General features: G+C 44.9%; 3 protein-coding genes across 23 annotated transcripts; all 3 read left to right on the top strand.

The window, feature by feature from the left end:
- The first annotated feature begins 10,359 nt into the window (after nucleotides 1–10,359).
- Nucleotides 10,360–49,418, top strand: ZNF180 (zinc finger protein 180). 9 transcript variants are annotated; one of them, XR_007147241.1, is made up of 6 exons: nucleotides 10,360–10,449; nucleotides 13,373–13,462; nucleotides 20,775–20,849; nucleotides 25,163–25,289; nucleotides 47,829–47,934; nucleotides 49,310–49,418. XR_007147241.1 is itself a non-coding variant. In XM_047834615.1 (5 exons), the coding sequence occupies exons 1-5, from the start codon at nucleotides 10,417–10,419 to the stop codon at nucleotides 47,870–47,872; spliced, it is 369 nt and encodes a 122-aa protein (XP_047690571.1). In that variant the 5' UTR covers nucleotides 10,360–10,416; the 3' UTR covers nucleotides 47,873–48,165. The 9 variants fall into 9 exon arrangements, 7 of the variants coding, with proteins under 7 accessions (XP_047690571.1, XP_047690567.1, XP_047690573.1 ...); XR_007147242.1 differs by lacking the exons at nucleotides 47,829–47,934; nucleotides 49,310–49,418 and adding exons at nucleotides 38,067–38,072; nucleotides 41,873–41,883 and having other exon boundaries at nucleotides 25,163–25,400; XM_047834615.1 differs by lacking the exon at nucleotides 49,310–49,418 and having other exon boundaries at nucleotides 47,829–48,165.
- Nucleotides 49,419–51,067: 1,649 nt separating this feature from the next.
- Nucleotides 51,068–78,714, top strand: ZNF229 (zinc finger protein 229). 13 transcript variants are annotated; one of them, XM_047834603.1, is made up of 8 exons: nucleotides 51,068–51,215; nucleotides 56,235–56,409; nucleotides 59,379–59,643; nucleotides 67,247–67,303; nucleotides 67,998–68,551; nucleotides 68,653–69,037; nucleotides 74,737–74,863; nucleotides 76,313–78,714. In XM_047834603.1, the coding sequence occupies exons 7-8, from the start codon at nucleotides 74,830–74,832 to the stop codon at nucleotides 78,580–78,582; spliced, it is 2,304 nt and encodes a 767-aa protein (XP_047690559.1). In that variant the 5' UTR covers nucleotides 51,068–51,215; nucleotides 56,235–56,409; nucleotides 59,379–59,643; nucleotides 67,247–67,303; nucleotides 67,998–68,551; nucleotides 68,653–69,037; nucleotides 74,737–74,829; the 3' UTR covers nucleotides 78,583–78,714. The 13 variants fall into 13 exon arrangements, with proteins under 13 accessions (XP_047690559.1, XP_047690562.1, XP_047690557.1 ...); XM_047834606.1 differs by lacking the exon at nucleotides 67,998–68,551; XM_047834601.1 differs by having other exon boundaries at nucleotides 68,301–69,037.
- Nucleotides 78,715–82,286: 3,572 nt separating this feature from the next.
- Nucleotides 82,287–106,962, top strand: ZNF285 (zinc finger protein 285). The gene is made up of 4 exons (XM_047834618.1): nucleotides 82,287–83,590; nucleotides 95,098–95,155; nucleotides 102,548–102,674; nucleotides 104,820–106,962. The coding sequence occupies exons 1-4, from the start codon at nucleotides 83,538–83,540 to the stop codon at nucleotides 106,469–106,471; spliced, it is 1,890 nt and encodes a 629-aa protein (XP_047690574.1). The 5' UTR covers nucleotides 82,287–83,537; the 3' UTR covers nucleotides 106,472–106,962.
- The last annotated feature ends 16,789 nt before the right edge of the window (nucleotides 106,963–123,751 follow it).

Genomic DNA, 123,751 nt, shown 5'->3' with positions numbered 1-123,751 from the left:
TGACCAGTGTGAGTTGGCATCTCATTGTGGTTTTGATTTGTATTTTCCTGATGATGAGTGAGGTTGAGCATTGTTTCTCATGTGTCTGTTGGCCATTTGGATGTCTTCTTTGGAAAAATGTCTATTCATGTCTTCTGCCCATTTCTTCACTGGATTATTTGTGTTTCAGGGGTTGAGTCTGGTAAGTTCTTTATAGACTTAAAACTTTTTTTTTAATGTTTTTATTTATTTTTGAGAGAGTGAGAGAGCGCACAAGTCGGGGAGGGGCAGAGAGAGAGGGAGACACAGAATCCGAAGCCGGCTCCAGGCTCCGAGCTGTCAGCACAGAGCCCGATGTGGGGCTCGAACCCATGAACCGTGAGATCATGACCTGAGCCGAAGTTGGACGCTTAACTGACTTGGACACTAACCCTTGCCTGGCTTTCAGTTCATTCCACTGCATCCCCTTTCTTCTTACCCTACAGCACTACTTTCCCACTCACTTCCTTTTCTTTTCACTTATTGCCTTCTTCTCCCTGTACTTCCCTTCCCCCCATGCCTCCCTCTTCCATTAAATCCATGTTGCTGTTTCCAATTTTTTCACTCTGTCCTCTTTTATCCCTTTTCCATTCCTCCACGTTGGATCCCATTCTGTTCTTTTTATTCCCACCCGCTCCTGTCATTCTTTTCCATGGCACTCCCTTCCAGCCACCCGTGTTACTTTCCCAACCATTTAACGTCATGCTTTCAAGTCCTCTCCCAACATTCCTTCCCATTTCCTTACCCTCCACACCATCGTATGAACTCCATTTAACTCCATTTCCTCATTCTAGATTCTGCAGCATTCCAGTTTTGTGCCTGCATTGCCATTCTTGAACTCCCAATTACCCTTGGTCATATTGCTTTTTTGTCACTTGTTCTCCATTCCTTTCCTTTCCTCAAATGCCTTCCCTTCCCACTCTTGTCCATTCCGTTCTAATCCTGCACTCCGTGTCGTCAGTCTCCTTTCCATGCCAGTTTATTTTATTCTCTTCTTTTCCTCTTCATTCCTTTCTATTATGATTTTTCTATTTATTCCATTTCTTCATTTACATTTTTTGGATGCTATGCCATTTATTCCACTCCATTCCCTGATTCCAGTTTCCATCCAACCTCACCCCACCCCACTCCACCCCACCCCACTCCACTCCATTCCATTCACTTTTACTCCACCCCACCCATCCCATCCCATCCAATGCCACCTCACCCCACCACACTCTACTCCAACTCCACCCCACCCCACTCTACTCCACTCCATTCAATTCCACCCCACCCATCCCATCCCATCCCACCCACCCCACCCCACCCCACTCCATTCCATTCCATTCACTTCTACTCTACCCCACCCATCCCACCCCACCCACCCCACCCCACCCCACTCTACTCCACTCCATTCAATTCCACCCCACCCATTCCATTCTGTCCCATCCCATCCCATCCCATCCCATCCCATCCCATCCCTTTCCATTCCATTGCATTTCTCTCCATTCCATTCATTCCTTTCCCATCCCTTTCAGTACAATGATAACCATCTATCTCCTTTAACTTGTTTTCTTTTCTTTCCAATCTTTTCTTTTTGTTCATGATACTCACCTCTCTACATTTCTCCCATGAGAGATTTGAGGCAATTCACAGCAAGCTTATATATCACACCATAAAATGGTGCTAAATTAGAAATAGGAATCACAATTAGGAAAATGCTTCTAAATAAGGCAGGAAATCAAGGTACGGATAAGAAGGTAAATGTGCTGGACCTATGTAGTACCTATTCCTGTATTTATCATTTGTCTTTGAGTTTCCTGGTGGCCAAAAAAAAAAAAAAAAAAAAAAAGTAATACTAATCAGTTTTATCACCCAAAAGGAAGAAAACTATTAGCTCATGCAGGCAGATGGGAAGCAGTCCTTCCCATTGGAAGTTCCGATAACTCAGGTGATTGCTTCCTGGTTCTAAGGACTAGTGAGATTATTTCAGAGGATTCAAGCAATAGCATCCATGTTCAGGGCTAGCCAGATTACTCCATGTCCAGGGATGGATTTTAGACAGTATCCTCTGAAGGAGTCAGTGACCAATCAGATTTCAGGAAGCAAAAGAGGGAGGCCAGAACAGATTTGGAAAAGAGAAACTTTAGGGCCACAGAATTCCAATATTTTAGTGTCCGAAGTGCTGTCTTGCACTAAAGGGACAAATGTATTCCTTGTTACTCTAGAGGGCAGGTCAGTTACTATGGAGGATAGATTGGAGGGCGGCTGGCTTTAGTGTAATTTACAGATGAACTATTCTCAAAGGATGCGAATGTCTTATATATCATAGGGACTTTAAACATTTTTTTTAAAGTAGGCTCCACACCCAATGTGGGGCTTGAACTCACGACCCTGAGATCAAGGGTCACATGCTCTATCAACTAAGCCAGCCAGGTGGCCCCATAGTCAGGGCTTTTAATAAGAAAGACAAACCCCCTGAAAGTAATTGAGAGAACACTGGGGGAATCTCAGATAACCCAATTTCAGAAATTACTGGTGGGCCTATGAGGACTGGAATGTTGTCAGGAAGCTTTTCTCTTATGTGGTTGCTCATATTTGTTGAGCAATGAATCTGTTCCATTGTTCTCAGTCCAGATTGAATTCCTATGCAAGCCTCCCACTCACCACGCCTCTATAACTTCAGATTACATGTAACAACATCCTCTATTACTATTTAAGAGTTTCTAGGTTCAAATTCTACAGAGGAGAATCAGACTGGCTCAGGCCATTGTATGGATTGTATTTAGGTTTGTGAGCTCTCCAGTCAGGTATGAACTGGCACACGTGGACTTTTAGGTCCCCCTCGTCCAGAGAAGGAAAGCCACATTTGCTTCTTTCTATCAGTAGAGCAAAAGCTCTTCCTAGACGTGCCAGCCAGTGAAATTACTCATATCTCCTGGACCAGAATTGTGTCACATGGTATTCCTTGTTGCCAGCAAGGCTGAGAGAATGAGGTGTTATGCTTCCCGGTTCTTGTCAATAGAAGCAGGCAAGGGATGAGATATGAGGAAGAGTGTCAGGTCAGTCAACTCAATGTCTGCTATATTCTGGAGGGATGAGAAGGAGCAATCCATTCAAAGGATCTGGAGTGGAGTGTATTAGTAATCTGTTGCTGCATGACAAATGACAACAAACTTAACAGCATATGCCATTATCGCAAAGTTTGTGTCTAAGCAGTGCTTAGATGGGTCTTCTGCAATGCTGTCATCGAGGTGTTGGCCAAGGCTCAGGTCCCATTTGAGGCTTGACTGGAGCAGGATCCACTTCCAAGCTCAGCCTTTAGTTCCTTGCAGGCTGTCAAACGAGGACCTCAGTTTCTTACTGGCTGTCAGCTGGAGGCTGCCCTAGGTCCTTTGCTATGTGGCCCTCTCCATAGGCAGCTCACAACATTGCATCTTACTTTTTTAAAGCCAAGACAGAAGTCTGATATGACAGAATCTCATACAACAGGTCTTATAAAACAGGAACCACGTACATGCAATCGTGCACATCCTGTCATTTTGCCATATTCTTTTGGTGCAAGTCACAGGTCTTGCCCTCAAAGGAAGGGGGTAACATAAGGGCATGAATGCTCGGACGTGGGGATTATTTTAGAGTCTCTCCTCCAAGGTAGGGAACTATAGGGGCCATTGTAGAAACCCAGAGGTGCTGCTGTGATTGAAGTGCAGTCGGATAGGAGGAAGTTCATTGCAATTTCCCAGGACGGAGAACAATGGCCGAGCATCTGGGCCTTGTACTAAATACAGCAAATAGACCAGGAAGGCCTCCATAGAAAATGGAACTCATCTTTTCTCTTTGTGTAACAGGTGCTTGTGAATCCAGAACGCAACATCTACGGCCAAATCAACCCCTCAGTCTAATGGAGGCAGATTTCCCTTCTCCAGAAATCCTAGAGAAATCACGCTCAATCACATATTAATGAAATTTATTGGGTGCTTGTTTTATTCCAGCCATTGTCTTCGTAGGCCTTGGGACATTTAAAAAAAAATTTTTTTTTGAGACAAAGAGAGACAGAGCATGAGCAGGGGAGGGGCAGAGAGAGAGAGAGAGAGAGAGAGAGAGAGAGAGAGAATCCAAAGCAGGCTCCAGGCTCTGAGCTGTCAGCACAGAGCCAGAAGTGGGGCTCAAACTCACTAACTGTGAGATCATGACCTGAGCCGAAGTCGGACGCTTAACTGACTGACATTCTGTTTTAATGACATTTAGTGACATTCTGTTTTAATGTGTTGTTCAAGCACTGGACCCTAGCTCCCACCAAATCTTGGGCTTTGACTCGTGTTTCTTTACAAGCAATAAAAACAGGGAGGAAGTGACCCAGAATTAGAGGGCCAAGGTTTGAGACTCAGAATCTGGGGCTGCCATAGCTGTATCATGGAGATGGGCAAACACCAGTGATAGACACAGCATCCCCCCCCCCCCCCCCAGGGGCATTCCCCCCCCGGAGGCGGGGTGGACTGTGTCTTTTCAAATCATGGTAGAGGATAAGACACAAGGAGCTATTAAGAGATGATGACAGGAAAAAAAAAAAAAAAGCAGAACGAAGGGAGAGAGCAGGCACGAGATGCTTAGAATCTCAAGAATTTGGGGGGTGAGGGTGGGGAGAATCCGATTTGATGAAGACAGAGTGAGGAGTCAAGGCTGACTCCCGGGTTTCTGGCCGAAGCACCTGGGTCACTGGCAGGCCACTCTCTGAGGCAACAGTGAGGGAGGATACACATTTGGAATACAGAAGGAAAATCAAGAATTTGCTTTAGACGTGTCAGAAATCAACTGGAGAATGAAACAGGCAATTGTTCGTAACGGTCTAGATAAAGCAGGGCTGGAGATACACACGTGGGAGTTGTTAGTGGGGTTTAAAGTTACGGGAATGTAGGTCTTGTGTCGGGGGTCTCCAAGACCGCACTCAGGCTCAACGATTTGCTAGAAGGATTCACGGGACCCAGAAGTTGTTACACTCATGGTTACGGTTTGGTGCAGCAAAAAGATAGAGAATAAAATCAGCAAAGGGAAAAGAAAAGGTTCCGGGAGTGAAGCATGGAAGACACCAGGCACAAGCTTCCACGCGTCCTGTCTCAGTAGAGTCACATGGGAATCTCCCCAGCAATGATGTGTGACGATACTTGTGAAGTGTTGCCAGCCGGGGTGGGGGTGGGGGGGCTTGCCCTGAACCTGAGGGTCCAGGGTTTTTGTAGGGGGTCCATCACACGGGCAGCTCCAGATCCCCAGAAGGAAGGCAGGTGTTCACTACAGATCACGTTGTTTGTGTAAACCATCCGGACAAGCTGGTACAGCGTGGTCCAAGGCCACAAGCCTGCCTGCAAAAACCCTTTCATCAGAACATTGCAAGAGCTCAGTTCCTAGAAGCCACCCGAGACCCAGTCATGGAAATAGGCCTTTCTTGGGTTTCAACACTCCAGGCCTGTTGAGTTAACCCATTCCCCTACAGATTGCAAAGAAAGTGGGTAAAGGCAGAGAAGAGGAGGGGCTGATCATGAAGCTCTGGGTCCCTCCAATGTCTAGAGTTTGAGAAGAGGATTGAGCAAAGGAAAAAGACCGTCTCTTCCCACCCCCTGCTTCCAAGAACCCACCACCCCTACATCCCCCCACCCCCAGGATCCCAGGTATGGGTCATATTCCCCCTCTAGTGACTCAGAGCTTTATCTTCCAGCCTTTTAGAGCAAGTGGACTCATGACCTCCTTGTTCCTCAGTAGATGCTAAGGCCACACCCAGATCCTGGCCGACAGAACCCTCAATATGAAACTTGGGTCGCGGCCAATCCCCAAGTAGTTGATCGAGAAACCTCTGAGTTTGAAGGGCATCTTCCTAGAACGAGTTCCCGTTCCTCGGTAATAGCCATTCTGAAGCCCCCGTAACATTCAGGTTAGGTCATCAGGATTCGGGAGCTCCTGGAGGTAAAACTTGCCGCCTTGTTCATTATGAAAGAAGAAGGAAAAAAAAAAAGACCAAACAAAAAACAAAGTCAGTTTTAAATTACATATCACTAATGCTTTAATGTCTGAATATCTTAAGGTAAAAAAAAAAATACTGAAGAAAATACAGAAAAAAAGGAAGCTAAGCTAAACGTCAAAGCATCCCATTATGATTGTCATATTTGTACTGAATCTGTACATCATCTTTAAAAAAAAATTTTAATGTTTATTTTTGAGAGAGAGCATAAGCAAGGGAAGGGCAGAGGGAGAGGGAGACACAGAATCCGAAGCAGGCTCCAGGCTCTGAGCTGTCGGCACAGAGCCTGACGCGGGGCTCAAACTCAAGAGCCAAGAGATCAATGACCTGAGCTGAAGTCAGAGGCTCAACCGACTGAGCCACCCAGGCGCCCCCCGCAACGTGTGACATCTTTACAACACAGCCAGGAGCATGGCTGTTCTGTGTCTTTCACGTCTGTCATTAGGGTTTTAAAGATTTCTTATGCTTCCTATGTTTCGCTTGGATGATGAATAAATAGAAGCTTTTCTGTCTTGTTTGCAAACTTAGTATTGCTCGTGTAGAGGAAAGATGTTGATATGTAGGTCAAGGGCGATATAACGTAAAAGTTAAGAGCATGAACTCCAGCATTAGACTTCTTGGACCCAATCCCAGCTCTGCCCTTACAACACAATCCAGGGTGAGTTACTTAACATTTCTGGGCCTCAATTTCATCTTCTGTGAAATGGAAATAACAGTCCAACCTGGTAAGAATTGCCATGAGGACTAAGTGAGAAACATTTATAAGGACCTTATGGCAGTGCCTGGCACAGAATGGTGCGTAAATGTTTATTCTTTCATATTTGATGCCTTTCTAGCCTCTGCCTGTGGTTAATTTCTTTTCGTTAATTCTCGTGGGTCTTGTGGTTTGTAATGATACCTGCTAATAATGGTAACTTTGCATTCTCTGTACCCAATGGTTGTGAGCCATTTAGCTAGTCTCTCTACTTTTGTGTCTGAAATGTAGTTAAAGCGGGGCACCTGGGTGGCTCAGTCGGTGAAGCATCCAACTTCGGCTCAGGTCATGATCTCGCAGTTTGTGAGTTCGAGCCCCACATTGGGCTCTGTACTGACAGCTCGGAGCCTGGAGCCTGCTTCAGAGTCTGTGTCTCCCCCGTTCTCTGCCCCTCCCATGCTCATGCTCTTTCTCTGTCTCTCAATAATAAATAAACGCTGAAAAGAATATTTTAAATACTTTTAAGGAAGTAAGGAAGAGATGAACTAATTATCTATAGCTGATTGTCTCACCAGAAAAGCCAAGAGGATCAAATGAAATACTATAAGAATTCCTGACGTTTCAGTGGGCTAACCAGATCCAAAATAAGTATTTATTTTTAATTTTTTTAAAGTTTTTATTTTTATTTTAAATGTTTGAGAGAGAGCGAGCGAGCGAGCACAGGGAGGGGCAGAGAGAATCCCAAGCAGGCTCCACATGAGCTCACATGGGGCTCCATCTCACGAACCATGAAATCAGGACCTGAGTTGAAATCAAGAGTCAGACCCTTAACAGAGCCTCTCAGGCGCCCCCAAAGTTTGTTTATTTAAGTAATATGCTGGTGCCCCCAACATAAGTCTTTAAAAAAATCAACCACAATAACGAATTATAAGGAATTTAAGCGGGGGGCGGGGTAGAGATTACATTTCAAATAGCAATAATTTGTTAAAGGTTAGAAGTTATGTGAAGAAAACTACAGGAGTACTTTGACAACAATACTAATAATTAAAAAAAACATTTTATTTATATTTTTTAAAAATTTTTAAACGTTTATTTATTTTTGAGACAGAGACAGAGCATGAACAGGGGAGGGGCAGAGAGAGAGGGAGACACAGAATCCGAAGCAGGCTCCAGGCTCCGAGCAGTCAGCACAGAGCCCGACGCGGGGCTCGAACTCACATACCGCAAGATCGTGACCTGAGCCGAAGTCGGACGCTTAACCGACTGAGCCACCCAGGCGCCCCTAAAAAAACCATTTTAAATGCCATATTGTCACGCAGCAGGGCTCCAACTATCAGCTTCCTTCCTGGTGGGGTGGGAATAAACATCACTGTTTTCCACAGGCAGTTAATGAGATGTTAAGGCATTTAACAAAGGGCCAGGAGCCTTTATTTATTCAAAATAAATATTTATTGAGCATCTATTATATTGCAGGTACCTTAGGATGCTGGGGCTACAGCACTAATCAAAGTAGATACAAATCCTTTCCCTTATGGAGTCGACAGGCTAGTGGTGAAGCAGATAACCGACCAAATAAATACATACCATATATATATGTGTGTGTGTGTGTGTGTGTATATATAAAAAATATATTCATATATATGAAAAAAATTCATATATATGAAATATATATTCATATATATGAAAAATACATATTCATATACATATATGAAAAATATATATATGTGAAAAAAAAATATATATATATGAAAAATTCTCTTGCTGGAAGCCGAGCTGTCCCAGCCTGAGTGGCAAGGCCTGGGCTGTGGATGGATTGGTGACTGCAAGGTGACCCACTGACAGTGAAACTTCTTGAACTCCCGCTTTTAGGTAATACGGCCTTAAAACTCCCTGGGGTATCATCTGTTGGGGAATTGCCCTCGACAGGCCCCCTGGGAAAAGAGCCATTAGGAAAGAAAATAAGGTTCCGCAAGAAATTGTGCGGCCTTATGTTTAGCCCTTGCCACCCCCTATGGAGACTTCTCTACTTACAGGAAGGATAGCCTCATGCATTTGCCAGCACAGAGGGCCTGTAAAGGAGAGACATACGGATCTGAAAGCCCCACTCCGGTAACTAAGGAGTGTATCTTTGGACTCCGGTCACTCTAACCCCTGGGCCCACCTGGCCCCCAGGAGGCATTCCAGATGATGATTGAACCTAGTCGGTTAAGGGACAGAATGGTTCATTGGTTCCTAGGTGCATTGTCTCTCTGAGAATGTATAAGGCGTGGGTTTCTAAGGCCCTCTTGGCCCCCTCCTGGCACCTCGGACCGAGGCGAACACTTTTGTTCTTCAAAACCACCAATGGTTCAGGGAAACAACCAAGAGGTCATGTCCCTGTAACTGTTCCACTTGAGGTGTTGAGAGGTAAATGACCTTTCATGAAAACAGCAAAGCAACTACTTTATAGATAAGCATAGATACATAATAAAAACAATGAAAGAAATTAATCAATAAGCAAAGGGCAGGAGGGGACGTTATGACAAAACAATCATGGTATTCCTTATTGGGTGATGACACAAAGGAACAGTTTGAGAATTGGGTGATGCCAGAAAACGTAGATGACAAATGCTACAAGGAGATCACTAGCAAATATAATGCCACGTTTGCTACAATCAATCGGCCAGTTCAACACACTGTTGTTGTCTGTGTCCATTTTTATTTTTTTGTTTTTATGTTTTTTATTTTAGTCTTGTTTTATTTTCACTTTTTCGCCGACGCCGTTCATCCTTCGGGAACCCCTGGACCTGCTGGAGCTGGACTCCAGCATTTTCTAGAGAAAAATGATGAGAAGGGAGGCAGGGAGTACGTGGGGGAGTGAAGGGTTTGTAAGGTTACAATGGTTGGTGGGGGGATGCTTCTTGAGGAGGTGACATCTGCCTAAAGACCAGATGGCAAGAATCCAGTGGAATCGGCAAAGGAAGAGCCTGCAGCCAGCATGAACAGCATATGCAAAAGTCCTGGGGTGGGAGCCTGCCAGAGCTGCTGGTGAAGATGGAAAGGCCAGCGTGGCTGGAGCTGAGAGAGAAAAACGGCCAGAAGACAAAGGCCAAAACAGATCAGGAGGGGGAGGGTTCGATCCTTAAAGTCTCACAGGCAGGGAAAGACCTCCATTTAAAAAACAAAAGGACTCTTGCTGTTTTACTAGAATGAACTACAAGAACATATCAACGTATCAGATTCTTGAAGGACCCGCCAGGAGCTCCCTGGACTGTGTAACGAACGGGTTTGTAGCCACCATCTTTGGGCTTGAGGACCAAGAAGAGACGGTGCGCACCAAGCATCTGACTAAGCAGCCGTCCCAGGAGGGGACGTCCCAGGAGGGGTTTCATGGGGATTCCGTTTTCACGGCCGCTCCTGGGCGTCCAGCCGGTCCCAGGCCAGCTTTTCCCAAGTCGGCCACTGCCCACGCATCACAGCCGTGACCTGGCCGTGCGGGTCCCGCTCCCCGTCTCGGCGCCGCGCAGAAACGGGGACACAGACAGTCGCGGCCCCCGGCGGCTACCCCAACCTGACACGGCTCGCGGTAATCCCCACGCTCGCCTCCGGGTGGAGCTGGAGCCCCGCCTAATCGCCGCCCGTGCCGCTGGGGCTTCTGGGAATTGTAGTCCCGGCTCGCCGAGCCCAAACGCACTTCCGGGTTTGGCCAGAAACGCAGCCATTGTCCCGCGCGCGGATGCCTGCTGTCGCCACGCACCTGGGCTCGGAGGTCAGCCGAGTGGCCCTGCGGATGCCGAGTAGGGGAGGGGGCCGAACTAACTGGATCCGAGTCTGTCGTGCTGCAGAATCGGCGCAGGGGGTTGCTTCACCCGACTCCGTCCCGCTGCAGAGCCGTGCCGGGCCCTGAAGCTGGGACAGGCCGGTCCTGGGCCGCGAGCCCGTGGACGCCCAGGTCGGTGAGGGGCGGGGCAGCGCTGGAGGTCCCGTGCGCGCATGCGCAGGGTGTAGGCGGGAAGGTGGGTTTGGGGGTGTGGGTGGGCGACCTAGGACCTGAGCGTGCGGCGCTTCTGCGGGGTCCCGAAGTAGGTAGGGATCCTGGTGCAGCTGCAGATTCGGGAGTGCGCGAGTGCTTGATAGGGTGGTGCTCTTGTCCCAAGGCTGAGAACGCCCAGGTTGGTGAAGACAGGCCATATGCGGGGATGTGGGACGATCCTGAGAACCCCGCTTCCCCTCCTCCAGTGCTAGGCTGGTTTAGTGCAGGATCTGAGGACTGAAGACTGGGTTGAGAGAGTACTCAATTGCAGATTTGCAGGAGAGAGGCTCTGCCCCTATTCCTGTATTTTCAGCGGGCGTTTGAATAGGAAGCAGGACGTGGGAGGTGAGGTTCTGGGCAGTTGGCTTGGGGACCTGGGGCGCCCCCGGTAGTGGAGAGACCAGGTTTGAGTTGCAGATTCTTGCCCCAGAAGAACCAGTGCTACCTGAGCGAACTCTCTGAGAATCCCTGATGGACTACAGATTCCTAGGTTGCAAGAGGAGCCAAGGCCTGGAGGCATTTTCTAGGCAGAGCGCTCCCTGCTCAGGCTGGGCGTGTTGATTGGGAAGCAGGAATTTGGACTGGTGATCCTGGGACCCCCGTAGGGTAGTGCAGGGCCTTAGGACATTCAAGTTGGGTGCAGACTTTGGGTTGGAGGTACAGAAGTGGAGTCCGGGAGGGTCAGAGCTGCACCAGCTGCGGTGAAATTGACAGCTATTTGGGAAGGACCCCGGATGCTGCCGGCACGTTTGGGAAGTAGACAGCCCCAGGGCCTTTGCTTGGGGGCAACTCCACTTGCGGGCACGAGAATGCCCAGATTGGTAGAGGGACAGAGTCTGGGCTGTAGATTTGGACCTGGAAGGGGCTGTACTCTGTGGCATCTAGGGATCCACATTTGGGCTGCAGGAAGCCAAAAGGCTTGCTTCCCATGGGAGCTGCTCTGTCATGAGCTGGAGAACCCTCCAGACTGGTGAGCGCCCAGGTCCCGGGGCGGACTCTGGAATTCTTTGCTCAAGCTACGGTTTGGGTGTTCTGATGTTTTGGTGGCAAGCAGGCCGTGGCGCAGGTGCCCCTAAGATCCTCACAGAGGCTTGTGGGTGCTTGAGGTAGTCCGGGTATTGAGGTGCAGAGTGCGAGGTGCGGCTTCTCCTTTCAGGAGCAGGGATTGCACAAACCCACAGGCTGGGGGAGGGCCCAGGTCCGGGATGTGGATTCCGTGGGTATCCGCGGGGATGCCAGGAGAAGAAGGGAACCTAGGTGCGCGGCCCCGCCCAGTCGCTGCTGGAGCCGCAGCCTCTGGTCTTGGGCAGAACGGGGAGGCATGGGCAGTCCTAGGACCCTGGTGTTTATTGCCTGAGGATGCCCAGGTGGGCGGAGGGAGCAGCTGCAGATTCCGGGCTGCAGAGGATTAGGGCTGCGCCATGGCCCCCTGCGCATACACGTGGGTACTTAGACGGGAAACGGGAGCCTGGAGGTGGGTATTAGAGGGTGCTGGGGTCTTTGTGCAGATGGCGCCCCAGTCACCCGTGGTGGTGCCCAGGTTGGCGGGGGGACAGGATCTCCCTAGGCTGCAGGTGACCGGGAAGATACTCGGACGGGAATCGGGGCAGGTGTGGCTCAAGCAGGGGCCTGTGGATGTTCGTGGAGGAGACGGTGTGTGGGCAAGTTCAGGGTATGGCTGCATGGTGAACCCGCATTACACTGAGTGAGAATCCTGGGGGTCAAGGGTGTGGGTAAGAGGGAGAGATGGGGGGTAGGGTTGGCGAGATGGTGTGTGGGGGTGGGAGTTGCCAGGGGGCTGTTCTAGTCTCACACCCAGAAACAATCGAGTTGGCAGGAAGACAGCTGAAGTCCACATTCTGGGCCTCGGAGGGGTTGGCACGAGCTGGTGTTTGTCAGGAAGCTCCCAGGCCTGGCTCTGTTGCTGATTCAGGCCGAGGGTGCCCACGTTGATGGAGGGACCAAGTCTGAGCTGCCCGTTCGGGGCTCAGGAGGGTTTGGGGCTGGGAATCGGGCAGGCGCTATTCTGGTAGCGGCCAGTGGACCCAGAACGGCGGAGGCACCGAGTCCTAGGTGCAGCCCAGCTCTGCGCCTGTGCTTGGCTATTTGAGCAGAAAGTGGGAGGCAGGGCACGACAGGTTGCTGGAGGGTCAGGCCTAGTTAATGGAAGGGGAGGATTCTGGGAGGGGTGGGACATTTAGTTGGGAGTGTGGTTCCGGGTCATCAATCCCAGAAGCCCTACTCCTTGCTCCAGGAAGAGATGCTGCTGGTTTAGGGCTGCAGATTCACGTCTCGGGGGGAGGGAGTGCTCACTAGCTGGTCCTCGACGTGCTGGGCATCTGTGAGGCTCCCAGAAACCCAGTGGGGCAGGGAGGGACCGATTTGTACTGCAGATGTTGGTGGTGGGCAGGAGGCCGTGTTGGGGCCTGACTTACAGGCAGGAGGTCTGGAGTCCTGTGATAGCGGAGGAATCAGGTTGGAGCTGCAGAGTCTTGGCCTGGGAGAGGCGTGCGCAGCTTTTCAGGCAGAAACCTCTAGAGGCGCGCTTGTCGTGGGGAATGCGTCCTGGCAGCGGAGGCTAATCCTGGGGGGCGGGGCGGGGGGGGAGGGAGGGGACCTACGCAAGGATGCTCTGCTCAGGGCTCTTGCACCATTGCAGCTCAGGCCCTCAGGCCCCTGCCTGTGCCTGAAGGAGAGCATGGAAGAGCGGGATGAGAAGCCCCCCGGGCCCCTGAAGACCGGTGCGCAGGTGAGTGGGACTTCCCCTTCCTCCAGGAGACCCACAGCTTGCTCGCACCCAGGCCCCACAGCCCGACCCTCTAGGCTCCGGAGGCTGTCCTCGTTCCCTTTGCGGTGTCCTGGGAGCTCTTGGTCTCCCCTGACCTTATCCTCTATACGTTCTTGGAGGCTCCCTGCATTTCCTCCCTATTTAAAAAAAAAAAAAAAATTTTTTTTTTTAAATTTTTAATTCATTTTTGAGAGAGAGAGAGAGACGGAGATGGAGCACGAACGAGGGGGAGGAGGGGCAGAGAGAGAGGGGGACCCAGGATCCGAAGCGGGCTCCAGGCTCCGAGCTGCCAGCACAGAGCCCGACGCGGGGCTCGAACCCACCAACCGTGAGATCACAGCCTGAGCTGAAGTCGGACGCTTAACCCACTGAGCCACCCGGGCGCCCCCGCCTCCCCGCTATTTGAACCCAGAGAACTCTTTCTGGGAGGAATTTGGCATCTTGGTATCAAAGGCCTTTGCTTGGGAATGAAAAATTGGGAAGAATGTGTGAGAAGGGGCCATGCGAGGGGAGCATTAAAGTTACGGTAAAGCCGTGAAACGGAATATACTGTGGCCATTGATGGGACGGTACACGCGTCCCAACATACAAAGATATGTGGGATCTGTGTTCAGTAAATGGCATTTAGAAATGATCGTCTTTTTTAAAAAAGATACAGTGCGTATTATAGGAAACGTGTTAGAAGGTTATAAACACGTCAGTTAACAGAGAGTGTCAGTTACACTCCGAGGGACCTTATGTATTATAGGAAACGTGTTAGAAGGTTATAACCACGTCAGTTAACAGAGAGTGTCAGTTACACTCCGAGGGACCTTATTCATTTACTTACCTATATTTTTCTACTTTTGTGCAGCGAATTTTAAAGTTAGGAAATCAACGATCGAAAACATTTAATTTCTTGAAAAGTGTTAGAATTTCGCCTCCCCCTTCCTAAACGGTTCATTCCTGAAGCCATGAGATGGGGCCGAGCTGGGTAGACGGCTGTGGTGGAGGGAGGGAGGGCTCCCTCCTGTGAGGTGTCACAGCCTGACTGGGGTGAGGAGGGTGTCCACGTGTGGGGACATCGTGACCAAACAGGGTGAAAAAGGTGGCACGGAGAATCAGAGCCCAAGTGGGGTGAGGTACGTGTCCATCTGGGGGAGGAAGATATTTGCGGTGACGGGCCCAGGGCAGGTGAGAAGGGCCTCCGTAGAGGGGATGCCTCAGTGTGGACAGCCCGAGTGCAGCGAGGGCGTCCATGCCAAGGGTGGTCCAGCGTGGATGGGGTGTCAGCCAAGGCAGGGTGAGAAGTGCGTCCGTGTTGGGGTTGGGGACACATCCCGGTGTGTCACAGCCTGAGAAGATTGAGGTTCTCTGTGCACGGCGGGGAGGGGGGAGCCCAGGGTGGGGTATCAGAGCGAAGGCAGGAAGTCAAGGGCATCTGCATGGAGTCCAAGTCCAAGTGGGATGAGGCCACCTGCAGAGTCTGAGCCCAAGGAGGGTCGAGAGAGCCCCCGTGTCAGAGTCCAGGAGGGCCAAGGAGCGTCCGTGCGGGAGAAGGAGCGGCTGTGGAAATGGGAGATTAGTCACCCACGGGGGCGCTGATCCGATGAGTAAACCTAATAAGGCTCATGGGAGCCAGTGTTCTCACAATCAGATGTGGTAAGAGAGAGAACACTGGAGTAAACCTTAGTGATCGGTGGGAGTTGTAGGAAGCGACGTGACTCAGGGTTTTCAGTATATGTAGGTGTAGAAGTATGTGGAGATGTATGGATGTCTCAATGGGGTGTGTGTGTGTGTGTGTGTGTGTGTGTGTGTGTGTGTGGAGAGAGACATACACATGTGTTTTCCTAGTTCTGTCCGCTGTGAGGGCCCGGGAGCAGTGACAGTCTGGTACCAGTTTGCACATCTGGTGCCCAGATTTCCACCCCATGCCCCAGAACTTACGGGTTTACTGTTCACAGATATTTAATGTTCCATGTTTTGCTGTTACAAATAGCACTGCTGTAAATGTCTTTGTATCTGGTTCCCTGTACAGTTGACCTCGAACGATGCAGGGTTTAGGGACACCAACCCCCTGCAGAGTGGAGAATCCATAGTTAAGTTTGACTTCCCCAAACTTAGCTGCTGGGGCGCGGGGTTGGGGGTAGGGGGCTCAGTCAGTTAAGCGTCTGACTCTTGATCTTGGCTCAGGTCATGATCTCACAGTTCGAGAGATCGAGCCCCGTGTTGGGTTCCACACTGACAATGCGGAGCCTGCTTGGGGTTCTCTCTCTCTCTCTCTCTCTCTCTCTCTCTCTCTCTCTCTCAAAATAAAGAAATAAAACTTACAAAAAACAAAACAAACATAACTGCTAATAGCCTGCTGTTGATCAGAAGCCTGACAATATCAACAGTCAATGCATATTTTGTATATGTATTTTGTGCACTGTATTCTTTCACAAAAATTTTGTTTTTTACATTTATTTATTTTTGAGAGACAGAGAGAGACAGAGCACAAGTTGGGGAGGGGAAGAGACAGAAAGAGACACAGAATCCGAAGCAGGCTCCAGGCTCTGGGCTGTCAGCACAGAGCCCCACGTGGGGCTCGAACCCACAAGCTGTGAGATCATGACCTAAGCCGAAGTCGGACGCTCAACCAACTGAGCCACCCAGGCGCCCCTGCACTGTATTCTTTTTTTTTTTTTTTTTAATTTTTTTTGACGTTTATTCATTTTTTTTCAATTTTTATTTCATTTATTAATTCCAGTATAGCTAACATAGAGTGTTATATTAGTTTCAGGTGTACAATATAGTGATTCAATAATTTTATACATTACTCAGTGCTCATCTGAATAAATACACTCTTTAATTCCCATCACCTATTTTACCCATCCCCCCACTCACATCCCCTCTGGTAACTGTCTGTTCTCTATAGTTAAGAGTCTGTTTTTTTCTTTCTCTCTTTTTATCTTTGTGCATTTTGTTTCTTTTTTTTTAATTTCATTTTTTATTTTTTTAAATTTACATCCAAGTTAGCATCTAGTGCAACAATGATTTCGGGAGTAGGTTCCTTAGTGCCCCTTCCCCATTTAGCCCATCTCCCCTCCCACACCCCTTCCAGTAACCCTCTGTTCTCTATATTTAAGAGTCTTATGCTTTGTCCCCCTCCCTATTTCAAATTCTTTTTGCTTCCCTTCCCTTATGTTCATCTGTTCTGTCTCTTAAGGTCCTCATATGAGTGAAGTCATGATACTTGTCTTTCTCTGACTGATTTCGCTTAGCACGATACCCTCTAGTTCCATCCACGTAGTTGTAAATGGCAAGATTTCATTCTTTTTGATTGCCGGGTAACACTCCATTGTATATATATACCACATCTTTATCCATTCATCCATCAATGGACATTTGGGCTCTTTCCATACTTTGGCTGTTGTCGATAGTGCTGCTATAAACATGGGGGTGCATGTGTCCCTTCGAAACAGCACACCTGTATCCCGGGGATAAATGCCTAGTCGTGCAATTGCTGGGTCGTAGGGTAGTTCTATTTTTAGTTTTTTGAGGAACCTCCATACTGTTTTCCAGAGTGGCTGCACCAGCTTGCATTCCCAACGTTTATTCATTTTTGAGAGGCAGAGACAGAGCGTAAGCGGGGGAGGGGCGGAGAGAGAATGGGAGACAAAGAATCCAAAGCAGGCTCCAGGCTCTGGGCTGTCAGCACAGAGCCTGACGCGGGGCTCGAACTCATGAATGGCGAGATCATGACATGAGCCAAAGTCAGACGCTCAACCGACTGAGCCACCCAGGCGCCCCTGTGCACTGTATTCTTACAATAAAATAGAATAGATTAAAAAGAAAATGTTATTAAGAAAATCATAAGGAAGAAAAAACGCATTTACGGTACTGTGCCGTATTTATTAAAAAGATCAACATGTTTATGGACCCGTGCAATTCAAACTGGTGTTGCTTAAGGGTCAGGTGTACCCACGGGCAAGAGTTTTAGAGGGAGTTATGCATTTAAATTTATATACATACATTCACACGTTATCAAAACTACAGGTAAAGCGTGCTTTGATGGTGACCACTGGTGTTCTACTCGGAGCCAGCGACTTTGGGTGTTTTTCTGAGAATCTTAATGGCCCTTTCGCTCTTTTCTTCTATAACATACAACGGAAGTAGCAAGCTGCTCATTATAATTTTCACTTTCATCATATATTTATTGATTGCCCAACCAGCGGAAGGCCCCGTGTGAGGTGTTAGGGACAAAGATGACCTAGTTCTCGCAGACGGAAATACGCTTCTTGTATATTCCAAGGCTGCCTAGGAGAAGCAAAACCATCTTCCTTCTCCTGTTAGCCATCTGTGACGTCATACCCCCAAACTTGGCAGCTTAGAACAACACCCAGCGTTTATTACCGCACATGGTCTCTGGGGTCAGGGATCCGGGGGCGGCTGGTCTGGATGTTTCTGGTGCTCAGGGTCTCCGACAGGGTTGCAGTAAATTGAGGGCCCAGGCTGATGTGAAGGCTTGACTGGGTAGGAGGACCCCCTTGCCAGCTCGCTCGCTCCCGTGGCCGTCGACGAGAGGCCTCAGTTCCCCGCTACACAAACCTCTCTCCAGGGCCGCACACAACACAGCAGCGGGGTTCTCGTGGAGCAAGGGGTCTCAGAAAGGGAGGGCAGAGGGAGAGCACTTAATTGCACACAACCAAGGTGGAAGCCACGGCGTGTCTTATGTCATCTCGGAAGGGACACACCGTCACTTCTGTGGCTCCTCGGTCATGCAGACCCACCCTGGTACCGTGTGCAAGGGCTGCACAGGGTGTGAATTCCTGGAGGTCAGGGTCATCGAGGGCCAGGTTGGACGCTGGCTAGCACACTTCTCAACTCGGAACGTCCTTTAGTAAATTAAAAAAAAAAAAGATTTCTTTTTAACGTTGACTTATTTCTGAGAGAGAGACAGACGGAGCGTGAGCAGGGATGGAACAGAGAGAGAGAGGGAGACAGAATCCGAAGCAGGCTCCAGGCTCCGAGCCGTCAGCACAGAGCCCGACGCGGGGCTGGAACTCAGGGACCGTGAGATCATGACCTGAGCCGAGGCCTCCCCCAGGCGCCCATCCTTTAGTACATTTTAATCATGATCAGAAGACGCACAAGAGCTGCTGGGCCTGACGGATGTCCATGAGAGCCTTGGCAGAGAGAGCAGTCAAGGGAGCCCAAGTCTCGGTACGTGAGTCCCGCGGGCCACCCTGTCGGCCATCACCTGGGAGATTTCAACGACTCACACGTTGGAAGCGGCCGGGCCAGGGAAGATCCTGCCTGCCTTCAGCGGCTGCGACCAAAACCCTGCCAAGAGGGTGGCAGAGCCTTACCTCTCCCGTCATCCTCAACATTCAGAGTGGATCTTAAGTGTTATCATCCAAAACAAAACAAAACAAAACAAAACAAAACAAAACAAAAAAAACCCTAAGTGCGAGGCGCTGGATGTGTTAATCAGCTTGATCGTGGTAACTCATTTCACAGCGTACACATCTATTCGAAAACATCACAGGGGCGCCTGGGTGGCTCGGTCGGTTGAGCGTCCGACTGCGGCTCAGGTCATGATCTCGCGGTTCGTGGGTCCGAGCCTCCCCGTGCGTTGCCGCCCATTAGGAAGGCGGTTTCTCTCTGCAGCCACGTTTCCATGCTGCACGAGTCAAAACCTGTGACTCCCGTGGGCCGTCTGTAGTTTTGAAGTTGTCATTTTGGCTTTGTGAGTGTGGCTTGTGTGTTTTTGTTCCCGGGCCCCTGGCGCTCTTCAGTAATGCCCACGCAGCCGTTGTAAGGCAGCCTAACCGTCCTGGTGTTTGTCCTGGGCGCTTGTGCAGGCGACTTAGCAGCCGAGCGTTCTCATGGGGCCTTCTTTACATGGATGTGGCTCCAGCACTTAGAGGAGGGAAGGAGAGAGGGGGAGGAGGGGAGGCAGGGAGAGAGAGCACGGGCATATGGGTGCTCTCTCTCCCTGCAGGAGATGTTCTAGCTGCAGGAATGTTCTAGCAACTTAAACTCCCACTGATGGTATATGACACTCTTGACTAGTGGGCCACGGGGGTGGGAGTCCTTACAATAGGCAGAAGAAATGCTCTGTGTGGTCAGGATTTTGGTTCCATACAGCGGTCTGAGCAAACAAGCAGATATAGAGGGGATAATGGGAGCCAGAGAAGGTACAGAAATGGAAAGCAGGAAGGCTAGAATCACATGTGTTGCTGAATTGTAATGAGGGGCATCAGTGTGAATTTATAGCCTCTAATATATAGAGATAGGTAGTTATAGAAATAGAGACTTGATCTTCTCTGATTTAAAGAGGTGAGCATCTTTTTGTATATTCACTGGCCATTTTATTTCTTCATAGTTGAGTTGCACATGCATTTTCCTTTGTCCCTTGTAGTATTGAAGGTCCCTTTTTCTTACTGATCTAGAATAGGGCTTAATAAAAAAAGTCAAAAACAATGTTTAATGTTTATTTATTTTGGGGGGAGAGAGAGAGAGAGAGAGAGAGAGAGAGAGAGAGAGAACCAGAGCATGAGCAGGGGCGGGGCTGAGAGGGAGGGAGACACAGAATCCGAAGCAGGCTCCAGGCTCTGAGCTGTCAGCACAGAGGCCGATGTGGGGCTTGAACTCACAGACTGTGAGATCATGACCTGAGCCAAAGTCAGATGCTTAACTGACTGAGCCACCCATGTGCCCCCCGCCCCCAAAATACCTTTTTAAAAGTAGGTTTCACGCCCAGCGTAGAGCCCAACTTGGGGCTTGAACTCACAACCCTGAGATCAAGAGTCAGATGCTTAACCGACTGAGCTACCCAGGCACCCCTAGAACAAATCTTAACAGTATAGATTCTTACTGATGGTGCCTTTGTTGGTGGCACTTTTTGCCAGATATTTTCTGAAGTTAATTTTGGAATCTTTATGATTCTTTGGTCGCCCTGTAGTCTGTTTTATTTGCTTACAACTCCGCGATCCAGGAGTTCCAACCACCTGGTTGAACAGTTCTTTTCTCGCACACGGCGCCTGGAATCACTCAGCTCCGTTGCGCTGGTAGCTGGGCTGGCTTGGAAGACCGACAGAGATCTCACGCCCGTGTCTGGTGTCTCATTGCCCCTCCAGCTGTCCCCTGTCTCTCTCTCAAGCTTCCCAACGGGAGGGAGCAGACGTTTTGTAGGTGGGATGTGTGAACACAGGCGGTTTGTCGGATTCTAGCCTCCTCGCTGTGGCGGTTTCGAGCCATGACTTAGTTTCCTGGTTATTTTCCTTTTTCTTGTCTGTTTCCTGCTCAGGACTCTCTCCTTCCTCCAGAGAGTATCGTCAAGGTTGAGAAAGAAGATGCCGGGTCACTGGCCCTTCCATCCCCGGTGAGTTGGCCCTCTTTACCCTGGGAAATGTAGAAATGTGCATGTCTGCTGGGGGGCAGGGGCCAGGCTGAAGTGACCTGGGAGGTGAGCAGAAAGGGAGGAAACAGATATTCAAGTGGGCATCGTTTACAAAAACTTGGTTAGTTACCATGTAAAAGATTGCAGAGAGTGATAGCTACACGTTTGAGGCGGAGGGGCTCTTTTTTTATTATTTTTATTTAGAAAAAAAATTTTAAATGTTTATTTTTGAGAGACAGAGAGAGAGAGCAGGGGAAGGGCAGAGAGAGAGGGAGACACAGAATCCGAAGCAGGTTCCAGGCTCTGAGCTGTCAGCACAGAGCCCGATGCGGGACTCAGACTCACGAACCGCGAGATCGTGACCTGAGCCAAAGTCGGCCGCTTAATCGACTGAGCCCCCCAGGTGCCCCTCTCCCTTCATTTCTGGCTCTACCAGAAACAGTCCAGTTTGATGTCACCTTTTTTTCTTTAAGGGATTAAAAAGATTTGACTCTGTTTATGTGGTTTCAGGGAAGGATTAAGTGGAGAAAAATAAGTTAATCAAGAGAGGGAGGAGATATAAACTAAAAAGCAGAGTCCCTGATTAGCACCAGACAAATTCATTCAGAGCGTGTGTGAACGTGTCGGCTCTACAGAGGAGGAAGGACCCATTCAGGAAGAATGGGGCTGAGGGAATTCTTCGAAGGCTTGGGTTTTTCTCTGTGAGCAATCTGGTGGTTATCGGTGGGGCCTGAGGGTGGCACTTGGAATGGAGAGGTAGGTGCTTGACGTGAGTGGAGAAGGCTGAAAACAGTAGTGTTGTATTATGAGAGACAGGCAGCTCCGGGAGGTATAACAGGGTTGCTGGTCAGTCTGAAAGGATCATTATGAGGTAGAGACCATTAATAGTGTCCCATCCAGCTGCTTTTGTGAGTTCTCGTTCCCAGTGGCATTCCGGAACCTTCTTTCCATTGGTCATACATCGACATTCAGATTCATTCATGCAGCCAGGGTACATTCAGCCAAAGTCCCATAAGGCAAGATACTATTTGAAGGGGGATTTTTGAACATATCCAGTAGAAAGATTAAAAGGAATGCCCCATGGACTCTACACTGAATAATACCATGGAAAAGATAACAGGGGCACCGAATGGAAAGGAAAAGAATATAGACCAGCAGACAGTAATAGGGGATACTCGAATCGAGGAAGGGCCCCAGACTGTCAAAGCACAAGAAGAGAGAGGGAGAGATTATGCGGAGTGTTGTAATCAGAGGTGGGCGGTTCCATGGGTGTGACTTGAGAGGTGGATTCCTGTGTGGGGATCTCAAGGTCTGGGGGTTCATGCGAAGAGGGGGGTGCCGAAGAGCAATTCTCAGGGCCGGGAGTTGGGCCAGCGGGAGGCATCGATGCCTGAGGGCACGTGTTAGGCAGAGTTGAGGCTGCATCCCAGCCACCGACTTCAAGCGTACGTGTTCGTTTCTCTACCCTTCTAGCTCTTCATCTGTAAAACTGGTGCTGCTACTGGTATTTTCTCACGGGGGCCTTGTGAGAATAGTTAGTTCACAGCCTGATGCCGCCCAGGAAGTGCGTCGGTGACGTCACTTAGTTTCATATGATTGTCAGGGACCTCTACAACCGGATGCGAGAGACAGGGCAGGCTGAGACCATACAAGTTCTTGAAGTAGAGGGTAAATCCCAGGTATTGTAAGTCTTCGGTGGGTGGGGCTTGGTGTTCCAGGGGTTGGTAGGACAAAGGTCCAAGAAGTAAGGTAAATGGCGTGAGTTTCAGTGTAGCTGAGAGGACACGCACCCTCCCCCTTTGATGCTGAGCGAACCGGAGCCTGTGAGGTTTGCAGAGGAGGGGTCTTTGCGGGGGACGGGGTAAGTGTAGGTTTCCATTAACACAGGGATGTAGAGGGAATGTTTGGTAACGATGTTGAAGCCGTAGGATTTCGTTATTACAGAAGTAGAGTTCCCAGGGGCACGGTTGAAGGGCTTAGGAAGGAATTTTGAGGAGTGGGAGGTTTGGGGCAGGTGAGAGGAAGGACAGAATAAGTGGGGATAAAGCCGGTATCCACACATCGAAAAGCTTTTCAAATGGGTGTGTGATAAGGGATACCCATTTGACTTAGTTGGTTGAGCGTTTTACTCCGGCTCAGGTCACGATCTCACGGTTCGTGAGTTTGAGCCCCGCATCGGGCTCTGTGCTGACAGCTCAGAGCCTGGGGCCTGCTTCGGATTCTGGGTCTCCCTCACTCTCTGCCCCTGCCCCACTCGTGCTCTGTCTCTCTCTCTCTCTCTCTCTCTCTCTCTCAGAAATAAATAAACGTTAAGAAAAAAAATTCAAATAGGTGTGCAATAGGCCTGATGAGATTCAGGTGTGAGAGAGAACTTAAACCAGAATTTGGCCCCAAAGTCAGATTATTTTGATCGATGATGAAGTCTGTTGAGACTACAGGTTCACTCTTTGAAATCATTTGCCGAGTATGTATTTCTTATCTACGGTACACCAATATGCTGAGCCGCTGGAGTTACAGTTGCAAACTATCAATACCTTGCCCCTGCCCTCACGGATTGCAGCCTAGTGACAAAGATGGCCGTTGCGCAAATGAGCAGACTCAACAGTGTGGGGAGTCTTAGGATAGAAACCCGTGGGACCTTCGGAACATATAGCCGGGGCTGGAGTGGGGGTAGCGGTGCTAATTTAATCCGGCATTATTTATTTGACATGTGAACAAGCTTGATATTAAAGGGACCTACACTGAAGAGTGAAGGGGAGTGTTTATAAAAAGGAAGTGTGGATTGGAGCTTGGAAACCAGTACCTAGAGAGCCACGTTCAACACAGGTGGCAGTGTGCGAATGATATTTCTGAACGCCGTTTTGGGTTAATTATGAACCCCTCTGAGATTTTGGTGAAACTTACAGGTCCTGACTTAGAAAAATGCAGGTGCAGCAGCATTTTGCGTGGAGTTTCACGGGCTTCCGGGGACCGTGTGTCCTATTCACGAACACAGCTTAAGGATACCAGGTCTATCTAGAAAGTCCTTTAGCGGCAAGTGGCGTTCCACTTTCCTGGGTTTTGCTGCCTTTGGCTAAATACAGATCACCCTCAGCACTTTATTGGATCAAAATTCCTGCCCAGTAGGCTTGGAAATGGGTCCTTTCTTGCTTAGAGGAGGCAATCCAAGCCCCCCTCTCCATGACAGTAACGACAGCACGTCTGTCTCTTAAAGGCTCTACGTTGCAGCTCTGAGTGTGGATAAAATAGAACTGTCGTCGGAGGACTGAGAGCTCAGGGTAACAGTCACATTGGCTGTCACTTAATTTTTTTTAGAGTTCTCAAACCTGATGACCTTAATAATTTTCCAGCCGTTTTCTTTTTTGTTCGGTAAACTGTCAGTAGCTTTTCATATATCATCACAGTTAATTTACTGAACAACCCTATGAGTTGGGAATGATTAAGCCTAATAAATAGAAGTGGGATGGGGCACGTGGGTGGGTCAGTCAGTCAAGAGTCCGACTCTTGATTTTGGCTCAGGTCATGATCCCAGGGTCATGGGATCCAGCCCTGCTTCAGGCTCCGTGCTGACAGTGCACAGCTTGAGGTTCTCTCTGTCCTTCTCTCTCTGCCCATCCCCCCCTCTAAATAAATAAATAAACTTAAAAAAAAAATGGGATAAACTCAGCTTAGAAGGCGTTGGTCAGATTAGATATATGTTTTTAAAATGCAGACCTGTGCTCTTAATAGATGAGAAAACCCATTTCTTCCAAATCTGGCCCACCGCCTGCTTTTGTAAGTAAAACTTTATTATAATACAGTCACGCCCATTTGTTTATATATTTTTTGTGCCTGCTTTCTTGCTGGAGGAGGGCTGAGTGGTTGTGATAAAGACTGTATGGCTTACAAAGCCTAAAATGTTTACTCTCTCACCTTTGACAGAAAAAGTATGCTGACTCTGTTTTGTTCCATTTGGGGAATTTGGAGAGAATTCGTTACTGGCAATTCTATATTCACCAGTGCAAAAATCAGAATAAGCATTTTGTTCAAGGTGAACAAGAGAGAAAACAATTTATATCTGTTTTTATCCGTTGTTCCTCTTTGGGGTTGTATCAACAGATCCAGCATCCAAAACCCAAAGGGGTTTCCCTAAAAGGCACCTGTACACCTTGACTAGAATCCTTTGGACACTGACAGTCTCAGGACAATTTCCAGGCCATCAAGTTTTCCTTCTTCCCTTTGTCAATCTTTTCCTCCTTTATGAACATTGGAAGGAAATGATGCCCAGCTGAGCAGGAATGTGTGTCCTGTTTTAGGAAGGAGAGAACTTCAAAATTGTGACTGTGGACTTCACTCAGAAGGAAGAAGGCACTTTGAACCCTGTTCAGAGGACCCTGGACAGAGATGTGGACCTAGAGAACCACAGGGACCTGGTCTCTTGGGGTAAGAATACAGTCCCCTTTAATGAAGTTTGTGTATTGAAATGATTTCCATTGATTCAAAACTATGGAGTTCGGAGGCCAGAATGATTTTGACCACACATAGACTGTATTTGTGCTTTTTATTCCCCAGGGAAGATTCAGTTTTAATGCATAGGGTAGCAAAGGTACAGCTTCTCAGGTTTGAGCTTGTTCAGTCTTCATGGTTCCTAAAGGCCAAAGACTGGGACCAAATTCTGCAGTGATTTTCTTTTGTCCCCAGCCCCAGACACCCCAAATCCTGTTTAGTTCCCCATCCGCTTTTCAAACCAGATGCAGTCTCCTCATGGGAGCCAGGAGATGAATACAAACATTTCCTAACATACATATCCAGGTGAGAAACCGACACTTAGGAGTCAGTACCTATATTGGAGATTTGTTTCAAAAATCCCCATCGGGCATGCCACGTGTCTCCATTTCCCACTCCTATTAGACTGTATACATTGCCACTTTTTCCAGGGGTACTCTCCGTTGCTTGACCTAGTAACCACACAGGCTTCCGCTTCTGGGGTGATCTCCATTCTCTCTCACTTGGAACCCCAGGAATCCATCAGGCCGTAATAATTGCTTCTAAAGCATTTAGGGAACCTGGGATAACAGTGCTCTCACTTCTTTTCCTGATTCACAAAGTAGTTTGCCCATGTCCTACTGACACAGACTATTCTAGCACGTTTCATGCCTCCAGCAGCGTAGATACTATCCTGTACTTCAGTGAGCATGTGTCTAGCACTAAAGAGGGTAGAAAGGACTCTGTTTTTTTGCTAAGGTTTGCACAATTGTTTGTTATTTTGTAGGTTCTATATGGGTGATCTTACTTTGGAATATGGAGATATTTGGCATTTAAAATATTTTTTATTCAGCAACACTGGGATTAAATAGTTTTTTGGGTTTTTTTAATGTTTATTTATGTTTGACACATAGCACAGGCAGAAGAGTGGAGAGAAGAGGCATAGAATCTGAAGCAGGCTCCAGACTCCAAACTGTCTGCACAGAGCCCGATGCAGGGCTCAAACTCATGAACTGTGTGATCATGACCTGAGCCAAAGTCAGACGCTTAACCAACTGGGCCACCCAGGCGCCCCAGTGGTTTTAATGGGCTACTGGTAGTTCTCAATGGGCTGTGGTAGTTCTTTGCTTGCTGCTTCTTCCCACCCTTCTCTTTTCTTAATCCAGGTTATAGGTCCATAGCTGAAAAAAATCCACCTATATTTTGCATACTTTCTTGTCAGCTTTTTCCCAATATTCCAACTCTAACATTTTTTGGCTAGGATGTTTATTTTGCTCTCTTCTAGACTTGGCAACTGCACTTGGAAGAAGAGAATCAATATCAAAGCAGAACATTTTTGATGACGAACCATTCCACGGAGTGAAGTTAGAAAGGTTGACAAGAGATGATCCTTGGTTAGCTTCATGTGAAGAAGTTCGGGATTGTAAGGACCAGTTGGAGAAGCAACAGGAAAAACAAGAGAGACTTTTGAAAGAAATGGCCTTTACTCACAGGAAAGCTATTACTTACGAGAGAGTCTGTAAAAATGATGAACTTGAGGAGAAGAGTGGTCTGAATCCCAGTCTTCTTTCACCCCAGATGATATCCATAAGAAACCATTTTCATAAACATGCCTCACATGTAAAAAAATTGCATTATAATCCTATTGTTAACAGTCATCAGATGATTCATGACAGTGAGAAACTCTGTGACAGTAATGAATGTGGAAACCCCCACCAGAACATTCACCTTATTCAGTTTACAAGAACTCAAACAGAGGCTAAATCCTGTGGATTTAGTGACAGTATTCAATCTTTTAGCAATGATGTACCCTTAAATATACATGAGAAAATACATGCCAGAGGAAGATCCTTTGACTTTGAGGAATGTGGGCAAGTTTTGAACCACAGTATATCCCATAATGAACAACAGAGAATCCCTGTTGAAGAGAGTCAATATAACTGTAGTAAAACCTCCCAGAGTTCATCCATTGCTCAAAACATGAGAAATTCTGAAGAGAAACCCTTTGAATGTAATCAGTGTGGGAAATCCTTCAGCTGGAGCTCTCATCTTGTTGCACATCAGAGAACTCACACAGGGGAGAAACCTTATGAATGTAACGAGTGTGGGAAATCCTTTAGCCGGAGCTCTCACCTTGTTTCTCACCAGAGAACTCATACTGGAGAGAAACCTTACAGATGTAATCAGTGTGGGAAGTCTTTTAGCCAGAGCTATGTTCTTGTTGTGCATCAGAGAACTCATACTGGAGAGAAGCCTTATGAATGCAATCAATGTGGGAAGTCCTTCAGGCAGAGCTACAAACTTATTGCACATCAAAGAACTCACACTGGAGAGAAGCCCTATGAATGCAGTCAGTGTGGGAAGTCGTTCATCCAGAGCTATAAACTTATTGCACATCAAAGAATTCATACTGGCGAGAAACCCTATGAATGCAATCAATGTGGAAAGTCCTTTAGTCAGAGTTACAAACTTGTTGCCCATCAGAGAACTCACACAGGAGAAAAACCCTTTGAATGTAATCAGTGTGGGAAATCCTTCAGCTGGAGCTCTCAGCTTGTTGCACATCAAAGAACTCACACTGGGGAGAAACCCTATGAATGTAATGAGTGTGGAAAATCTTTCAACCGCAGCTCTCACCTTGTCATGCATCAGAGAACTCATACTGGAGAAAAACCCTACGAATGTAATCAGTGTGGGAAGTCTTTTAGTCAGAGTTACGTTCTTGTTGTACATCAGAGAACTCATACTGGAGAAAAGCCCTATGAATGCAGTCAGTGTGGGAAGTCCTTCAGGCAGAGTTCATGCCTTACTCAACATCAAAGAACTCATACTGGGGAGAAACCCTATGAATGTAATCAGTGTGGAAAAACATTCAGCTTGAGTGCTCGACTCATTGTACATCAAAGAACTCATACTGGAGAAAAGCCCTTTACGTGTAATCAGTGTGGGAAAGCTTTCATTAATAGTTCTAAACTTATTAGGCATCAGGCAACTCATACTGAGGAGAAACCCTATGAATGAATGTAACGAGTTTGGAAATCTTTTAGCCAGAGTATATTTCTTTTTCCTTTCCTTTTCCTTTTTCTTGCATTTCTTCCTCCCTCCCTCTTTCTCTTCCTCTCTTTCTCTTTCTTTTCCTCGTTCTCTTCAATTTCTTTTTCTTTCTTTCTTTCTTTCTTTCTTTCTTTCTTTCTTTCTTTCCTTCTTTCCTTCCTTCCTAGCTTGCAGTCAGCCTTCTGTCGTGTATCTGGAAATTCATTCTAGAGAAGAAAGAACAATGAATCATATATTTTACTTAGCAATTCCATATTAAAAATCAAACTTGGCATTTATGACACATTGTCACATAAGTAACAAATATTGGCACTTTTCCTTGCAGAAAACACTCCAACTTGAATCTGAGAAAATTACCACTTGCTATGGAGTGATTGTGAGTGAAGTAGACCTCTTTAACAATAAAGAGTAAATGAGAATGCACACACTGGTGGGCTTGTTGTTGAGTAGATTGGAAAACTGCTATAGTATTAGAAGCTAGGCTGGAAAACGATATTTCAGTATCATTTTATGACACGATTTCCCCGGTAGCTACTTTGTAATCTATTTTATGCAGTGCTTTCTATTATATGTGAAGATTTCTTTAAAAATAGGATATGACTATGATATGAAGTGAAAAAAATGCAGGCCAAGAGAATCAAACATTAATTTCAAACAAAATAACCATTGTGATATGTGTGTGTGGATCAGAATTGAAAGGGATTCTGGGTGTATCTGATTTTTAGGTTTATGCCTAGTTTTCTTCTTTTTTGGAATGTGTGCTATTTTACTATACTAAGTAATACGAGGAGTAAAAATTAAAAACAAAAAGTAAACCAAAGATTTCCATCTTTGACCATTTAGGAAAGACTAGGTGGCTAAATAGAGATCCCACAGGGTTCTGAGATTTCCATTTGGATTAGCTTGAGCAGGTCACTCCTTAGAATTTAGATTCCCAGAGATTTTCCTCATTGAAAATTAAATGTTTCCCTGGCAATGGGATACTGGAAATTTAGGCCAGAAGGGGTTCTGTATGAGGGATGGAGAATACACAGGCTGTGCAAAGGGCATTTTAAAAAATATTTCCAAAGCAGTATAAAGGAGCTCTATTTTAAGGGTCCTACCTCTCCCCTCTCCCCCCGCCATGCAGTCTTGTCTTCTTTCCTCTGGGATGTATTCCCTAATATGAAAATCTTATGAGTGGGAGGGCACTATCAGGCTAAGTGCTCATCACCTAAATTATGTTTGCAAGAGTGATTTTAGGCAAGATTTGTAGCTATTGGTTGGATTGTAAGATGTGGTTCACATGTCTTTCTGGCCTTTGCCACTAAATCTTGAATTCTAATCCTATGGATTATCATGGACCTGACGCCTCTGATCCTAGAGAGTTAATAAAAAGTAAGCAGAGAGGGGCACCTGAGTGCTCAGTTAAGCATCTTTTGACCTTGGCCGGGTCATGATCTCCTATTTGTGAGATCAAGCCCCACTTCAGGCTCTGTGCTGAGCATTGTGCCTGCTTGAGATGCTGTTTCCCTCTCTGCCCTTCCCCTGCTTGTTCTGTCTCTCTCAATAAATAAACACTAAAAAAAAAAAAAAAAAGAAGAAGCTGAGAGTTGAAATGGGAGACCAGAGAATAGATGTGAATTCCCTGGAGGAAAAAAGGAGAAACCATAAGTGACATCTGATAGTGGTTGCCCTTAATAAAATTCTGTCCCCATGCGATGATGCTAAGTGGAGCCATCTCTGTGAAGATTAAGCCAGAGTACAGCACACATAGCAATGACAAGTTCTGGGGAACGGTTGTTTATGGCTAGAAAACTGGCTTCACGCACACCCTGAAAGATCTTCAGTCAATGAATGCACAGAGGAATAGCAGGTGTTTTCCGCCCATTGCCTTTTGGGGACAACATAAAATTGTGAAATACCCTAATTTAGCAACAGGACCTGAATAGGCTTCCTCCCAAATTATAGATGAAACTAATGCCTGTGCTAGGATAATTTTCTTTCTTTTTAAAAAATACACATACATTTATTTTTTTAAATTTTTTTTTAACATTTATTTATTTTTGAGACAGAGAGAGACAGAGCATGAACGGGGGAGGGGCAGAGAGAGAGGGAGACACAGAATCGGAAGCAGGCTCCAGGCTCTGAGCCATCAGCCCAGAGCCTGACGCGGGGCTCGAACTCACGGACCGCGAGATCGTGACCTGAGCCGAAGTCGGACGCTCAACCGACTGAGCCACCCAGGCGCCCCCCCCCCAAAAAAATACACATACATTTAAAGTAATCTTTACACCCAACGTGGGACTCAAACTCATGACCCTGACATCAAGAGTTGTATGCTCTACCGATTGAGCCAGCCAGGCGCCCCAAGGATTGTTTTCACTGGGCATGTTGAATCTTCCTTTGAAGGCAAGAAGCCATGATTGTACAAATGAGTAAAGCCAGTGGGTCTCAGAATGAGGGCTCTGAATATTTCAAGTTTGGAAGGTGATTTACTGGAAAGTAATCTCTTCAGTAAACATTGAAAATATTTCATTGAAAGTGAAATTTTTAAAACTGCAAAAATTTTGGAGAGAGAGAGAGAGAGAGAGAGAGAGAGTGTGTGTGTGTGTGTGTGTGTGTGTTTTGGGCCAGTTTGAATATGTAAGTCGTCTTTGTGCACCAAGTCATAAGGTTATATCAGTTCCTGGGTGGTGATTTACATTTGCCAAGTATACTGAAGTAAGATAGTCAACTAATAAATAAAAATATTAAATTATATAATTTACTCAATAATTTCCTTTGTAGGAAAGGTATTCTTTTAATTTAAAGGTAGTCAACCAAAAATAAGTTAACTGCATGTGACAACAGGCCAAAAATATGTAATTAAACTTCTGAACCTAAAATTTCTGGTTAAAAGGGAATCAGTAGCTTGATTTTAATGGCATATGTGTGGCATTTATATATATAATGATGTGTGTCGTATATATATGCATATGTCACATGTATAATGATGTATGCATAAAGTTTTGCGGAAAATTCACAAAGATGAAGCTGTACTTTGCCGGAGAAGAATTTATAGAGACTTTATACACCAAGTGTCTTTCACCATACTCCAGTAAAATTAGAAATAAATGAAAAGTGACCAAAATGTTTAACTACCTAGATGTTAGGAAATACTCTCCTAGAACCAGTTTTTCACTTTTCCCCAGCGTTATTGAGATATAATTGACATATAGCACTGTGTAGGTTTAAGGGATACAGCATAACTTGATTTCCATATGTTGTGAAATGATTATCACAGGTAACATTCATCATCTCATATAGATACAAAACCGTGTTTTGTTTTGTTCCTGCTGATGAGAACTCTTAAGATTGACTTCTCTAACAACTTTCAAATATACCCTATAGCAGTGTTAACTACAATCATGTGTCCTCCCACACTCCTCCTCCTCTGTATTTACTGCTTTTGCACGTTTCCCATCTTATTTTGTAGTTTGATGTTTCAGCTTACTCCTAGGCTCGAAAAGATAAATGTGTTTTATTGATGGCTTTTTGAGAGATTGCAGCCAGGAGAGGGGAAATCCAGATTTTTAAGTACTGTTTTCAGATATGCTTTTGTATTTTTAAATTCCTTCTGGATTTTGAACTCCATCAATATTGTCTATTCTGTATGTCTTACTTAACCTACTTGACCAGTTAACCTTACCTATGCCTTCAGAGCTTTCTCTTGAAAAATTAGTATTTTTCCAGTTTGTTGATGGGGGTTGCACATGGACTGTTTCACTGTTGGAGACTCAGTGGCTCATGTCAGTAATTAGCGCATTACTCTTTACAAATTATAGCAGCCTGGGTTCTTAGTTGGGAAGCACATGAGCTAACTCTAGCTAATTGATTGAGAAAAGGATATTAGGTGGGTTCAAGAATTGGCAAGAAGCAGTAAGATTGCGTTCAGGGCTTTATACACGGAAATGATTGGCAGAATGATGCTGTAGGGTCTATGAGATTTCCTTGCTGTTCCCGAATTTCCTTAAGATATATTAATTTTTCTTAATATAACTGCATTGATTTGTTCTAATTCCAAATCTGAGGCAAGTGCCTCAGTCTGGTGGATCCCAAGCTGTGCCTGCATCTGAGCTATGTGATAGGTTGAGAGGTCAAGGTCACTAGGTCTCATGTTTCCTGGAAAGTCTGTAATGGTGGGTGGGCTCGACATTCCGTTTATAAGAACTAAGTAGCCAATTTGTCATTCATAGAATTTTATTCATTTGCTAAGCAGCAGCTGGAAAAGTTTCCTGTATAGACCTCTCTTCTACGTAGCCCATAAGGCAACATTTTCTTCACTTTCTGTACTTTGACTTAAATATGTATATACAACCTCTTATGTAACATAATACAACTATCTCTCTTAAAATCAAAAACATGCTCACTCTCTTCCCCATATAGGGATAACCTAGAGCTTCACGTCATTACATCCAATTCCAAGTCTGGGATCTCTGGGTGATGATCATTTTCCAGTGAAAACTTTGTCACATAAAAAAAAGAGGGTTCAGATGCTGGTCATGAAAAAAGGCGAGAGTTTATGAAACCAAGCTAATATTAAGTAACTTTGGTTGCAGCCAGTAGATATTCAAAAGCTCTCTAAAACTCTTTTTGTGAAAGGAGAAACGAGTTGGTGTCATAAGCAGTTTTTCCTATGTAGGATAATTTAATCCTTTGGATTAATTTGAGGTGTAACTAAATCAGTGAATTGTATAGACTTTGCAGTAAATAGTATTGTTACATTTTAAAATATCATTTTGGGCCTTTGCCAAAATGGGTCTTCGTGTTGGAACAGTAAAGTTGGATTTTCTGTCTTTTGGCCAATGTGGTAATTATTTGTGATCTATTGAGGATGGTATTTACATGGAAATAGGTTAGCGATTGATAAACCTTTCCGTACTGATGTCACCTGTCTGGTCTCTTTAACTAACATCTTTTTTATTTTCTACTGAGTGTTCGTTCTGAGATCATGACAGCCTTCACGTTCACTTCCTCTCTTCTTCAGGGAGAATACCTCGAATTTAGATGTTGGGTCGGCTTCTTGAAACTTGGATATTTGCTTGGATGTTGTTCCTTTTTCTTGCTTGGTGTTCTATGAGTGTTTGCTCAGGTCTGGATTGTTGATATCTATGCCTTTGGTTTGCTGCAGATTGGACAAGGTTGGTGAATCTTCTGACCATAAGCTCTTATTCTTGTCTTTCTCCACCATTACTTGCTTTCTGAACAGACAAAGACCACACTATTCCTATGGAACATTTCGTGTCAGGCTGGAACTTTCTATGGGTATAAGTACTTGATTTTTCTGTACTTTTTAAAAACCTTAAGGACATGCCAATAGTGTAAATTGATAATTTTTACAATTGAAGTATAACAATTAACATACAGTGTTACGGTATTTCACGTGTACAGCATACTGATTAGACAATTATATACATCACCCAGTACTCATGATAAGTATAAGCATAGTCGCCACCTGTCACCATACAATGTAAGATAATAATATGTCAATGTGATCATGAGTGGAATATGCTGCAATTTTGGTGATGAGGATTCGGTTAAAAAAGAAACCTATAGAAAAACCAAAGGATATAGTTCTGATGAAATACCAAAGCTGTTTATCTGTACTCTCTGATAGTACTATTCTCTGCTAATTGCATAGGGATTCCACCATCAATACTAGGTGCACACTCTGCTTTTGTATTTATGTTGCACTGCAATAGAAGGAGTTGAAATCTCTTTTCATAATCTGGTGGATAGATGTTAGATGTTGCTGATAGCCTGTATCATCTAGACCTGTGTATAGCACAGCCAATTCTAAGATGTGTTCCCAAGAAATTGGACACCCAGTCACCACAGCTTCCCCATTTGGTGCAGCTTCTACCTGTGTATGAGTGTCCCAGTTATGGCTTCTCTGTCCACATGAGAAGTTGGGAGGACTACTGTTTAGGGGATATTGTTTTCTGTTTTTCCTGGACCGACTCCAGGTGTATTTTTTTAATAAAAGGAAAACTAAAGTTTCTGGCTTTAAATGAAACTAAAAATGTGGACTTGTGTTCATGAGACATTCAAATTAGTCAGAAGACGCTAAATTAAAATAAAAATGTTTAGGTGATGGAGACTAGGTTAAAACGAGTTAAACTGGAATCAGCAGCATTAGTTCTCTTGGGTTGCAGCATTACCCTGGGGAACCATCAGTTATGCAGCACTGATGTAGAACCAGGACTCAGGTGAGTAACTTATCTTGAGGCAGGAAAATAGAAACAAACTTATATTTTGGTTAAAAAAATTTTTTTGGCATATTTAGGTTAAAAAAAACCGTTCAGAGACGCTTTGGTGGTGTTACAGAGCCCATACGGGGCCACGAACCCAAGTGGAATTCCTACCAGCCAGGCAGGAACATCGTGAGCACTAAGAAACCATTAGTTGTGAAGAGCTGGACCAAGATAGATCTATATGGATCCCTGGATCCATTGTGAGATGCAGTATCGAAAGTGCCTAAGAAAGGCACCATCTTTGTATGTTCAGGCTGCTATAACAAAAACACTGCAGACTGGATGGCTTACACAATGAGCAAGAGTAACCTACCAGCAGATTCGGTGTCTGGTGAGGACTCACTTCCTGGTTCATAGGCGGCCATTTTCTTGCTGTGTCCTCACATGGCAGAAGGACAAAAGATGTGTCTCGAGTCTCTTTTATAAGGGCACTAATCCCATTCATGGAGAATTCACCCTCATGAACTCCTAAAACCATCACATTGGAGATTAGGATTTCAACATGAACTTGAGTGGGGGGTGGGCATAAGCATTCAGTCCATGACAGGCTCAAAGTTGACTTATAACAGCCTTCACAAAAGCTGCCTTATGTTGATACAGTCTAAATTGTCTGCAGGCATATGTTGTTCAGCATCAAAATTTTTGGCAAATGACAAAATTGGCTTAATGTAGGTCCATACAGGAAACAGAACCTTCGCTAGACTGATGACCTGGAAACGGTTTCATCTCACACTGAAAGGGGCATCTAAAATTCCAGCTCAGGCCTATCACTGACACTCAGATGTTGGCCTTTTTATAACTTGCCTCTCTGGTGGATAAGCCTAAGGACGGTGTGAGATTATAGAAAGATACCATTAATAAACTGACTCAACCTCAGTGTATTTGGCCTTATCACTGAAGGGACAAGATTTTTTTTACTGCTTATTTATTTTGAAAGTGATAGAGAACGAACGGGGGAGGGGAAGAAAGAGAGGGAGACTGAGAATCCCAAGCAGGCTCCACACTGTCAGTGTGGACCTTGATGTGGGCCTCAAACTCACAAGCTGTGAGATCATGACCTGAGCTGAAATCAAGAGTTGGATGCTCAACCGACTGAGCCACCTAGGCGCCCCAGGACAAGAATTTTTTTATTGTTTATTTATTTTGAGAGAGAGAGAGCACAAGTGGAGAAGGGGCAGAGAGAGAGGGAGACAAAGAATCCAAAGCAGGCTCCACGCTGTAAGCCCAGGGTCTGATGTGGGTCTTGATCTCAATCATGAGATCATGACCTGAGCCAAAATCAAGAGTCAGATGCTTAACCAACTGAGCCACCCAGGCGCCCTGAAGGGAAAAAAAAAATTTTTTTTTTAAGTGATTGGGATTATTGGCAATTCACCTTCAGTGAGAGCCCCTATTTGTTCTTTGTTCAAACTTAGGAAGAAAACAAGAAAAAAGGTTTTTGCTAATATGGCCCATCTCATCACATGGTGATGGGGAGTGGGGAAGACTATGTGTAGATTAATTATCCTGGAGGCAAGCTATAAAGGGGAGAAATACGAATGCCAACTCTAAAGCAACATGAAACATGGACTTAGGAACCAAATATCCAAATAGGATTCCAGTTGATACTTCTTTTTCCAGAATGGTTTCCTTAATCACCCTGCTTCTAACAGTTGGCTGCCATTGTTCATCGTTGGAGGACCTCATATCACCCAGCCAGATGTGCAAGAACCTGACTGAAATATGGGTTTACTTCCTCTTGTGGAAAACAGTTCCCCATGTACCACACAGTTGGAACAAATTAGACTATAATTGGCTTCCTATACCCCATCCTGGGTTGGAGTATATGTGGTTAGCATCCCTTCCCAGTACGGCCAACCGGCCCTCAGTGGATGTAATTTTACTAGCTAAGTTTGCCCCCCCCCCCCCTTGAATCCAGGTCATCACAGCATTCAAAAAGACATTGAATTTACCCTAAAAGATCCCAGTTATCATTGCCAGAGAGGGGGAAAGACTGGGCACTGTTTAAAGAATTGTATGTGTTTAAGTGAATCAATAGTGCTATTTGCAATCTCTCCAACAGCCACTGTAAACCATGACGCTGAATCTCTTACTAATGAAAGCAATTCAATAATGAAGGGACCTTGATGTAGTTAAGTATATTGAATTAAGACTGGGACTTATTCAAGCCACAGATACTTATTTTTAGGCCTACCGGACTGGGGTAAACTAAGATATTTATCAATTATTAGGTTAATTTGTGTTAAACTGGTTGAACCGTATTGTTCTGAACTAAATCAAAGTCTGGAATATGGTGAGAGCTGTGAGAATTGGAAATTAATCAACCAGGAACAAATACATTCCCAAGTTAGTGATGACTTATGAGAGGGGGTCTTCACACGAATGTGATAATAATTACCGGGTCTTACCAATTGATTCTTAAAAGGTTGTCAAAGGAGGTGGGAGACCGTTCTTCCCCTTAATTTAGCTTGAGGAAAGGCCAACTGCGAATACGTTCTCTGCCTCAAAGACTATCCTATTTTGATTTTATGGAAAAATTCAAGGAATGGGTGCTATGGAGGATCCTCAAGGAAAGTCCCATCTGATACTTGTTCACCAAGTGGGACATAATCAGCTACCATTAATAGAGTTTCTCGATTTTATAGGCGTTTTTCTTACAAGTATTGTGAAGGTAGGTGTTTCCAGGATTTTCTTAGGATGACAATGAGCAAATAGATTTACTTTTCTACTGTTCTCCTCACCTGTTCTTCATGGGCACAAAATTGCTGCCTCCGACATCACATCTTCGTACAATGAACATCCTAAGCAGGAAGGAAGGGAGAGGCTTTGTTTTTGTCAGGAAGAGAGATCTTCCCCATGATCACCCCAGAACATTTGACCTAAATAGGTAATGTAGCCACCGCTTGCCACAAAGGGGATGAAGAAAATGAGCACCTGATATTTTCAGCCCTGATTATGGAAGGTAGGTGATTTGAGACAACACAAGATAGAAATACGACTGCTCTAATCACCTTACTTCTCAAAGCAACAGAAGCCACTGATAAGTACAGCCATTGTTCTTAATCAGAATGTACCAGAAAATGGCCCTGTGCCCTCCCCTGCCTGCCTCTTCTATTTGAGTTAACCTATTTGCTTCTTTTTATGTGTGTTTCTTCCTAATCTATTCATGGAGAAATACACCCTATTGTTTCCCAAATAAAAGAAAGTGAAATTGGATTTGTCATGGGAAAAGGCAAAGATTTTCAGGAACTTTCTCCATGAGCTCTGGATCTCTTCTTACTGAAAGAATTCATGAAAAGGAAAGGAGTGGTTAGCGCACTCCTCCATTTACATGGAGTGTATAAAACTCTTCCATTTTCAAACCCACATGCACACCATCACTGAGCAAGCAACACCAATTCCAGAGTTTACAGTGATTGGGATCATTGACAATTTGCCTTCAGTGAGCGCTGGAGTCGGCAGGGCAGGTAATATTCACACATTGGACCTTGTACTTGACAGAGCCGAGGAGAGCAAAGCCCATCAACAGGGCTCTGCCTTAGTAGCCAAACGTTTCCAGTTTGGAGGGTAGTCCTGTCTAGAGAAGTGGTGGCATTGTAATTTGAGCAAATTCTAAAACAGGCTCGGTTGGGGTGGTAAAACACAGGTAGCAATTTTTATTCCCATCTTTTCAGAATCGGCGCCTGATGGAAAAACAGGGCCTAGATTTACCCTTTTAAAAACCATAAAACCAGACCAAAGGGAATAACAATTTTCAGACATTAGATAATAAACGGAGCAGGCCTTTGATCCTTAAGAGGAATGATAAGTGAGGCAAGCCCTGTGAGTTCCCTCGTTGACAGTCTGGAGGCAGTTTCTAGACCACAGAGCAGGCAGTTCATGCCCCAAGAGAGCCCAACAGTCTCTCTCAGTTGCGATAAAAAGTGCAGAGAGACCAAGGAGGCTAGAATTTGTGCCTTCAGAGATATGCAGAAGTGTCTTTTGAGTTTTTGAGAACGGACCCAAATATTTGGGAATCAAATAACACGCCTGCAGATAACCCATGCATCAAAGAAGTCACAAGAAAAAGTAGAAAATGTTTTAGACTGAACAAAACTGAAAATGCAACATACCGATATTTGTGGGATGTAGTTAATGCAGTAATTACAGAAAGGTTTATAGCATTAAATTCTGGCATTAGAAAAGAAGAAAGGTCTTGGGGCATATGGGTAGCTCCGTTGGTTACAACTCAGGTCATGATCTCACGGTTCTTGAGTTCAAGCCCTGCACTGGGCTCTGCACTGACAGTGTGGAGGCTGCTAGGATTCTCTCTCTCCTTCTTGTCTGCCCCTACCTCTCTCTTTCTCTCTCTCAAAATAAATAAATAAACTTAAAAAAATAGGAAAGAAGGTCTCAAATAAAACTTCCCCTGCAAGAAACTAGAAAAATTATGCCCAATAAGCAGAAATCAGTGAAATACAAAAATAACAGAAACAGCCAGTGGAACAAAAAACTCTGTTCTTAAGATCAATAAAATTGATAAGCTTGTAGCCAGAATAAAAAGAGAGAAGATACAAATTCCCAATTTTAGAAATGAAAGAGGATATGTGTCTCTCTAGGAATTTGTCCTTTATATAATTAGTTGGCATACAGTTGTTCATAGCATTCTCTTATATCCCTTTTGTATCAGTAAGATCAGTAGTAATATCCCCTCTTTTCTACTTTAGTATTGAAGTCTTGTCTTTTTTTTTTTTTTTCTTATTTGGTCTAGCTAAAGATTTGTACATTTTGCTCATCTTTGCGAAGAACCTACTTTTGGTTTCATTCATTTTCCTCTGATGTTACTCTAGTCTATAGTTCAGTACTATTTGCTCTAATCTCTTATTTCCTCCTAATTGCTTTAATTTGTTCTTATTTCTGTGCCTTTAAGAAAAAGATTAGGTTATTAATTTGAGATTTTTTTTTTTTTGCTTTAATACAGGCATTGCAACCATAAATTTCCCTATAAGTACGCTTCAGCTGCGCCCTGTAAGTTTGGCATGTTGTGTCTTCATTTTCTTTTCTTTTTTTGTTTCAAGTTTTTATTTAAATTCTAGTTAGTTAACATATAGTGTAATGTTAGTTTCAGAAGTAGAATTTAGCGATTCATCACTTACATGCAACACCCAGTGCTCAACACAACAAGTGCCCTCCTTAATACCCATCACTCATTTAACGCATCCCCCCACCCACCACCCCTCCAGCACCCCTCAGTGTGTTCTCTCTAGTTAAGAGTCTGTTTTCTGGGGCGCCTGGGTGGCGCAGTCGGTTAAGCGTCCGGCTACAGCCAGGTCACGATCTCGCGGTCCGTGAGTTCGAGCCCCGCGTCGGGCTCTGGGCTGATGGCTCAGAGCCTGGAGCCTGTTTCCGATTCTGTGTCTCCCTCTCTCTCTGCCCCTCCCCCGTCCATGCTCTGTCTCTCTCTGTCCCAAAAATAAATAAACGTTGAAAAAAAAAAAAGAAAAAAAAAGAGTCTGTTTTCTGGTTTGCTTCTCTCTTTTCCCCCCCTTGTTCATTTGTTTACTTTCTTAAATTCCACCTATGAGTGAAATCATATGGTATGGTATGTCTTTCTCTGACTGATTTATTTCACTTATTGTAACACACTCTAGCTCCATAAACATCGTTGTAAATGGCAAGATTTCATTCTTTTATATGGCTAAGTAATATTCCGTTATATATATATATATATATATATACACACACACACACACACACACACACACACACACACTACATCTTCTTTATCCATCCATCAATTGATAGACACTTGGGCTGTTTCCATAATTTGGCTATTGTTACTAATGCTGTTATAAATATTGGAGTGCATGTGCCTATTTGAATCAGTTTTTGTATGCTTTGGATAAATACCCAGTAGTATAAGGTAGTTCTATTTTGAACTCTTTGGGGGAACTTACATACTGTTTTCCATAGTGGCTGCACCAGTTTGCATTCCTACCAACTGTGCAAGAATGTTCCCCTTTCTCCACATCCTTGCCAACATCTGTTGTTTCTCACGTTGTTAACTTTAGTCATTCTGACAGGTGTGAGGTGATATCTCATTGTAGTTTTTATTTCTTTTTCCATGATGATGAGTGATGTTGAACATCTTTTCATGTGTCTGTTATCCATCTGGATATTTTCTTTGGAAAAGTGTCCATTCATGGCTTCTGCCCATTTTTTAACTGGATTATTTATTTTTTGGGTATTGAGTTTGATAAGTTCTTTATAAATTTTGGATACTAACCCTTTATCATGTATGTCATTTGCAAATATTTTCTAAAATATAGAAATGGAAGGAAAACTTCCAAAATCATTCTTCGAGGCCAGCATTACCTTGATGCCAAAACCAGACAAAGACCTCACTAAAAAAGAATTACAGCCCAATATCCATGATGAACACGGAGGTAAAAATTCTCAACACAATACTAGCAAATCAAATCAAACAGTGCATTAAACGAATCACTCACCATGCTCAAATGGGATTTATTCCTGGGCTGCAAGAGTGGTTAAGTATTCACAAATCAATCAACATGTTACACCACATTAATAGAAGAGAGGATAAGAGCCATATGATCCTCTCAAAAGATGCAGAAAAACCATTTGACAAAGTATGGCATCCATTCTTATATTATAAAAACCCTCAACGAAGTAGGAATGCAGAGGGCATACTTCAACATCATAAAGGCCATATATGAAAGGCCCACAGCTAACATCATCCTCAATGGGGGAAAACAGAGAGCTTTTCATCTACAATCAGGAATAAGACTCTCACCACTGTTATTTAATATAGTGCTGGAAGTCCGGCCCTCAGTAATCCGACAACAAAAAGCAATAAAAGGCATCTATATCAGCAGGGAAGAAGTCAAACTTTCACTATGATTGGAAGAACAGGTATTGTTACCGTGTCTATACTACCCAAAGCCATCTACACATTTAATGCAATCCCTATCAAAATACCGCCAGCATTTTTCACAGAGCTAGAACAGACAACCCTAACATTTGTATGGAACCACAAAAGACCCCGAACAGTCAAAGTGATCTTCAAGAAGAAAAGCAGAGCTGGAGGCATCAGACTTCCTGACTTCAAGTTCTATTACAAAGCTGTAGTGACCAAACTGGCACAATAACCGACACACAGATCAATGGAGCAGAATCGAAAACCCAGAGAGAGGCCTGGGTGGTTCAGTCAAGCATCTGACTCTTCATTTCTGCTCAGGTCATGATCTCATGTTATGAGATCGAGGCCTGCACTGGGCTCCACATTGGGCGTGGAGCCTGCTTAATCCTATCTCTCCCTCTCCCTCTCCCTCTGCCCCATCCCCCATCTCTCAAAAAAAATTTTTTTTTTTTTTATAAAAAAGAATAGCAAACTCAAATGGACCCAGAACTGCATGGTCAATGAATCTTTGACAAAGCAGGAAAGAATATCCATTGGAAAAAAGACAGTCTCTTCAACAAATGTGTTGGGAAAAACTGGACAGCCACATGCAAAAGCATGAACCTGGACCACTTTCTTACACCGTACACAAAAATAAATTCAAAATGGGTGAGAAACCTAAATGTGAGACAGGAAAACATCAAGATCCTAGAGGAGTACACAGGCAGCAACCTCTTTGACCTCAACTAGAGCAGCTTCTTACTCGACATGTCAAAGATAAAACAAAAGCAAAAATAAACTATTTGGACTTCATCAAGATAAAAAGCTTCTTGGGGCGCCTGGGTGGCGCAGTCGGTTAAGCGTCCGACTTCAGCCAGGTCACGATCTCGCGGTCCGTGAGTTCGAGCCCCGCGTCGGGCTCTGAGCTGATGGCTCAGAGCCTGGAGCCTGTTTCCGATTCTGTGTCTCCCTCTCTCTCTGCCCCTCCCCCGTTCATGCTCTGTCTCTCTCTGTCCCAAAAATAAATAAACGTTGAAAAAAAAATTTAAAAAAAAAAGATAAAAAGCTTCTGCACAGCAAAGGAAACAGTTAAGAAAACTAAAAGGCAGCTAACTGAATGGGAGGAGATATTTGCAAATGATGTATCTGATAAAGGATTAGTATCCAAAATCCATAAAGCACTTATCAAACTTAACACCCAAAAAACAAATAATCCAATGTTGTGCTTTCATTTTCATCATTACCAAAACTTTCTAATTTTCTTTGTGATTTAATCTTGATCCATTGATTATAATCTTTGATCTTTGTTCCTACCGTGTTCTAATATGGTTTTTTTTTTTTTATGTTTACTTATTTTTGAGAGAGAGAGAGACAAAGCGTGAGCAGGGGAGGGGCAGAGAAAGAGGGAGACACAGAATCGGAAGCAGGCTCCAGGCTCTGAGCTGTCAGCACAGAGCCCGAGGCAGGGGCTCTAACTCACAGACTGTGAGATCATGACCTGAGCTGAAGTCTGATGCTTAACCGACTGAGCCACCCAGGTGCTCCTCTAATATGTTTTTAAAACACTATTCCTAACCTATGATTCTAAATTGATTTCCCCACCCAATGACTTGGGACCCTGGTGCGTGCATTAGGTACATCTTTAGGACCTGGATGGCTATGTGGACAAGACACAGTTTTCCTCAATATGGGGAGGTGGGAAACCCACCCCGAGTTGTCTATCTGGGATGGGATGGAGAGTCCAGAATCCATTAAGGACTTCAGACTGAGGTCAGAGAGAAAAACAGCTAGACAGGCCCCCTTTTCCATTCAGAGATGCAGGCAGAGAGGTTTTGTTAGACTCTGTGGGCCAAACCTGGGACATGGGAACAAATGGTGGTGGGTGAGGATGTGAAACTGGGGTTGATGGAAGCCCGAGTTAGAGATGTAAGTTCTTGGCGGGCTGGGGCTGTTTGTGTGCTCAGATGTGAATGCATTTGGGAGGGAATGGCATGGGGGATGGCACCATTCTTGGCAGGGTGGGTCCAGGGGCGGACTGCGGTTGTCCAGGGGAAATGACCTCAGTGCAGATGCACCTTCTGCTGTGGGAGAGCCCACAGGATGTTCAGGTGGGTGGAAGTAAGGGGGTGGGAGGAGTGGTAGTTTGTGGGCACAAAATATGTTCCTGGCAGGCATCTGTGATGTCTTTTTCTAAGTAACTGGCCTACAGACCCAGATTGGTGGAGACCCCAGCTCTTGGGTGTAGGTTTTGTATGTCTGAGATGGAATCCCGTATGTAGGTGGAATCTGGTGGTGAAGAGATGGGGTCGGGGAGGCAGGTAGGACCTATGAGGTGTGGCTCTAGGTTAGAACAAGCTTGAAGATAGAGTCAGAGTGTCCCACTGAGTCTGCCTTAGTATACTTCTGTGTTTATTAGGCATGGTGGTTTGGGCTGCTGGATTCAGGGACCTGTTATGGGTGGAGGGCTGCTCCGTGAGTGTTTAGACCAGGAGTCCCTGAATCCAGTGTGAGGCTGCGTCATGCTTGAGCTGAAGACCCTGGGTTGGTGGAGGTGGCGGTTGGTTGCTGCAGATTTTGGTTTCCGACGGGAGTGTGCTCGGAGTTCAAGCCTGGATGTTTCCGCAGGAGGCGAGCTTAGGGACAGGTGTCCTGAGGCCCAAGGCCGTTTAAGAACCAGCTGAGGCGGCAGATCAGAGCCTGGGAGGCGCAGAGCCTCGGCACCACTCGTTGGGGCGCATGCGCATGCGTTGGGCAGAATCTGGGTGGGAATCTCTAGTAGCACGGCTCTCCCGGAAGCGGAAAGAGGGCGCCATCCGGGTGTGGGGGTGTGGCCTCGACTTGCCATCGCGCATGCGCGGCAATGGATGGGAGGCTCCTGGCCGACCTAGACATACCGGAAGCTGGGCAGGTATACCGGAAGTGGGGCGGGTGTACCGTAGTGGGGCAGGTGAACAGGCATTCCTACCTGGAGCTTCATCACTTGGGACTTCCCCTAATGGCATCCCTGGTCCGATCCTTCAGGGCAGGGGGTTCCCCGCTGTCAGCCCAGGGCGTCTGAGCTGCTGGCCTCGTGACCCCGCGTGACACGTTTCAGGGCCGTCCCCAGTTTCTTTTCCCAGCCCGGGTCCCCCTAGGGGGAAATTCCACCTGCGATGCCCTTCGTGTGTCTGGTCACTGGGATGAAATCAGGAGCGCGGAAAGGTGTTTCCATCGCGGCCTCAAGAACGCGGATAATTGCAAACGTCCCTGGGAGACGCGACTGTAGCAGGAAGGTGCGGGGATGCAGGGAGATGGTGACGCTGGGAGCGCAGGTTTGCTGATGGGCAGGGGTGAGGCTGGCCCGTGTTAGGAGTAAAGCAGATTAAAGGTACCATTTAGTGTATGATCGCACCTTTTCCTTTGAACACATCTATGTGCTGTATACATGGGGAAAAGTTGGGAAGAACACACAATATTTGTGTGTGTGTGTGTGTGTGTGTGTGTGTGTACCCACCAGTAGTCTTTACGTCATGGTATTACAGGGGATTTTATGTTTCCATTTTTAAAACATTGTAGTAAAATATACATAATACAAAATTTACCATCTTAACAATTTCTTTCAAATGTTTATTTTTGCGAGAGACAGCTAGTTGGGGAGGGGCAGAGAGAGAGAGAGAGAGAGAGAGAGTGAGTCAGAATCTGAAGCCAGCTCTGCGTTGAGAGCAGAGAGCTTCATGTGGGGCTCGAACCCATGGGCCCTAAGCCGAAGTTGGATGCTTAACCATCTGAGCCCCCCAGGTGCCCCTTAACATTTTTTTTAAGTGTGCAGGTCCGTGGCATTAAGTACATTCACACTGTTGTGCAACCATCACTGTATTTCAGCTTTTTATATTTCTTATTTTTTATAGTGCATTTCCTAAGGTAAGGACTGAAAAAACTTCGTTTCCTAAATCAATTATGCTTTTTTTAATCCGTCAAATAAAATAGACTATGCTTTTCATAACCGTTTTAGTGAATAATTAGGGTATATCTGCCATGTTATTATTCTTAGTGTATAAAGTTTTTGTCCAACTGATGTTTGGAAAGAGTTGGTTCAAAAGATTTCTTTTTAAGTCTTGGTTGATGTTTTTTTTTTTTTTTAATTTTTTAACGTTTATTTATTTTTGAGAGAGAGAGAGCATGAGTGGGGGAGGGTCAGAGAGAGAAGGAGACACAGAATCTGAAACATGCTCCAGGCTCTGAGCTGTCAGCACAGAGCCTGACACGGGGCTCAAACTCACGGACTGCGAGATCATGACCTGAGCCAAAGTCGGACGCTCAACTGACTGAGCCACCCAGGCACCCCTTGGTTAATGAATTTTTTTTTTTAATTTTTTTTTTAACGTTTTTATTTATTTTTGAGACAGAGAGAGACAGAGCATGAACGGGGGAGGGGCAGAGAGAGAGGGAGACACAGAATCGGAAGCAGGCTCCAGGCTCTGAGCCATCAGCCCAGAGCCCGATGCGGGGCTCGAACTCATGGACTGCGAGATCGTGACCTGAGCTGAAGTCGGACGCTTAACCGACTGAGCCACCCAGGCGCCCCAGTTAATGAATTTTTAAGAAACAAAACAGGGACCCCTGGGTGGCTCAGTCAGTTAAGCATCTGACTTTGGTTCCTGTCATGATCTCATGTTTTGTGGGTTCAAGCCCTGCGTTGGGCTCTGTGCTGACAGCTCAGAGCCTGGAACCTGCTTTGGAGTCTGTGTCTCCCTCTCTCCCTGCCCCTTCCCTGCTCGTACTCTGTCTCTCTCTCTCAAAAATAAATAAACATTAAAAAAAGAAACAAACAAAACTTTATCTTGAGATACTTGGAGATTCGCATGTAGCTGTAAGAAATAATAGAGACATCTCCTGGACCCTTTACCCAGTTTTTCTCACTTTGCATCTTGCAGAACTACAATACAGAATCACAGTCAGTGTCTATAGACATTGATAGAATCCTGTGATCATGTGCAGAATCCCAAATTTCACTTGTAATCATTTGTGCTTGGCTGTGTGTGTTTAGTTCTATGCAATTTTATCACCTTCTAGGCTCATGTGTCCACCATCACCACACTCAAGATACAGAGTAGTTCCATCTCCACCAAAATACCCTTTTACGGCCACACCCTCTCCCCCAGTTAGCACCTTGGCAACCCCTAAACTCTTCTCCACTTCTATAATTTTATCATTTCAAGAATTTTTATAAATGGAATACAAAAGGTATGTAGTCTTTTGGGATTGGCTTCTTTTCTCTCAGAATAATTCTCTGGAGATTCATCCAACTTGTTTCTTGTATCATCATTTATTTTTATTGCTAAGTGGTGTCCTATGATTTGGACATACCACAGTTTGTTTAACTCTTCACCCATTGAAGGACATCTGGGTTATTTTTAGTTTTTAGCTATTAAAAAAAAACGGGGTGCCTGGGTGGCTCAGTCAGTTAAGCGTCTGACTCTTGAGTTCAGCTCAGGTCATGATCTCACAGTTTGTGGGTTCAGACCCCACATTGGGCTCTGTGCTCACAGTGTGGAGCCTGCTTGGGATTCTGTCCCCTCTCTCTTTCCCTTCCCTGCTTGCTCTCTCTCTCTCTCTCAAATAAAAATTAAAAAAAAAAAGCTACTATGAACACTTGTGTACAAGTGTTTGTATGAACAAAAGGTTCCATTGTTTTGGGATAAGTCCCAAGAGTGTAGTTGTGTAAGGTGGTTTCATACTTAGTTTTAGAGTAACTTCCAAACTGTTACAAAGTAGTCATAGCATCATGAGGGATGGGATCCCATTTCTCTCCATCCTTGCCAGCACTTGGTGGAGTCACTATTTTTTACTTTTTTTAGTTTGTTAATTCTGATAGATGCAGAGGGATATCTCATTGTGCTTTTAATTTGCATTCCACTAATGATTAATGAAGTTGAATGTGTTTATATGTGCTTATTTGCCATTGTGTACACTTTGGAGAAATGCCTGTTCATCTCTTGCCCATTTTCTTTTTGAAAAAAAATCTTTGTTTACTTATTTTGAGGGAGGGAGGGGCAGTGAGAGAGGGAAAGAGAATCCCAATCAGGCTCCGTGGTGTCAGCGCAGAGCCCGATGTAGGGCTTGATCCCATGAACCATGAGATCATGACTTGAGCCCAAATCAAGAGTTGGATGCTCAACTGACTGAACCACCCAGGCACCCCTCTTGCCCATTTTTCTAATTACTTATTATATTGTTTAGTTTTATACTATTGAGTTTCTTTACATATTCTGTACACTAATCTTTTATCAGATACGTGGTATTGGGGAACATCATCAAAAAGACGTGATTGCTGATTGACCCGCGACCTGGACACAGACACTTGGAGGCTCCTCACCCCCTCCCCTGTCCTCGGAATGTAGGTTCTGCTTGCCTTTCCTCTTACCAGAGGCTGCTCCAAGGATGTAGTCTTGAAATGGTGATGTGGTGTTTGAAAACACCTGCATGGTATATGTGACTAAGCACAGTTAAGTCCTCTTTATAAACTGAAGATTTGGAGGGTGAGTCTGGGGATCCACTCATCTTTCAGTTGCCCATGACAAGCCTCATTTGTAAGTTCCCTTTGCTTCATAAAATTGCCACCTACTAACCAGGAGTGGCCTATCTTTTTCTTTGGTCTCTCCCTGCCCTCCAAGTACTGTAGATGATTTTAGATCACACCAGGGAAGCTCCCAGGAGGGTTGTGAACCAATTGGCAAGAGAGCCAGAAGACAGAGGAGATGGGCCTTGGAAAAGAAGCTTCCATGGGGGAAATCCAGAGTTGGCCATCGACCTCTTTTTGGGGAGGAGTGGCCTGTATGTTAGATAATTGTGGACCATCCTCTGAGTACAGGGATGCCCTGAAAATGCCGGCTGGTGTGCTTGTTGGAGTAATTGTGCATTGTGCTCTGCAGCAAGGAAGTGAGGCATGTGGTGGCCGCAGTGGGCTGGCCTATACTAATGGGCAGTTCGACTGGCTATCGATGCCCAACTGGAGGCTGAGGCTCATGTCAGGAAGTCAGAAGACAAGCTAAGATTAGAAAAGGACACGAGAATGTCCACTAGGCTGATGGCTCTGGGGCTGGCAGACATGATGGGAGTTGAAAGACAATAAGTTAGAGACCTTCTCATGCCCTTTTGCAAAGCTGGGAGGGTGCAAGGAGCTTCAGACAAAGGCAGTGCTTGTGACTAAGTCCAATTGGCAAGCTAAGACATTCAATCCCTGGGAGAATGATGGGAATGAGGAGGAAGAGATTGTGGTGATTGACAGGGAAGTGGATGGAATGCCCCGTGCCGTTGCACCCCTAACACAACAAAAAACAAAAGCAGAGCAACAACAACCCTAAGCAGTGGGACAGCCCCAGTTCAGGAAACATTGATGATGAGAGAATACACTCCAACTGTGCTTATTGATATATATGCCAGTTTCAGCAAAAGGCCAGGGAAGATATCCTGGCATGGTTAGTGGGGCTATAGGATACCAGGGGTGGTGGTGTTTCTCTGACCCAGCAGGAGGCAGAGAAAACGAGCAACATCACCACACACCTTGCCCTCTGGCAGCACCTGTATGGTGCCCAAGAGATGCAAAGTACTCACTTCCTTATAGATTGGATTATTTTATCTTGTAGGGGAGGCTTGGTCCGATGAGGGGTATCTCCCTGGGCATGTAGGAACCTGGAAATCGATAGAGGAGGTACAGCAAATTTTCAGGAATCTGGGAATGAGACAGGTGATCAATGCTTCTGTCTTTTCAGGCCCTTTTCAGACCACGTTCACTGCATGGACCAAAGCCAAGATTCTCCAGTCTGTCCCCAACACTGATATCCATGCCGAGCCCACGTATGAGATGTTTACCATGTTGGGCAATCCATTGCTCAACTGGAGGAAACCGACAGATCCTGGGAACAGACATGGGCTAGAGATAGAGGGGAGCCAGGAAAGCTAAAAGGCTGTCCCAACCTGCTCTCAAGAATCCAGTCAGAATAACCTGGAAGCAAATATAGTGTGACCTCATTGCTGTGGGGACCCTGCCTAAACAGATAGACTGGGTTGGCCTATGGAAAGCCTTAGAACCTGAGTAACAGTTTAGATCTGTCTCATCCACTCCTGTCATCCCTGATGTACCCCCTGTTCCACCAGAGGCCTCAGGGATACATGCCTGTTTGGGATGGGTGTGTCCCTCACCCTGGGTATAAGATGCAGGCCAAGATCGCCTCCAGGTGAGGGCCACTGGAGTGATCAGAGGCCTTATGTTCATTGGTCTTCCAGAAATCCATAAAAGGTGACAGCGTGGGTGGATACTGAAGCTAAATGTACTCTAATATATGGTAAACCTCAGAGGTTTTCTGCCCCTTTCAGTGCCATCAGTAGTCATGGAGGACAGACAGTTATGGTCAGAAAGGTCCTCTTGGACATCTTCTCTGCCCTCCCTGCGACTATGGGGGTTTTTATCTCTCCAATACCAGAGAACATATTGGGCATCGATATTCATCCTACAAGATCAGACTCTGCAAACCTCTGATACCTCCAGGTTAGAGGAATCAAACCCATGCTGAGGAGAAGCACCAACTGGGAACCAGTAAGCCTGCTGTCCTCACATAGGATGGTAAATGTCAAACAATATAAATTTCCTGGGATTATAGGGAAACCATCTAGAGCTACACTACTGCCCATAGTAGTTTCAACAGCCCTGTATGACCAGTAAAAAAGCCAGATGGCTCATGGCAGATGATGATGGACGACTGGAGACTAAATAAGATAGTGCCCAACATTGCCATCATCTTAAACACCTTAGCCACCGTCCTAGGAAGGTATCGTGCTGTGCTAGACTTAGCAAATACCTTTTTCAGTATACCCCTGGCCACTGAGTCACAAGGTCAATTTACCGTCACATAAGAGGAGCAACAATAGACCTTCGAAGCGCTCCTCCAAGGTTACCTGCATAGCCCCACTGTGTGTCATGGGATGGTAGCCCGAGACCTGTCCCTGTTGTCCTTCCCCACATCAATGAGATGGGCCCATGATATTGATGTTGTAATATTAACATAGAAAGAGCTGCCTCTCCTGCCAGGACATCTTGCAGGCTTTGCTGGAGCATCTGTGAGGGAGAGGATAGGCAACGGACCGACAGAAAATTCAAGGCCCAGACACCGCTGTGAAGTTTCTGGGAGTTGTCTTGTTGGGTAAGACCCATGTTGTCCCTGAAGCTGTGATTGATAAGATAGATGCAAGCTTACCCAACCCCCAAGAATATGAAAGAGGTGCAGGCCTTTTTAAGAATGTTAAGGTCTCCGGAGGACTTTTATTCCCCACATGGCACAGTGCCTCTGTCCCTTATATTACCTGATAATGAAAGGGCAGGTGTGGGACCGGGGATCAGAGCAGCAGGCTGCCTTTGGGAAGGCAAAAATGCTCACAAAGCAGACTAAAGCCCTTGGCATATATCAAGCAGGACTCTCATTTGAGGTAAATGTGTCCATGACTCCAGACGGTGTCGATTGGGCACTGCGACAAAAACAAGAGGAGACAATACCGCCAAGACTTTGGTCTAAATGAAGGAGACAGAAAGCTGATACACCCCCATGGAGCACACAGTACTCTTCCAGGTGGAGCCTCTCACTAAGGAACAACACATTGTCATGAGAACTTCCCAGTCAAGGGGTGAGTTAAATATATGTTCCGTCAACCCACCTTTGCTATGACTCAAACCCACATTTTGACTAAGTGGCAGGTCTGTTTACAGCAGAGGAAGGCCCTATGCACAAGTTCACTGTCTCTAGGGCTGCTAGGCCCCATGGAGTATATATACATCCTCCAGATGCTCCCACCCCTATTCCTATGGTGTCCCTGTAAAGAGGGGGGCAGGGGAGATTCCCGCTGATGCTGCGTATACAGATCGGTCTAGTCTAGGCGAACCCCGCCCACACGGACTGTAGTTGCTATTCAGCCCAACACGGACACCATCTGGATGGAAACAGAAACAAACCTTAGTGGCCAGTGGGCTGAGCTCAGAGTAGTCTGGCTGGTGATGGTCCTGAGTCCTGGCCATTAACCCTCTGCACTAACAACTGGGCTGTTCTGAAGGGATAAACCCTATGGCTCCGACAATGGGAAGCTGAGGGGTGGATGAGTATGAATAAACCCTAGTGGGGTCAAGATACATGGAAAGACATTTGGGTCCATCTACAAGCGCCTAAGGCGGCCCTCACTGTTTTTCACGTCCTGTCTCACAAGGCACTGACATCCCCTTGCAAACAGAAAGCTGATGTCCTAGCTCAGGCACAAGTTTTATTTTTTTAATGTTTATTTTTGAGAGAGAGAGAGAAAGACAGAATGTGAATGGGGGGGGGGGTGGCAGAGAGGGGGAGACACAGAATCCAAAGCAGTCTCCAGGCTCCAAGCTGTCAGCACAGAGCCCGACGCTGGGCTCAAACTGACAAACCACAAGATCGTGACCTGAGCTGAAGTCAGACACTTAACCAACTGAGCCACCCAGGTGCCCCTCAGGTACAAGCTTTAGCTACTGACCCTCCACTAGGTACAGCAGATCTGGTGCATAGAGTGACCATCACAATGCCTGGGTGGGATGGCCTATTGCCAGGGGTGCTGGATTGCCCTTGAAATACAGTGACTTGGTTAATGAAGCAACAACCTGTCCTGTATGTTCTAAACAACACCCAAAGTAACTGCCAAAAGAATCTGGGACCATTCACTGGAGTTCCCAACAGGCGAGGGATTGGCAAATTGCTTATATCCTCCTTGATATGGATACCCTCATTGAATAGATGGTAATTGGGCATCCCATTTCAAAAGTCATGATATCCCAGACTGGGCAAAAAACATGCCACTAAAAAGAAGCTTCATCTCCCTTATAACCCATGAGTAGCAGGGTTAATAGAAAGGAAAAAAATGGAATGTTAAAGCGACAGATTAACTTGTTAATAGGTTAAATCATCTTGGCTGGATGGACCAAAGTATTGTCCCAGGCTTTAATACCTTTGAATGATCAACCAGTAGAACCTATTGCCCCATATGCCAGACTGGGGACCCCTGCCAAGGCACCCAGTACTGTAGGGGTGCGGAAGTGGCAGGAAACAGCCATTGCTTCCATCCTCACAGCAGACCAGCTCCGTGCTTTGCTGCTGAGAACAGCAGTCCCCCTCACATCTGGAAGAGGAATTATTTACCAGAATTTGCAATGGGATGCGCTGTTGGGATGAGTGAGTTACTTTGAACCTTTGGGTGAGGGGGAACTTCTCAGTCCCCACTGGGATCCCATTGTCCTGCTATGAGCTGCTGAGCCTGTGGGGACACATCTACATGGAAGGGAACACGCAGTATTGAAAACAGGAGAAGGTGGGGGTCCTGGTCTGGCATATCCTGCCCCCAGCCCACCTCCTCATGCTGTCTGCCCTGGCCAACATGTTGGGTATGCACAGCAGGTCAAATTCCTAAGTCTGCATGAACATCTAAGGGTTGGGCCACAGATGTAATTCTTGTGAAGGGGGAGACGTCGCCATACAATTTTTCACAAAATATCTGTCTTTTTGGCCTTTAGACATGCTCCTGTGGTGTCTAGTCACAGGAGGGGCACCTGATAAAAATACCTTTCTACTAGGGGCCCACTTGTGTGCCTGACAAATCAATCCAATTATTGAATAGGTGGGTGGTTGCCCTTCTCTAGCTTGTCAGAATTGCCAAAATGCATATCACTCCTTCAGGGATGTGATCAGAAAGCCCTAAAGCAGTAAACAACAACAACAACAATCTAAGGCTAGTATTCTTAGTCCATCTGGTATTACCAATACTAACCCAGAAACATGGTGATGACACACACTATTCATGACCCTGGATGTGGGTATTCTTCTGGAAAGCAAACCGTAAGAGTAGCTCATCAAATTGCTTACCAAAAAGGTCTTGGAAATACCACCATCAGAGCAATGGATGGTCATGCTCACATTTGGGATGGGTTTGTATGTTTCACTCCAGATTATGGGCATTTGAACACCTGGGCACCCCTGCGTTGGGAGCAAAAAAAAAAAATCACTCTAAACAAAGTCAACCCAATCATATTAGATACATTGGATGGATACCAGGAGAGCTGTGTAGTCATTCTGTCATATTAAGGGATAGTGATGGGTTTGGCACTGATTGGTTGCAATGTCCAGTATTTGTTGGGTAGCACCAAATAAAACACAATGGTTATATGACACAGACCTTTGGCCACGGCTTCCACCTGGATGGTTGGGCCATCATGCCCTGGGCTTTCCCTAGGCAAGGGGAAAATCCGCCCTTTGGTAACAATGGCTGCCAATCTCCTTAAGGCCAGGGAGACACCTTGTATTTTGCACTGGTAGGATCATCTGGCTCTTGTCTTTGTTCCTTCCATAGGCCTGGAAGATGTTATAGCACACACAGAAGCCTTTACTAAGTTCACTCAGCAAGCCCTGAATGATAGCCAGTGAAACCTACCATTACTGAACACCGAATGACTCTAATAGAAAAGTTGTCATCCCAGATAGGAGGGCCTTGGACATTAGTTCTGCCTTGCAAAGAGACACCTGTGCCGTTATCCAAACAGAATACATGTGTTCCTATCTGATAAGTCTGCTAATGTATCATCTTTACCAAATGACACAGGGACACAAGTAATCGCCCTGAGTGATACAACCCCCATTCTAGGGGATTTAATAAATCAATGGTTTGGATCCTGGGGCTCTTGATAGAAACGTCACTGATTTTGGATATTATAGTCTTAATCTGTCTCCAATGTGGCCAGATAGCCACCAAAAGAGCCACCTCCACACTAATGAAACCCCTTGTTGACCACTCAGGGCTTATTATGGAAGAGGGGGAAGACGAGATTCTAAGCTGATCACGAGGGTTGAAGTGTTGGGGAACGCAACAGTACATGATTTCCAGTTGACCCATGAGCTGGATAGGGGCACTCGGAAGCTCCTCACCCCTTCCCTGTCCTGCGAATGTGGGTTCTGCTTGCCTTTCCTGCTCCCCCAGGCTGCTCCAAGGACACAGTCCTGAAATAATGATGTGGTGTTGAGAACGGTATACTTGACAGCCCAGTTAGGGCCTCTTTACAATCTTTTAACATTTGGAGAGCAGGTACGGGGATTCATTCACCTTGCTGGTGCCCAAGACACGCCTCATATGTAAGTTTCCTTTGCTTATTGAAACTGCCGCCTGCCAACCTGGAGTGGCCTGCCTCATTCTTCAGTCTCTCCCTGCCCTCTGAGTACTGGGGCTGACTTGAGATTACACCAGGGAGGCTACCAAGAGGGGTGCGAACCAACCTGTGGTTTGCAAATATTTATTCCCAGTCTTTAGCTTGTTTTTTACCCTCTTAGCAGGGTTTTTCTCAGAGCAAAAGATTTGAATTTTGATGAAGTCCAATTTATCAATTTTTCCTCTTTTGTTCCTGTTACTGGTGTCGAGTCTACAAACTCAGCTTTAAAGAATGAAATCTGGCCATTCGCAGCAACGTGGATGGAACTGGGGGGTATTATGCTAAGTGAGATAAGCCAGGCAGAGAAAGACAGATACCATATGTTTTCACTCATATGATCTTGAGAAACATAAGACCATGGGGGAGGGGAAGGGGGGGAAGAGTTACAGAGAGGGAGGGAGGCATACCATAAGAGACTCTTAGGGACTGAGAACAAACTAAGAGTAGATGGGGGGAGTGGGGGAGAGGGAAAGTGGGTGATGGGCAGGGAGGAGGGCACTTGTTGGGATGAACACTGGGTGTTGTATGGAAACCAATTTGACGATAAATTATATTAAAGAAAAAAAAAATAAATAAAAATAATAAAAACTCAGCTTTGCCCTAGATTCTCAAGAGTTTCTTTGCCTTTTCCCTGAAAGTTTTATAGTTCTTTGTTTTGTATTTAATCCAACTGTCCATTTTGAACTCATTTTTTGCATAAGGCTTGTAGTTTATGCCAATGCCCACTTTTTTGTGCCTATGGATTTCCAATGTTACGGTACCATTCGTCAAAAAGGCAATATCTCTATAGAATGTCTTTTGCACCTTCGTCAAAAATTAGTGGAACATATTTGTGTAGGTATATTTCTGGGTTCTTTAACTGTGTTCCATTGACCTGTGTGTCCATCCCTCCACCCATACCACTGTCTTGATTACATAGGTGACTGAAAAATGACTCGTGATATGGTCTGTCTTGGTGAGTGTCCCATGGACATTTGAAACAAATGCGTATTCTCCTGTGGAGCATTCTATAAGCATCGATTAGATTGTCTTCATTGATGGTGTTGTTCACTTAGTTTATATTTTTGCTAATTTTCTGTCTGGTAATTATATCAGCTGCAGGAAGTGGGGTGCTGAAGTCCCCAACTATAACTGCACGTCGATTTCTTCTTTCAGCGCTGTCAGTTTTGGGTTTACATGTTTTGTTTGGTACGCACATATTTACGGTCACTACGTGTTCTGGTAGACTGGCGATTTTTATCATTATTAATACTTTGTTTTATTTATAATTTACTTTATTCATGAATTTTTACATTTACATGAGATATTTTATTTACGATTGTTGTTTTTTTCACAAACATACTAAGTAAGACCGTAGATATAATCTAAATTTTCCACAGAGAGAAATAAAATTAGAAGCAAGATTCATTTCCTCCTTCTTAACCCATGTCCTTCCTTAGGGAAGATCTCCCCACCAAACCATCATCCCCAGTGTCCGTATGACCTTCCCTAAGTTTCTGTGCACTCGTGAGCATGTCTACATATATGTTATGGGAAGCACCACAGTGCAGAGGGAGTAGAGATCCTGCAACCAGGTGCCCATTGGATCTTGACACACAGTACCTGAGACCTTGGGTAAGTGATTATGTCTTCTGTGCCTCAGTTTCCTTATCAAAGGGAAATGATAACAAGAGGGCCATTAACAGTTCCCAGTGAGTTCATTTTTGTAAAACATTTAGAAAACATTCATTTTGTAAAACATTTAGGTAGCTGGAGATTAGTAAGCACTATGCACCTTTTGATAAATAAATACTTTTTTTTTTGCTTTAACATAAACAAATGTTTTTCATCATCTTTCATTTTAACATATAATTAACATATAACTCCTAGAGCCTTGGGAGAGATTCATCTGCCCACATCTAGGAGTTCTTCCTCAGTTCTGCAGGTAAAAACACCCCAATTTATTGATTTCCCAGGGAAAGGAGAATGTTCCAAAAATGAGATCACGTTAACTATATTCACATGGCACTCTCCTGAACCAGAGGCTGCTCTGTTCATTTGTGATAGCACTCATACAGTTTCCATGGAGCGGTCTTCAATTTAAGTCTTAAAAATCGGGTAAGGTTGGGGCACCTGAGTGGCTCAGTTGATGATGAGTCCCGCTCTTGATCTCAGCTGAGTTTTTAGGCTCAGTTGTGAGTTCAAGCCCCACATTGGGCTTGGGCATGGAGCCTACTTTTAAAAAAATTGGGTAATGTTTCAAAAGTGAACAAGGAGATGGGCATTTTAAGAGGGATCAACAGTAGCAGACACAGGGGTAAAAATGGCAGGACTTTGGCTGGGAACTGAAACTGTTTACACTCAAGCAAATGCCAAGAGGCTTGCAGTGCTGTGATTGGGTTATTTTTCTAATCAAAGAAACCCTTGACAGGTCTTGAGAATTTGTCAAAACAATTCAACAGCTCATCTGGAAAAGAGAGTGCTAGAATTTATAGGATGAAATAAAAAAAAAACAAACAGAATAGGGAGGGAGAGAGAAATATATATATTATACAACAGTGATAACTCTAATTGAGATCTTTTAGCACAGAAAAAAACATCTCTGTCATTGGAACAGTTGTATCCCAGAAAATATACAAGTATGTACAATAACCTGGTAAATGAGTAGGATGATATTTTATATCAGTAGATAAACGATGAATCTTTCAGGAGATTTTGTTGCGAATACTCAAGCATTTGGTGAAAAAGAAAAGTAGATCTGTCTTCACACCATATACTAAAATAAATGACACAGAATAAAACAGACCAATAAAACCATGAAAAGTTGAATTGACTATATCTTCTTTTTTTTTTTCCTGTGTTTTATTTTTATTTATTTATTTTTATGATCTGGCATTTGAGGCCTTGATCCCAGAGAGACGCCCCTCCCAAGGCTACCTAAATTCCTAGATAGCAAACTACTTCCCTGTTAGCTGCCTTTGATATACAAATAAACCGATCCAGAGCCCAGACACCCAACCGTGTCCTTTATCGAACTCATACACCAAGGCAATATTCCCCTGCCCTGAATCAACCCAGGACTAGGCACTGGACACCAAGGGACCACCCAGAGCCCACCAAAATATTATCCTAAACTTATTCATCTTATTTACCTTGATTCACTCATCCCTTCCCATCAAAACCCAATAAAGGCTTTGGACCGTGTCCTCTCTACTGCCTCCTGACCAGCCATGGTCCTTCCCTGTGAAACCCTGTGTGGCATGCCACACACTTTGTTTCTAGAAATCTGTGAGTATTAAACTTCTTTCCTCATGACTACCATTTCTGTATTTGTGTGTCTTACCATACCTGATTAAGACAAATCTCAGGCATAATTTTAGAACAGAAGTGAATATAGATGTCCTTATTGGATATCAGAGGAAGTCTTTATAATTGTGTGGAAAAATACAGAATCCAAAATGAAAGGACTGATCAATTTGATCAAATAAAGGTCGGTGGTTTTTAAATACTGCCTTATAAAAGTCCAAACTGGGGGGAAAAATCATCATACAGGACAGCGTCAATACCATTTGTATACAAAGAGAATTTATAAATAAATAAGCAAAAGATAAAAACGGGCAAAGGATATAAACAGGCAATTTACCCACCGCTGACATATCGACATTTATTCCACATCTCCATGAATAAAGAAACGCAGTCAATAAGGAGACAGCATATTTGGGCTATCAAATTGGAAGAAATTAAAGAAAATGATTATTCCTACTCTTGACGCATGAGATTGGAAGTCTAACTTCTTTAGTGGATAAGGTGGTAACGGACCTAAAACGAAAGAATCCTAAACAACCACTTTAAATGAATTTATTATTTAGTGACATGCATGAGGTGAGAGAAAAAAATCGGCTCTAAGATATTATGATGCAAATTCTGTGGGGACAAAAAATTTTAAGTATATATTTACTCAAAGAGGAAATCCGGAAATACATAGGCCAAGATCTTAGTGATACTTGTTTCTGGGTGCTAGGATTATGGGGGACTTTAGTTCTTTCTCTTACTTTTTCCCCTTACTTTTCTTTTTTTTTTTTCAACGTTTATTTATTTCTGGGACAGAGAGAGACAGAGCATGAACGGGGGAGGGGCAGAGAGAGAGGGAGACACAGAATCGGAAACAGGCTCCAGGCTCTGAGCCATCAGCCCAGAGCCGGACGCGGGGCTCCACCTCACGGACCTCGAGATCGTGACCTGGCTGAAGTCGGAGGCTTAACCGACTGCGCCACCCAGGCGCCCCTCCCTTACTTTTCTTAACATTCTTTTTACTTTTGTCCCTTAACATTGATCATGCACTGCTTTTGTAAAAAAGAAAAAAAAAGTACATAAATAAATAAATATATAGTGTAAATTATATACATATATGGTGTAAATTATAGATGTATGGTGTAAGTTATATGTGTGTGTGTGTGTGTGTGTGTGTGTGTGTATAATCAAAAACATCAATACTTTATATTCCCTGGTGATGGGATTATGGATTTTTTTGTTTGAGAGTATTGTCAGATTTTCCACAACGTGAACGTGTTAGTACCGAGTAATAACCTTTTTTTTTTTTTAAGGAAAGAAAAAAGCTGTCGCGGAGCTCCAAAGCTCAGCGCCGGAACAGCGTGTGCCGTCTCACCAACCAGAGCAGCCCCGCAAGGCACTCCGCCTTCCACCTGGCCTTGGGCGGGGCTCCAGGTGTACGCTTCTTTACGACACCGTCGGCTCCCTTAAGTAAGAACGCGCATCGCAGAGGGTCCTGGGAAGTGTAGTCCGGGCCCTGCCGAGGCGCCCACTTCCGCTTCCGGCCACCGCAGCACTGCCATCATTTCTTCTGCGATGGTGAGTAGGTTACGGGACGTGGGGCTTTTTGGAGGTCTTCGTTCCCGCCGCAGGGACAAGGGGCCTGGGCTCTAGGATCTGGGGGGAGGGGGCGTGTGGCGGGGGTCAGAGCCGGGAGATTTCGGCAGCTCCGCCTGGCGAAGGAGAGGTTTGAGGAGGCGGACGCACAGAGCATCCCGGGTTGGGATGGGGGGCGGGGCTCGGGCCGGCAGCGCTGGGCGCCCCCAGGCTTGGAAGGAGCAGTTGGAAGTCGGCAGCTATGGCTTTGAGACGGGCATCTCTCGGTTCGGGAGACTCCAATCCAAGTAGTTTTGGATTGGTGATATCTGGAATTCTTTTACGGTAGCCGCACACCTACTTCTGTATGAATTGCAGACTTTTCTGTGAAGTCATTTCTATAAAGAGCTGCAGAAGTTGATTCTTCACGGTCTGTCTGTGTTCCCTTGAGAATTATTAAGCGCCGTACAAGCTTTAAGAAATCATTTTGCTGGTGTAGTGATGCTAGCTCTGTTTTTTTGCAGCGCCCGAGCCACATGGTTTGAATTCTCTTCTGTCACACAGCGTATGAGAGTCACAGCTCTTAATTCAAACCTTTTGCTTTTAATAGTCGACTTTTAATCCATATTGCATTAATTTTTGTGTATGATTTAAGGAGGGGTACTAAGACTCCAGTTGTTCCAACTCCATACGTTGAAAGGACTCTTCTCATTGATCTGTGTGTTCGTTGTTAAGTCAGTACCACAGTTTCTTGATTACTGTGGCTTTAGACTAAATCTTGAAGTCAGAAAGAATGAGTCCAAATTTTTCCTTCTTTGGTAGGATTCTTTTTTGGCTATTCTAGATTTTCTTCATTACAACGCATATTTTAGAATCAGGGTGTCAAATCTTGCAAGAAGTCTGTTGAGATTTTGATTGAAATTGCATTGGAGAGAACAGGCAACCTTAAGTCTTTAATTGCATGAACGTGGTATATCTTTAGGCATTTAAAAATATTTTGATTTTATTTTTTTTAATGTTTATTTATTTTTGAGAGAGAGAGACAGAGTGTGAGCGGGGGAGGGGCAGACAGAGAGGGAGACACAGAATCCAAAGCAGGCTCCAGGCTCCGAGCTTCCATCACAGAGCCCGATGCAGGGCTTGAACTCACAAACCGTGAGATCATGAGCTGAGCCGAAGTCGGATGCTTAACCGACAGAGCCACCCAGGCGCCCCTAAAAATATTTTTTAACATACAGTACTATGTTAGTTTCAGGTAGATAATGTAATGATTCAACAATACTGTACATTGCTCAGTGCTCATCAAGACAAGAGTGGTCTTGGGGTGCCTTGGTGGCTAAGCGTCTGACTCTTGGTTTTGGCTCAGGTCATGATCTCACCGTTCGTGGGGTGGGGCCCTGCATTGAGCTCTGCGCTGACAGCGTGGAGCCTGCCTGGGATTCTTTCTCTCTCTGTCTGTCTCTCTGCCCCTCCTCTCACGCACGCGCTCTCAAAATAAATAAATAAACATTAAAAAAAATGATAAGAGATCTCTTATCCCACCCACCTTCTCTCTGGCAACCACCAGTTTGTTCTCTGTGTTTGAGTCTGGTTTTTTGTCTCTTTTTTTCTTTGTTCATTTCCCCCCCCTTTCATTCCACATCTGAGGGAAATCGTATGGTATTTGTCTTTCTCTGATTCATTTCACACCCTCTGGGTCCATCCGTGTTGCTGCAAATGGCAAGATACCATCCTTTTTTATGGCTGAGTAATGCTCCGTTGTATATATATGTATCACATCTTTATTCCTTCATTTGTTGATGGACACTTGGGTGGCTTCCATAATTTGGCTGTTGTAAATAGTGCTGCAGTAAACACAGGGGTGCGTAGATCTTTTCAAATTAGTGTTTTTGTTTTATTGGAGTAAGTACCCAGTAGTATTACTGGATATTTTACTGGATAATTACTGGATCATAGGGCATTTCTAATTTTAATTTTTTGAGGAACCTCCTTGCTGTTTTTGCAGTGGCTGAACCAGTTTGCATTCCCACCACCAGTGTCCCGAGGTTCCTTTTTCTTCGCATCTTCACCAACACTTGTTATTGCTTGTCTTTTTGATTCTAGCCCTTCTGACAAGGGTAAGGTGGTCTCTCCATCTTGATGTGCATTTTCCTGATGTTTTGTGATGTCGAGCATCGTTTCAGGTATCTGTTGGCCATCTGATGGTCTCCTAGGAGCTACAGTGAGTGCAGGCTTGTAGACAAGGCCCACAGTAAGAATGGTGTGGACCCTCTGAGCCCTGTAGGGAGGGAGGTCTCTTTCCTGGGGGTAGGAGTAGATTCCAGGAAGGCTAGATTACATTCAGCTGGTGCTCAGAACTTTCTCCTTGTTGTGTAGCTGGGAATTGTGATAAAATCATGTTATCTCCTGGCTCGTTTTTATTTCATGGCCTTGCTTCTTGGGACTGTGCCTTTCTCAGAGAGAACTGCGTAGAAGAGAAAGGAGTAACCCCTGGTCTCTTGACATCAGAGCTCCAGGTGAATAAAAGTTTGGTTTCTTGTTGTTTTATGGCAATGCCAGCTCCCTTCCCAAAGGCCTGCTTTCCTGATCTTCCTTACTCGTCATGAAAAATGCCCATTCCGGCCCCTCAGCCGTGGCTGCTTTCCCCCAGAGATGTTTTTTTCCTAACGGCGGGGGAATTTCCCAGCGACTCTATTTAGTGTATTCTCTCCCTGGCCTGTAGTATTGGTTCGTGTAGCCAGTAAATCACTTAGGCTTACACTGCTTCAGGGCTGTGCTAGCTACAGGGAAGAAATAATTACAGTGACTGTAACGGTTTGCATTTATTAAGTGCTTATTACATGCCAGTGATGCGGACAGCTTTGGTTGAGTATCCCTGATACCTGGGACAGTGCCTGGCATGTACTAGCCTGTCAGTAAGAATTGATAGTTAATTTTCTCAGTAAGTCATCATTAGTCCCGTGTCACAGATAAGGACGCTGAGGTGTTATAACCAGAAGTCAGGGCCTTTGCCCTTGCGTGCCCCTCCGTTCTCTTCCCATCCCAGATCTTTGCGTGGCTGATTTATTTTCATGCGGGTCTTGGAGACTGTCCACGACAACCTGATTCATGTTGCGTCTCCCACACCTGCCCCCTGTGTTCTGACCCAGAACGAGAATCTGTCCCGTTCAACTTATTTTCGTCCTTGCCCCTTTTGTAATCAGAGATCACCTTATCTGTAAGACCTGTTGACCCGCCAGAACGCAAGCACCATAAGAACGAGCACCTTGCCCATCTTACTTGGTCTTGTGTCCCCAGGGTTTGTTACAGCGTCCGAGACAGAGTGGGACACTGAACGTGTCTTTGTTAAACGAATGGGTGCCTGTATTCCCGGGTTGGTGGTGGGGTGAGCGAATGACAGCAGTGACAGTCGTTGGCTGAGGATTTTCCGTGTACCACGTACTAGACTCTGAACTTCATTCAAATGGGTATGCCCGTGTACGTGTGTCACAGAGAGAGACTTAATTCTGTCAACTCTGTGAGAAGTACTGTCTTCACTTAACGGCAGAAAGAACAGGCTCATTCAGAGATTTCTCTCTCTTCTGGTGTTAATGCAGCTACAGAGTGGCTGAGCCAGAACTTAGACCCAGGCCGTGTGACAACCTCGGTGTTAAGGGTCAAGACCAGCAACTTCCCACCCCTGCCTCTCGTCTTGCTAGCTGGATTAAAATGCCATAATTTACCTGTTTTCTTTAAACTTCAACTCCAGACTCGTATTTGACTTCTCCTTTTCTTTTTTTTTTTTTTTTTAATTTTTTTTTTTCAACGTTTTTTATTTATTTTTGGGACAGAGAGACAGAGCATGAACGGGGGAGGGGCAGAGAGAGAGGGAGACACAGAATCGGAAACAGGCTCCAGGCTCCGAGCCATCAGCCCAGAGCCCGACGCGGGGCTCGAACTCACGGACCGCGAGATCTTGACCTGGCTGAAGTCGGACGCTTAACCGACGGCGCCACCCAGGCGCCCCTGACTTCTCCTTTTCACCCTCACGTGTCATTATTCGTCTAGTCCTGTCATTTCTACCTTTGCGGCATCCCTTGGTCCCATGACCCCTTTATCCCAGTGCCTTTGGCGCCAGTTGTATTGGTCGTCCTCTTTGTCCAGTGTGAGCTCCATATGGTAAAGGAGTGTATCTTTCCTTAAACCTAAGCACCTGACATAAAAGTAGAACTTCAGTGAATGTGTGCTGTCTTCCCGGCTAGAATGTTAGCTGTTCGCGCGCAGAGTCCTTGCCTGCCCTGATCACCATCGTGTCCCAGCATGCCCTGCATGGTCCTTTGCATGTAATTGATTAAGCGAACAAACTGCAGAACAAAACCATCCCGCTCTGTAGCTGGTCTCAAAAGACCCAGGATCCAAGCGTCAGCAGGTTGAGTTCGCATTAGTCCCATTCTCCCATTGATTTCATTTAAAAAAAATTTTTTTTAATGTTTGTTTATTTTTAATTAATCTTTTTTTTTTTTTTTTCAACGTTTATTTATTTTTGGGACAGAGAGAGACAGAGCATGAACGGGGGAGGGGCAGAGAGAGAGGGAGACACAGAATCGGAAACAGGCTCCAGGCTCTGAGCCGTCAGCCCAGAGCCCGACGCGGGGCTCGAACTCACGGACTGCGAGATCGTGACCTGGCTGAAGTCGGACGCTTAACCGACTGCGCCACCCAGGCGCCCCTAATGTTTGTTTATTTTTGAGAGAGAGAGACAGAGCGTGAGCAGGGGAGGGGCAGAGAGAGAGGGAGACACAGAATCAGAAGCAGGCTCCAGGCTCTGAGCTGTCAGCACAGAGCCCAACACGGGGCTCGAACTCAAACTGTGATATCATGACCTGAGCTGACATCTGACGCTTAACCGGCTGAGCCACCCAGGCTCCCCCCGCCCCCATTCTCCCATTTAAATATGTGTTGAGTGCTTACCCTGTTGCTTGGAGCTGACTAAAATCCCAGCCCTCACAGAGTTCATACTCTCATGGGTACAGGAAGATGGTAAACAAGAAAAATGGTAGGTTAGCTAAGCTTCACAGAGGACAATGAAGCAGGGAAGATGCTTTGGGAGGACTGGCAGACGGACTTGCAATTGTGTGGGATAACCAGGGATGATTTCACTGACAGGGTGGTGAGTAGGTGAGTAGGGATCCAAAGGAAGAGAGAGGCCTGTGGACGCTGGGGAAAGGGAACAGCATTGAAGGCAGGGTCCATTTGAAGAAGTGTGGAGGCCAGAGAGGGTGAGCAGAGTGAGAAAGAGGAAGGATCGGTAGGAAATTGGGTATTGGGAGGTCAGATAGCGTAGGGTCTTTAAGCCTTTTGAAAGGCCTTTGGCGGAGGTTTTGAGTGAGGTGAAGTTCTTGGCCGGAGGAGTGACCTAACTTTATTTGTATTGGTATTGGTATTTTATTGTTTTGGGGAGCGAGAGAGACAGAGTATGAGTGGAGGAGGGGCAGAGAGAGAGGGAGACACAGAATCCGAAGCAGGCCCCAGGCTTTGAGCTGTCAGCACAGAGCCCGACATGGGGCTCGAACTAACGAACCGCGAGATCATGACCTGAGCTGAAGTCTGACGCTTAACCGACCGAGCCACCCAGGCACCTCTCCACACTTGCTTTAGAGGACAATCCCTGGGGCAGGGCAGTGCACAAACGGTGGGAGACAGGGAGGCGCTTGCCAGAGCGGGTTGTGCAGAGGCCTGGGACCGATGGCTAGAGGCAAGGTGGACACATGAGCTCCTGACTCAGTACAGTACAGGGAGTATCTTAGAGCAGGCACCCTAAGGGTGCGTACGTTCCTACGAACCTGCCCTGTGGCTCGAGTCTCAGGAGAAAGGAGATCAGGCAAAGAGGCAAAAGGAAGGAGCTTATGGTCAGTGTGTTTCTGCTGCCTACTGGCTAGCTCCGGGCCCGTGCCGAGAGTTCTGTTCATCTCTGTGCTCCACACCCCACTGATGAAATTTGCGAAGCGTGTCCAGTGTGCCAACCCCGTGCAAAATGGAGACCACGAATGAAGGTAGAGGACCGCATTCTCTTGATGACTTAGAGATCTTAACAGGGCAGCTGTGTGAAAGGTGGCAAGCCAGCAGTTTCTACACAATGGTTCTGGGGTCCCGGGGTGACTAATTCAATCTGGTGGTGGCAGAAGGCCTCCCTTACGGAAGGGGTTCTTGAACGCAAGTCCATGGGCATAATGCAGGGTGATCATGAACCCGAGTGGGAAAAAAAAAATGTGCATCAGTCATACTGGAAATTAGTATTTCCTTTGATTATGAATGCAGGTGACAGACCACAGTAGTATCAGCACCGGTGACTCTGTTATTCAGGTAAATCATAGATGTTTTTATATTGTAGTTGGTGTAGATGTTTCAGAATATTACTTATGCTCATTACTTTTTGGAAATTCCAGCAGTTGATTCATTCTTGATACTTAATGTGTAAAAAGAAGCACATCCTTGGTGTTTTATTATTTTTGAACATTGTATTCCGGTATAATTAGCCTTTAAAGTAACCCTGTGTGTTTTATTTTATGCTTTCACAACATCATTCCGAGTAAGAACCCATAAGTATCACCAGACTGACAAAGGAGGCCATTGAACAGAAAAGGTTACAAACTCTGATTTAGAAGATCTTTGCTAACCTGCATCTTGATTGATAGGACCCTCGAGGACAGGGATTTTTTCTTCTTTTTCTTTTTTTCTTTTCTTTCTTTCTTTTGTAATCTCTCCACCTAGTGTGGGGCTCAAACTCACAACCCTGAGATCAAGAGTCTCATGCTCTTCGACTGAGCCAGTCAGGCGTCCCGACCACAGGGATTTTTCATCATTTCTTCTGTGAGGCCTACAGTGTTGCATTAGTAAAGCTTTCACACTCCAGATTTTCTTTCACAGAACACAGGTGTCCTGTGTTTGTGGCATTTGCACCCTTCTGTAGGGCCCTGTGTCTCCCTGTGACACTTCTGCTCAGCCCTCCCCACAGAAACCTCTCAGATTGTCCCCAGCCACCTGCAGCATCCTTGGCTCTGTGGACGGTGAGTCTCTCCAGAGCAGGGACTATGCATACAGCGACTCAGTCAGTGTCCGCTGAATGAATGATGGCTACAGGGTGTGAACCGTTCTGGAGACCCAGAGCTTTGGGGCCCAGAAGAAAGGACTCCATAAAGTCAAGTTCCCTCTTGAGCCCACAGGTCCCCGGAGTGCGGGAACCACCCAGGCTGGGGAGCATGCAGGGGAAGGCAGGTCCTTCTGAGCCCAGGTAGCCATCTGACATTCCTTGTCAGAGCTTGGAGAACCTCAAGAATGAAGAAGGCCCAGATCTTCTGCTTCTCTGGCTTAGGAAGATCAGAGGATATATAAAATTGCTGCTGCTCTGGGAAAACCTGGGAGAGGTAACCATGGAGACTTTGACCTCAAGGCCTAGGGAGAGAGGTTGAGAGTTCATGAAGGGGGTGCAGTGGGGGAGAATCGAGCCGGGTGTGGAGAGAGAAGAAACCAGTTCGTGACGCAGCAGACGTTGCTGAGGTCCAGGTAGAGAGTCTGCAAACACAGGCAGGAGCCCCATCTTCTCATGGCCTTCCTTCTCCTCCCGCAGCTCTCCGTTCTCAAGCCTCAGCTCTTTCCCAGGATGGGGAGGACAGGACAGTTTCAGGTGGGTTGAGATCGCTTTTCTTTCCAGAAATCACACGTCAGGCATCGGAGTGTAAAAATATCTCCCTCCCTTGGTAAAAGGGAGTCGAGGAAACAGTATATTGGGTGAATAATTACAAATGAATCCTTCTCTGCCGGAGTTTATCTCCTCTGTGGGACATTTCTCTGATTCCTTTCCAGGTGTCCTTTTGTCCAGGTGAATACACCCTACAAAAAGTACCCCATGAACAAGGCTAAAAGAGCATATTAGGGGAAAAAACATTTCGTCTACGACAAAATTAGAAATTCTAATGTCTTTATTTTTGACGGGTTCAAAGACCCAAGCATTCTTGTTCAGGAAGGGAGAAAAACAGAAGTACAAATGGCCAACAATTATATGAAAAGTCCGATCAGCTTCTATTAAAGTAATACAGGGGTGGCCTGGGTGGCTTAGTCAGTTGAGTGTCTGACTTTGGCTCAGGTCATGATCTCACGGTTCATGAGTTCGAGCCCCACATCCGACTCTGTGCTGACGGCTCAAAACCTGGAGCCTGCTTCAAATTCTCTCTCTCTCTCTCTCTCTCTCTCTCTCTCTCTCTCTCTCTGCCCCTCCCCCACTCATGCTCTGTCTCTCAAAAATAAATCAAAACATTAACAAAAAAAATAAAGTGATACAGATTGAAATGAGATACTGATTTTTTTTTCTTTTCTAGCAGATCAAAGATTTGAAAGGTCACCTCTCACTGTTAGCCAGATGGAGAGATGGTGCGTTCACACCATTGAAAGGGGCATTTTTAGTCTTCTTGGAAGTTCTGCACACGTCTGCTCCAATATTTCCTACTCTTAAGAATTCATTCCAAATCAGAGAGCGAGTATTCAAAGACTGATCATTGCAACGTTGTTCGTAACAGCAAAAAAAAAAAAAAAAAAGAAAAAACCGTGGGGTGGACTCCATGTCCGTCCATTGGATTGATGTTGGATTGATGGACTGTTATCATTTTGTTTCTTCTCACGTCCAGGTCCTGTGCCGCTGTCAAATGAGGTCACAAGCGGATGAAAATATCAGGACATGAAAAGACGCGCTCGCTCTCTCTCTCACATACACACACACCGTAGATCTGTGCACATGTGTTAACTCATTTTTCCTTTGGGTTGCAAGAAAAAGAAAGCAATTTGCAAAATTTTAAGTACGTGCTCTTTTCGGCGCGTGCAAAATTATTTTACAAAGCTTCCTTTTTTTACGAAAAGACGTTATGGAAAAATTCGGAAGGTTTGAGTTACTTCCTTACTGTACGCTTTAATTGTAAATGTTATTGGGGAACTTCCCGCCACGAGGGCTGAAGAAATTAACACGGTTCTACTTCCCACCAGCTCCTGGTATGATCCTGTCGTTACCGTCATCACCTTCTGACGGTTGTCACCACCGATTCCCACAGTGAGCTTGTGTCAGTTCTCTCCGCCACCGGTCTTTGTCCGGTCATTGTCCGCCACCTGTCTCTGGTTTCTGTAGTCCTGGCGTCACTGACTTGCCTGTTGGCTGGCTCAGCGTCATTCCACGATTTGCTTTTCCCAAAGAAGACTTGCGGATCGGATGCCGTCTCCGCTGACCGTTTCTGTGCTGAACAATGTCTGTGCCTTTAGGCGAACGGAATTTGCGGATGGCACGTTGGCGAAGCTGAAGAGTCTTCATTCATACTTTCGGAACTGGCATTAAGTCTCATGCTGGTCTTTCTCTCCCTTCTCCGTTCACCTTCTGGTGAGCAAAGCTTATGCTTATTTATTGGTTAGTTTAGCGCTTTTTCTCAGAAAGGTCTGTTGTGTTTATACATGGCATCTTGGCCGAGCGTCATTTTCAAGGATCACACGTTTATCGCCTTTGCTCTGCGATCTTCTGGCGTTAATTCTCTCTCTGCCTGGATGTCTGTCTGCCGTTACTGTCATTTTATTCATGTGGTCCTGCCGGAACTCCCATTACTGAAGGTGTAACTTCCAGATCTATCTTCCCTGTTCTTAAACTTCTCTTCTTCGGAATTTTCTGTCACCTTCCAGGAGGCTGCTCTGTTTTCCAGTTCACCGGCTTGTGCTTCAGTGATGTTCATTCTGCTGGTTGGCTCATCTCTTGAGGTTTTATTTTCCCCTAATCGTAGGAGTGGGTTTTTTTGGTCACGCTTCTAAAAATTCTGATTAATTTTCTTTTTGGCAAGTTTAACCCCCCCCAGGCTATATATCAGTACTAAACATTTTTGCTAATCTGATGGAGGAGGGTATGTGGCCAAGACCTATGTATTTTGTAGTTCCTCACACAGTAGGTGCATGATAAGCATCTTTCATGTATATATTTGCTGCTGTATTTTCTCACCTATAAATTGCTTATGAAATGCTTTTGTCCATTTTTCATTAATGACAGGAGCTCTTTCAAGAGTAGGGTTGTTAACTCATGCCCATCAAAAGTGTTAAAGTTACTTTCTCTCAATTTTTACTTTCTGAATGGTGAGTTGACCATAAAGAAGTGTAAAATTTGTACACAGTTAAATGATTTGTTAGTACCCTTTTGAAAATATGGCTCCATACCTAGCTGCAAAAGGCCTTACCCATTCTAAGCTTAATCAGAAAGGCACCTAAATGGGGGCGTCTGGGTGGCTCAGTCGGTTAAGCGTCTGACTTCAGCTAAGGTCATGATCTTGTGGCTTGTAGGTTCGAGCCCCATGTCAGGCTCTGTGCTGGCAGCTCGGAGCCTGGAGCCTGCTTTAGACTCTGTGTCTCCCTCTCTCTGCCGCTTCTCCAGCTCACACCCTGTCTCTGTCTCTCAAAATTAAACATTAAAAAAACAATTTTTTTAATTAAAAAAAAAAGGCACCTAAATGGGTTTTTATTTAGATTAAAAACGTTTTAATCTCTAAAATGATTATAACTGGTTTTTGTAAGTGGCCTAAGGTTGACATTTAATGTCATTTTCTTCAAGATGGATAGCCAGTCAGGACAGTGCCATTTATTAATCATTCATCTGTAGGTCAACTGAAATGCTGACTTTATCATTTATATATTTTTCTATATGTTTATGTATATGTATGTGTATATATGTATATAAACATATATATTTAGTAGGTGTGTATGGGGATGCCTGGGTGGCTCAGTTGGTTAAGCGCCTGACTCTTGATTTCAGCTCAGGTCATTATCTCGCAGTTTGTGAGTTTGAACCCCATGTCAGGCTCTGCCCTGCTTCAGATTCTTTCTCTCTCCCTTTCTCTCTGCCTGCTTGTGTGCTCTCTCTTTCTCCCCTGCTCGTGTGCTTTCTCTCTCTCTCTCAAAATAAACAAACAGTAAAAAAGTTAAAAAAAAAAATAGGTGTGTGCGTTATACATGTGGAGAAAGAGAAAGAAAAATGACAGTTGACTTAGCTTTCATAGGACGTGACCATTCCTGTATACTGTACTCTGCTCTACTGAGTTGTATGTCTCTGTGTTGTTTTACTATTTATATTGAGCATGTACCTCTGAGGTTCAAAAGTTAGTCTTTCTCTCTTCATTCAGCAAACGTTTGTCGCACACCTACTATGGGCCAAACATTATTCTAAGCCCTGGTGATACATCAGAGAGCAAAACAGATACCACCCCTGCCTTCATGGGGCTGGCCTTCTAGAAGGGGGAGACCGGTAGTAACGGGTTAAATGCAAGATGAGGGCTCTGAAGTATCTTGAGGGACGTAGGCAGGATGAACTGGGAGGAGGTCTGTGCGATCATCCAAGCGGAGGACGATGACGAGTCACATTAGAGAGGTAGAAGTAGTTACAGGGAGAAGCTTGAAGTATACTTTGGAATAATAAGTGGCAGAATTTTTTTTAAGTTTATTTATTTTGAGAGAAAAAGAGAGGAGAGCGAGAGAATCCCAAGCAGGCTTCGTGTCGCCAGCACAGAGGCTGACGCGGGGCTCGAACTCACGAACCGTGCTATTGTGACCTGAGCTGAAATCAAGAGTCAGACACTTAACTGACTGAGCCACCCAGGCGCCCCATGAATTTTTTTTTTTTTTTTAATGAATCAGATGTAAGAAACGAAGAAAAGGAAAGAATCCAGGCAATGCCTTTAAGGCAGATGGTACTTGCATTTGCCCACGTCAGAGAGACGAGAAGGGAAGTATTTGGGAGGAAAGACTCCCTTCCAGTTGGGCTGTTTTTGCTTCGCGATACCTTTTAGGCGTCCAGGCGGCAGGCGGAGTGGGCAGGGCTCAGTGCAGAAGGCAGGACTGGTTGTAAAGATTCGGGAGTTAGCGGCAGGGCCACAACTGTGTAATTGTCACATCGGCTGCCTCTGGCCCGACGTTTCTCCCCTGTGACGCTGCCTCTGGTCTTGGGATCGATCTGGGATTCTGCTCGGAAATGTGCTGTGTTGGTGGCGCTCTCCCTCCCGAGTGGGGAGGTGGGTTCCTCTGGTCTGGCGCCTCCAAGCTCATTTGGGCGGCGGTAGGGCTGGGTGGTTTCAGCGTCGTTACTCGGGCTGCCCGAGTCCAGTCCCGACTCAGGCTTCCGAAGCGTATGTTGTTCGACACGTAGCATTCGCTTTCTGAGCCCCGTTTTCTCGTCGGTGAAATGGAGATAGCAACAGTAACTACCTTGTGAGCAGTTACCGGTAAGAGAGCAGACAAGAGAGCATTCCTGGTGCTCCAGAAAGTTCTCGCTTTCTGTGAGTTTTGTGAGGGTTCAGTGAGATAAACCACGTAAAGATACGTAGGCTAGAGCCTGCCTTACAGTGATTTTTCTGCAAATTATCTGCTTTATACACGCATTTCTGCCCCCCTGGTGACACACAGGTTGGCCCGTATAGGACAGTTGTTAAAGTTAAAGTACAGGGGCTCTGGAACTAGACTCTGTGTGCTCATGTTGTAGTTTGAACTCGAACCCTGTCTCTCACTGGCTGTGTAGCCATGGCCAAGTTCCCTCACCTCCTGGTTCAGGGCTCCCCGAGACCACGCCCATGTTCAGAGATCTGCCGGGACCCATGGGGTCCAGTGTGTAGTTCTTTGCGTGGCTGAGATTTGTCACAGAACACACCCGGTTGCACCCTGCTTCCTCCAGACTTCACTCCACATGCTCTTTCCCTCAGCTGATTTTTTTAAAGCGATTTACTTACTTATTTTTGAGAGAGAGAGAGAGAGAGAGAGAGAGAGAGAGAGAAAATGAACAAGTGGGGGAGGGGCAAAGAGAGAAGAAGACAAGAATCTGATGCCAGCTCCGGGCTCTGAGCCGTCAGCACAGAGCCCCGCATGGGGCTCGAACCCACAGACTGTGAGATCGTGACCTGAGCCGAGTCGGATGCTTAGCCCACTGCGCCACCCACGTGCCCCATGATTTTGCTTTGTTTTTTAACCATACTAAGCGCAAGCTGTGAGTATGACTATGTACTGAGTCCTGTGAGTCCTTCTGGTGAATCATAGAACTTGGAAGGGACCTCGGGGACTGTGGGCACAAGCCCCACAGAGGCAGGGCTGTTATTTTCTTCGTTATGTCTGGAATTCCTGTGTCTAATACTGTTTTATAGGTACTGAACATTTATGGAATGAGTCATATATAGACATGCATGCATTAAACCTTACTATGGGGGCACCTGGATGGCTCACTTAAGTGTGTGACTTCAGCTCAGGTCATGATGTCATGGTTTCGTGGGTTCGAGCCCCCATCGGGCTCCATACTGATGGCATGGAACCTGCTTGGGATTCTCTCTCCCCCTGCCCCACCTCTCTCTGCCCTTCCCCCGTTCTCTCTCTATCTCTTTTTCTCAAAATAAATAAATAAGCTGAAAAAAAAAAAAAAAGGAAAACTTACTACTAAAGCTACTTTGCCTTCCTTCTTAAAAATGAACCCATGAATTTTTTTTTTTTTAAAGTTAAATATGTATACGGGCACCTGGGTGCCTGGCTCAGTCAATTAAGCCTCTGACTTTGGCTCAGGTCATGATCTCACAGTTCGTGAGTTCAAGCCCCACATTGGGCTCTGTCCTGACAGCTCAGAAATCGGAGCCTGCCTCGGATTCTGTGTCTCCCTCCCTCTCTCTCTGCTCTCCCCCACTTGCACTCTGTCTGTCTGTCTGTCTCTCTCTCAAAAATAGTACAAAAAAATTTCTTTTTTAAGTTATGTATAGAATCACAGTTCAAGTTGTACTTCGTAAGACCTTGTTACAGGTATTCCTGGGACAGGCTGCAGGCAAAGTGGAATTTGAAGTCCCTCATACGCAATTGTCTCCCTCTCGAGAAGGACGGCGAGTATCACGATACAGTTGATTGCTGTGTTTCACTGTGTTTACAACGCCGCTGTTTTCCTCAGTGGACTAGAGCAATTTGCTCGAAGGCCGTGGGCCACAGTTCATAACTGAGGATGACACAGCATGACGTGAAACTCCACCGCTGCTTCAGAGGCCTCCTCTGGCTGGGGACATGGTCGCATAAATACCCGTTGGTTGCTTCTGACAGGTGCTGACATGGAAACCCGTAAAAGGCGTGTGTGTGTGTGGAGGGGGTGGGGGGCAGGGGCGGCAAAGAGCAGGATTTGTCCCACTGCTGATGGAGGGGCGAGGGGCTGGTTGGTGAAGAACCGAGGAGGTGATCTGGAGGTGTGTGCAGATGTGGGCACTCTTAACATCAGGCACTGTTGAAACAGCCATTTTGGAGGAAAAGTTGGTATTCTGTAAGTGAGAGTCAAGGCACCCCTGGGTGGCTCAGTCAGTTAAGCATCTAGCTCTTGGTTTCGGCTCCGGTCAGGGTCTCACGGTTTCATGAGTTCAAGCCTCTCATTAGGCTCTGCGCCAGCAGCATGGAACCCACTTGGGATTCTCTCTCTCCCTCGCTCTCTGCCCCTCCCCCACTTGTGCTGTCTCCGTCTCTCTCAAAATGAATAAATACACTTAAAAAAAAAAACAACTTGAGGGGCACCTGGGTGGCTCAGTCGGTAGGGCGTCCCAACTTCGACTCGGGTCATGATCTCGCAGTTTGCGGGTTCGAGCCCCACGTTGGGCTCTGTGCTGACAGCTCAGAGCCTCGAGTCTGCTTCAGAGTCTGTATCTCCCTGTCTTTCTGCCCTTCCTCTACTTGTGCTCTGTCTTTCTCTCTCTCTCTCTCTCTCTCTCTCTCTCTCTCTCTCTCTCAGAAATAAATGTTAAAAATTTTTTTTTAAAAACTTATAAAAAAATTGTCAAATGGACAGACCACATGATGGAAGCATTGTAGCTCCATGGAATTGCCCTCTGAAGTGCTCACACTGAGCGAAGAATGTTTGTTGCTTTGCTCTGTGGATAACCACGGAAGATCAGTTGGTAAGAACCTACATTGTTGGCATCAGACATTAACAAAACCTGATTTGACTCGTCAGACCGAGCAACTGCCTGCGTGCTTGTCTACCCTTCTTAGTGACGCCAAGTTTGCCTTTCATCTGGTACGTGTTTGTGTTAATGGTGTCTCACATTTTAGGAGCCATTGACCTTCAAGGATGTGGCTGTGGTCTTCACCGAGGAGGAGCTGAGGCTTCTAGACCCCACCCAGAGGAAGCTGTACCGAGATGTGATGCTGGAGAACTTCCAGAACCTGCTCTCTCTGGGTAAGGGGAATGTCTGGGTAATCCACACTTACCTTGATTGGAATGTTCTTGTTCCCGGGGAACTTGAAAGATCAGGACTACATTTTTTGATCATTTTTTGCACCTCACAAATGAGCCTAAGGCTTGGATTTTCAGGGCAACAACCTTTCAAACCTGATAAGGCACCTCCATGGAACAAGGTAGAGAGACTCGGGTAACAGAGAAACTCCCGAGAGATGCACGCCCGGGCAAGAACCATGCAGCCTGGGGTCTGACGCAGGCAGGGGTGGGGTGAACTTGTCATGCAGAGGCCCCTTCTGACCTTGATCTTGCCTGTGGACACTTGTACTATGGTAGGTGATTGTTCTCCGACCTCATTTCCGCTCCTCGGTCCCCACCTTCACATGGATTCTTCATGCTTTTCAGAGAGTAACATATCCAGAGTGACTGAGGGGTCCCTGGACTTTCCTCCCTTTGCTAGAAACAGCCGGTCAGCATTAAGACAAGCCAGTGGCAGAGAGACTCTTCCAGCATATTGAGAGTCCACTGATGGATTTCTCATTTGTCTCCAATATCCTACAAGTCCTCGGGTATGAACAGATTTGTGTTATTCTGGCCCATGATGATAAGAATCGCCAATAAGGAATATCAAAAAGCATGGGCAGATTTCTTTAACGTTGAACTACGTGGTAAACGTGATGGTTTGATGGCTTGCAGTTGGTGACAGAGAGAAGCTGAACATGTTTATGCCTCTGGGCCCTGTCAGTATCATGTGGATTCCTATTCGATACGCTTCTGGAAGCCGGGACACAGCTGGTGCACTTTGGAGGATTTGGTGCTTTGTTTCTCCCCCGAGTTCAGCTCACACGTGCTCACAGATTCACTCTGGGAGGCAGTGCTCAGTATGGCTCTGAAACCAGACTTCCCTGTTTGACTCCCTGCCCCCGCCCCCCCCTTCGGCACCGCATGGTGGAGTGACTTCACTGGGTCACTCACCCTCTCTGTGCCCTGGATCCCTCATCCGTTAAACAAAAATGATGAGTTCCCCCCTCAGTGTTATTCTGAGGGTTAAGTGAGTTAATCGGTGTATATCGTCAGCACCGTAGGAAGCATCGTAATAATGTTGGATATTATTGTTATGAACGACAACATTAAGCGGAGAAGTGAATCTCCTCTGTAGGAATCTGTTTGGAATTTCTTTCTCGCTTGGGCAACTAGATGAGATGCAGTTCATTGCTAGTAGGGTCATTTAATGTCTGGCTACGAAGCTTATTAATAGGAACCTCTTCTTTTTTTTTTTTTTTTCTTCCAGATACAAAAGAAGTGCCTTGGTAGTTATGATACACACAGGTGGATTTTGCTCCAGGCCGTTACTGGTCCGGGCCTGAAAGCCTGACTTGGCTTGAGATCCCTGAGCCATGAGCCATTCTTGTACTTGTTCTCATCTCTGAACTGTCTTTCACCCCACAGGAGACAAGAATGAAAAGGATCTGGAGTATATTCAAGAAAGGGAACTTAAGTGCCTTTCCTACAGAGAGCTGTGCTACTGGAAAATCGGGGAACAGGCGGCTGGTGAATTAACTGGGAGTCAAGACCGTAGAGTGAATCTTCAAGGGAAGGATTTCCAGTTCTCGGAGGACGCTTCTCCCTGCCAGGGGTGGGAAGCAGCATCTCCTCGGGGTTTGCAAATTGACAATCTGGCCGGCGGTCTTCAAGGACCCATCAGTTTGGACAATCAAGCGTTTCCACCCTGGAAAGCTATAAGACCGGTGTCCGTTCAAGAATCTTGGATGAAGGCCTTTGTGAACGAGTCGTGGAATGTTCTGGAAGGGTGTAAAAAACTTGACACGCAGGGTACAACGCATCAACCCGAGTGGGACGGTTTCGGCTTCCGCTGGGTATCACGTTGTCACGATGACCACAGGTTACCGGAAAGAGAGAGACCGTGTGATCGCGAGCGCTGTGGAAGAGACGGCCTGAAAAAGTCAACCCTCCGTCACCCTGCCCCGGAAGAGGATGACCGGAGAAGCGGCGAACGCGGAGACGGCCTCCGGGGCGCCTTGCACCTTCCCGCCCAGCCCAGCGCTCCCTGGAAAGAGAAAGCCCGCAGATATCCCGAGGGTGGTACGGGCTTGAGGCAGACCGCCCACCTCGAGAGGCCCCAGAGGACCCCCACGGACGAGAAGCCCTCCAAGGGTAAGGAGCGCGCCCGGGGCCTCCGGCAGAACGCGCGCGGTCCCAGCCGGCCCCGGGCCCCCGCCGGGGAGATGCCCTACCGATGCGACGTGTGCGGGAAGGGCTTCCGGTATCAGTCGATTCTGCTCATCCACCAGGGCGTGCACACGGGAAAGAAGCCCTACGCGTGTGAGGAGTGCGGGAAGGCCTTCGGCCGAAGCTCAAACCTGCTCGTCCACCAGCGGGTCCACACCGGCGAGAAGCCCTACAAGTGCGGCGAGTGCGGGAAGGGCTTCAGCTACAGCTCGGTGCTGCAGGTGCACCGGCGGCTGCACACGGGCGAGAAGCCCTACGCGTGCGGCGAGTGCGGCAAGGGCTTCTACGCCAAGTCCGCGCTCCACAAGCACCGGCACGTGCACCCGGGGGAGAAGCCCTTCGGCTGCGGCGCCCAGTGCGGGAAGGGCTCCTCGTGCGGCTCCCACCCGAGCAGCCACCAGAAGGCGCACGCGGGCCAGAAGCCCTACCGGTGCGACCAGTGCGACAAGGGTTTCAGCTACAACTCGTACCTCCGGGCCCACCAGCGGGTTCACACGGGGCAGCGCCTCTTCGACTGCGACGTGTGCGGGAAGAGCTTCAGCTACAGCTCGGGGCTGCTCCGGCACCAGAGGCTGCACACGGGGGAGAAGCCCTACAAGTGCGAGTGCGGGAAGGGCTTCGGCCGGAGCTCGGACCTCCACGTCCACCAGCGGGTCCACACCGGGGAGAAGCCCTACAAGTGCGGCGAGTGCGGGAAGGGCTTCCGGCGCAATTCGGACCTCCACAGTCACCAGAGGGTCCACACCGGGGAGAGGCCGTTCGTGTGCGACGCGTGCGGGAAGGGCTTCATTTACAGCTCCGACCTCCTCATCCACCAGAGGACCCACACCGGCGAGAAGCCCTACAAGTGTGCCGAGTGCGGCAAAGGCTTCAGTTACAGCTCGGGGCTGCTCATCCACCAGAGGGTCCACACCGGCGAGAAGCCCTACGAGTGCGAAGCGTGCGGGAAGGGTTTCCGGTGCACGTCAAGCCTCTACAAACATCAGCGGATCCACACGGGGAAGAAGCCGTACACGTGTGATCAGTGTGGCAAGGGCTTCAGTTACGGCTCAAATCTTCGCACCCACCAGAGACTGCACACGGGGGAGAAGCCCTACACGTGTTACGAATGTGGCAAGGGCTTCAGGTACGGCTCTGGTCTCCTCAGTCACAAGAGGGTGCACACCGGAGAGAAGCCCTACCGATGCGACGTGTGTGGGAAGGGCTACAGTCAGAGCTCACATCTCCAAGGCCACCAGAGGGTCCACACCGGCGAGAAGCCCTACAGATGCGAGGAGTGCGGGAAGGGCTTTGGGCGAAGCTCCTGTCTTCACGTCCACCAGAGGGTCCACACCGGCGAGAAGCCCTACAAGTGCGGGGAGTGCGGGAAGGGCTTCAGTTACAGCTCGGGGCTGCGGAACCATCAGCGAGCGCACGCCGGCGAGAAACCGGAGAAGCAGACACGCGCTGAGGCAGAACTCAGAACTTGACGCCCGTCTGAGCGCCGACGCAGGAGGAAGGCTTTGCGAACGGGATGCGCAGGGAGGGCTCCGGTGGAGGGTGACCCATCACGGCAGTTGGCCTGCCCAGGAAGGGAAGGGACGATCCGGCAGGTTGATAGATGAGAAAAGCACTTGCGGTGCGAACTTTGCTCTCCAAGGGTCTGTCCCCCAGAGGACCGTCCTTGAAGTACGGCGGGGCCTCGGTAAAAACCGCCGCTCGCATCAGAGTCGGCCCAGGAGGGAGCTTTTTACGAATGACATAGGAGTGTGTCCGAGGAGCAGACTGTGAACGTGGATTCCTTGCTGGGGGGCGGGGGGGGGGGAGGGGGGAATACCTACACATGGGACAAATGTCAGAGAAAGTCATCACCTTACTAAAACCAACATCGTGCGTACCTTTTAGAAGATGGTTTCTACAAAAATGGAGAGATGATGTGCACGTTGGTGAGGGCAAGTCACTTTCAGAAGGCTGGGAACAGTTAGAGAGTCCGCCTCTTGGCAGGTGTATCTCCACGTGATGTATCGCCATCATGTTTTTATCATGCTGGGGTGAATGTGTTTTATCTCCTAGAGATACACCGCTCTCCTAGACAGGCCGTGCTGTATGGCAGGACCATTGCATTTTATCAAGTTTTAAAAACACAGTCCGACTGGCATTGCATTGAATTTATTGGTTAATTTATTGCTATCACGAATATTTCTGCCCCGTTCGTTTCGTTTCCTCGTGTTTTTAAAGATACATATTAGAGCATTTAAAAAAAACCCAGAAATACCCCTTTAACTTGTCAGAACAGAACATAGAGTCACCAAAGCCACCATCGGTGGGACCTGTGGAAATAGGCACTCGTGAATATACTGGTAGGAGTGAAAAGAAGTAGTCTTTTTTTGGAAAGCATTTGTCAGTGTATCGAGTCCAATTTGTATAACCTTTGAAGTGGCAATGAGGGTGTAGTCATTGATAGTTGGGAGATGGTTGCACATGTGGAAAAAGATGTATGCCTCCAGCTGAGTTTCTTAGAGTTTTCTTACTATAGCAAAAAAAAAAAAAAAAAAAAAAAAAAAATACTCCAAGTGTAACAAATAAAGGCACATGTAAATGAGCGAAAACCACTAAAAATATTCAGTGCCTACAGTGGCATTGAAGGTTGCCCACACACTATTTTGTGAGTCAGGAGAGTTGTGGAACAATTTTAGTATGACTCCCATTTTGTTGGTATGTTTTCGTGTGTGTATGTTTAGAGAGAGAAGAAAAAAGTGTGAAAGGTTAGTATGATGACTGCATATCTCTAGCAAGTGGGATGCGGGGTATGTAATACATTCATGTACTTTTATGCATTTTACTTTTCCACGAAGAGTATATATCAGTTTTATAACGATAGTAAAGCTATTTTTTAAAAAAATGAGTCTGGTGGAACAGTGCCTTATGGTCAAAGATCCCTGTTACAACCTCTATACTTTTTTTTCTTTTTTTTTTTTTTTTTTTTTGGCTTTTTCTACTGTTTACTTAGCACCTAGTACCAAATATAAAGTATACAAACGAACTGAGAAATTTGTGATTTAGATACTTTCAGAGGCTGCATAATTTTTTTTGGCTTGGGCAGAAACGAGGTGATCTGGAGAACCGGGAGGAGCTGTGGTGCTCCAGTCTGCATCCTGACCCTCTGGGACCAGTGAGCCCCCAAGCCTGGTTTCGCAGAGGGCATTCCCGGGAGTCTGACTTCTTCATCCGGGAGGCTCGAGACCTGGGGCACAGTCCAGGCTGAGCTCCTCTCTGCTGCCTGGGCTACTAGACAAAGAACGTCAGGGATGTGGGCGAGGGGCACCTTCTATCTAAGCGAATAGTTAGCATGTCTGGGAGTCGAGCAGAGTGCAATGGTTAGCTTTCAGAAGGGGGCTTGAAGAAATCTCCAGTATTTTATGGAACAGCAGCAGGGTGATTCCTTCCAATCGTGGGGTGGGTTTTAGAGCCAAAGAGCCAGTGTAGACGCCATTCCTACACCTCAGACCTTCAACGTTTGTGGTCGAAAAGTTCAACTCGCTTACTGGCTTTCCAAAGGAGGACCTCAGATTCTTAAAATTGGGCAGCACATCCCCAGTGTTCTGGAACTGGCTGTCAGATGCTGCCTGCAGCTACAGTCTTCTGAATGCCTGACCAGGGCTTAAAGGATCTGCTTCCAAGATGGCTCTGGGCACAAAAGAGCCTTGAACAGGAGGCCTCAGTTCCTCAGTGGCTGTTGAAAAAGGTCTAAGATCCTCACCGCACGGGCTTCTGTACAGGACTGCCTGAGAGCCCTCATGACAGGGCAACAGACTTCCCTCAGAGCAAGTGAGCAGAGGGGAGAGAGCAAGCAAGAAGCCACAGTGCCTTTTTTGACCCTGAAATCGCCATCACTTCTGCTCTCTTCTGTTCCGTCGGAGCCACTCGTTTATGGGAAGGGGCAGTAGGCGTCCTGGAAGGAGGACCAGAGAATTCGTGGATGTGTCTTGAAACTACCATACCTACTAGCAAGCGTGGGAGAATCACACGGTTGGAATGGTTGTGGCAACAGTCAACTTTTGTAGATGTGCCCTGATCATTCTACCTGCTGGAGGCTGGCCTTGAGATGCCACTGGGTTGCCTTACCCAGCTTACCCAGCTGCCAATCGGCTGCTGGTATTTCAGTGGCAGCAAGGGCTACAAGAGAGTCAAGGGCAGTGCTGTAACCGCTATGGATTGGTTTGCGTTGGGTGTAAAAGCGCGGTGCTTTCCATGCAAAATCAGCAGCGAGTGAAGTGAGGTGTTACTCTGTTGTCATTCTTTGAATGTCATATGGCAGAAAGGTTAATGCAAGTTTCGGGGCGGTTGGAGAGTTGTGAGAGCACCATCTGCAGAGTGGAGTCAGCGATGGAATGATCGGTAGCATACCAAGAATGATGTTGAACGAGTTGGCTCTAACGGAAGTGGGTTGGTTGGGGAGACGAGTCTGGTATAGAGTATAAAGTGTATTGTGACAGTAAGGCTGTGTCCTAGCAACACGTTGACATGTGGTCATTTCATAAGGTGGAGTCGGAGATTTAAGCTACCTATCCCCAAGCAGCTTTTGTGGGTCCAGACGAGGTGTAACTGTTCCTCAGAACAGTCGTTAGCCTGAATGTAAATGTTTCAGGTATAAAACCCAGCCTAGTATTATTCCATCACCAGATGAAGAAGAAAGCATGCCAATTTGGTGAGGTAATCTACCAGCACCCACTAGGATGAGGTGATAGGATAGCAGGTCAGACATTCACACACTTGGGAGATCTCCTGCATCCAGCTGTGTTGCTCACAGCACTGAAAACACCTAAGCCTGTTGTTGCCTTGGACCCCAGGGTCCCGGTGTAACACGGTGTCATGCAATTTGGCCGTCAGGAGTACATGCATATCATCTTTATCTCTTGAATTGTTACTTCTGACTGAAATTTGATGAATCGAGAGGTACTATGTGTCAGGCACTGTGGGTCTAAGCACTGGGGATACAACCATTAAGCCCGCTGTGGTTGGAGCCGAGTGGGCAAGCGAGAAAATAGTAGGAGAGAGGTGAAAAAGGAGAGGCTAAGGGGCGCCTGGGTGGCTCAGTCAGTTGAGCGTCCGACTTCGGCTCAGGTCATGATCTCGCGGTTCGTGAGTTCCAGCCCCACGCTGGGCTCTCTGCTGACAGCTCGGAGCCTGGAGCCTGCTTCAGATTCTGTGTCTCCCTCTCTCTCTGCCCCTTCCCCTCTCACTCTCTGTCTCCCAAAAATAAAGAAATGTTAAAAAATATATGTTAAAAAAAAAGGAGAGGCTACAGAATAAATTAATGCAAACGTGGAGAATTGACGTATTTATGGCAGATATTACTGAAGCACGTTAAAGAAAACATCCCCCTCTATCCAGTAAAAAGACTTAGTATCTGCCAAAATTAAGGATGACTCCCAGCCCTGGAAGATTGCACTTTTTTTTTTTTTCCCCATCATGAGGAAACTAACGTCAAGATATCAATAGACAGGGATAGGCCAAAAGAATTTTGCTGTTCTCTTTATGTGCCTAAGTTGCAATGCCAGTTGATAGTTGGATATTATTTCTCCAGCTCCTGCCAAGGCATGGCGATGGGGGTCTTCAGTTATCTCCCATGTCTAGGACCAGAGCTAGCAAAGAGAGAATGTGTTCTCACCCGTTTTTTGTTTTTGTGTTTTGTTTTGGGGTTTGTTTTTGTTTTGTTTTGTTTTGTTTTGTTTTGGTGCTTTCCTCCAGGCGAGAATTGTGGGCCTCTAGGGAAATCCTACAATTTTCTTACCCCATGATGGCACAAAAAGAAAGACACTTTCTCTAACAGGAATCTTAAAATGCAAAAAGTAAGTCCCAAGAGCGGAGACTCCTCAAAGGGAATCTGAAAACTTCCCGTGTCTTCGTGATTTGTAGAAATAGGCCTCTGATAAGACCTCCACCCACCACCCACCCAGACTCGTGCTATCCCCTGATTAAAAACAGAAGGCACTGGTTGTTAATTCTTTCTGCTTCAGAGAAGGAGAAACCTATTACAGGACTATGTCAGCTCTGAAGTGTGGAAGATCTTCCAGAGTCCCCTTCAATGGAAACAAGCCGTGAAAAGGGTATTTAAATACATTTTAATTGACAAATTGCGTTTATAAAATTAAAGGATATGTCTGCAGAGTTAAGAACCTGTAAAGGATTTTCACTAAATTGAGAACAAGTGCTCATTTCCAGGTGGTAAGAGGATCTTGCCTCTCCTTTATTGTCACGGGGGGAGAGTGATTTGTTCTCATTATTGCTAGCATTTCACTGGTATTTTACCACTCTTGCGATTGTTGTTGTTTTCGTTTTAGGTAAATGACTGGCGTGCGGGTGACCCCAGCAGGGGCACGGGCCTCCTGGCTGCTGCGGCGCAGGGGCTTCTGGGGATTGTAGTCCGCAGACTTTCCTGCGCATGCGTTATGGGCTCCGGCGGGCGCCGTGGGCGACCTTGTTTGGGGCGCTGAGGTGAGTCCAGCCCGGACCGCGCCCCGGTCGGAGGCGCTAGGGGTGGGGGGTGTATAGTCGTGATCGCGCCCTGTTCCTAGATGGGAAGAGTTGGAAGCGGGGACTGGTGGCCAATGAAAGAGCCTTCTTGGCGGGGCGGAGTGTTGAGGTGCTCGCCCGGCATTCCTTGGGAAGAGGTGGGCGAGCTTGAGCTGGATTTAGGGGGACTGACTCCGGTAGTGCCTCTGCAGGTTTTGGAGGTAGGAGCTGTGCATCCCCGCGTCGGGATTGGTGTCAGTCTTGGAATGTTCATCTCCAGATCCAGGCCGGGGGGGGCGGGGGGGACGGAGGGCGTTGGCTCATGTTTGGGGGATAATGGTCGGGACCAGGCGTCCCCGACTGGGGACAGGGACGGGCCCAGCAGTTCATCTCCGAGTATGGGGGGCGGCTTGGGCTGTTCATCCCTGGGGTTGGCAGGGGGGCGGTTCGAGCTCAGCACCCCAAGGTTTCTAGAATCTTGGCTTCTGAACGCTGGGCTTGGCATCTGGTAGCTCTGTCTCCAGGGGGTATCTTGTTACCCCAAACTGGGTTCACCTCGGTAAGTGTTGAGCTAAAGGACACAACCAAGCCAAAAACAAACAAACAAACAAACAAACAAACAACAAAAAGAGAAAAGGAAAAGGAAGGATTTTACTTGCAACGAGTAAAGGGGAACACCCGGGATATTTCCCAAAGCAGTGTCTCCTGGAACAATAAAACTGGGGAAGTTTTAAGCTAAGGGTGCGTACATATTCATCAAGGGTCTTGCGCAGTGGGGCAAAAGTCATCTTAAAGTGGGCGAGTCCGGGTCTTAGTTGGTTGAAGTCATGAGGGGTCTTAGTTGGTTGAAGTCATGAGGGCCGGCAAGGGTCAGCATCATCAATTCTCTGGCCTCACTTGGTCTGGGATCTGGGTGCTCAAAGGGGTTTAGATCCTGCAAAGATTACTCAAGAATGTGCTTCAGGCCACGCTTCACTTTGGAGTCAGCACTGGGAGTTTTACCATCGATTTATTGTCCCAAATATAGGCTATCTCGTGGCCTGAAAGTGGCTGTGTATTCTTACATTCTTTTTTGTTCCCTTAAAACCGTTAACTACTGAGGTCTATTCTGCAATTTCAACATATCGCAGGGAGTTCTGCAAGAAATGTGCTTCTGGCAAGTAGTGTCAGGTGCCAGTCAGGCTTAGATCACAAGAGGGCCAGGACATAAAAATGACTTTTCTTATGTCAACAAGCTATGTCAACCACCCCCCACCACCAAAACCAAACAAACAAACAAAACAAAAAAACGCCAGCTGTGTCTCTTCTGTCTTTTTCCGGGGAGCCCTAATTCTGCTTACCTCTTGGCTTTTCTCCTCCCTCTAGTTAGACATCTAGAGTAGTCTCTGAATACAGTTTGAAAAGAACTGCCCCAAATTATTAACCCCAACCTCACCTTGCATGCCGAGAGGCAGGGAATGCAACCTTTGAGGCTGATTAGACATAAAGAGCAAATGGCAAATTGTTCGGTTGCAAACTGCCTCTCCATTTGATAAAATTAGAGAATTGATGTTAATTATTTGAGGTGTAATGTTAGCACTTTTAAAACTATTTCACGGGGCGCCTGGGTGGCTCAGTCGGTTAAGCGTCCGACTTCAGCTCAGGTCACGATCTCACGGTCCGTGAGTTCCAGCCCCGCATCGGGCTCTGGGCTGATGGCTCGGAGCCTGGAGCCTGTTTCCGATTCTGTGTCTCCCTCTCTCTCTGCCCCTCCCCCGTTCATGCTCTGTCTCTCTCTGTCCCAAAAATAAATAAACGTTAAAAAAAAAAACACAACTATTTCACATCTTTTAGAGCTACGTGATGACGTATGTTTGGATTAGACAATATGATGAATATGGTGTCAGGGGTATGCTTCAAAATAATAAGTGAGTACGTTGGGAATAGGTAGCGGTATGGTTGAAATAAGAGTGGCCGCGCGTTGATAATTGCTTAAGCTGCATGATTGGTACCTGGGGGTTCATTCTGCTAGTCTGTCTACCTCTGCATGTGTTTGAAATGTTTATAATAAAATGTTTTTGAAACAGCTTTACAATGAACTAGCTAGGAAGTGCTCTGAGGAAGCATAGAAAGGTTGAATTTTGCTCCTAGCTGCATATAGTGTGTGGGAGCCAGACATCGCAAATTCCCTCTCAGACTAGACCCTTGGGCCCCGTGAGCCGCTGTGAGCTCAGAGGTGTGGTCAGCGCTTCAAGTGTCTCAATAAAATTCTGAGGTTTTCGTCTATTCTTAAAAAATTTTTTTTTTAATGTTTATTTATTTTTGAGGGAGAGTGAGAGAGAGAGAGAGAGAGAGAGTGGGGGAGGGGCAGAGAAGGAGGGAGACACAGAATCCGAAGCAGGCTCCAGGCCCTGAGCTGTCAGCACAGAGCCTGATGCAGGGCTGAAACTCATGAGATCATGACCTGAGCCAAAGTGGGCCACTTAACTGATTGAGCCACCCAGGCCCCCGTATTCTTAATGAAATTGATTCATAGGCATTTTATGTCTTTTGTCTCTTGTGAAGGGGATAATTTTTTTCTTCTATCTCTGTAAATATGAGTGAGAAATAAGCCCACCGACCCAATCAAAGGAGGGACAAGGAGACCGGGAGCACTGTGAAGTGAGGCTTTAATCAACGTTCTTGCAAGAGCTGGTGTCTGAGGGACCGCCACACTCTGGCAGTTACAGCAGACAATTTATCTCCTAGTGTGAAGCCCCTCCCCTGATTCCTCATTGGCTGAGCACTACAGAGGTCACAGCCTTACCCAGGCGTTGCCTATGCCCATATGCCTATGCCATAAAGCGGTCTGATTAGAACAAATGTACATTCCCTGAGATGACCAGAGACTTTCAGTCCCTCCCCCCTTTATTCCTTGGCACATGCTCATTGCAAAGTCCACAAAAATAAGCCCGTGAAAATAAGCCTGCGAAACAGAGAGGGGGAAGGAGGATCAGGAAGTGAAGTTTCTAAGGGTTTGGGACTCCGCTGTGGGTCTGGGCAGGGAGGGGTTTTATACATATTTCCAGTACTTTGTAAACCTACCGTTAACTAGACTGCCCAGCTTTTGTTTGGTACTTCTGAAAATGAATCCTCTGCCTCACTTCTCACGCTATGGGTGTGTTTTTCAACACCTCAAACCCACTATTTCCAAAACTGAGCTCCTAATCGGCTGCAAAACCTGGCTCTACAAAACCTTCTCCATCCTTCCAGTGAACAAGGCCAAAGCCTCCACCCTCTGCCTTCCACCCCGGACGGAAGCCATCGACGGAGCCCAGTGACCGTGTCTTCATTATAAACGCAGACCCCAGCAACTTCTCACCGCCTCCACCTCCGCGTCCCTGACCCAAGACGCCATCATCCCTTGGTGGGATTGTCGTGATAACCGACCATCTGGTCTTCTGCTTCCCGTCTTGCCACTGTTAGTCCATTCTTAACAGCAGCCAGAATAACCCTATTGATACCTAAGTTAGATCATGTCACTCCTCTGTTCAAAAGCCCTGCCTTTATTCCCACCTAATGAGGATAACAGCCAAAAGCCTTGAAACGGCCTGGAAGACCGCATACCATCTGGCTCGCATTTACCTTTCTTTCGTCCCTGATTATTCTTTCCCTCACTCGCCCCACTTTAGCCACGTGCCGCGCATGCTGCCACCTCTGGGTGTTGACCCTTGCTGTACGCTCTGTCTAGAATGTTCTCTGTACAGATATTTGTGTTGGTCACTCCTTTACTCAGTTAGGTCTTTACTCACAGATCACCCCCGTGAGGCTTCTCCTGACCACCCCATTTCATTCCCTATCCCCCTGCCCCATTTTTTTTTCCTCCATAACCCTTATTGCTATATCTTCAGTTTCTAGATCCCTGCCTGGCATACAGTAGGCACTTAATAAATATGTGTTGAACGAGGCAATGCCATCCTTGCTCTCTCTGAGCTTATGGCCAAGGGTGGAAGATAATGAAACAACCACAGTATAGAGCTACGATAGGAGAAATGCCAGCCACAGTCGGCATCTGCCATGGTGTGAATGTTTGGATCCCCTGAAATTCACATGTTTGAAATCCCAAGGCCCAGCGTGATGGTATTAAGAGGCAGGGCTTTGGGGCGCCTGGGTGGCTCAGTCGGCTAAGCGTCCGACTTCGGCTCAGGTCATGATCTCCCAGTTTGTGAGTTCGAGCCCCGCGTCGGGCTCTGGGCTGACAGCTCGGAGCCTGGAGCCTGCTTCAAATTCTATGTCTCCCTCTCTCTCTGCTCCTCCCCTGCTCACGCTCGGTCTCTCTCTCCTTCAAAAATAAAAATAAAAATAATATTTAAAAAAAAATAAAAAAAAAAGAGGCAGGGCTTTGAAGGTGGTTATGGCCTGAGGGCAGAGCCCTCGTGAGTGAGATCAACGCCTTATAAAGGAGGGCCTAGAGGGCTCCCTTGCCTGGTCCACCCTGTGAGGAGAGGTGGAGACGACAAGAAGTCTGTGATCCAGAAGAGGGCCCTCACCTAATGGTGATCTTGGGCTTCTGGCCTCCAGAACTGTGACAAATGAACTTCTGTTCTTTATAAACCACGCGGTATGTGGTAGTTTTGTTATAGGGGCTTGAACGGATGAAGACGGTGCGTGATATGGTGGAGATAATCAAGGAGGGCTTCCTGCGGAAGTAACACCCAAACTGGTACTTGAAGGTTAATAATAATAATAATAGTAATAATAATAATAATGATGATGATGATGATGATAATAGTAACACAATGTTGAAACTCTTCAGGATTCTTCAGGATCGGCCCCTGGTAATGTCTCCGGCATTGTCTTAGCCGGACTTGGCCCTGTGACTCTCTGTTCTAGTCTATACCCATGTGCTTCCTGGCCTTTGGTGGGACCACAGCATTGCCCACGTGTGTGTTTTCGCCCACATTGCCACTTCTTCATTAGCCTTCTCCTTCTTTGTCAGTTGGGCAAATGCCTTCTGTTTCTTTGGGCATCAGCTACAGTTCAATTATCATCTCTCGAAAGCCTTCCCTGACAGCCTGGAGCCCTCTCAGGCTGTGTTGGGTTTCTGTTCCCTGTGTCTTTGTTCAGTTTTGTGCAGCCACATCTGCTGCAGCCCTTCTCACGTTCCAGTGAATTTACTGGCTCACCTCTCCACCCCCTAGTTTGCCTCCCCTTTAGATCAGGGACTGATTTTTTTTTTAAATGTTTATTTTTGAGAGCCAGAGAGACAGAGCGTGAGCTGGGGAGGGGCGGGGGGGGGGGGACACAGAATCCCAAGCAGGCTCCAGGCTCTGAGCTGTCAGCACAGAACCAGACATGGGGCTCAAAGCCACAAACCGCTAGATCATGACCTGAGCCAATTGGACACCAACCAACTGAGCCACCCAGGTGCCCCAAAGGGATGTCTTTTATTTTTATTTATTTATTTAATTTTAGGGTTTTTTTTTTTTTAATGCATGTTTATTTTTGAGAGTGAGAGAGACAGAGTGAGCAGGGGAGGAGCAGAGAGAGAGAGGGAGACACAGAATCCCAAGCAGGCCAGGCTCCGAGCTATTGGCACAGAGCCCGATGAGGAGCTTGAACTCAGAAACCGCGAGATCATGACCTGAGCCGAAATCAGAGGCTTAATGGGCTGAGTCACCCAGGCACCCTGATCAGGGACTGAATCTTACATTTTTATCTGGAGCACTTAGCATACAGCCCAGTACACAACACTTACTGACTCCTTATTGTATGCTAGGCGCCACTCTGAGCACCTTGCACGTCATAACTTACTGAGTTCCCACAATGACACTTAGAAATAGGTTCTCTCGATATCCTGTCTTGTACAGAGGAAGGAACTAAGGCACCAGGAGCTGGTTCGACCAAGGGCACACAGCCAGTGGATGACAAAGCCACGCCTTGAACCCAGGGAGTCTGGTTTCAGAGTCTAATTTTTTTTTTAATTTTTTTTTCAATGTTTATTTATTTTTGGGACAGAGAGAGACAGAGCATGAACGGGGGAGGGGCAGAGAGAGAGGGAGACACAGAATCGGAAACAGGCTCCAGGCTCTGAGCCATCAGCCCAGAGCCCGACGCGGGGCTCGAACTCACGGACCGTGAGATCGTGACCTGGCTGAAGTCGGATGCTTAACCGACTGCGCCACCCAGGCGCCCCTAATTTTTTTTTTTTTTAAACAGCCAGGCTCTACTGCGTTTTCTCCTAGTCAGCGTTCAATGCAAGGGTCATATACCCAATGCATGGGTTTTCCTTGCACCTTTGATTTCAAGATCTGATCTTTTCAGTCTGAGAATTGAGTCAGGCAAAGGCCCAGACTTCTCCATTCATTCATTCATTTGGCACCTACTGCATGCTAAACTTGCCATGTGTACACGAATGATACAATTTCTAGTCATTAGGAGCACGTGTTACAGGAGAGAAAGCAAAAAGTAACCAGGAAAATTGAAGTAGGATATGAAAAGTGTTGTAGTGGACGTCAGTACCAGATCCTGTGGTCTGACCATAGAAGACTGATCCCCATGGGCAGGGGATATGGGAAGGTCACTAGAAAAGCCCTCCCATAGTCCTATACTTCATGGTCACTTGAACTGGCCAGTGACAGGCTTTGTCATGTGCACACAGCCATGTCTCACTAGCCTTTAAGTTTTTGGACAGGCTTTCTGGGGGTAGGGCGGCTATGCACATCTGTGCAGGCTGCGTACTGCACAAGGAGACCACATCAAAGGCATACTATTCACACAGGACACACATGCAATTTTCAGCAAGTAGCAATAAAAGTGCTCCGTTGCTTTATTCTAACGAAAATCAGTGTGTGATAAGAATTTTCCAACAGGTGGAAGAAAAGTGTCTTGAAGAAGGGATACATTTTCTAATATGCTCAAAGGCATATTGGCATGGACTAGAGACAGCCCTGCCGCCGTTCTGCCACAGGCCCTGAGGGTTGAGGGCTGAAGCCAGCTCTCGTAGAGCCCTCCGGCTCAGATACTCACAGATGACAGACTAACCACTTTGGCATTATCACATGACATTCACCCTCATGCACACAGAAGAAATGGTGTTTGTCCCGTTCCTGAGATGATTACACAGGATTGTTAGGCACATCTCTCTCAGTTTTGAATCCTCTGGAACTTCTAAGAAGAGTCAGGAATCTGGAAGCAGGGTTTTGGGGAAAACTCGGGGCTTATATATATATATTTATGTTTATTTTTTAGAGAGAAAGAGAGAGAACAAGGGGTAGGGGGCAGAGGGAGGGAGGGACAGAGGATCTGAAGCGGGCTCTGTGCTGACCACAGAGAGCCCATGTGGGCTCAAACTCACAAACTGTGAGATCATGTGACCTGAGCTGAAGTCAGGTGCTCAACTGACTGAGGCACCCAGGAGCCCCAGGGCTTCTCTTTCTGATTGTGTTTCTTGGCACCTGAAGTTCCAGATTCAATTGTTGCTTTCCCTGCAGCTCCTCTTCCCCTCCAGAGGTTGCCGTGGGGACCTGGTCTCTGTCCTGCTTCAGGACTCAGATCAGAATGCGATTAGCACTGTACTTAGGGGTTTAACAAATCTTTGTGGGAGCCCAGAATAAGGCGATTTATGCTTTCTACAAGAGGTAGTAAAGGAGTGGGGGGAAAGGGTGAAGATTTGCCAAAAAGTCATTTTGTATTCTATTAACCTGATCCTGTAACCCTGCAAGCTGCTCGCGGGGTGGCCAGCAGACTGGGGCCAGTCAGAGAGCTAAATGTTATTGGTCTGTGACCAGATAATTTCAGAAATTGAGTGTAAACCTTGAAAAATTTGTGTATCAGTTCTAGCAATTGTATGATAACTGATCAATCTGATGATTTAAAAATGGGCTTGTAATTTGTATGCCTAAGTATGTACTTTTTCTAGAAATTTCTTTTTACTTTTTTCCGTATTTTTATTTTGTTTTATTTATTTTAAAATATAATTTATTGTCAGGGGCGCCTGGGTGGCGCAGTCGGTTAAGCCTCCGACTTCAGCCAGGTCACAATCTCGCGGTCCGTGAGTTCGAGCCCCGCGTCGGGCTCTGGGCTGATGGCTCAGAGCCTGGAGCCTGTTTCCGATTCTGTGTCTCCCTCTCTCTCTGCCCCTCCCCCGTTCATGCTCTGTCTCTCTCTGTCCCAAAAATAAATAAACGTTGAAAAAAAAATTTTAAATATAATTTATTGTCAAGTTAGCTATCACACAGTGTATACAGTGTGCTCTTGGTTTTGCGGGTAGATTCCCGTGATTCATCGCTTACATACAACACCCGTTGCTCATCCAACAAGTGCCCTCCTCAATGCCCATCACCCATTTTTCCCTCTCCCCCCGCTCCCCCTGCATCAACCCTCAGTTTGTTCTCTGTATTTAAGAGTCTCTTATGGGTTTTCCTCCCTCTCTGAAACCACTTTTTCCCCTTCCCTTCCCCCATGGTCTTCTGTTAAGTTTCTCAAGTTCCACATATGAGTGAAAACATAATATCTGTCTTTCTCTCACTGACTTATTTCACTTAACATAATATCCTCCAGTTCCATCCACATTGCTGCAAATGGCAGGCTTTCATTCTTTCTCGTTGCCAAGTAGTGTTCCATTTTATATATAAACCACATCTTCTTTATCCATTCGTCAGTTGATGGGCATTTGGGCTCTTTCCATAGTTTGGCTATTGTTGAAAGCGCTGCTGTAAACATTGGGGGTACAAGTGCCCCTATGCATCAGCACTCCTGTATCCCTTGGGTAAATTCCTAGCAGTGCTATTTCTGGGTCACAGGGTAGCTCTATTTTTAATTTTTCAAGGAACCTCCATGCTGTTTTTCAGAGTGGCCGCACCAGTTTGCATTCCCACCAACAGTGCAAGAGGGTTCCCCTTTCTCCACATCCTCGCCAACATCTGTTGTTTCCTGAATTGTGAATGTTAGCCATTCTGACAGGTGTGAGGTGGTGTCTCAATGTAGCTTTGATTTGTATTTCCCTGATGATGAGTGACGCTGAGAATCTTTTCATGTGTCAGTGTGGCCAGTAGGCCACCTGGATGTCTTCTTTGTAAAAGTGTCAGTTCATGTCTTCTGCCCATTTCTTCATTGGATTATTTTTTTTTCAGGTGTTGAGTTTGGTAAGTTCTGTATATCGTTTGGATACTAACCCTTTATCCGATATGTCATTTGCAAATATCTTCTCCCATTCTGTCAGTCGCCTTTTAGTTTTGTTGATTGTTTCCTTTGCAGTGCAGAAGCTTTTTATCTTGATGAGGTCCTAGTAGTTCATTTTGGCTTTTATCTCCCTTGCCTTCGGAGACATGTCGAATAAGAAGTTGTTGCAGCCAAGGTCAAAGAGGTTGTTGCCTGTTTACCCCTCTAGGGTTTTGATGGTTTCCTGTCTCACATTTAGGTCTTATATCCATTTTGATTTTATTTTTGTGTATGGTGTAAGAAAGTGGTCTAGTTTAATTTTTCTGCATGTTACTGTCCAGTTAGAAATCTCTTTTTAACTGTATTTTACCAAAATATTAGTCAGTGACAGATGAAAATAACAGTGAAAATAACATGAAACTGGTCCTTCACCACAGGTAGTTTTTTTTAATGTTTATTTATTTATTTTGAAAGAGAGAGAGAGAGCAAGTGTGAGCAGGGAAAAGGCAGAGAGAGAGAGGGAGAGAGAGAGAATCACAAGCAGGCTCCAATGCTTAGCACAGAGCCTGATGCGGGGCTCAATCTCACAAACTGAGATGCTGACATGAGCTGAAATCAGGAGTTGTATGCTTAACCAACTGAGCTACCCACACACCTCTCACAACACGTAGTTAAAAAAAATTTTTTTTAAATGTTTATTTATTTTTGAGAGAGAGACAGTGAGAGCCAGGGAGGGGCAGAGAGAGAGGCGGTGGGGGAGACAAAGAATCTGAAGCAGGCTCCAGGCTCTGAGCTGTCAGCACACAGCCCGACATGGGGCTCGAACCCATAAACCATGAGATCATGACCTGAGCTGAAGTCAGACTCTTAACTGACTGAGCCCCCCAGGCGCCCCCAGGTAGTTTTGAGAAGCACTATCTGAGAAGACAGAGACATGGTCTTTGGTTTTTATCCTTTAATCTTTGGGGTTCCCACAGTGCCTAAAGCAGAAATTTTCACACTCAGTTTCTCCTGGAAGGCCAGAGGCTACCATATTTACAGAGTTTTTCAGATAGGAAATAAACACCAGAGTCAGAATGGTAAGTTGAGACGAGCTTAAAATAAAGGGGCAGTTTACCAAAGTGTGGGCAGGGTGTGGTAATCAAGAAAGGATCTTGCAATATCCCAGATCTGCTCATAGCAGGGTCACGGACTGTCGTCCCTAGGGTGGAAGGGCTGAGGGAGGAGCCAGTTACCAGACCTGGGGAAAGAGATCTGAGAGGAGGGCCACTGATAGGTGCTGTGACCTTTGGTCAAGGGGTATGAAACAGCCAGTCCAAAGCAACTCCAGGAAAGAGCTGGGGAAATACTCTGACTTCACTTACGTCCCTTCCCTGGATCTCCTGCTGACTTGCCCTATTGGCTAAGTTCAACTGGAAGCTGGAGGGCAGGGGGGTCTCCTGCTACAGGCAGGACAGGGAAAGGAGTTGAGTGGATGTAGAGTGCCAAGTTCCCAGGGCCTCCTTCTACCTGCTTCCGTCCACCAGCAGATCTAGAGAGTTCCTCGCTCCATCCTGTGAGCTTTTCCAGAGCAGAGGGTGCCTTCCATGTTGTAGCTGTGTCATCAGTATTTGCAAAAGTCACAGGGTCCCAGAGCGTAGAATGGGTGCTGGAGAGAGGTTGTTTTGTAAGATCTTAGCTAACTGAAGGTTCTTCAGCTTCCAGGTCCTGGTTACACAGGAGTAACTTGCATGAGAAAGGGGGAGCAAAAGAAGGTTCCCCCGTCATGCTGAGATCACTCTCCAAGTCAGAAATTCTGGAGCCTGTTTTCCGGAATGACTAGGATGCAGGTGACGTCAACACATTCTCAAGTCTGAGAAAAGGAAAAGCATGGCAGTTTTGACTGAAAAGTTTGAGGAGCGAGACAGGAGTGACAGGAGAGCCTGGGTGGAATGCGGGCAGGGGAGAAGGCTTGAGGAGGTGAGATTCAGTCCGTTGAGAATGAGAAGAGAGGTAAAGATACCTTGGGAGGGAAGAACATGTGAAAAAATTGCACAGATGAGAAGAAACCAGGACAGGGGCACCTGGGTGGCTCAGTTGGTTAAATGTCAGACTTTGGCTCAGGTCATGAACTCACTGCATGTGAGTTCGAGCCCCACGTTGGGCCCTGTGCTGACAGCTCAGAGCCTGGAGCCTGCTTCAGATTCTGTGTCTCTGTCTCTCTCTGCCCCTCCCCTGCTCACACTCGCTGTATCTCTCTCTCTCTCTCTCTCTCTCTCTCTCAAAAATAAATAAACATTAAAAAAAAAAGTTAAAAAAAAAAAAAAGAAGAAACCAGGATTTACTCGGAATTTGTTAAACCCACGCTCTCATGGATTCTTTCTTTGCAGTTCTGCGTTCTCGGGATCCCACTCTTTCCAAGAGGAAGACAGTATGGTTAAGTTCCGGGTAAGTCAAGGTTTCCTTTCTCCCTCTTAAATACCACGTCCCTTCTGGGGAGCTATTTTCTGAAAGGAAATGGCCAAGTTTTGAGTGGCGGCTGTGTCTTAGACACTTCACCTTGCTCCTAACAGCTGTGTGAGAGAGGTGGTGTTAACTCCCTTTGCAGAAAGGAAGGAACCAGGCTCAGAGATGTCAGGATGTCTAGTTCAGGCTATTCCAAGTGTGGTTCGCACACAAGTGCCAGTCCATGAGCTGCTTGTCACAGAGAGATCAATACAGCAATCAAAAGGAAGAATCCAGAAGCTTTTAATGTTTATTTATTTTTGAGACAGAGAGAGAGAGAGAGAGAGCGCGAGCACAAACCGGGGAGGGGCAGAGAGAGAGAGGGAGACACAGAATCGGAAGCAGGCTCCAGGCTCTGAGCTGTCAGTGCAGAACCCAATGCAGGGCTCCAACTAATGGACCGTGAGATCGTGACCTGAGCCGAAGTCAGACGCTTAACCGACTGAGCCACCCAGGCACCCCAGAAACTTCTATAGCAATGCAGCATTGCCACAACATTCGAGTGCGTGGTCAGTACATACATGACCACACTCTGGGTAGTGCGGGGTCCAGTCCACATAAGTAGCAAGATTTGAATGGGTGTATGTCCATCAGGGTTCAACCAATGAAGTAGGAACAACATGAGATATATACTAAGAAGAGATTTGGATGAGATTTCTTTTATGTGACTGGGGGTGGGGGCGGGGTGCAGGGCAAATTGGAAATCCCAGGGCGGGCTGGAACTCTTAGATACAGACTGGGACTGCTGTCTACAGGTAGAATTTCTTCTCTTAGGGAAGCCTCCCTTCTGGTCTCGACTGATTGAGTCAGGCCCACCCAGATTATTTAAAATAATCTCCTTCAAAGTCATCTGATTAAGGACTTTAATCACCTCTACAAAACATCTTCACAGCAACACCTAGATTAATTTTTGCTTCACTAACGGGACCGTAGTCTAGCCAAGTTGATGCATCAAAAAGGCCATCCGTGGGTGCAGCCGTGATTTTTTTTAAGGCATGAAAAGTGTTTTAATTATGAAAATACACAAAAAGGGAAATGTATGAATGTATGAATGAAATGTATGAATCTATGAATGCCGATGTAGAGCGCAGGTTCAACGTTTTGCCACATCTGCTTCATCGATCTCGTTTTCACTTGCCTGTTCTTCTTTCCCAAAGCATTTTAAAAGAAGATCCCGATAGCACGCTGTTTTGTTTTGTATTGGTTTTGTTCTGAGCCCATTGCTTTCTTAGAGCAGCTGGGGTGCGAGCTAACATAAATGCGCTCCCGCTCCTTTCCTCTGCCTGGACGCCGTCTTGCCTGAGTCCGCCCCTTCTCCTCAGGGACATTTTCTAGCTTCTAAATTATTGCCAGCAACGGTTTTACCAAGTGTTTCACACTGTATCACCCAGGCGGCCATTTTTCCAGCCTCTGCTAACAGTTTCCTCAACCATTACCGCCCGGTCCCAAAGTCAGTGCCAGAGATATTTATTTGGTAGCATTCTGCTCGTGGTGGCAGTTTTATCGGTTAGCTTGGATGTGTTGGGTGGTGGCAGAGGAGGAAGGAAGCAAGTGGAAACATTCTAGACCTCTTAAAGGCCTAGGCTCAGAGCTGGAACAAGTCGTGGAGCCAAATCCAAAGTCACGGGGCAATGAAATGCACTCTGGTCTTGTAGCGGCATTGGGGAGTGTGAGAGAATTTTGTTAAATAGCAATCTAAGTTACCATTCTCCTCTACATACTTCAGTATGTATTTCTACTGACGATAGAAAAGAAAATGACTGAGATTATCAAGTTGTTCTTTGGTATCATCTAATACCCAGGCAATAATCAATTTTCCCCGATTATCTCAAAAATGCTTCTGTTTGCCGTCATTCAATGGGTTCCTCCAGCTATAATCTTTCCTATAAATGGAAGCACGGAACACTTGAATAAATTCAGGTCCCAGATTTTACAAGAGTACTTCGTAAATGGTGCTGTGTGCTGAGAAAAAGACTTTTTAAGTCATTGATTATATCTGTATTGGTTTATAAATTTGGGTCATTCATATTTTTGGACAGTCCTTGTACCGGCATTATATGGCAGTCTCTGCATAGGATCCCAGCAAAGAATCCACTTGGCTGCAAAGGGTGGTGGGAATTGGGTGTTTTGTTTTCCCAGAGTGTTGAGACGAAGAAGGGAGAAGGGGGTTAGGCTGGGTGAGCCTGCATTCCTAACCCCTTCTCCCTAGAGTTATCCCACTGGGCTGTCCAGTATCTGTAGTTCCTGGCCTGCTCGCTCCAACTCCTTTTTGTTGCCTCCTACCGGGGAGAGAAGTGCTGCTAAGATATACTGGGTGGTTAATGAGCTGAAACTTATTTGCACAGCTCTGGAGACTAAGAAGTCCAAAATCAGGTAGCTGGCAGATTTGGTGTTGGTGAGGGCCCACTTTGTTATCAATAGATGGCCATCTTCTTGCTGAGTCCTCATATGGCAGAAAGGGTGAGCTCTCTGGGAGATCTTTTAGAAGGGCATCAATCCTATTCATGAGGCTCTACTCTGATGACCTAATTCCTCCAGAAGATTTCACCTTTTAATACTATCACCTTGGGGGATTAAGATTTCAATATATGAATTTGGGGAGGAGGGGGCGGGACACAAACATCCAGTCCATTATGCCTCTCCACCTACTTTTTGTTTTTAATAATTGCCATGTTTTGGTGAATTGAACAGTTGCTAAATGCTAAATGATAATTGCATAAATGCTCCATGAAATACATTTAACTTCTCACAGCTTTGGTTGGAAGCATTTTTGAGGTGCAGAGTCTAATGAGAGTCACATGTCTGTGACCACATAGTTGAGCAGTGTGATAAGTACACTGATAACATTTTATTTTATTTTATTTTATTTTATTTTATTTTATTTTATTTTATTTTATTTTATTTTATTTTATATTATTTCATTTTTATTAAACATTTTTAAAAATTACATTTATTTATTTTTGAGAGACAGAGTGAGACAGAGCACGAGTGGGGTAGGAGGAGAGAGAGAGGGAGACACAGAATCTGAAACAGGCTCCAGGCTCTGAGCTGTCAGCACAGAGCCCGACGTGGGGCTCGAACCCACGAACTGTGAGATCATGACCTGAGCCGAAGTCAGACATTTAACCGACTGAGCCACCCAGGCGGCCCTGCAATGATAACATTTTATTTAAAAATTTGTCTTCTTGGCCAGGGGATGGCTATTAATACTAGATTATTTTTCCCCTCAACTTTTTATTTTCAAATTTTTTAATTCATGGAAAAGTGGAAAAAACAGTGTAGTATATGATCTTTAACTAGATTCATAGTTGTTAACTTGTACACATATATATATAATACACATATATACACACATACTTATCTATATTTCATCTTTTTAAAAACTTTTTTAAATGTTTACTTATTTTTGAGAGAGAGAGAGTGTGAGCAGGGGAGGGGCAGAGAGAGAGAGGGAGACACAGAATCTGAGGCAGGCTCCAGACTCTGAGGGGTCAGCACAGAGCCCGATGCAGGGCTCAAACTCACTAACTGTGAGATCATGACCTGAGCCAAAGTCAGATGCTTAACCAACTGAGCCACCCAGGAGCCCCTATCTATATTTCATTTTGCTGACCCAGTCGAGAACGAATTGCAGGCATCATTATTCATCCCTAGATGCTTCAGCATGTAGCTCCTAAGAATAAGGGGTTTTCCTACATCTCCACATTACTGTCATCACACTCAAGAAATTTATTTTTGGGGGCACCCGGGTGGCTCAGTCAGTTGAATGACCTGCTTCCACTTAGGTCGTGATCTCACGGTTTGTGGGTTCAAGTGCTGCGTCAGGCTCTGTGCTGACAGCTCAAAGCCTGGAGCCTGCTTCGGATTCTGTGTCTCCCTCTCTCTCTCTGCCCCTCCCCGGCTTGTGCTCTGCCTCTCAAAAATGAATAAATGTTAAAAAAATTTTTTTAAGGAATTTATTTTTTTATTCAAGTATAATTAACATACAGTGTTATATAGTTTCAGGTGTACAACATGATGATTCAATAATTCTATATATTTCTCAGTGCTCATCGTGATAAGTGTCCTTTTTTTGTAAATTTTTTCCATTTTATTTATTTTAAAGAGAGAGCACGTAAATGAGGGAGAGGGGCAGAGGGAAAGAGAGAACCTTAAGCTGAGCATGGAGCCCAATGTGAGGCTCGATCCCGTGACCCTGGGATCATGACCAGAGCTGAAATCAAGTGTCAGATGTGCAACCAATGAGCAACCCAGGTGTCCTGATAAATGTACTCTTTTTTTTTTTTAATTTTTTTTTCAACATTTATTTATTTTTGGGACAGAGAGAGACAGAGCATGAACAGGGGAGGGGCAGAGAGAGAGGGAGACACAGAATCGGAAACAGGCTCCAGGCTCTGAGCCATCAGCCCAGAGCCTGACGCGGAGCTCGAACTCACGGACCGCGAGATCGTGACCTGGCTGAAGTCGGACGCTTAACCGACTGCGCCACCCAGGCGCTCCATAAATGTACTCTTTAATCCCCTCTGTTTCCCCCACCTCCCCACTCACCTCCTCTCTGGCGACCACCAGTCTCTGTATTTAAGAATCTGTTTTTTGGTTTTTTTTCCCTTTTTTTTAAAAAAAATTTTTTAACGTTTATTTGTTTTTGAGACAGAGAGAGACAGAGCATGAATGGGGGAGGGGCAGAGAGAGAGGGAGACACAGAATCGGAAGCAGGCTCCAGGCTCTGAGCCATCAGCCCAGAGCCCGACACGGGGCTCGAACTCACGGACCGCGAGATCGTGACCTGAGCTGAAGTCAGACGCCCAACCGACTGAGCCACTCAGGCGCCCCTCTTTTTCTTCCCTTTAATCATTTGTTTTGTTTCTTAAATTCCACATGTGAGTGATATCATATGGTATTTGTCTTTCTCTGATTGACTTATTTTAGTTAGCATTATACCCTCTAGGCCCATCCATGTTGTTACAGATATCAAGAGTTCAATCCTTTTTGTGGCTGAGTAATATACCATTGTGCAGTGTGTGTGTGTGTGTGTGTGTGTGTGTGTGTGTGTGTGTGTATCTCTGTGTGTGTATACCACATCTTTATCCATTCATCTATTGATGGGCACTTGGGTTGCTTCCTTATCTTGGCTATTGCAGATAATGTTGCAATGAACATAGGAGTGTGTATATCTTTTTGAATTAGTGTTTTTGTTTCCTTTGGGTAAATACTGTGCATAAAAATAAACTCAAAATGGATTAAAGACCTAAATGTGAGACCTGAAGCCATAAAATTCTTAGAAGAAAATATAAGCAGTGATTTCTTTGACATTGGCCATAGAAACATTTTTCTGGATATGTCTCCTCTGGGAAGGAAAACAAAAGCAAAATTAAACTGTTTGGACTACACCAAAATAAAAAGCTCTTGCACAGAGAAGGAAACCATCAACAAAATAAAAAAGGCAACCTAATGAATGGGAAAAGATATTTGCAAATGATATATCTGATAAGCGGTTAATATCCAAAATATATAAAGAACTTAGACCAAAAAGATCAAAAAGACCCAAATAATCCAATTGAAAAATGGGTAGCAGATAGGAATAGGCATTTTTTAAAAATGTTTATTTATTATTTTTGAGAGAGAGAGAGAGCAGGGAGAGGCAGGGAGAGACACACACAGAATCTGAAGTAGGCTCCAGGCTCTGCGATGTTAGCACAGAGTCAGATGTGGGGCTCAGGCTCATAAACAGTGAGATCATGACCTGAGCTGAAGTTGGACACCTGACCAACCGAGCCAACCAGCCACCCTAGGAATAGACATTTTTCCAAAGAAGATATAGGTGGCGAACAGACATGTGAAAAGATGCTCAACACCATTCATCATCAGGGCAATGCAAATCAAAACTACGATGAGATATCACCTCACACGTGTCAGAATGGCTAAAATGAAAAACAAGAAATAACAAGTGTTGACCAGGATGTGGAGAAAAAGGAACGCTTGTGTACTGTTGGTGGGAATGAAAAATGGTGCATCCACTGTGGAAAACATTATGGAGTTTCCTCATAAAATTAAAAATAGAACCACCATATGATCCAGTAATTCCACTACTGATTCTATTATTTTTTAGTAGTTAGCTGATACCCAAATGCTCCCAATTGTCCCAATAATTTCCTTTTTATGTTTTTTTCCCCTTAATCTGACAGCCAATGCTTTTGGTTGCCTTGTCTGCTTAGTCCATTAGAAATAGATTTATCTGCCATGGCAGAGAAAATAAAATGCCAAGTCTTGGTTTATGAGAGGGAATGAACACCTAGATGCTGCTAGGCCAGTGTATCAGCACAACCTTTTTGGAGGACATTTTGGATAATATCAAAGTGTAGAGTATGCTTGCCCAAGTAACTCAGTGGTCTCTTGTCTAGGAATTTATGTTATAGAAACGCTCGTATAAGCACTCAAAGACAGATGTTCGTGGATGTTTAACATTCTTTGTGCGACCCTGGATGGTTAACAGGGGGACACAGGCAATGTGGAGGATGGAAGCGACACTTGGCCTACATAAAACTCTGAATTTCTTCTGTGTTTCTCATTTCTTTTGTACTAGGAGGGGCCTGTTCAGGGACACTGGCTATTTGAACAGGAAGAATTTAATAGAAAGAATTGTTCACTAGGCATGGGAGTTGTTAACCAGGTAACTGAAGGGGTGAAGAGAACTCTACAGTATCACAGAAGTAACAGCTACATAAAAACTGCCAACCAGGCTGAGGGGACACAAGGGAGAGATTGAATTATTGGAACTTAGAAAGTTGGAGGAGGGGCCTCGTGGCACTGAAACACAAAATTGTGAGGAGGCGGGGCTGACTGGCTGGTATCTCTGAGCTCAGAGAAGAAGCCCACCGGTCACGGACCCAGATTTCTGATGAGGGGACACCGGCTGGCTGGACTGGTGTCTGTGACGTGGGGAACAATGAAACTGGTTCTGTAAGTGTTGGGAAAACTGCAAAGTGGCTTCAGCCATCCCTGCGGAAAGGGACTGCTGTCACCGGCAGAACGGAGCATGAGAGAGGTGATACCGGAACAGGAAGCAAACAGGCAGGAGCAAGTGGAGTCCCTTTCTCTCTTAGCCTTACAAAATCCCTCTTGCGCCCCCTAGTGTCCGAGCCTCACATGGAGCCACTTGCCAAATTCGAAGTGTGATTTGCAGAATCTCAGCTCCAGCATTACAAAGTGTGTGGTTTCAACACCAGAGTTTGGAGCAGAAAGACAATAACCTAAGGACTGGCACAGCTTCCGGTTGTGCTCTTCTGCCAGTGGTCGTTTGTGGGTCACCAATATGGTGTGTGTTTGATGTTTTAGGAAACTGTGACCTTCAAGGATGTGACTGTGGTCTTCACTGAGGAAGAGTTGGTGCTACTGGACAAGGCCCAGATACACCTGTACCAGGACGTGATGCTGGAGAACTTTAGGAACATTGTCTCAGTGGGTGAGGACAACAACCCTCTGTAACCAAGCAGCAAACCACTGGTCCTGTTTCCTCAAATAATCAGCTTCACAGCAGAGAGAGTATTCCAGTTGGAGCACAAAGGGAAGCTTTGGCCACTGGAGAGAAAGCCTGAGGGATGTGCAGACAAGACACCTGAAGTCAGTGAGTGTTAGCAGATAGATGTGAGTTGGTGGCCCCTTGTGGAAGTGTTGGTGAGGAAGCTCTCAAGGCCTGCACCCGCTGGCCCGTGGGCATCCTATACAGTTAGCGAGCCCACCCTGACCTCCTCTCGTTGTAGGCTGTCATTCTTTTCTCCTGTTTCTTAAAGTGAGGTTGATGAAATTCACACACTACCACGGGCCTCGGTCCCTTACAATATTTTGGGCAAAGGAGTGTGAAAGGAACTAAACCAGGATCCGGTATGTAGTGAGTGCGATATAAGGGTCAGCTTGTTTGCTTTCTTGTTGACGAATATCTACTTTTAATTTCTCAGAGGCTCACATATTACCTTGGTTTAGTTTATGAGATAGTTGCTGTTCTTGCCTCCTTTTACCAAAGCAACAACTGAGGCATGGAGTAAATAACTTGCCCATGATCACACAGTTTGTAAGAGCTATGACTTGAACCCTCCTAATCTGGTTTTAGACCCTGTGTTTTTAATAACCACATGAAACGCGGTACCACTGTGTCTGTAGATTATAGACGTAGGCCCAATGTGCAGGATTCAGCACTGTCGGTAAGTCTGAAATCAAGTTACTCTATCATAATTAGCAGTTTTTAAAAAGCAAGACAGATTAATGGACTAGAATTTATCAGAGTACATTGCACCTAGTGAGGTAAGTATCAGGTGACAAAGCTGTTTTAGTTAACAGTCTGTGTCTATTTGTGTGTACTGGGTCGCAGTGTAAATGCGTTTCTTAATGTGGATACAGTCAAAACAACTGGCAGACTGCTGCTGTAAGCTTGTGGTGGGCAGCTCAAAGTCCCCCTTTCTCTGACACCACCTTCCAAATTAAAGTCACTCAGTAAAATGACTCAGAAATAACATCGAACCAGAAGCAGTGTCCAGATGGTCTTGATCATGGTGTTCATGCCATTCTGAAGCCCATTGTAGGGTGCCAAGGGTATGACCACCCTTTTCTTCCTCATCTCCCTTTGTTTTATGGCTCTTTAGTACAATCTTGCTTCCCTGGGGGCCAGACCGTTGACAGTTCCAATTGTCCATTCTCATAGTGATGGCTATTTGATTTTCTGAAGTTTAGATAATCTAAAGAGGAGATATTAAGGAAGTGGATGACAGGATCTTAGAGCATGTGACTCTTGATCTCAAGGTCATAAATTCAAGCCCCACATTGGGAATAGAGATTAGTTACCAGAAAAGAAAAGAAAAGAAAAGAAAAGAAAAGAAAAGAAAAGAAAAGAAAAGAAAAGAAAAGAAAAGAAAAAATATCACTGGCTGGATTACAGGATCTTGGTGGACTTTATCTCTTCATGGAATCTAGAGAATCTCAGAGAAACTGTTGTCTCTTTAAGCTTGCCTCAAAGGTGTACATGTGCCTCCCCCACCTCCCCCAAGAACTTTATTTCATAATATTATCCCCATCTCAATCCCCATTGTTGTTTTAGATCCACCACATACAGTTGTGCAGGTGGTATAGAAACATACATGATAATCCCACCCCCTGTGACAGTGATGTGAAGGAAGGGACATTAGCAGGAGACAGGACTTGTTTGTTTATTCAACTTTATATAGTATCTTGGAAGGTCTTTGTGATCGTTTATGTCTGTCACCATGTCTAGCACTCCATTATTATGACGTACACACATACACACACAAAGAACATGAATCATATGGGAAGGCTCCCCCGTGCCTTTTGTAGCCAAGTGATTAAAGGTGTCTTATCAGCTGCTCTTATAGCAGGGAGGTGAATTTCTTTCTCTATAAATTGTTCCCAAGATTTCTTTTGGTTTCCCTGCAACATCTGATTTTTAACTGGCAGTTCACAGATTAGACTTACTGTGGTTCTGTTTCCTCTATGAATAGAATCCAGTGACAACTTCCCACCCCATCCTACTTCATTTCTGAAAACCTCTGGAGGGATGACTTACTTGTTCTCTTCGCCAAATTCTCTTTTCTCCTCATAGGAGACAGGATTAAAGACAACATTTCACATCTTCAGGGAAAAGGGTTGAGTTATCTCTCGCCAGAAGGGCTCTACCGCTGGCCGATTTGGAAACAAAGGATCAGTGAATTAACTGGGAGTCAAGAGTGTATCATGACTGTTCAAGGAAATTGTCCCCAGTATTTAGAAGGAGATGTTTTCCTCTCTGAAGAATGGGTAGGAGTGTCTCTTCAGATTTCTGGAAGTGAGAACTATGTAATAAAGGCCATTAATTTAGAAAATCAAGATGGCACAGCGTGGAAAGGCCCGACACAAGTCTTTACACCCGAGTCTTGGAAGGAAGCCCGCATGACTGAGCGCCAGAATTCTCAAGGACAATATGAGAAAATTCACGTGGAACAGACACTGTATGGATGCGCTCAGGGTGATGACCACATCAGTCAGACATCACGGGGTCATGGTGATTCCCAGGAATGTAAAGAAGAAGATCCCTGTAGATACACTGACTGTGGGAAGCACTTGGCAGTGAAGTCAACAGTCCATAACGTAGTCCCTGTGGTACCACAACCTGTCGAATGTAATCACTATGAGGTGGGACACATAGATGTTGCAGACCCTCTTGTCCATCCCAGCACTCACGTAGGAGAACAGTCTTGTAGATGGGACCAGTGTGGAAAGGACTTCAGTCAGAGCTCAGATCTTGCTGTTCATTATAAAACTCATTCAGAGGACAAAGCTTATGAATATCAAAAGTGGGCTGAGGGCTGCAAGCAGAGCGCAGAGCCTCCCAGATACCAGAAGGGCCCCTCGGGAGACAAACCCTATAAATGTCCCGAATGTGGCAAGGTCTTCAGGCGCAACTCCTCTCTTCACAACCATCACCGAGTCCACACGGGGGAGATGCCCTACAGATGTGATGTGTGTGGGAAGGGGTTCGGATTTAGGTCCCTTCTTTGTATTCATCAGGGAGTGCACACAGGGAAAAAGCCCTACAAATGTGAGGAGTGTGGGAAGGGCTTTGATCAGAGCTCCAATCTTCTTGTCCACCAGAGGGTCCACACTGGCGAGAAGCCCTACAAATGCAGTGAGTGTGGCAAATGCTTCAGTTCAAGCTCTGTTCTTCAAGTCCACCGGAGGCTGCACACGGGGGAGAAGCCTTACCGGTGTGGCGAGTGTGGAAAGGGCTTCAGCCAAAGCACACACCTTCACATTCACCAGAGAGTCCACACAGGGGAGAAGCCCTACACATGCAACGTGTGCAGAAAGGCTTTTGCCTACCGTTCAGTTCTTCACACTCATCAGAGAGTTCACACAGGAGAAAAGCCTTATACCTGTGACGTGTGCGGTAAGGGCTTCAGTTACAGCTCATATTTTCACTTACATCAAAGAGATCATACCAGAGAGAAACCGTATAGATGCGATGAGTGTGGTAAGGGCTTCAGTCGGAATTCAGATCTTCAAGTGCATCTCAGAGTCCACACAGGAGAGAGGCCCTATAAGTGTAAGGAATGTGGTAAGGGCTTCAGTCGTAACTCATACCTTCTTGCTCACCAGAGAGTGCATACGGATGAGATACACTATGTGTATCGTGAGGATGGCCAGGGCTTTCGTTACAGCTCGGACCTTCTTACTCATCAAAGACTGCACAAGAGGACGGAAACATTCTCAATGTAGTTAGTCAGGGTTCAATCAAGAAACCAAGAAAGTCCATGCACTGAAGGTGATAGAGGCTTACTCGGCCATTGGGAGGGCTGGGGCAGCAAAGGGCAAGGACACTGTCACCCATGATGTCGTCCTGAGGCACGGAAGCAGGGGTTCGCAAGAGCATTCCAGAGAACTACTCTGGATCTCAACAATGTCTGCAAGACTCCCACCAACTGTCGCATGCTGCAGTGGCAAAGTAAGTGATAACTGACAGACCGACGGTTTGTGGCAATGACAATAATTAGAGATCAGATTTCCATGAGTGGATATGCCCAGGAAGGAAATTATAATTGAGATGAGTACACTGAGGCTTTCAGGCCAGCCAAAATCTGTACATTTTTTAAAGAGTGTACCTGCTAGAAAGATACTCAAAATGAGTGCTCAGAAATGAAACCGATGTTATTGTTATTCGTGTGGTGAGAATATTAGTCCATATTCTCAGGTTTCCAAACCCATAAGGTTTTCTACACAGAGAGGGGCTCTCTAGAAGTGATATTTTATGGGCATGGGCTGTGTGTTCACCTTGCTGGCTCCATTTCTTGGTCACGTAAAGAGACTTCATTTCCCAGAAACCCTTGCAGTTGAGAGCCCGTCCATGTGATACAGTTCCAAGCAACAGAGTACGAGCAAAAGTGATGTAAGCTACTTCCAGGCCTGACCCTTACAGACATCTTGTGATGTCCTCCAGGCATCTTTCCTAGAAATGTTTCCTAGAGGCTGTTCCAGGCTGGATTGGTGGAAGGTGGCTATCTGATCTGTTAGGCCTTTTTTTTTTTTTTATAGACATTTTTATTTTATTTAAAAAATTTTTTTAATGATTATTTTTGAGAGAGAGACAGAGCGTGAGTGGGGGAGGGGCAGAGAGAGAGGGAGACACAGAATCCGAAGCAGGCTCCGGGCTCTGAGCTGTCAGCAGAGAGCCTGACGTGGGGCTCGTGCTCACAGACTGCAAGATCGTGACCTAAGCCGAAGTCAGACGCTAAACCTACTGAGCCACCCAGGCGCCCCATAAATAGACATTCATTGTGTTATAGTACTGACATTTTGACAGTTTATTTGTTGCTAGTATTGCCCAGGCTATACTGACTATGACAGGGAGATTTAACAGCAACATATTTTATAGTCATTGGAGTTCGCATAAGAAAGCAACTTCATAATTCAGAGTTTGAAACTTTTAAATCTTTATGGCCATATGTGGCAGTGCAGCTATCTAAAATGGTGTGGATAGGACTTCAGTGAGAATCTTCATTCATTGGTGTGTACATAAAAAAGAAATGTTCCAAGGGTGCCTGGGTGGCTCAAGTCAGTTGAGCGTCCATCTTGGGCTCAGGTCATGATCTCATGGTTCATGGGTTTGAGCCTCGCATCAGGCTCTGTGCTGACAGCTCAGAGTCTGGAGCCTGCTTCAGTTCTGTGTCTCCCTCACTCTCTGCCCCTCCTCCACTCTCTCTCTCTCTCTCTCTCAAGAATAAATAAACATTAAAAAAATCTTTTTAATAAAAAAAAAGAAGTGGCCAAGATAACATGCATGTGGTAAAGCCTTCCAAAAGTGCAATCTATAGACATCAGAAATCCCGTGCAGTAGGGAAACTGTAATGTGTAAGGATGAGAAAAGTTTGTCAGCTTACCACTTAAGTGCAGTAAGAAATAGACCAGGTGTCCTAAAATTGTCTTAATAAAGTTAATTCAGTAAAACTAATACTTACTGACGTGACTAACAACTTACAGAAGGGCAAGGCTGTTTATTGTCAGAAGCTGGCCCCAGCACTTCTCAATAGTCTTGTTTAATAATGGGGTTTTAGAAGGTGCTAGTTTGGTCAAGTCCCTTCCACAACTGTGGTTTAGTTTGGGACTATAGATGCGTTGGGGAGGAGGAGGGATACAGTAAAACCTTGGTTTGTGAGCATAATTTGTTCTGGAAACATGTTTGTGTTCCAAAGCACTTGTATATCAAAGCGAATTTCCCCAGAAGAAATAATGGAAACTTATTTGTACCGTGTTTTATTTCTACTTTTTCTTACATTAGAATTTCCTACTAGTTATGGTTTGTACATGGAACAGCCATTCAAATGCAAATAAAACCATTCCTGAAGTGTTGCTTTCTTACCAATTCAGGCGAGCAACAGTGAAAGATCAATATAACTCAATGCCAATAATGGAGTGGAAAAACTAGCAATTAGTGGGGAAAAAATACAGGCGCAACATTTCTGGAGAGGGTTTTATCTACATGTATCAAAGGGTATAATGTGCATCGTCTTGAGCTAATAATTCCACCTCACAAAATTTATCTTTAGGGTATAATTGTACAAGAGGGAAAAGATGATTTCAGAAGGGACCATGTCCCCAGAATATTTACAATAATAAAAAAAATTGTAAACAACCTGAAGATACACGAATAAGAGATTGAGTAAATTATGGTACCCCCATAAAATGAAACAAAACATCACCATTAAAAATGATATAGACCTATAAAAATTTCCACATACTTTTTGAAGAAAAAAAAATCAAGTTGTTAGAGATCATTACAGGATGACCCTTGACTGACAAGTTTGAGAGCGTTGAGTAGCACTGGGAGTAGTCCCCTCCACTACTCTACACTTCACTTTTCAGTGTTGTTTCAAGGGTTGTTTGGACTGTTTAGGAAATAACATAGGAAATGCTCTGTTTGGAGAAAGTGAGTCTGATGAAAGGTTGTGACATTTGCTTTAGAAAGATGCTGCCAGAGACGGAAGGCGATGGACTTGACCTATCGCTAGGTGGTTGCTGTAGTATATCGCTCCTTGAATGAGTAATTACTGCAAATGTACCAGTAGGAAAGCCAGCTGTCTTCCCACGGTGTGGTCTTCCTTTGTGTCTCTGTGCTGTTTTAGGCCAATCCTTGATTTCCTGACCCTTCTCCTGTATGTCTTCCTATGTAACCCAACACTTACAGACCAGTAGCTGGGACTTTGAAAGGGCAATGATGGCAGTTGAGTCTAGGGACACTGTGCCAGCTTATTGGCTTTCAGCTCCAAATTCACCCTTTAACACACACTCTGTGATAATGAAAGAAATTTCTTTGAGCATTTCTCCTTTGCAGTAAACACAGTGTTAAGTGTTCTCCGCAGAGGGCGTTGGAAGGAGACTGCAGGAGGAAGGGGTCTTCTGCTTTTGTAGCAGCTGCATGGTCAGTCAGCAGTGTGGGTGTGAGGACATCTGCTCGTACTCTGCACTCTCCACACACTCAGAATGTACAGTCTCTTGCTGATCTTGCAATTCTAGGCCATTGATCACATTCCCATGGACCTCTGGATGTGGACCCTGCACATTCCAGGCCTTCTACCGAAACAGGCACACCCACTCCCTATGTCCATCCATGAACGTGGCCACTGGCTATGACTCATCTGTTCCCCAAATGGATGCCATCTGCACCCTTCCTCGTTCTGCATGCCCATGCCTTCAACCACCAGTTGCAACTCACCCACAAACCACCCACACCCTAGAATGTTGCTTCCAATTTGACCAGCAACCAGGGAGCACCACTGACCCAGGCAAAACAGAAAATTCTCTGCCATCCAGTGGGCTACCGTTACCTTTCCTTCATAAAGTCTGAGGTTTGCTGAAGTTTGTTTTTCTTTCGATACCCTCAGTATTGTACCACATAAAGTTTAAAAATACTGTATAGTTACTTTTTTAAGAGTTTAATCATTTGTAAATTAAATTTCCATTTAAATCACTGTGCGGTTTCTGTCTCCTTATTGGACCCAGACTGATCAGGTGACAAGTGTAATTTCTGTTTCAATGGGAGTTTTAAGGCCAAAGAGTACAGTGAGTTTGGGGTAATTCAACAGTGGTGAGGGAGAAAATATATGAAATATACTCTTTGACTGTCAGCCTTGATAGTTGCAAACATAAAGGGTTTGGAAGACTGGCCTTAACATCTATTGGCAAACTGGGAGACATGATACCTGCCACCTCCAAAAGTTTCCTTCTCTCTTTTTTATTTTATTATGATTTGTGTGTGTGTGTGTGTGTGTGCGCACGCACGCGCACGCACACGTGTGCGTGTGGTATCATGAAATCTACCCTCTTAGCAAACGTTTAGGTATATAATACGGTATTGTTGATTTTAGGCACTATGCTGTACAGCAGATCTCTAGGACTAATTTGCCTTGCATAAATGAAACTGTAGCCCCATTGAACAACTCTCCATTTACCCTTTCCCCTGGCCCCTGGTAATCACCATTCTAATCTCTGCTTCTGTGAATTTGACTAGTTAGGAACCTCATTTAAGTAGAATCATGCCACTTCTGACCTGTGACTCGCTTATTTCAGTAAGCATAAAGTCCTGAGCATGCTAAGGAATGAAATTGGATGCTGTCTTACACCATTCACAAAAATAAATACAAATGGATTCAAGACTTAAATATAAAACCTGAAACCATAAAACTCCTAGAAGAAAACATAAGGGAAAAACTTCTTTACGTTGGTCTTGGCAGTGATTTCTTGGATATGACACCAAAAGCACAATTAGCAAAAGTGAAAGTAGACAAGTGGGACTACATCAAACTAAAAACCTTCTGCATAGCAAAGGAAACAATCAAAAGAATGAAAAGGCAATCTATGGAATGGGAGAAAATACATGCAAAGCACATATCTGATAAGGGGTTAATGTATAAAATATAAAATGAACTCCTACAATTCAATAGCAAAAACGAACATAACCGGATTTTAAAATGGATATAAGACTTGAACAGACCCTTCTCAAAGAAGATGTACAAGTGTCCAAAAGGTATATGAAAATATGCTCAACATCACTAATCAGTGAAATGCAAATCAAAACCACAATAAGATATCAACTCACACCAGTAGGATGGCTATTATTAAAAAAAAAAATAGATAACAAGTGTTGAACATTTGGAGAAATTGAACTCTTCTGCACTGTTTGTGGGAATTAAAATGGTGCAGCTTATATGGAAAATAGCAGTGGAAATTCCCCCCTCCCCAAAATTAAAAATGTAACTACAATATGATCCCATTTATGGATATATACCACCAAACAATTGAAAACAGGATGAGATATCTGCAGTCCCATGTTTATTGCAGCACTATTCCCAATAGCCAAGTTAAGAAACAACTCAAATGTCTCTCAACAGATCCATGGATAAAGAAAATATGGCATATACATACACTGGAATATTATTCAGCCTTGAAAAGAAGAAGATCCTGCCATTTTTACATTTAGCTTTGTAAATAAAATTCTGAAAGAGAGTGACATCAGCAACATGGTAGAACAGGAGTTTTCTACATTCATTCCTCCCATAGAACATTGATTTTGACAACCACCCATGAACAAGAGTACCCTTCTGGAAGTCCAGGAGTCCAGCAAAGTTCCAGCACAACTTTGGGGGAAAAAATAGACACATTGAAGAGGGTAAGAACAGTGTCACTTTACCCACAACACTCCTCCCCCAGGGTCATCAGGCTCTGTGCTGACAGCTCAGAACCTGGAGCCTGCTTTGGATTCTGAGTCTCCCTCTTTCTCTGACCCTCCCCCGTTCATGTTCTGTCTCTCTCTGTCTCAAAAATAAATCAACATTAAAAAATAAATCACAAAAGATTTGAACACAGTCTGGAGCTCAAGAATACAATGGATGAGATGGGGAAAAACACAATAGAGAACATCAAATGGACTTGATCAAGCAGAGCAAAGAACCTGTGAACTTGAAGACTAGTCATTTGAAATTATCCAGCCTGAGGTGAAATAGATCATATGCTCTCACTTCTATGTGGAATCCAAAACAAAAAACCAACTCATAGAAACAAAGGAAAGACTTGTCGCCAGAGGCAAGGGATGAGGAATGGTTGAAATGGGTGGAGTAGTGCAAAATTAAAGCATCAAGTTATAAATTGAGTCCTGGGGATGTAATGTACAGCATGGTGACTATAGTTAATAATACTGAATTGTATATTTGAAACTTGCTAAGAGAGTAGATCTTAACAGTTCCAATCGCCAGAAAAAAAGTGTAACTATGTGTGGTAATGGATATTAACTGATTTATTATGGTAATACTTTAACAATATGTACATATATCGAACCGTTATGTTGTGCACCTGAAATTAATATAATTTTATGTCAATTACATCTCAATTTTTAAATCTGAAAAAAAAGCTAATGAAAGATGGTGAATTACAGTAGTTTTATTTCTATGGCACTTTTCAAAATGTTCTATACATTATGTTGTTTTGCCAGCTTTATTCAACATGCAAATGCAATTTATAGGCAATAGAGCATCAAAACCTAAATCAAAAAGTCTTAAATTATGTTGAAAAATTTGAAATTTTAACTCAATATAAATTATATATAATTATCCCAATTGTGCATCAGAGTAGTTTGAATTAATGAGGTTTTGCTCTATTGTAGCTACAATAGACCTGACAATGTTTTCATTTTTTAATATTTTTTTAAAATTTATTTTTGACAAAGAGAGAGCACATGAGCAGGGGAGGGGCAGAGAGAGAAACAGAAACACAGAATCTGAAGCAGGCTCCAGGCTCTGAGCTGTCAGCACAGAGCCCAATGTGGGGCTCAAACTCATGAACCGTGAGATCATGACCTGAGCTGAAGTCAGCTGCTTAACTGACTGAGCCACCCAGGTGCTTCTAGGACTTGAATTGGTTTAAGGGAATATGGTTTCTTATTCAAATATTCCCAGTCCCTTCTATGAAGTCCCCGCCCCATGACCCTGTATCCAACCTAGCCTTTAAATCAAAATTCTACTTTACAGAAAATTTAGAAGTGTGCAGGAAAAAGTATGAGGAGGCCAATAGAAAATGCAGATTTGGATACCTAATTTGACATCTTGATTCTACAACAGTTGAAGAATGAAAAATGATGGTGATGATGTGTGTTGGGGAGGATAGTTTTAGAATAAATGAACTTCAGATGAGATGATCAAATATGGTTAATCCGTTTGGATATTGATTGGAATAAACTAATTGTAAAAAGTATTTTTCAAAAAAAAAGTATTTTTCAATGAACAGGAACTCATACTGGGATACAAATTAGATAATACTAAGAATTGTTAATTTTGTCCCATAAGGTAATGATTTTGTGGATATATAATATTGTTATTTTTTAAGTGATATAGGTAGTATTTGGAAGGAAATAACAATATCAAGAAGTAGCTATAAAATATTTCAGAAAATGGTAAGTGAAGCCAGCGTGGCAAAAAAATTTTTAAGCGTGGAATTTAAGGTATATGCATTTGGTGTTTCATGTTACTATTCTCAATACTTTGGCATTATTGTTTCATTAAAAAATTTTTTTTCTGCCCAGAAGTAAAGTGGTAAGTACTACTTCCTGTAGTTTCACTTGTCATGGTTACCTGCATTCCATCTCCTACCTCAACGTACCTCCCCTCCTGAATAAAAGAAATACTCAGCAAATATATAATATCGAAGACCAACACAGGAGTAGTCAAAAGGAAGCCTGAGTTTGCACTAAAACATTTGAAGGAAAGGGGCGCCTGGATGGCTCAGTCGGTTGTTTCCAACTTCAGCTCGGGTCATAATCTTGCAGTTCCTGAATTTGAGCCCCATATTGGGCTCTGCACTGACAGTGTGGAGCCTGCTTGAGATTCTCTGTCTCCCTCTCTCTGTGCCTGTCCCGCTCTCTCTCTCTAAAAATAAATAAACCTTAAAAAAATTTTTTAAAGGAAAGAGCCATTTTCCCTATTACAATCTTTTCTCCAACTCCTTGCCAGTGCAGTTCCTTTCATTTGTCAGAAATAACATTGCTGTTTCTGTTTTATGGCCTGATTTGTGCTTGGAATTTCTTATGGATTCTTGGCATCTTGAAATAAATACTTCGTGCCAGATAGCAGTCAGAGATAGATGAATACAGGCACAGGTAAAGAGGCAATCAAGTCAAACCAAGTCTGGCATCCCATCTTCCTTAAGTCTGATGTACAATGCAGCCCAGACCAAGTCCCTTTTAAAATCTTGTCTTTCTGGGGCGCCTGGGTGGCGCAGTCGGTTAAGCGTCCGACTTCAGCCAGGTCACGATCTCGCGGTACGTGAGTTCGAGCCCCGCGTCGGGCTCTGGGCGGATGGCTCAGAGCCTGGAGCCTGTTTCGATTCTGTGTCTCCCTCTCTCTCTGCCCCTCCCCCGTTCATGCTCTGTCTCTCTCTGTCCCAAAAATAAATAAACGTTGAAAAAAAAAAAAATTTAAAATCTTGTCTTTCTGCTAAAAAACATGTTAATTTTCTTTTCATATGGAAAGCTTTACTTGTCCCCCCCCCCCCCCCCAGGTACTAGAGCTTTCTTGACAAAAAAAAAAAAAAAAAAAATTTTTTTTTTTACAAATATAAAAAAGCCAAACGCTAATAGCGCTGGAGAAGTAACTCAGGTAATATTTAATTAACCAAAAGAAATAGGGTAGGGAGGAAGCATGATCCCGCAGAGGATTCTGGGAGGTGTAGTCGGAAGCACTTCCACTCCAGGCAAGTGGGGCTGTAGCCCTAGACCGCTTTGGCATTCTGGGAAATGTAGTCCAGAAGTTCCGTGCCGTGGACAACACTTCCTCTTCAGCAGTGCGGGTGGTGTGTCTCACGTGTGGTTCTGGGTTCTGGGAAGTGAGTCGCAGGAACTTCCGCTCCAGGGGAGGTTGCGGCCATTATTCCCCAGATAGTGGTGAGACTTGAGTTCTGGCAGCGACTCTAGGCCTCCTTAGCCTAGGCGAGGGACCAGTGGTGTCCCAGCCCTATGTGTTAAGGGCGAAAAGTGATGGTGGATGGAGGACAAGGGGTAGAGGCATTTGCGTTTCCCTCTGGCTGGGCAGAGCTTCCTGGCGTTTGGGGGCGGATCGCGAGTCCCAGCTTGGAGGCGGGCTAGGGTCGCTCATCCGGGATTGACAATTTCCTAGGTACTGAGCACCCCCAGCCCTCTCTTTGACTCCACACTCAGCATTACCGCTTCCCGCAGCCCTTTCCCTTGACTCGCCAATCAGCCTTGCCGCTTCCTAGCGCCATCACATTGGGCAAGTTGCTCTCCGTGAATGAGTTTCCGAGGTGTAATTATAGTACTTATCCAATGAGCTTGTGAGAGTTAAATGGGGTTAATACTTCTAAAACGCTGGAGAACGGTGTTGACACACACAAAAGGTTGCTTCTGGTTACGGGTGCGCGGGGCTCTAGCCAAAGTAAATATAACTGAGCAAGTCTGTATGAAAATTTTAGATTTCCCTGTGTGAAAAAAGGCACCATACATACATGTGTAGAAGATATACGGTAAACTGAGCTGAAAATGTCAACAACATATATGCTAGAAAGTGGCTTAATAATCTTAGAGATTCATAAGGTAATGAAACCCCAATAGAAATAATGGATATGAATACAAAGATGTGAATAGACAAATTTTAGGAAGAAGGAATAGATATAGCAAGTAAAGATATGAAAATATTATTCGTAAATAAACATTCTTAATGTTGTTTTCCACTGATTATGTCACTCAAGGTTTTTAAAAATTGGTGATACCTAATATTACTCATGGTATGGAGAATCAGGGATACTTAAACTTTCTTGGGAGAAGGGAAACAGGAAAAACTTTTGGTAAGAAAATATGCTACTTCATTATCAAAAAATTTAAAATGTATATACTTCGGTGTTTCAGTTTTCACTTTTTGAAATTCATCCAAGAGAAGCAATTGGACAAGTAGGCTAAGATCTAGGAAAGAGAAGTTCTTTGCAGCATTCTTAATAGGAAAGAATCTAAAGTTCATTGTGCATTACTTGGAGTGTATGTGTGTGTGTGTGTGTGTGTGTGTGTGTGTGCATTACCTATATTTTAATTATTAATTCCATGGACTACCATGAGCCACGGAATGGAATAATGATGATGAAATATGATGAAAATAATAACAAAAACTAACATTTACTAAGCACACAGTAGGTTCCAGACCCTGTTTTGAATTCTTATGTATCTTTTTTGAAGATTCCTTCCGTAACTATGATATAGGGACCGTTTACAGATGAGATTGAATATTGAATGGTGAAGGAATTTGTCTGAGCAAGCTAATAAGATATACAAACTTAGGATTCTAATGAGGCTGTCTGGTTCCAGAGACCATGCTCTTAATCTTGAAGCAGAGTAGATGAATGTGCCATGTACCTTGAGAACACAGAGAACAAACTTCATGACTGTCCTTAAAGAATGACTGATGGCCTGTTGCAATAAAAAAGGTATATTATCCAGAGTTAGCATGTGCAATACAGGAGTAACAATTACCAAACACTTTTGGGATGAAATTAATAAGAACTTTTATGGGGCATTGGGCAATATCAATCAAAATGCATTTGTAGTGTTAATTTGCATTTTCCTGATGACAAATGATGTTGAACAGTTTTTATATACTCATTGGCAATTTATGTATCTTCCATTTTTAAGTATCTTTAGAGTTTTTTGCCCTTTTTGTTGTTGGATTTCTTATTACTGAGTTGTAGCTCAAGTATTATGAATACAAGTCCTTTATCATATCTATGTATTTAAATATATCCTCGTGTGTGTGTGTGTGTGTGTGTGTGTGTGTGTGTATGTGTGTGTGGTTTTTTTTTTCTTACATTCTTAGGATTTCTTTTGGAGGGAAGAATATTTTAATTTTGAAGAAATCCAATATATCAATATTTTAATTTATGGCTCATGCTTTTTGTATGTTACCTAAGAATCTTGGCCCATCCTAACATCACAAAATTTTCTCCTGTGTTTTCCTCTAGAAGTTACGTAATTTCAGCTTTTTAAGTTTGAGTCTATGATATATTTTGAGTTAATTTTTGTATATAGCTTGCACTAAGGATCAAGTTTCTTCTTTTGTTCCCACATGGATATCCAGCTGTTCAAGTTCCTTTTGCTGAAGACTATCCTTTTCCAATTGAATTACCTTAGCACATTTGCAGAAAAACCTTAGTTGACATACATACATGGACTGTTTTACTCCTTTGGCCTATATCTATCCTTTGTCAATTCCACATTCTCATGATTATTGTAGTTTAATAGTAAATCTTGAGATCAGATCATATAAGTATCCCAAGTTGGTTCTTTTTAAGATTGTGGATTTTATTTTTTTAAGATTGTGAATTTTAGAATTAGCTTGTTAATTTTTATGAAAAAGCCTATTAGGACTTTGATTGGGATTGCATTGAACCTGTAGATCATTTTTGGGAGTATGAGTATCCTAGCACTGTTGAGTATTCAAAACCATGACCATGAATTTGTTTTATCACCTCTCTCTCTGCTTTAATGTAATTTTCATGTGAGGAGGAAGTTTGTGTCTTGTTTATTACTATATCTCTGGTGACTAGGACAGGCCTGGCACACGGAAGTATTCAGCCAATGATTGTTGAGTGTGAATAAAGTAGTGGATAGGCATCCCTTAGACTTTGAGATTATGAATAAGCCAATGTGATTAATAGATATTCTACCAGTGTTGGCAAACTATGGTCCTGTTTTTTGTAAATAAATTTCTGTTGTTGTAACACAGCCACACCCATCTGTTTACATATTATCTATTTTTGCACGGTGGTGGCAGAACCGAGTAGTTTTGTATAGTCTTCAAGTCTGAAATACTATCTGGCCCTTTCAGAAAACCGTTTTGATGTATGTTGTAGAATTGTGGTATGTTGTTTTTTTTTTTTTAATCTTCTGATGAATGCCTATCTGTAAATAATTTGTCTGGTGTTTTTTCCGGATTCCTGAGGGGTAACTTCTAAATTCTTGGATTTTCCCAACTGATAGGAGTATCCTGTTACTCAGGGTGAGCCAGTTGGATCACACCTGAGTTTATTCTAATGAGATGAATCAGGATGGGGGCTGGTCACCAGAAAAACTAACCATAAGACGGTTGGGGTTTAGAAGCAGGTGATACCAGCCCCATCACATGGCTAATGATTTGATGAGTCATGCCCACAAAATGAAACTCCAATAAAAACTGTAGACACTGGGGCTCAAATGAGCTTCTTGGAAAATGAATATTTTAATACATCTAGGGAGGCTGTATAAGAACTATAGAAAGAACCAATCTATCCGTGCCATTGCTGAACTTGTGTCTTATACCTTCTTTTTACCTCAGCTTTTATTTTTCATTACCGCATTCCACCTTAGTGTAGCTTTGCCTGATAGCCTTTAACTCTAGAAGGACTGACATGAAATTTTTCCTTTTATGAATACATTACTTGAAAAGATCTTTTTTACTTCTGTGACTTAGTCCAAGTTCTCACAGAAAAATTAAGTGGACACATTTATTTAACACCTCATTACAAAGCACCTGCTATCTGACAAGTACTTTTCTGGGAAAAGGGAATATGAGTACTTGTACTTAGGAATATTTCATTTCAGTTGGAAAAGACCTATGAAAACAAAGATGTAGGGGTGCCTGGGTGACTCAGTCAGTTAAGCATTCAACTTTGGCTCAGGTCATGATCTCATGGCTCATGGGTTTGAGCCCTGTGTCAGGCTCTGTGCTGACAGTTCAGAGTCTGGAGCCTGTTTTGGATTCTGTGCCCCTCCCCCACTCATGCTCTATCTCAAAATAAATAAAGATTAAAAACATATGTATATATACATGTATATGTATATATGTACATATAGTAAGTCAGGTAGTAATAAAGCCTATGGAGAAAAACTAATCAGGGTAAGGGGATGAAGATTGCCAGGGTTGAGGGTGGGTTGGAAGAGATTTGCTAAATTATATTGAGTGGTATGCTGTCACTGATGAGGTGACATTTGAGCAGAGCCCTGAGAGATGTGAAAAATTAAGGTAAAACTACCTGGAAGGAGAATTTTTAAAGGCAGAATATACCTCTCCCTTCTCACGGGTAGCTTAAAGAATTTGCCTTATGTCTTTTTTTCCCTTTCCCCAAACTCTGTGTCTCTTTTAAAAGGTTAGTTTCTATGCCCTTCACAAAAATTAACTGAAGATGGATCACTGACCTAAATGAACTACACTGACACATCATAACCACCTAAAGTCCATAATTTACAATAGAGTTTACTCTTGGTATTATTCATGCTATGTGTTTTTGGACAAATGTATTTTGAATGTATGTGTATATGAAAATAGGCTCCAGATCATTGTGATCAGAAAAATGAAAATTAAAACAATGAAATGCTACTACACACCTATTAGAATGGCCAAAATCTACAACAAGGACAACACCAGATGCTAGGGAGGATATAGAGCAACAGCAACTCTCATTCATTGCTGGGGGGAATGCAAAACCATACAGCTACCTTGGAAGACAGCTTGGTAGTTTCTTACAAAATCAAATATACTTTTACCAAATGATCTAGCAGTTGTGTTCCTTGATATTTACTCAAATGGGTTGAACTTATATCCACATAAAAACCTGCACACAGATGGTTGTAGCAGTTTTATTCATAATAGCCAAAGCTTGGAAGCAACCAAGATGTTTTTTAGTAGGTAAATGGATAAATAAACTGTGATGCATCTAGATGATGGGGTATGATTCAGCAATAAAAAGAAATGAGCTGTAAAGTCATGAAAATACATAGAGGAAACTTAAATGCTAAGGAAACTTAAAAACTAAGTGAAAGAAGCCAAGCTGAAAAGGCTACAGTATACTATGATTCCAATTGTACATTCTGGAAAAGGCCTAACCATGACACAGTAGTAAGTTCTGCGGTTGCTAGGGGTCGGTGAGGGGAGGGATGAATTGGCAGAACACAGAGGATTTAGGGCAGTGAAAATACTCTGTGTGATACTGTAATGATAGATACATGTTTTTATACATTTGTCCAAACCTATAGAATATGCAGCACCAAGGGTAAACCCTATTGTAAACTATGGCCTTTGGGTGATTATGTGTCAGCATAGGCTCATCAGTTGTTACAAATGTACCACTTTGGTGTGGAATGTTGATAATGACAGAGGCCGTGCACGTGTTGGGATAGGGGGTTTGTGAGAAATGCCTATATGTTCCTTAATTTTGCTGTTCTAAATAATAAAATCTTTTAATAAAAACACATGAATGAGGAGCACTCATCTGTAAGCATGGGAGGTTCCATGCTTATCTCTAACCCAAAATTCCCAGATTCATCTATTCAGGGCCCTAGAGGAGAAGAATAGATACTTTTTTTCTGGCTTAAACCATATTTCACAACTTGTAGTTCAACACATTGACTGCACAACCTGTGGTCGGTCTCCGAGCTGATACTAGAGTGGAGTCTACAACAGGCCTTTTCAGCTTTCTTTAAGATCCCTGTGTCTGAATGACGGGGAGACTGGGACAATCCGTGGATCTCATTAGGGTTCACTGAACACATTTTTCTTTTCTCAAGTTTATTAAGAAGCAGTACAATAGATTTGCATATGAATAAAAAATGCAAGGACAACCCAAGTATGAGTTATTAGATGGACTGCCTGGCAGCAGTCAGTAGTCTATATATTGTATAATTGAAGTAAGCACAGTGGACTGATAAGACAAATTCAAATCCAGACAGTTAATTGTCCTATTTAGAAAGAAAACCTTTGCCCAACAGAAACAGACCCCTGGCGCCACAACATCATCAGTCCACTTAACCCACCCCCAGCCCTTGGCAACCATAGATCCAATTTTTTTTCCCTATAGTTTTTTTTTTCTTTTGCAGTCTGCCATATAAGTATAATCATAAAATGTACATTTTTGTCTTAATTCTTACACTTAGCATAATACTTGTGAAATTCATCCTTATTGCATAAATCTAGTAATTTCTTCTAGTTTATTTCTTTTTAATGTTGACTAGTATTGTGGATATACCACAGTTTTTTGTTTTTTGTTTTTTTAAAGTTATTGATGGGATTTTGATTAGAAAAAACGAGAAGATAATCTTTTGCTTTAAATTCCCCTGGTGACAAATTATGTAGAGTATCTATTCATATGCTTATTTGCCATCTGTATAACTTCTTTGGTGAGGTGTCAAAGTCTTTGACCTATTTTTAAATTGGATTGTTTGTTTTCTTGTTGAGTGTTGAGCGTTCTTTGTGTATTTTGGATAAAGGTCCTTTATCTGTCTTTTGCAAATATTTTCTCCCAGTCTGTGGCTTATCTTCCCACTGTCTTGAGATTGTCTTTCACAAAGCAGGAGTTTTTAATTTTAACGAAGTCCAGTTTATCAACTATTTCTTTAATGTTGATCTACAAAGCCACAGCCATCTTCAAGATCATCTAGATTTTCCTCTATATTATTTTCTAGGAGTTTTACATTTGAATTTTACAGTTAAGTCTTTGATACATTTTGAGTTAATTTATATGAAGGATCTAAGGTCTGGATCTAGACTCCTTTTTCTTTTTGTTTTCTCCCCCTCCTCCTCCTCCTCCTCCCCTGCGTCCCCTCCCCCTCCCCCTCCTCCTCCTCTTCCTCCTTCTCCTTCTCGTTCTTTTGCAGTAGGACATCTAGTTCCAGAATCATTTGTTGAAAAGACTATCTCTGATGCACTGTTATGCCTTTGCTTCCCTGTCAAAGGTCAGTTGGTTGTTTTTATTTTAGTCTATTTCTGGCTCTCTCTCCTGTTATATTGATCTGTTTGTCTATTCTTTCATCAACACCTCCACTGTCTTTATCACTGTAACTATACTGTGGCATAGTAAGTCTTGAAGTCAAATGGTGTCAATACTACAACTTTTTTATTCTTCAGTATTGTGTTGGCTATTCTGGGTCTATTCCTCTCCATATAAACTTTAGAATCAGTTTTTCAATATTCACAAAATAACTTGCTGGGAGTTTTATTGTGACTGCATTGTATCCATAGATGAAATAGGGAGTAACTGACATCTTGACAATATTGAGTCTTCCTATCAATGAACGTGGAATATCTTTCCGTTCATTTAGTTATTATTTAATTTCGTTCATCAGAGTAGTTTTCTTCATATAGATCTTATAAACATTTTGTTATAACTGTAGTTATAACTAAGATTTATAACTAAGTATTTCACCTTGGGGATTGCTAATGGTATTATGTTTTAATTTCAAATTCTACTTCTTCATTGTTAGTATATAGGAAAGTGATTGCCCTTGTATTAATTTTGTATCCTGCAACCTTGCAATAATGACTTATTAGTTCTGGGAATGTTTTTGTCCATTCTTTTTGACTTTCTACATAGATGATCATGTCACGTGTGAAAAATGACAGTTTTATTTCTTCCTTCCCAATCTGTATACCTTTAATTTCCTTTTCTTATCTTAACGCATTAGCTAGAATTTCTAGTATGATGTTGAAAAGAATGTTGAATGGTAACACCTTTGCCCCGTTCCTGATCTTAGTGAGAAAATTTCTAGATTCTCCACATGAAGTATGATGTTAGCTGTAGGGTTTTTTGTAGATACTCTTTCAAGCTGAGAAAGTTCTCCTCTATTCTGAGATTACTGTCCTCATATGCTTTTAGATTTTAAAACTCAAAGGGAAGAATGTTTCTAATAGGGAAATGGATTTTTCTTGATTTTTTAATTTGCATATAATGTTTTATATTTGCACTGTTTAACCTTTAGTCTATAGGTTTCTGAATCTCAAAGAATCACAGCAGTTTTACAGGAGACATTAATTTCACCTGGTTGATTTTAACTCGACAAACAGCCCTATGACATCAGTAATTTGTTGATATGAAGGAATTTGTTCCTTGGGGATGGTTTCGGGACTGGTTTTGGCTTGGATTTTGGGTTGTTTACTTTGTGTACAGTATGTGCATTTGTGGTTACATAAGGATTCTGAAATTTTACCTATGACGATATGTCAAAACATATGTACTATAGTATTTGCATGCTACAGGGTGGAAGGTAGTAGTTTCAGGCTGATTGGTCTGTCCGGCAGGCACTTGTTTTCTGAGATCTTGTGTTTGTGACTGAGTCCTCTGGCCCATAGCTACTTGGTTTCGTACTTTTCACCTTACCCTGGTTGAGCCACTCACAGTCTTTGTCCTACTAATTTTGGATTTTGAAAATAAACCATGGAACCGAGTGATTTTCTGCTAAGTCTCCTTAATTCCATGTATGTATGTATGTATGTATGTATGTATGTGTGTATGTATTTGCAGATAATGTATTTAACAGACCTCCTGTTATGTTTTCCTGACCATCTCTCATTTCTTTGCCTTTAAAGTATGTTTGTTGATTTTGTTTCTTGGATTTTGTAAAATGCTTGTATTCTTCTAATAAAATTTGTTTATTACATGAAAAAAATGTAATTGTTCTTAAGGCCAGTGGCACACAAATTAGAATTCCTC

This window comes from Prionailurus viverrinus, chromosome E2 (genome assembly GCF_022837055.1).
Source record: "Prionailurus viverrinus isolate Anna chromosome E2, UM_Priviv_1.0, whole genome shotgun sequence".
Taxonomy (NCBI): domain Eukaryota; kingdom Metazoa; phylum Chordata; class Mammalia; order Carnivora; family Felidae; genus Prionailurus; species Prionailurus viverrinus.
Note: the sequence above shows the minus strand (reverse complement) of the source record. Positions and strands in the feature narration are given on the sequence as shown.

Excerpts from the sequence above, each read along its gene's own strand:
- ZNF180 (XM_047834611.1), top strand. The coding sequence starts at position 10,417 with ATGCCTGCTGTCGCCACGCACCTGGGCTCGGAG. Across the intron at positions 10,450-13,372 it reads CCACGCACCTGGGCTCGGAG|CTCAGGCCCTCAGGCCCCTG; the intron begins GTCAGCCGAGTG and ends GCACCATTGCAG. Across the intron at positions 20,850-25,162 it reads CACTGGCCCTTCCATCCCCG|GAAGGAGAGAACTTCAAAAT; the intron begins GTGAGTTGGCCC and ends GTCCTGTTTTAG.
- ZNF229 (XM_047834596.1), top strand. Across the intron at positions 74,864-76,312 it reads CCAGAACCTGCTCTCTCTGG|GAGACAAGAATGAAAAGGAT; the intron begins GTAAGGGGAATG and ends TTCACCCCACAG.
- ZNF285 (XM_047834618.1), top strand. The coding sequence starts at position 83,538 with ATGCGTTATGGGCTCCGGCGGGCGCCGTGGGCGACCTTGTTTGGGGCG. Across the intron at positions 83,591-95,097 it reads ACCTTGTTTGGGGCGCTGAG|TTCTGCGTTCTCGGGATCCC; the intron begins GTGAGTCCAGCC and ends CTTTCTTTGCAG. Across the intron at positions 95,156-102,547 it reads ACAGTATGGTTAAGTTCCGG|GAAACTGTGACCTTCAAGGA; the intron begins GTAAGTCAAGGT and ends TTGATGTTTTAG.